The 144,179-nt window shown below is 40.4% G+C and overlaps 3 protein-coding genes and 2 long non-coding RNA genes across 9 annotated transcripts; 4 read left to right on the top strand and 1 right to left on the bottom strand.

Moving 5' to 3' along the window:
• The first annotated feature begins 4,923 nt into the window (after positions 1-4,923).
• Positions 4,924-23,967, top strand: LOC110964673 (SUMO-conjugating enzyme UBC9-like). Its single transcript, XM_022213459.2, has 7 exons — positions 4,924-5,267; positions 5,537-5,622; positions 5,774-5,857; positions 7,719-7,791; positions 18,271-18,380; positions 20,269-20,348; positions 20,547-23,967. The coding sequence occupies exons 2-7, from the start codon at positions 5,557-5,559 to the stop codon at positions 20,608-20,610; spliced, it is 477 nt and encodes a 158-aa protein (XP_022069151.1). The 5' UTR covers positions 4,924-5,267; positions 5,537-5,556; the 3' UTR covers positions 20,611-23,967.
• Positions 23,968-37,271: 13,304 nt separating this feature from the next.
• il2rb (interleukin 2 receptor, beta) lies at positions 37,272-54,407 on the top strand. 2 transcript variants are annotated; one of them, XM_051941294.1, is made up of 10 exons: positions 37,272-37,522; positions 43,126-43,212; positions 43,388-43,529; positions 43,712-43,778; positions 43,978-44,071; positions 44,294-44,439; positions 49,318-49,501; positions 49,691-49,796; positions 49,886-49,964; positions 52,290-54,407. In XM_051941294.1, exons 2-10 carry the CDS (start codon positions 43,128-43,130, stop codon positions 53,043-53,045), a joined length of 1,659 nt encoding a protein of 552 aa, XP_051797254.1. In that variant the 5' UTR covers positions 37,272-37,522; positions 43,126-43,127; the 3' UTR covers positions 53,046-54,407. The 2 variants fall into 2 exon arrangements, with proteins under 2 accessions (XP_051797254.1, XP_051797255.1); XM_051941295.1 differs by having other exon boundaries at positions 49,886-52,427.
• A 5,867-nt stretch (positions 54,408-60,274) lies between these two features.
• mettl22 (methyltransferase 22, Kin17 lysine) lies at positions 60,275-113,479 on the top strand. 4 transcript variants are annotated; one of them, XM_022213470.2, is made up of 14 exons: positions 60,290-60,361; positions 66,819-66,886; positions 66,991-67,069; positions 67,814-67,977; positions 68,360-68,564; positions 69,328-69,470; positions 74,987-75,027; positions 77,995-78,139; positions 91,359-91,430; positions 95,151-95,204; positions 99,795-99,875; positions 106,176-106,278; positions 107,600-107,768; positions 112,886-113,479. In XM_022213470.2, the coding sequence occupies exons 4-14, from the start codon at positions 67,872-67,874 to the stop codon at positions 112,931-112,933; spliced, it is 1,167 nt and encodes a 388-aa protein (XP_022069162.1). In that variant the 5' UTR covers positions 60,290-60,361; positions 66,819-66,886; positions 66,991-67,069; positions 67,814-67,871; the 3' UTR covers positions 112,934-113,479. The 4 variants fall into 4 exon arrangements, with proteins under 4 accessions (XP_051797270.1, XP_022069162.1, XP_051797272.1 ...); XM_051941311.1 differs by lacking the exon at positions 66,819-66,886 and having other exon boundaries at positions 60,331-60,361; XM_051941310.1 differs by lacking the exons at positions 66,819-66,886; positions 66,991-67,069 and having other exon boundaries at positions 60,275-60,361.
• Positions 113,480-139,264: 25,785 nt separating this feature from the next.
• Positions 139,265-141,081, top strand: LOC127531627 (uncharacterized). Its single transcript, XR_007938760.1, has 2 exons — positions 139,265-140,054; positions 140,669-141,081. It is a non-coding gene; the product is annotated as an uncharacterized LOC127531627 (long non-coding RNA).
• A 381-nt stretch (positions 141,082-141,462) lies between these two features.
• LOC127531619 (uncharacterized) lies at positions 141,463-144,166 on the bottom strand. The gene is made up of 4 exons (XR_007938751.1): positions 143,482-144,166; positions 142,899-142,993; positions 142,483-142,753; positions 141,463-141,909 (listed from the first exon to the last, which is right to left on the bottom strand). It is a non-coding gene; the product is annotated as an uncharacterized LOC127531619 (long non-coding RNA).
• Positions 144,167-144,179: the final 13 nt, after the last annotated feature.

Here is a 144,179-nt window from a genome sequence, read left to right on the forward strand (position 1 = left end):
CCAATCTTATTAAATAGGGAATTTAGAATACAGTACCAAAATAAGTTGCTATGTTTGAACCAAGATTTCACCCAATTGATTTTCAAAGTTCCATTAAGGCATTCAAACTCAATAACTTTCAGGCCACCATCCTTAATATCTTTAACCATATTGCTTCTTTTCATATAGTGCGGTTTATTTCTCCAAATAAAGTTTAGGTTGATTTGGTTGATATATCAGTTTATCAGTTTATTTGGAATGGCATTAGAGTAGGCTGGATAAATACACCTTGATAAACATTCCATCTTGGTTAAGTAAATCCGGCCAAGAATGGAGAGGTCTCTTTGGAGCCATGAATTTAATTTGGTTTTACACTCTTTTAATTTGTTTTCTACATTTAAGAGTTGACTCTGTTGTTGGCTTTTGGTAAGGTGAATACCCAAGTATTTGAGTTCTGATTTTATAGGGATATTACAAATGTCTGTTAAAGGTGTATCATTAATCGCAAGTAATTCACATTTGTTTAGGTTCAGGGTTAAACCTGAAGCTTGGGAGAATTTTTTAATTCTTTCGATAGCTATTGGAACTTGATGTTTGTCATGTAGAAAAATTGTCGTGTCATCTGCCAATTGGCTAATGACAATATCAGTGCCCAATACATTTAATTGCTTGATGTCCTTACAATTTTTAATGTAGATTGCCAACATTTCTGTGACTAGAATAAATAAGTATGGTGAAATGGGACAAGCCTGTGGAATCCTTACATTAACATTGAAACTGGGGGTGGATCCATGAGGTAGAATGACACAGCTGCTGATATTCTGATACAATCCCCCCACTAAATTCCTAAATTTGACTCCAAAACCTAATTGTTGGAGAACTTGAAAAATAAACGAGTGTTCTACAGAGTCAAAGGCTTTGTAGAAATCTAAAAATAAAAGAAAACCATCATCTATCATTTGATCTCTATATTCAATGATGTCCATTACCAGCCTCATGTTATTGTGAATTGATCTTCCTTTTAAAAAGCCAGACTGTGTTTCTGCAATAAGATTAGAAATCCCTGTTTGGAGACGAATGGTAAAAATGTAGGTAAGTAGTTTATAATCAGAATTTCTGAGAGTAATTGGCCTTCTGTTTTCAAGAAGTCTAGAGTCTTTGCCAGATTTAGGAATTAAAATGATAAGCCCATGTCTCATTGTGGGTGGAAGCATACAATTTTCAAATATTTCCAAAAAACTTGATGTAGTAATACTTTTATATCATCCCAAAAATGTCTGTAAAAATCTCCAGTGAGGCCATCTGAACCAGGAGCCTTGTTCAGAGAGAGGCGGCTGATTGCATTATCCATTTCAGCCATTGTTATTTCTTTGTCACATGTGTGTTTGAAACCTTCTTCAACTTTGGGAATATATTTGTCTATGTCTTGTAGGAACGCAAGGCAGTCTTCATTAGAAAATTTAGAACTGTAAAGTTGTTTATAGAATTTAAGGATTTCTAATGATATCACCTTTGGATCTGTAATTTCTGTATTATCAACTATTAAGGAACTGATGCTATTTCTCCCTTGTCTTCTTTTCTCGAGACCACAAAAGTATGCTGAGTTTTTTCCCCCCTCCTCTATCCATTTAGTCCTTGATCTAACAAAGGCCCCTTGTTCTCTATGAATATATATTTTGTCCAATTCAGATTGAACATTCAAAATTTTCTGTAGGGTTAAGTTTATTGCAGTAAACATTTAATTGGTTGATAATGTCTAGCTCCTTCTTCTCAAAATCCTTTTTTAACTTTTTACTGAATGAGATAGTAAACTGGCGTATTTTGTACTTTAGAAATTCCCATTTTTTAATGGGTGTTGACAGTTCTTCTAAGTCTGTAATATCTGAAATTAGTAATTTGAGCTTTTTACAATAATCATCATTCTTAATTAGACTTGCGTCAAACTTCCAAAATTTGAATGAGTAAGTTCTCCTGTTGTTAGGTTTCATGTGCAGAGAAACAACACTGTGATCAGTCAGTGGAGCAGCAGAGATATCAGAGCTGAGGTTATCGCAAAGCAGGTGGTTTTAATTAACCGGTAGTCAATCCTAGACTTATAATTGGAGTTGAACCATGAGAACTGAAATGTACCTGGATTTAAATGTCTCCAAATGTCACTTAAGCTTTGAGTATAGCAAAAGTTGGTAAAAGTGTCGTTCGGATGACTTGCAGGGAATCTAGAGGGAAATTTGTCATAGAAGTCATCATGGACTAGATTAAGGTCACCCCCAATTATGACATTATCAGTTGAGTGTAACGACTTAATATTATCTAAGTGTATGCCAATCCGTTCAAGCAGGTTTTTATTTTCATTGTTTCCGTTGTAACCATATATGTTGACCAAAATGAATTTGATATCATCCAAGGTTATGACAAGTATCAACCAGTGACCATTATCATCTGCCAAATGAGAAATGACCCGACCCTTGAAATTGTTTAGGAGGATGGCGACCCCTGCTGACCTTGAAGAGCCATGGCTTAAATAAATGTCATCTCCCCATTGTGTGGACCAAAATGTGACATCTTCAACTTTGGAATGAGTTTCTTATAGAACGACTATATTAGCATTCTTCCCTTTACAAAACAAAAAGAAGCTTTTCCTCTTGGTTATATCTCTGAGACCCCTTGCATTAATAGATATGAAAGAAATGTCATCTTTTAGATGAAACATACAACACAAAAACTGAATGGAGTTATCGTAACTGTTTTAGAACAAAAATTAGGTGTTACGTAGAATACTAATCATTTGCAGTAGCAGAACCTTGAGAACATCAATTGTTCATCAAAAACTCACTTGCTTGCAGGCTTAGATATCCTGCATTGATGTGACTATGGTACGACTCTCTGTCCATTAATGAAAGCATGGGGGCCTCGAAACATAGTCTTATGTCCTGCCTTCCTCACTCGTTCAATTTTTAGCCAAACAGCCCATCGTGCCTCTCTGTCAGTTTTGGTGAGATCTTCTGCAAAGCGGATGTTGAGCTCTCTGCAGACGGGGTGTTGTTTGGTGGTTCGCCAGAGTTCATCTCTGAAGTGCCTTCCAGCGAAGTGCATGATGATCTGACGGAGGCGGTCGGCGACGTTTGGTCCTAGACAATGCACAGAGTCAAGGATGAAGTTCATGTTCTCCTTCCAGTGTGGGACAATCTTTCTGAGGATGTCCTTGATGATCTGACGAATGTTTTCTTCCTTTTCTTCCTTCAGGCCATTTAGTCTTAAGTTCCATCTCCTTTGGTATCGCTCCATTTCTGCAGTTCTCTCTCCCATCTCTGTGTTTTTCTCTCTGAGTTTTTTCACTTCTATCTCCAATTCTTTGTTTTTTTCTTTGCATTCTTTTATTTCGGCTGAATTAAATTCAACTGCTTTTGCGATGCTGGCCATGGTGATTGTGTTCTGTTTCAATTCTAATTTGAAGTCCTCCATCATATTTTTAAGTGACCCAATCGCCGCCAGAATTGCAACAGTTGAGGCATTTCCATTCTCCTCTTCTCCAGTCATGTTCAATTCAGTTCAATTCAATTTTATTTATATAGCGTCAATTACAGTCAAATCGTCTCAAGACGCTTTACAGAACCCATATGCATGTTCTCCTCTCCTCTTTTTTTTTCCGGTGGAGCTGATGATTTGGATGGAGATGCTAGAGAGTTCTTTACGGCTTTGGCGTTTGTTTCCATATTCTCTGGTCCCGGACCACAGTAATCGTGTTGTAGGAGAGCTTTAGCTTTAGCGCTACTTTTAGCCATATTGTACGTCGTGTTTGGATATACTTACAGAATACTGAACAGTTCTGACTTGACTTCGTTAGGTTTTACAGCCTTCATAGAGACGTTACGTGAGTTTTCAGTTCGTATTATCCAATTTTCAAGGTTTGCTACTCGGAGCTGGTTACAGGGTGGCTGCTCCCTCTGCCATCTTGCCCCGCCGCAACGCTGAGAAAATGAAGCCCGGATTTTGCTACTTACTGGTCGCCATTTTGGATTTTTTGGAGTCAGTGACGTAAAAAGCATCATCAAACAGGCTTGCCTGGAGAGCAACTCGGGGCAGGACCAGTCAATGGGACTGTCAATCAAGTATAGCCACGCCCCCTGGCTCCACCAACTTTAACAATTTATTTAAATTCAGTATTGATTTATTTTAAGATCGGCCACCTGATCTCTCATTTTGACCATGAAAACTAACGGGAAAAAATCCTGAGCTGTAGAAAATCAGTCTATCAAATTTTATTTTTTTCAAAAATGAATTGGGGTCTATGGAGCAAAAGCTTTTTGGAGCCAACCCTAGCGGACGGCGTGATATTTCAAGTTTTTGACACTTCCGGGTGGGCTTCAATTTTGGAGCCAGATGCTACGTCCATCTTTATATACAGTCTGTGGTTTTTAGTCCTGCTTTAAAAGTTTTGAGACTCTGTGCTGCCCTCATCTGGATAAGGGGAACTGATCCATATCTATAAACTGATCCATGGACTTGGGGCAGCTGAGCAGAAAGTTCTGTCCCCCATGGTGCCGAGTCTGGGGATATGGAGAAGCAGTTTTTTCCTTCTGAAATATAAAAATCCTACGACTATAACAGATTAACAGGGTCTTAAACTTGTTTTTGTAGAGGATCCACTGTTGGGGTATTTAAAATGTGGGCCCTATTTTAGAAGTCCCCTTAATAAATGCATATTCATAATGCATATCACCAAGATTTCACAAATACCAGTTAGACTACTACTATGAAAACTAAAAATAATAATTATAAACAACAAGGAGTGATGGATTAATTTCGGTGACATAACTCAAAATAACTGGATCACCACAATCATATATGTCTATGACCACAATGCCTGAAGGACCCAGCTCGAATGCCACAACAAAGATGGCTGGCTACGCCTGACGTCTGTCATTCAGATGTCCCGTACACTGCCTGAAGGTCCTATCGAAATAAACAAATTGGGGGCCTTTTTTGAGATAAGCTAGCTGTTGAGGCGGTTTTGAGAGTTTCATTGTTTTTGCACAACTGTGGTAAATTGTGCCAAAAATTTACCAATGTATTTTGAGTAGAGTGTTGAGGTAATGGTAGTACCATAGACGTTTTATACGGCTTGGTCTTTCACGCACCAGCTGCTTTAGCATTTTTGTTTCTAAGCGTCGAAGGCTGTTTTTTCGGTCGCTATCTTAACGGGAGTAACGTTAGCATTAGCGAGCAATAAAGCTAGTCTTTAAACTCACGTGACGCCAGTTTTGATATTTAATCGAATAAAATAAGGGGTAAGTTCACTGCAATTTATGTGATTAAACATTGGAACTAGTCTACCGCTAAACGATGTCGTTGTGTAACATTAGCCGGTTTGGTAGATTCAGCCTTTAACAGAACATTGCAGTGGTTGGATAAATTCACTTTGTATCTACTATTGTGCTCGTGAACAAATACTGCTAGTAACAAGTTGTAATTTAATCATTATGTGTAGCAATTTTAGTATAAATAACCAGGACCATATAAGCAATCTGAATTGAGTCCATGTGGTCGTTTTCCTCAGGGAGGCGTTGATGAGCAGCAATGTCTGGCATCGCTCTTAGTAGACTGTCCCAGGAACGCAAAGCCTGGAGAAAAGACCACCCATTTGTAAGCAGCAGTATTGTGAATATTTTCGACTGTCAACTACTTGTCCAGTTTCTGAGATTCATTGATTAATACACTAATTGTCATTAGTGTCTCTGATACAAGTGTTCTTTTATTGAGTACTGATTATTTATGTTTTCTGTAAACCACATAGGGTTTTGTTGCTGTGCCTACTAAAAATCCAGATGGAACCATGAATCTGATGAACTGGGAGTGCGCAATTCCAGGGAAGAAAGGAGTAAGTTATCATCTGGCACAGTTAGCTACAGTGGTATATGGAACTGGACCACTGACTGTGACTTAAAAATAACTAGCAACAGGCATTTTAATATGCACATATAAAACCCTGAATATATTTGCAGACCTTCTACGCACCAGTTTCATTAAAAAAGGAAAAATGTACTCATTTATAAATGTGTTGCGGGGTGCGGTGTGTTAGAACCCAAAAGCAGGCACAGCAGACAGGCAGGTTCTGAACAAAGGGTTTAATATATAAAGAAAACACAAAAGCTCTCCATATGGGAGGCACGGGAAATAAACAGGACGGGGGCAAAACTAAACTAAACTGACGGCGACGGACCAGACGGCCGTGGTAGGGGACTAAACTAAACTAAACGGGGAGGGTGACTTGCGTCTTAGTCCAGGGGGTTTGGGAGACGATGCGGGGACGGGGCTGGGGGAGCCAGAGCAGACGGGAGGAGTCCAGAGCGGATGAGGGAGATGGAGCAGACGCGGAAGTCCAGGGCCGGTGAGGAAGCCAGTGCAGGCGAGAGTCCAGACAGGAGGTGAGACAGCAGACGAGGGAATCCAGGGGCGGGTGAGACAGCGCTCAATGGAGGTGTGCATCTGATGGAGAACTGCAGGCAATGACCCAGCAAGGAGCAGTGGAGAGAGCCAGGGTTTTAACGGCGTCTGATTACAGATTTGGGCCAGCTGTGCTCCTGCCAGGCGTAAACTAACCGTGACGTCACCCGTTGGTTTCAACGCCGAGAAAATGAAGCCCGTATTTTGCTACTTCCTGGTCGCCGTTTTGGATTTTTTGGAGCCAGTGATGTAAAAAGCGTCATCAAACAGGCTGGACCGGAGAGCAACTAGGGGCAGGATTGGCTAAAGACTCTCTTATCCCGCCCACATTTTACCGCAGAGGCTTCTGTTGCTGTCTATCAAGTATAGCCATGCCCCCTGGCTCCGCCAACTTTAACGATTTATTTAAAATTCAGGATTGATTTATTTTAAGATCGGCCACCTGATCTCTCATTTTGACCATGAAAACTAACGGGAAAAAAATCCTGAGCTGTAGAAAATCGGTCTATCAAATTTTATTTTTTCCAAAAATTAATTGGGGTCTATGGAGCAAAAGCTTTTTGGAGCCAACCCCAGCGGACGGCGTGATATTTCAAGTTTTTGACACTTCCGGGTCGGCTTCAATTCTGGAGCCAGATGCTACGTCCACTATATATACAGTCTATGGCTCCTGCACAGTCGCTCTTAATCAGCCGATGAGCAGAGCAGGAGAGGGAGGGGCCATGACAAAATGTCTCTCTTTTTCGTTATTCTTTTTTTTCTTTACTGTTGCTTCACATTTAAATATTCCCTGGGAGGAAAAAATTGCCATAGACATTTAAAACGGACATTGTGTGCTGCTGTTTTGAAGACAGATTCGTCGTTTCTCATTTACAATTACTCATTATTGCTTTAAAGTCTTTGGTGTGCAGTCAATTTTGTGACAGTGTCCTCCTTAGATTCAGTGTTTCTCTAATGCCATATAACATCTTGTACTTGAAAGTAAAATTTTGTTACATCTTAATATTAGATTTAAATATTCAATAGATCATAGAGTAGAGTCACCAGCAGACAAAGTGGCTTGCAGGATAACTACCACTAAGAGTTTGCTAGTTTTTAGAGACCACACTGAATAATAGAACAGTGTTTTAATTCACTTGCTGGTTTACATAGTATTGTGTGAAATACTGAATATTTCATAAACTTTTCTAGCTGGTTCATATGTGGTTGTTTATGTTCTTTTTCCATTATGTAGTATTCTTATGTAGTTACTCTGGGAATGCATTAAAACAGTTGCACACTTTTTTGTTCATTAGACGTTGTGGGAGGGAGGACTCTATAAACTCAGAATGCTCTTCAAAGATGACTACCCTTCTTCTCCACCCAAATGTGAGTACATATTTTCCATGTTTTAAACACATGCGTCCATGCATCCATCTACTCAACATACAAGCAGAAAACTAAATGAAATGAAAATGATGGCAACAAAGCCTCTATAGCAAGTTCAGTGAGTACAAGAATCTATCCCAACATTCCTAGTGTCAGTTATGTCAATCAAATTCTAAAAGACATATGGATCATTCCATCTCAAATCAGAATATTTTTAGAACCATTTCTGCTCGACCATTTCTTGCCTGAAATTGTTGTTGCATAAAAATTGGATATTTATAAAACGTTTTGTGAAACTATAACTAACGATCATCCAGTTATCGAGCCAACTGATAACTGACACAATTTTTTTTTGTCATTTAAGTTTTTATTGACTTTTCCTTTTCATTGAACTAGAACAACAGCAAAAAAATGTGTAAATAATCATTTAAAAAAAACAACAACAACCCAGTAACAGAATATGACACAGTGATGATATCCTAATGACGGCAGAGTCTTGTTTTCTAATAAATGACATAAAATACATCCATGTTTTGTTGGCTTTATCCTGGACATAATGAACTTTAGAAATAAATGTCTCATAAGCAGCGGTCTCAGTCATTAATTTCACCCATTCCTCAATTTTTGGTCTATGAGGGCTCTTTCAAATCTGCAGGATTAGTCTGGCAGCCACCACAAATGCAGCAACCACCAAGCTGGACATTTCTTTGGTGCAGTCGGGAGGCATAAGAGATGTGTCTGCCAGCAAGCACAACTGAGGCATAATTGGGATAGACAAGCCTGTCCATTTTTCCAAGTTTTTGATAACTTCAGTCCAAAATGGGAAAACTAAGGGACATTCCCAGAAACAATGGAGATACATACCCATATCTGTTCCACATTTCCAGCAAGCATCAGTTTGTAACAGACCCATTTTAAATAACCTTGAAGGTGTAAAATAAAATTTATGTACCATTTTATATTGGATGAATTTGCTTCTCGCATCTCTAGTTGCCCATCCTGTTTTTGAGATGATATTTTTCCAGGCCTCTTCATTAATCTCAGATTGTAGATCCCTTTGCCAGCTCAATCTTAGACCATCACATACAGACACAGTACCTTGATAAGACAAAAGTTTCTTGTAAAACATTGATGCTGACTGAAGATGAGTTCGTATATCCATCCAATCTTGCAATGTATTATCCCTCTGTATCTGATTTAAACTAAAAACTGAACCCACGCTGCTCCTAATCTGTAATAAATATTTCCAGAGATCCCCTTTATCAGTCAAGTTGAACATTTCTTTTAACACGTTGAATGTCATAAAATTATCATCTCGATATAGATGTTCTATTTTTTTGCACCCCTTGTTCCAGCCACTTCCGCCACAAAAAAGAAGATTTTCCAATGCGCACTAATGGATTATTCCATACAGAAGAATAAATCTGTTTATAAGGAGAAATTCGCAATCTCTTATGAGCTTGTGCCCACGCCCTCTGTGAATGTTGTAAAATTGGATTCTGTTGTGATGAATTTGTAAATTTTTGCGAGAGCCACTGGATGATATTAAATGGAGCTGCTATTTTCCTTTCAATCTTAACCCCTTAAGCTTCAGTGTACTGCCGGCGGTACACCTACTAATTTGCATAGGAATTTCAAGAATGTCCGACGGCTGCAAACGCGCTTATACAAACACTATACGCCGATGGAAAGCTTAGATTCTCATGAATCCGCCGGTATAAACCACTTTCAAATGCGATTACCACAGCGGGTGAGAAAAACACATTTGTCCGACAAAAACGAATATTCATCCATCCGTTCTCTATACACGGCTTCAACGCACACAGCGCGACTCACATTTCCGGGTTCATTATTACACACAGAAAAAAAGATTCCACAAAAAACGGCCATAATCCAACCTTTTACATCCAGATGACACAAGCCAGTAAACTATTTTGTCCAAAACATGTCCTGAAGTCGGTATAAAATCCCTGAATCGGTCGTTTTCAAGGAAATGCACCTCGCGATGCCCGTCCAATATTCCCCGTATTTTTCATAATTTTTTTATTTAAAAATAGAATATTAGCGATTTTTTTTGTACTGAAAACGGCTGGAATTGACTGCAGCTTAAAGGGTTAATCCACCCAACATCTGCGGCTTCATCTTTCCAATGTCTAGATAATTTGTTCATTTCAAATGCAAGATTATATAATTCCAGGTCTGGAAGAGCCAGACCTCCATAGGCCCTTAAAGCTGTAAGTTTTCTTAGTCCAATTCTTGCTTTCTTACCATTCCAAAGAAATTCTTTGATTAACCCATTATATTGTTTCAGAATTGTATTATCTATTATTATTGGAATCATCATTGATATATAATTAAACTGTGGACCAACAAGCATTTTAATAGTGTTAATTTTTCCCCCCAGAGTAAGATTTAATAACTTCCACTTATCCAAATTTGTTTTCAATTTCTGTAGTAATGGCTGTATATTTATTGAGATTATGTTGGTCAACTCTGAGCATAATCTAATTCCTAAATATTTCATTCCATGAGGAACCCACCGAAACTGGAATGGAGAAAGAAGAGGTTGTAAACATCCCTTTGATACAGGCATAACTTCTGAGTTTTGCCAGTTTATTTTATATCCAGATAATTTTGAAAAATTATCAATAGTAGATAGAACCTTCGGAACTGAAGAGGAAGGATCTCTAAGGAGAAGCAAAATATCATTGGCATATAAAAACATCTTGTGCTCTTCAGGACCATGTATAGCTCCCCCAATACCCCTATTTGTTCTAACTTCGGCTGCTAAAGGCTCTAGGAATAGAATGAACAACAGAGGGCCAAGGGGATCCCCCTGTTTTGTTCTGCGCTTCAAACTAAAAAATAGTGACTGACACGAATTTTTGACTTATTTAGATAATTTTTTTTCTTCGATTGACTGATTATCGGAAAGTAAATGTGGTTTTTTTACTCTGATGCAGCTGGCTCTCTCTCTCTGCAGTCGCTCTATGCTCATCACATTTCACTAATTACAGCCACCTCGACTCTGTGGTCTTCCAGCCCATAACCCGAAAATCGATCTTGGTGCATCATAACAAAGGACGTCTCATTTCCTATCCTGCGCATTGAGGAACAAGGAGGGTGCTGGAGGAGCTATAAGCGAGGATGCACAGGTGTATCCTCAATGTGTCCTGTGAAGTCTTTTCTACAGCTTTGACATAAGAGGCCAAGCACAGCTGAACCCACAAATTGCATCAGTAGCAGGACTGGCAAATGTGTTCACATGATATTCTAAAAAAAAAAGACATTTGTACATTCTCGTCACATTCTGCTGTGTTGTGACTTGAATTGTAGTAAAAATATATGCTTTATATTATCATTCACACTGTTCTGCTAATCTGAAAGAGATCATAGCACGTAACTGTAGGTTATAACAATGGACACATGATGCAACTGTGACACGTCATTTTTAAATCACGCTGCGTTAAATTGATGCCCTGAGGTGAAGATGTCTAAAAACCTACTGGTTGGATTTGTTTCTTCTCCTGTCTCCTCCTTTCCTCCTCTGGTCGAATTTCTGAAGGGAAGGACTAAGACACGAGGATGGGAATTGACAAAAAGGAACGAGGATGTGCAGTTACTGAAATGGGATAAGGAGTCTGTGGGCTAAAGCAATGTCCTGCCCACAGTTCAATCTAACTGGCTGTTGAAAATCAGTAGTAACAGCCAGTCAACACTGAAAGCTACTGTTTACACACAGAGAGAGCACATTTCCTGAGCAGAGCTGCTCGAGTGACTTTGCAAAGCAGCATAGCATACGTTTCTGATAGTTTAATTAACATCACAATATTCCACAAGCATTTCTACAGTGCCTGTAATGTAGATAATACCTCAATAATTCATTTGTATTAGTTAATAAGTAGTGCCACTGTAACTTATTTTGCTGATAGTGGTAGGGTGTGCTAAGAGGTTTGCTGTGCCCCTTAGTCTGCAGCTAGCGCTATCTGGAGCACTGTAACATCTTTCTATAGTCAGATTAACTTTAATAACCTGCTCTAACTGGCAGACAGGTCTCAAGCAGATACACACTGCAAAAACCGAACATGAAGCAAGAACAAGAAGCACATCTCCACAGTTTCACAGATGTTAAGGCGATGCTGACAGCTACCAGCTAAGTAAGGAGGCAGCCACAGATTACCCTAAAACAGTGTCTGGAAAATAAGAAATCTTGCTTCAAGATTTCTTTTATATTTCATTTATACAACATTGCGTAGGATCCATACTAAAAGTTTGACTATGCCGAAAATCTGAAATAGGCATACGCCAAAAAATATTCTGATTTATAAAACTGTGCGTACGCACAGTGGCACGCAATTTCCCCTTTATAAATCACACTCCAGCTGGAAGATTGCGCAGGTGGGTCCAACTCACATCCCACCCACAACACACCCACATTTTAGCATGAATGGTCAATGCAAAGTAACTCATGAATGTATCTCCATATAAATAAGCTGCTGATCCACGGCATTTCACGCAGTGCCGGCCTGCAGTCTTTTCCCTACACTGCTGTGCATCATCAAATCAAATCAAAACTTTATTTATACAGCACTTTTTATACAAGAAATTGCAGTCCAAAGTGCAGATTAAAAACGATTAAACGATTAAAAATGATGCCTCACCTTCTACCCGTTCCACCTCCCCCCCCACCCCCCCCACCCCCCAAACCCACACAGTACAAAGAAGACACAAAGGAACACTCATACTTCCCCACCACCCACGCCCACCCTGCAAACATGCAGGATCAATGAGTCATGTGTTGACCCAGGCCACCCTGCCACTAAATTTGTTATGATCGTGTCCGATGTACAAATAATTTGTACACTGATTGAATGTACATTTTTTTGGTTCACATAGACCAGGGATGGGCAACTTAAATGATGGAGAGGGCCACATTTTTTTGTCAACACTACCAGAGGGCCGCATAAGACTGCACACTTAAACAGATATGATAAAACTGCCATTTTACACCATTGTATAATATATGTTTATTGGCCCAACATAAAGTACAATAACTTCACATTTTCATGCTCAAATGCATGTATAAAAGTTGTAATCTTCTTTGAAAATGAGAATACAAAAGGTTTGAAGCCAACAAAAAATAAAAAAAAAAATTTTCCAAGTACAAAGTTCTCTTACGAATAAAACATACAAATCAACCCATCTCAAAGATGGCAAGGAGCTACACAAAAACATAACATTAATTGCAATTACAGAACTTATTTTGTGCATTTTTAAACTACACTTTTTTTTTTTTTTTTTTTTTTACATTTTAACATTCTCCATGAATACATGAAAAATACAAATCAACCCATCTCAAAGATGGCAGGGAGCTATAGAAAAACATTAATTGCAATTACAGAACTTATTTTGTGCATTTTAAACTACACTTATTTGTTTTTACATTTTAACATTCTCCATGAATAACCTCACCATGACCACCAACACCACCATCATCATCATCATCATCATCATCATCAGTAGGCCAGTCCTCTTTTAATGAGAAACTTGTGGCTGTGCCTGCTGTTGCACAATGGCGTGGATGTCAATGTCAATCTTTGTGCATCCAATCTGCATGAGGTGAAAAAGTGTGTCATCTGTGAGCCTGTTTCTCTCTTTTGACTTGATGTGCTTCATTGTGGAAAAACTGCTTTCACAAATATATGTACTCCCAAACATACTGGTCACTGACAGTGCAAACTCTCGGAGGTGTGGAAAACGGGACTGTGGCAGCAAACTCCAAAAGGAAACTCCCTTCTCATTAAGCCTCGCTAGAAAGAACGGATCTGACTGCAGGTCACAAAGTTCCAGCTGCAATTCTGGAGGTTGCTCACTGACAGCTGCGCAGAGGGGATCTACGAAAAGCATTATCTGTGGCTGCATCACGTGAAAATCTTGGAAACGGTGCTTGAACTGCTCCTGCAGTCTCTCGATATCAGCTGCGTATTTGTGAAGTAGCTTTTCGCACCGAGGGGCATTTTTTTGCATCTCTTCACAAGCAGGAAAGTGTGTCAAGCGCAGCGGATGGGATGATAATCCCTCTTTGAAAAGGTGGAGTTTGCGTTGAAATGCGGCCATGTGTGCATACAGGTCACAGATAGTTTGGTCTCCCCCCTGCAATTTTGTGTTCAGGTTGTTCAGATGTGAACTGATGTCAGTAAGGAAGGCTAGGTTACATAGAAATGCAGTGTCTTTGAGTTTCTTGCAGTAAGTACTCACATCACCACGAACGCTGTCCTCCAAAAACACTGGGATTTCCGACCGCAGTGCAAAAAAACGCTCCAAGCATTTTCCTCGACTCATCCATCGGATGTCCGTGTGCATTTGTAAATCCCCATACGCGGCGTCCACTTCATCCAAAAATGATGTGAATCTCCTGTGACTGAGGGATCTGTTCCCGCCTCGGATGAGATTTGTGACTTTAGTCACCAAATCCATAACGTGGCTAAAGTTGAGTGTCTTGGCGCAGAGGGCCTCCTCTGTCTTTGTCATTTGTCTTGCATCATGTCACTTAAAATCCCAAATCTTGTAATCACTCACCTGATGGATGATGCAGTGCAGGATAGGGCAGTTCACTCCGCTCTGTTGGAGGAGCCCCGCGAACCCCGTGCGTCTTCCCTGCATCGCAGGCGCACCATCCGTAACGACAGCTGACAGCTTGTTGTAGAAGCCACCATATTCATCCACCACGTTGTGGACGGCGTTGAATATGTCCGCGCCCTTGGTGGTATCATGCAAAGACACCATTTTCAATAGCTCTTCGTGGACTTCAAACGAGCTGTTGACAGTTCTTGCAAAAATCAGCAGCTGGCTCACATCCGTAACATCTGTACTTTCATCCAAGGCCAGGGAGAAGTATTTGCAGTCCTGCATTACATGTTTCAGCTTCCCCTCAACATGGTCGTGAATGGCAAAAATTCTGCGAGTCACTGTTCGACGAGACAAGGAGACTGCATCAAAGTTATTAGCCACTTTGTCCTCACCAAATGCTCGTGCCATTTCCATTGCAGCCCTCTTCACAATTTCGCCATCTGACAGTGGCTTCTTTGCTTTGGCGAGCTCGAGGGCAACGGCATAAGATGCCTTGAGTGCGGACTGCTGAGTGGTTGCGGCTCCGGCAAAAAGTCGCTGTTGTTTATGTACTTTAGCTTTGAAGTCGGCTACTATAGCAGCCCTTGCAGCTTCAGTATACTTCTCGTATTTTGTTTTGTGCAGCGTATTATAGTGGCGACTTAAATTAAAATCTTTCATTGCAGATAGGGTCTCTAAGCAGACCAAGCACATAGGTTTGCCTTTAAATTCTGTAAACAGATATTCTGCTTCCCATTTAACCTGAAAGACACGGTTTTCCCGGTCGAGTTTTCTTTTTCCCTCGCTCTTCGCCATGGCTCATGTCTCTCTCTTCCTCACTGGTGGAGAACGCCGCTGAACACACGAAGGGCATCTCCATTCATGGTGCCACCTTGTGGCCAAAGTATGTCATTACAACTGATCCAGTGCAACAAAAGACACATTTTTATAATTTTCAAAAATTAATTTAAGGGCCGTATGGAGTGAGGGTGCGGGCCGTGTGCGGCCCGCGGGCTGCCAGTTGCCCATCCCTGACATAGACAAATTAAGTTTTAATTGGAGCCCTTACAGCAACATGAGTTCAGTCAGTTATGCCGATTACATTTGGGAAACCGGACATTGCTGCAAATTCCTGTTTAATGTTGGGCTGTTCACCCACAGTGTACAGAAACCTGATGTATTGACTGGTCATGTTTATAATGTCATCCAAAACAGCTGGCATTATTGTGCTGAGGGATGGTTGTGATATCCCAGACTTAAAGGACATCATTTAACTGTATATCAGACCCAAATGGGATTTAGACAACAAATTTAACCTCATATATTCTTCATATAAAACACATACCTGTCGGCCAATTCCCACTGGAAGGAGCCGGTCGCCAGAAACCCCAGAGTGGTCAGCACCTGTGTCTGTACCGGGATGGTGTGGTTTCGGCGGGTGGGTCGGTCTAAGACAGGGCTCAGTTCAGCACATAGATCCAAGAGCACTGCTCTAGGGAATCTAAATCGGCTTATTAACCAGTCATCATCATAGGCCAGGAAATCCCCGTGATCCCTAAAATCTCTCTCCATTCTTAATCTACCATTTATGTGACTTCCAGCAATGCCAGCGCATCCATTGTTCCACATTACGCACGGCTGTCACCCACAATTTATCCGCTTGATCAGCGTTGGACTGATTGTCACATGCCTTGTCCCAAATAGTAATGAATCAGTACCATCCACAGCTCTATATCATTTGAAGATGGAAGTTTGATATATGAACATAGTTCTGCAAATACAGTCGTAGGCCGAATGGCGCACTATAGGAACATCTATAACAATGAGGGTTTATGATTATCCGACTCTACAAGTCTAATATGTGATGACAATAAAGGTTTGAGATCAATCCGGCTTCAATTTACCACTTCACCCTCCAGCTCTGCCGTTCCGTCTGTCTCCAAAATGTTCGTAAGCAAGCATCAAGGTTACGGCACCGGTGTGCATATTCTCACGCCAAGTTTATTTTTATAAATCACAACCTTTGCATAGAAAGTGGCGTACGTAACTTTCTAGCCCTGATTTGTGCATACGCAGGCTTTATAAATGAGGCCCCTGGATTTTAGTGAACAATGAAAGAGTAAGAATAGAAAAAGATCAACAAAATGGAAAAGAACACCATGTGGAACTGTAGGAGATCAACTGTTATTGAGCTCAATGAATGGATCTCACAATAAACACGAAAATAGTGTAGCATCATGTGACACTTAAATGTCATTGCTCACATTTTCATTGTAAATATTAATTTACAGTAGTCGAATTTAAAGTAATAATTGTTATTGAAGAAGCCTGGTTGCATGATAGGTGTCCTGTTATCACATGCTATTAATTTCTTAATATCTATGTATAAATGCGTTACAGTAATCTTTATTATTGAACAAACCTAGTTATGACAAATAGGTTCATTACTACCACATACTGTTAATTAAGACCTTTTAATGTATATCAGTTCCAGATATTGGTTATTGGTCTTTCTTGATTTCTAATAATTGATACTGACATCACCCCTACAAATGCTGTATTGGTCTGACATTTTAAAAAACGCTTGTTGACCCACTTTCTACGGGTTTTTCTGCACATTGAAATTTTAAGCTAGGTTTGAACGACAGGAAGCGGAAAATATTAAAGTTAAAGGCCTGTAATTATCGCTGTTGTTTCTGTTGGCGATAAGGTAAAAGGTCATTTCTGCAGTCTGATACTTAATGAGATATTGTCAACCAAACATTGCCTTAAATTTCAATGTGTAAAAAAAATGTTCCTAAAAGTGCGTTGATGAGCATGTTTTAAATATATAATGACTCTGAAAAGCACTTGATACAAGAATGGTTGGCTCTGACGTTCTCGCTCTCAACCTGAAACAAGGGACAAAACTCAGATTTTGAGCTGTATCTGTGCACTATGAAACCTCATATCAGTGTCCATACAAAGTCAAATGTTTGAACCAATCAAAGAAAAACAGAGGAAAGCATCAGCTGGCATGCTGGGTTGATACAGGACAATGCGCATGTCCACAGGTGGCGGTTGCAGAGGCCGTCAGAAATATACAATACACCGTACTCTCCTGACTTGGTACTTCTACAAGTCAATGTGCCCTGCTGTGTTGATGGGCACATTGTCCTGGAGCAACAACAACCCAAAATGCCCCTTGTGTTCAGCTGAGGCCTAAGAAATTTTTGAAGTACGCTTATATGTAATTAAGTTTTTTATAGATATTGTTTAACTATTCAAAATTTCTGATTAAAAAATTTCAAGAAAATGACAGATGGTCAAGTGGAAGGCCCCTGATGATTTGACATGGAATGACTCGTATCTTATATGCTTTAATTACATTATAATATGCATACAATATTCTACCTGGTGATGTGAAGCAATGCTACAGTTCACTTACATGTCATTCTTTCATGAAAGCCCTGTAGTAGATTCTAGTGTGCAAATATTCAGTTTTTGGGAAAAAAGACAGTATTTGATCTTGGCAGACAGATGTGAGAAAAATTGCCCTTTTTTTCATTACTAGTTTTAAAATAGAATAGAATCACTTAATTCATCCCCAAAGGGAAATTCAATATCACTTTTTTCATCCCCGAAAAAAAAAATACTAGACACACATTTTCATTTGATTTACAGATATTACAGATATTAAGAAAGGGAAATTAAGGAAATTGTGTTTTTCTACAATGACTATATTGTGTATATATGTGTAATACATATACATTAATAAATGTATTGTGTATCTATCACATTTGTATATTTCAAATGTAATCTCTAATTTAACCATGTCAGTTTGTATAAAGCTTTACCATTCTGAATTTATTTTCAATATTTTCCAATCAGGCAAGTTTGAGCCACCAATATTCCACCCAAATGTCTACCCGTCCGGCACTGTGTGTCTGTCAATCCTGGAGGAGGACAAAGACTGGAGGCCTGCCATCACCATCAAACAGGTTTGAGTGCGAATATTTATGGTGTCAATCCGTGTATGGTTTGCTCATTCGCTTTTCCGTTTCAAAATAAAATGAGAAAAAACAATTAATTGGTTTGTTTTTTGGTTTAAAAATGGAATTTGAAAAACGAAAAATAGAGAAAGAAAAAAACGCTGCATTTTTACCAATTTTAAGGTTTAAACAAACATAAAAAGCCTTTTCCCATTTGGAAGCTGCTGGCAGAACCGGAAGTCAAAGTGAGAACTCGTGGCGACTTCACTTCTCTGTCTCAAACTCTGCACCACCTACTGTGAAAACAAGAAATGTTTGTCTTATTTAGAGCAAGTAGACGCATCATTCTGAGAACTCATGGTCTCAGTGTGAACAAAATTGCTTTAATGTTCCAAGTAAGTATTTTTAAGCATTAAAATGTAAAGAACTCTACCGATTCCGACCGCTGTTCCAGTTTAACTGACGATCAGGTTAACTGGTGATAGTTTCCGTCTACAGATGTTTTGTTGCAGGTTTGTTCCGACCAGACCTGGTTGTGTGCCAAATAAAGACACTAGACAAAGAAAACTTCCCTGAAAAACGTCGGCATCATTACATAATAAAGTCTATATCCATGTAAATATCACCTAAGACGGTAAAAAGAAATGTCTCTAATGTTATTTCTGGATTCCATCGTTTCCTCTCACCGTTCATAAAAAAAAACGTGTTTTTTATTTCGCCAGCACATTTCCTTTTACTGTCTGTAGGTGATATTTACATGGATATTGACTTTATTCAGCAGTGATGCCGATGTTTTTCGGTGAGCTCTTCTCTATCTAGTATCTTAATTTCACACAGATCCAGGTCTGGTCTGGTCAAATCTGCTATGAATCATCTGGAGACTGAAACTATCACCAGTTAACCTGATCACCAGTTTAACTGGAAGAGCAGCACCAACAGACGACAAAAACTTTTGTCCATACGTCGGGCCTGTCTGTAAAACACACAAAAGTGAACATTCTACAGTTAATAAAGTATGGCACTGAAATTAACATGTCATTAATATAGAACAAATGGCAGCTCTCTCAGAATCAGCAGCTGACACGACTGCGTCTTAAATTGTTCTCCATGCAGAACCTCCTGATAATATAATATAAACTAATATAGAGCAATGTGAGCTCCATGATTTCTGCCTGGGTTTTGTCACTGTCAAAGAGAATGAAATTGGAAAAGCGCTCCATTAAAGCCATTCAAGATGTGTTTGTATAGGTTCTCATTCATCCAGGTCATGGTTATCCAAAGTAGTTTAAATCAATTCCTTGAAGACGTTTCACCTCTCATCCAAGAGGCTTCTTGAAGAATTGATTGATTTAAACTACTTTGGATAACCATTCTAGATGTGTTCACGATCCAGACCAGCTCTTAACAGTTCTTCCTCAGTGACTTCCGGTGTTGCAACAAACTAAAACAACAGCCGTATTTTGTATTTCGGGTTAAAAAACTAGAGCAAAAATCCAACACCGTCGTTTTTCCATTAGTTAAATAACACATTTCTACATTTAGGTTTTAAAAACCGAAAAACAAAAAAACAACGCGGTTTATTGTTTTTTTTAGATTTTATTTTGAAACGGGAAAACGAATGAACGAACCATACACGGATTGGTGTCACTGTCATTACATGAAACAGTGAAATTGGCTCATTTGCTTGTTTATAATTCAGTTATTTGAAAATTTGCCTTTTCCTTTCTCAGTATCGTTTACATATTGTGTCCTATTGTAACATTATTTTGTTAATGTAGACCCTGAAGGAATTACTACTTCAAACAAAACAGTGGATTGTTTGTGGAGCTGCTAATATACTGGTTGACTGAAGTGCTATTCTTACTGCACTCTGATTAAAGAATTAATGTGTTTTTAGATCCTGTTGGGAATCCAGGAGCTGCTAAATGAGCCGAACATTCAAGACCCCGCACAAGCAGAGGCTTACACAATTTACTGGTAAGGGCCAAATCATACTTTCCACATTTGTGTGTGAATGCTGCTAAGCAGGCAGCTTCCCAAAGGGAAATTGTAACACAGAGTATGTTTTCTTTTCTGTCAATACGTATGCACTGATATGATACCATGGAAAAAGGAACCTTTAACTTAGGCATTGTTGAAATTCCACTATGGCTTTGTTCTGTTTGTTTGTTTCAGTCAGAACAGGATGGACTATGAGAAAAGGGTAAGGGCACAGGCCAAGAAGTTTGCCCCCACATAAAATGGAAAACAGGCCTGTATCTCACCTGAGCAGTCTGAACTGAGAGATACCAACCAGGAGGCAGGCACCATCCTAAGGACCACTCCATCAAGAATCCAGTTTTGAGTGTTATACTATGACACAGGTCACAAATGAGACTGTTTTTCTTTGTTCCTTTTTTAAACAATGAAAGTTTAATAAGGTAACAATTTTGCCTGTCTTCAGACAAAAAGTATGCATTGTCAATGCATAGCTGATGATCCTAGAACTTTACTGTTAGTGTCACATTTGTAACTCTTGTATAATCCATCTCTAGTTTTGTTATGAGTGCTAAGCTTACTCATGTCTCCATTTATACTGTAAGTCTTACTAATGTATTATCAGGGCTGTAGAAAGAACATTTCTTGTCCCAGCAGCACTGTGTAAAGGTTGGTTGGATGAGATCTAATCTATTTGTTACCTTTCAGCTTTTATAAAACCACCACAGCCCGAAGTATTGTAGATAGTGTTTCATGAATGAAGGCTTCAACAGTGACAAAGCAGTCAGAAGTACAATGTTGATTCTTCCTTTTTCCTCTTGACATTTTGTTAATTAATGCAGCATTGTCAGTTATTAATTGATAACAAATTTAAAACAGTGGATGTTTTCCTGTGCTGACATTGTTGCTTCGGTCGACAAAATTATGATATAGTCCAAAATCATCTAGGAAAATGATTGTAGTTTGGATTGTCAGATACTAAATATGAAATGACTTGTTTTGAATCGTGGCAAAAAAATAAATAGAAAATTGATCAGGACATCCCTTGTATAATATTCTATAAGATGATAAAGAGAGAAGCTATATGGTAAAACTAATAAAAACTGTTGCTGTATGTTCATTTTGGTCCAATTCATTTGGTTATTTTATGCCACGATTTGATTTGCAAATAATTTTTTCAACCTGTCTAAATCCAAAAACAAAGTCTATCTGGCAAACAAAAGCTTAAAGATCCTTATTGGAATGGCCTCCCAAACAGCAAGGACAGCAGATGAAAGTGCACTTGAGTGTTTTTTGCTTCTAAATATATGAGTGTATGTACATAATATAAATAATGAAAAATTGTGAGATATGTTTTATATTGTTTTAGCCAGTTGACACTTGTGTGTGGTGTTATAATAAATGACTAAATAAAAGGCAAAAATTGCGGAATATAGTTTAGCAAAGGTTTAGGTCAACGTATTGTTAGTATCACCTTTTTATTCAATACAGATTTTTCCTTTATTTGCCACCATCAAGAAATTGCTTAGACTAATTTCATTTCTGTCCTGTAGCTGAGGATGAATACATTTTCAGTGCTTTGCAAAATTCATTTTTCATTGGACAATTGAAAGAACGGCGGCATCGAGTCGCATGGATAGTAAGTAAAAACAAAAAGCCGTTTACAGACTCAGAGACCGTCAAGGACTGTATGCTAGCATCCATTGAAGAGGTGGTAGCAGATGAGAAAACCCGAAAAAGCATTATTGATTCCATCAAGCAAATTCCAATATCCGACACGTCAAATATGAGAGTGGAGTCCCTTGCATCGGACGTTTTCGAGACGCTTTTGGACAAGTTGAAGAAGGCCGAGGTGACGTCTTTGGCCGTGGACAAGTTGACAGACAAAAGTGATTTTGCACAGTTGTGCCTCTACGTGCGCTTTGTTGATGGGGAACTTTTTCTCGAGGATCTGCTTGGACTAATTCCTATGGAGGGGCACACTACCGGTGAGATTCTTTTCACCAAAATTATTTTGTTCTTTGAGGAGAACAACTTGAATTTGACGTGCATTAACATGCTGGTGACAGATGATGCTCCCTGAATGGCAGGCAGGAATCGGAGGCTTGCAATGAGGATGGCAGTCCGCAGATGAGAGCTCTACGTTACCTCATCCACCACAGCCTCCTGTGTGCAAGAAAGCTCTCACTCTTCTCTGCTGATCTTTGTACTGGAAGGATGCTCCACTTCGCCACATTGAAGAAACCTGGCCTGCAAATTACCGAGGTGATGTCAGGCTTTATTGACTCTTTGAAAAACAACTTTGCCAGTAGGTTTGGGGATTTCAGCATCTCCACTGAAGTTATGAGATTTATGAAGGACCCTTTCTGCGTGAATGTTGAAGCAGACTTTGCATTGAAAGCAAAGGAGCTGGTGTCATTGGATGAGTGGTCTTTACAACTGGAACTCACTGACATACAGTCATCAGATGACTTGTGACAGTCATTGCAGCAGGCAGGTTTTGAAAAATTCTGGACCCATGTCAGCTGAGAGACATTTTCACACTCAAGGGGTTTTGCATTTGGTCTTCTGACAATGTTTGGTTCAACATACACTTGTGAGTTGTCATTCTCACACATGAATGACATTAAAACTCACAATCGCATATCACTTACTGACCAGCATCTGCAAAACTGCTTGCACATTGCCCTGACAAACTACACACCTGACTTCACTGCTCTTGCTAAGTCAAAAAAAATGCCATTTCTCTAATTAGATGGCAAACCTTGGCAAACTGCTTTCAAGTTAACAGTAAAGCAAGCAATGAGGATTTTTGAACAGTATGATGTAATTAACATGTTATTCACCTTGTATTATCCACTTAATGTTTTTCTTGAGGTGGAATGGCTCAGCTGGACTGAATACTGAGGTGTTTGATGCAATTTCATCAATTCAATCAATTTCAATATAGACAGATAAGGGGAAAAAAATGTAGTGAAAAGCCCTCACCAGATGTCTGTGTGCTTTTGTCTACAGCAGAGGAACTGCTGAACATTGGCATTGTAGAGAGACCAACTAAGGGATTGTCTTAGTAATTTTTCTGTCTTAAAATGGATTAAGTGATTATTGTTAAATGTACTTTGAAACATTTTTGCCTTGATAAAATATCTTGCATGTTGTTATAATTCTATTCAGAGGCATAATATTCAGTTTTATTTTGTATTTGTTGGTGCACTAGGAAGTTGTTTGCCAGTTCAATTAATTAAACTCTAAACAACTGATTTGGCTCACCTGAACTGAGCACTGCAGTTTGAAATACATTGCCTTGATCAAATACCATGCACTGGTATGTTGTTGCAATTCTATTCTGTACCATACTGTGCACTTTATTTGTGTTGTTGTTGGTGAAGATCAATTTGATGTTGCCTGTTGCTCAAATGAGTACAATCTCAAATGTAAAGGATAGCTACCTGTAAAATTGTGTTGGTACAGTTATATACAATTCAGTGCATGTTTTCTGTTAGGTAATTGCATTTCTCTAATTGTCTGTTAATATGGTTTGGATATTGCTCACTTGGTCTCATTTTTGAACATTGTTGAAAATTTAAATGTAAATGTAAATTACAAACTCCAAATTAGAGCCCTGTAAGTTTTCTCCCATTTGGTACAACCCTGATTTTCAGGTTAACAATCAGCCGCTCCATTTAGCTGTTTGGGAGCAGAATGGAATCACACATCTCCACCACCTCTTTTCGGATAATACGTTCATGTCATATACAAACTTGCTTCAAAAATACAAAATAAAAAATGGGAATTTTTTACATTATCTACAAGTTAAAAATATTATTAAGAAAAGAATCCCAACACTTCAAGGCACGCTCCAGCCGCCGGCGTTAGCTGAAGCAATCATAAAGCTTTCTCCGACAACAACTAAAACCCTCTCTAAAATATATAAGTTACTCTTAGGCACTGATACAATACATTTACCCATCTCTAAATGGGAGTCAGACCTATCTATATCCCCAGAACCAGACTTCTGGACTCAAATTTGCGATAATGCATTTAAAATGACAAAACACCAAAACACAAACTTACAACTCATCCAATACAAAATTCTCCCCAGAACACATATTACTCAATACATGATGAACAAAATGGGATTCTCCGACTCTGACATCTGTCTCCAGTGCTCCCAGAACACTACTGATACTTATTTTCATGCTCTATGGCTGTGCACCCCCGTAAAAAATTTCTGGACTAACGTCTCAGAAAAGCTTTCCGCAATCTTGAACTGCAGGATTCCTTTATCTCCAAGTCTGTGTCTACTCGGCAACTTAACAACAACGGACCTACCACGCAAACAATCTCAATCCTTACTTGTAGTCCTTGCCATCGCCAAAAAAACAATCCTTGTCAACTGGAAAAATAAGCAATCTCTGAACATCAACCTCTGGTTGAACCTCCTAATAAATCACATTTCAATGGAGAAAATCTCTGCTTCAAATAAAAATCAGTTGTTAAATTTTATACAAACATGGTCACCGTATGTTAACTCCCTTAACTTAAACCTGGTAACCTGATTCTGCCTGTTAGCGAGAGCCACCACATCACCCCAATATATGTTGCTGCTTATGTACTTTGGCATTGTGTAACTAATGATTGTCTTCAGTTAGGAACCCTGTCGCTGTCAGCAGGACACTACTTCTCCCTTGGTATGGGTGGGGGGTGGGGGCCGGGGGAGTCGGGATGTGGGGGAGGGGGGCGGGGGCGGGTGGTTGTGGGGGAAGTGGGGCTGTGGGCCGGTGGGGCGCCGTGTGGGTCTGCTATGGCCTGTTCTGCTGCGCGGGCCTTGGGGCTCTGGCTGTGTCGGCGGGGGTCACTCCGGGTTCCTGGGCTGGCTTTCCGCTCGGTGGCTCCTGCGGGGGGGCTGTGTGGACCTCCTTGGGCTGGAGGAGACAGTTCCCTCCTTTTGGTGGAGGTTTTCATGCATGCCAGACCCACCACACCAGCACTTACCAAAACTCAATAGAGTTTGTTCCTCCGGTCCCTGAGTCAGTGGAGGTTGCTGGGTTAGTGTCTGTGGATCTCACTCTGCTTTATCTGCCCTTCTTGTGGTCTCCTGACATCTTCATGATTGATCCAGTTGGGATTTTGTCGTATTTGGTGTTTGTGAAGGGTCTTAGATTTGTAACTGGTTTTAAGGTGTGAATTAAAGAGCACAAACAAATAGAATGCACCTTTTCTCTTAGAACACTGTCTATGCCTCACCTTTCTGTCTGTCCTGTGTTTGTTTTATGTTTCACTTGGGTGTGCACAGCCCTCAATGGCATAATGTAGGAAACAGCTTGAAATAAACATGATAGGTTAATTTGCCATGAGGACAGGTGATGGTCACAGTCACAAAGAAGAAAAAAATTGCATGAAGCTTAAGTAATGACATCATGGTTGGTTGGTGTCATTTTTGAGGGGACTTGCAGACAAAAAAAAAAAAAAAGAATTTAAATGTAACAATGTCTTATTGGGCCGATGTGTGTCAGTATATCACAATGTGCATTGTTTAGCAGTTACAAAAAACACAATATATTGATTTCTTCAGTATGTTGTTATAATTTCTTTTTTGTTACCGTGATTACTCATGTTGTCCGGCCCCTTATTTTTTCTCAGTTTCATGAACTGGCCCCAATTCAAAATTAATTGAATAGCCCTGCCATAGAACATCAGACAAACAGTATGCTGCAGAAATATGGCCCATTGTTTTAAACCAAAGCATAGCAATGAAGCAAAAACAATAATAACAACAATAACAATACTGCAACCGTGCATTGGTGCTTAGGTGCACCAAACAGATGCTAGTGCACCTGTCAGTTGTGTGTAGACCAAGGTGTTGCCTGACAATATTTTCAGATGAATTTCACTTGTTTGATTTTTGTGCAAAGGTGAAACCTGATGTCATGTTTTTGTGTGTTAGGCTTCACATTCTGCAGAAACGTAACGCCTTTTGTTTTGCCTCATCTCTCACCACCTCACATCTGTAGTGGTTTGACTTAGTATGACCTCACTTTAACAACAACACACAACTGGCAAAGACATAGGTGAGAAACCAATGTTTTTTGTACACTAATCAGCCACAGTATTTTGGCCACTGACAGGTGAAATGAATAACAACAATCATCTTGTTATAATGCAATGTTCGGCTGGGAAATCTTGAATCGTGACATTCATGTGGATGTTTGACATGTACCACCCACCTAAACATTAAAGGTCAAGCAACCCCCCCAATATTCCATGGCAACAGCAGTCCTTGATGCCGGTTCCCACCCTCAGCTGGACAATGCACCGTGACACACTACAAAAACTGCTCAGGAGTGGCCCGGGGAACACAACAGAGCTAAGGTGTTCACCTGGGTTCCCCACTCCCCACATCCAAATCTTATTGAGCATCTGTAGGATGTCCCAGGAAAAGTCTGATCTAGGTAGGTCCCACCCTGCAACCCACAGGACCCACAGAATTCGCTGCCACCATCCTGGTTCCACATGCCCCACTTGGTCAGTAGTTTTAACAGCATATAGGAGACCAACATCATATTAGGCAGGTGGTCATAATGTTTTGCCTGATCAGTGTATATACAGTGCTTAGCAGAAATTAGTACACCTCCTTTGAAAAATAACATTTTAGTCAGTATCTCAGTGAATACAAGAACAATTTCCAAAATGTTTTTAAAAATGTTGGTTTAACACATAACAGATTAATAATGTAAGTTATATTACAATTTTACTCAAATTAGTTGATGCAAAATTGAAAACACCTCACAACAAAAACTACTACATTGAGTATTTTCCTATGACCTCCATGATTTTTAAGGACAGCACCAAGTCTTCTAGGCATGGAATGAACAGGTTTGGCAGAATATTGCAATATCTGTCATTTTCCATTCAAGAACAACCTCCTTTAGAGCCTGGATGCTAGATGAAGAGTCAGCTTCTCCAGAATTCCCCATAGGTGTTTGACTGGGTTCAGATCAGGAGACATACTTGACTATTGAATAACTTGCAACTTGTTCTTCATCGGAAGTGCAACAGTGAGGAACCCTGATAGCTACGCTGGCTGAGCAGGCTGCCCAAGAACAGAGGCTATAGTCTCTGATGCAGTGGTCATGGGTTTGACATTTAAAACATTTGTCGTGGTCTCGTCACTCCAGAGTATAGAGTCCCAATAGTCTTCATCTTTTTCAGCATGGGCCCTGGCAAATCCTAAGCAGTCTGCTGGGCACTTGTTTCATGAGTAATTAGACTCACCTGTGGTTAAATTTTTAATTGTAATTTTGTACTCTAAAATTTAGTTTTGCTCCAAAGACTTTTATTGAGGTGCGCTCATTTTTGCAACATGGTCTTAAATTAATTTGTTAGTAAAATTACTTTTTTGTGTGTGCCAATTAACCAATCTTGTCTGCAATCAATGTCACACATTTAAGGGAGTATTTTGTAGTATAGTGTCCCATAGAAATGTTGATTCTGAAAGGAAAGTAAAGGTTTTCTGATAAATCTGTACTCACTTTTGCTGAGCACTGTATACTGTATGTGTGTTTGTGTTTGTATATATACATGTGCATCTCAAATAATTTAAATATTGTGAAAAGTTCTTTATTTAAATAACAGAATTCAGTAGATAAACTTTTCTATATTTCAAATCCATTAAATGTGAAATAATACAAGTGAAATAAGCCCATTTTTAATGTTTTTGATTCTGGCGGATAGCATATAGGAATAATAAATTCAGTATCTGAAAATAATAGAATAGTTATTAAATCACTTCAGACGATCTAAAAACCTTGGATATATCAAATTAATTTAGTATACACAACCGCAATGGAAGACTGCTGTCTTGAAAGTTGTCCAGAAGATGATCATCGATAAAAAATTCAATGTGTTCAAAATTTGCCATCAAAAATATTGAATTTGTTCAAAATTCGCCGTCAAAAAATTCGCTGTTGACATCCAGGGGACTTAGACATAAATAATCGATCCTGGCCAAAATCGAACAAACGCCCAGCCAATCAAGTGACGCTCCTCTGGTCATGTGACACGGACAGTTGCCCTCACAAGACAGGAATAACCATGGCTACCAGAGTGAACAAGAGCGCTTCAGTGAGTGTATTAATCCTTTATGTGTCTTCTATGTAATTTGTTTTTGTGAAAGTCAGTAACCTGTAATGCATGACATGTTCCAAAGAACAAGATCTATAGTATACGCGAGGAGCTTTTAAGGACGTGCTGCTCGCCGCGCCAGTACAGCGCTAGCCGCGTTAGTACAACGCTAGCTGCACTAGTACAGTAATAAGGTCACACTGACAGCACGTTCTGTAGCTGGGTAGTTGAGTAACAATTTTATAAACACACAAATGGGCAGAAGTGTGACTTATGCACCCGAAAATGCAGTTTAAAGAAACTGGTAACCTAGCAAACTTAATTAGACTACATAACACTTTGTTTATTATGTGTGTTTTCTGCTCAAGTTGATGTTTTGATTTGCTTCATTTTTAATTACACTTGATCTTGAAAGGTTTTAAACTGTGTAGGCAAAGTAATTCCAGTTGTGAATGAATAGCTTGAAATGAACTGCCCTAGACTGCTCTGTTCGTAGCCGACCATTCTATCACAGCGTGCTATATCAAGAGTTAGTGTGCAATGATGGTGATAAATGCAGCCTATTTTTGTCAACTGTTTCCTGTTTAGTATGTGTACCCTGGATTATTTTGATAATTTAATTTGTTGTAGCCATTTATTTAATCCATTTTAATCCACTCCCTAGCAACACCATCTGAATTGACCAATCTGATGAAATTCTGGACTGGATAGAAGACTCTTCCGTGAACTCTCTCCATAGAAGTACTGAATGGTGGATACCCCACAGCCTCCACCTGCTATGAGACCTTACAAATCCCAGGACATTACAAGGACTACCTGTCTTTTAAGACTGAAATCCTGGCCTCTATTTGCACTTGCCATACAAGATTTGTTATATGTAGTTCTCTGGTTAGTTTTACGTGACTGACAAAACAAAGTGCACTGTTGGATTCCCTTCCCTACCTGTTCTCCCAACTCATCTGACAAGTTATAATATTGAAATATAAATATGAAAGATTACAAAACAACAACCAACATTATATATATAGATAGATAGATAGAACAAGTAGATCAAATAATCCCAGATTATGGATGAGTTGAAATATGAAAAAAATGAAGTGTCCAATCTTTGAAACCTGACAGTGTAATTTCTTTGTAAATTAGCTGCATCCAGTCATTACCATGACATTGGCATCATGGAACCATGACATTGGCATCATGGAACCATGACCACATATATGGGTCTGGAGATAATGGCATTTTTCTAATGCCAAATTTTCAAGCTTTGACAGATACAGTGGTGGAAAAAAGTTTTTGGACACCAGTAAAATTTTACACAAGGGCTTTGCTATATAGCAGCATATAACAAGGAACTAGACTAGAACAGGATAGAGTTTATTTGCATTTACAATAAACAACACAATTACAATAAACAACAGAATTATTATTAATATTAATTATTATTTATTTATCTCTCTCTCTAGGCTGTGATATAGTTGCAGCAAACCCCTCTCTCCTCAGAGCTGTTTCCCACTTCTTCCTCAACCCATAGTCTTTGGGAAACCTACATGGAGTAAAGAAAAAGTAGACATAGAAGTAAATATGTACAAAACAACATATTTAAAAAGAAATCATGCTAATAAATTAAGTACAAAGAACTGAATTAGCCAATATACTGGAGACCAAAGCTATTTAATTTGATAAGTATAACCTTGTTCAGTAACATTTCAATTATTTGAGAGCGGTCCTAAAGAACTTCCTGTAATCCCAATCATAAAATGGATTTGGAGGAATAAAATAGATGCTAATTTGGATATATATGAGTTAGGCTTTATATAACTACTATTGGTAGTATTGGTGGTATTACTAGTAATGCCACTAGTACTAGTAGTAGTGGTAATACACCAACTACTGCTGCTGATACTGTCACAGCTACTACAACTTGTAATACTAGTACAAATGCTGATACTACTTCTACTACTCTAGCGGCTAGTTATACTACTACTGCTGCTTGAACTTTTGGTATTACTATTACTGCTGCGTGTACTTTTAGTATTACTACTGCTGCTTGTACAATTATACTACAGCTAGATAGTTTTCACATGACGTCACACTATCGGGTCCGCCATGTTGTGTGTCGAGTGTTGAAAATTTTTTTTTTAATTTTTTGTTTTCACATTTATGAATAGAACAGCAGAAAAATAGGGGGGAGGGGAGAGAGAAAAGGAAAAAAAGGGGGAAAAAGGAAGAAAAACAACGGGTGTGCGATACATATTACATCAGAATCACATTAATTCACAATCGCAATGTATTTATATGACTTACAGAGGGTCAGACAAATCCCAGTTTTTTAGGAGTAATGCATTCTTTCCATTTCTTCCACATTTTGTCAAATTTATCAGCTTGTAATCTCTTCTGTAAGGTTATTCGTTCCATGACAAAGATTCTATATGTTATGTCATACCAATCATCCACACTTGGAGGTAATGGGTTCAACCATTTTTTTGTAATTGCTTTACGGGCGGCTAGACTCAATATACCAAATAATAGCCTGATCTCTAAATCTCTGTCTATGGAGTACAGTCGGCCAAATATTAATTCATCCCAATTCAATGTTGTTTGTATGTTCAAAATTTCTTTTATATCCTTTTCAATCTGTATCCAATATGTTTTTATTAATGGGCAAGACCAAAATATGTGATAGTGTTTTGCTTTTCGTGTGTCGCATTTCCTCCAGCAACTATGTGTGCCTTGGTAGGTAACTTTGTGCTGGGGTAATAAAGAATGTACATATGGTTTTCCAACCAAAGATTCTCCAGGAGTTTGAGCTTGTGATTTTCCGCTGGAAAGTACAGTGTTTTAGCCAAATGTCTTCCAGCATTACTTTTTTGGCATCTTTTTCCCAATTTTGTTTAATATAATCAGCATTCATTTTCTTGATCACTTGAAGGTCTTTATATATTGTTGAAATTAGTTTTTGGTCTGAATCCTCTGAGTAAGCTTTAACAAAGATTTTTAAGATAGGTATTTCAAAAACAGAGTCCCTGGGCTTAAAAGTGTAAATATGGTGACGTACCTGGAGATATCTGTAAAAGTCATTGTTTTGTAAACTGTGCCTTCTCTTTATGGATTGAAAGTCTCTTAGTGTTCCCTTTTGAAAATAAGAGGAGTATGATGATAAGCCTTGGTCTATCCACTTTTTATATCTGGCATCCATTTTAGTGGATGTAAAATCATTATCATAGGGCACCCAGCGCAATAGTTTGACCTCTTCCTGCAAGTGATTTTTACCCCCGCCAAGGAGGTTATGTGACACCCGGCATTTGTGTGTCTGTCTGTCTGTCTGTTAGCAAGATAACTCAAAAATGCCTGGGCAGATTAAGATGAAAATTTTGAGGGGATATACATTATGGTAAGAGGAAGAGCTGATTTAATTTTGGTGGCAATCCGGAAAGGATCCTGGATTCTGGATCACTTTGAATTTTTTAGTATGTTTTAGTATGTGGTCCGAAATATGACAAAAACGTCATAGGTTAGTATGTCGTCCAACAAATTGGAACAAGGTGTCCAGATAGCTCAACTGGTTAAGAAGGTGATTCATAAACAGAACTGTGTCAGAGACGCAGGTTTGATTCCAGCACATGATCCTTTACTGCATGGGTTTCCTGTTTTCCTCTCTATCCTTGGCAGAGGTCTGCACTCTCTGAGTGCTTTTCTAGTTGTTTATGTGATTTAACCAGATTTTTAATGCAACATTTATCCACTGATTATTCTGCTGTATTTGTTCCTTTATAAGCTGTGTGTCCCCTAGTCTGGCTTGTATTGGACAGCCTTTGGAAATACTCATTTCTATTTCCTTCCACCTTGCTTGATATTCTGGGTTACACCAGCATATTAAGATTCTAAGCTGAGATGAAATGTAATAATCTTCAAAGCAGGGTAAGGCTAGGCCACATTTTTCTTTTGCTAATTGAAGAGTTTTAAGGCACGCTCTTGATTTTCTTTCCTGCCACACAAATCTGGAGATGATTTTATACCATTGGTTGAATTGCTTATCTGTGATGTCAACTGGAAGAGTTTGGAATAAATACCAACACGGTCTCACGGGGATTCGTGAAACTGTCACGTCAGTTTTTGTTTTGGTTTCGTGCGCACCAACACGATGTCGTCATGTTTTTCGTGCCGCTCACCACGAGCGAAACCCGCTGTGGTAATCACATCTGAAAGTGGTTTATACCGGCGGATTCATGACGATCTAAGCTGTCCATCGGCGTTTGCGGCCGCTGCTGCGGCCGCCGCTTCGGCCGCCGGACATTCTTTACATTCCTATGCAAATTCGGCGGATTCATGACGATTTAAGCTGTCCATCGGCGTTTGCTGCGGCCGGATGTCTGGCGACCGCAATGGCGGCCGCAGCAGCGGCCGCAAACGCCGATGGACAGCTTAAATCGTCATGAATCCGCCGAATTTGCATAGGAATTTAAAGAATGTCTGGCGGCCGAAGCGGCGGCCGCAGCAGCGGCCGCAAACACCGATGGACAGCTTAGATCGTCATGAATCCGCCGGTATAAACCACTTTCAGATGTGATTACCACAGCGGGTTTCGCTCGTGGTGAGCGGCACGAAAAACATGACGACATCGTGTTGGTGCGCACGAAACCGAAACAAAAACTGACGTGACAGTTTCACGAATCCCCGTGAGACCGGGCTGTAAATACAGCAGTCTTGGGAGGATATTCATTTTTACAATATCTACTCGCGAATCAAAATTTAACAGTGGTATGAGGTCCCATCTTTTAATATCTTTCTTAATCTGTTGAAGCAGCGGCTTAAAATTAATATATAATTTAGACAGATCTTTTGGAATATTAACACCAAGATACTTTATAAAGTCCAATTTCCAGTTTAAATGAAACCTGGCAGTCAATAGTTGACTTGGTATTTGTGTTTTAGCAATATTGAGTTTATAACCGGATACTGACCCAAATGTCTCCAAGAATGAGAGGAGATACTGAAAGGAAGAATCTGGTTCTAACAGATAAATTAAGACATCATCTGCAAAAAGTGAAATCTTTTGTTCTCGTCCAAACAATTCAACTCCTCTGATACTTGTATTTTGAGTAATGCCCTGGCTCAGTGCCTCAATAAAAATAGCAAATAGTAAAGGACTGCTTGGACATCCTTGTCTGCTTCCTCTTTTGAGTTCAAATGGTTTTGAAAGTGCTCCATTTACCTTTATTCTTGCTTTTGGGCATTTATATAGTGTTTGAATTACTTTTATAAATGATTGATCAAATCCAAATTTTCTCAGAGCTTTATATAGAAATTGCCAATTAACCCGATCAAAGGCCTTTTCTGCATCAAGGCTAATAAGCACCATCTCAATTTGGTTTCAATTTATATAATCTATAATCTGTAAAGTTCGATGAATATTATCCCGCGTTTGTCTCTTTTTAACAAAACCTGTCTGATCTAAACTAATTATTTCAGGCAGTATATTCTCTAGCCTTTTAGAAAGAATATGTGTAAATATCTTGTAATCTTGATTGAGTACACTTACAGGGCGGTAATTTCCACATTCCATTCTGTCCTTCCCTTCCTTAATTATTAGGGATATAGATGCCTCACTCCAAGATGGAGGCATTATTCCATTCTGAATAATATAATTAAATGTTTTTTTAAGGATTGGAACCACAAGGTCTGTCATCTCTTTATACCACTCTGTGGGAAACCCATCAGGTCCTGGTGCTTTGTTGGTTTTAGACTCAGAGATGGCCTTTCTAATTTCTAGTTCAGTTATTTCTGATATAAGAATCTTGTTTTGTTCCTCGTTATCATTATCACCTAGCTCGTCTTACACGCTGCTGCTAGATTGCGACCAAACTTCGTCTCCCTCGTTTTGCTCCACCATTAGAGGGTTATCTTTCTTCTGTTTGGATTTCTTTGGCGGCATTTGATAAAATGTACAATCCCCGTTCTTGCTTATCGAAATTTCTTATAAATTTCGAGTTATTATAGGGATTTAGAGACTTTGTAGTCGGGAGCTCACTCTTTACGGTGTTGCTGTGTCGCCCTCCAGACCGGAAACCCCATCGAGTGTTGAAATTGTTGTGGTCAGGAGTCAGCGAGCAAGGTAAGTAGTTTGAAGTGGCCTGTGGCCTGACTGAAGTTAGCCCAAATGATCAGTAAATCACGGGGGCGGGACATGACACCTGTCAATCACTTACAAGAACAAAATGAATGACAGCCACCGCTGTGTTAACTCGCTGCTATTGGTCAAAAGTCAATGCCCTGTGGGCTGCCTGAAGTTAGCCCAAATGATCAGTAAATCACGGGGGCGGGACATGACACCTGTCAATCACTTACAAGAACGAAATGAATGAAAGCGGACTGTATCTGCTGGGGCTGTAAAAAATAAGCCCATTTAGAGATATTCTATGTTTTTCTTTTGACTGATTGGTGCTGTTGCTACCTTTGATTTCACCTAAACTTAAAACAATCTGTTGTAAGTTATTTGAAAAATAATTTTCTCATCTTTTTTGTGTTGGCCTGGGAGGGCTTAGCCCCATTTATACCAGCCGTCCCCGGACATGAGACAAGGACCAAGTGTTTAGATTTTGGTAGTGATGCCGCTTATAATCTGGATTCACGGCTTTGTTAAGGATTTCCCACTGCCAGATATATCTGCCAGCTGTAACCATGATGTGAACACTGTGTCAGTTACTTGCTGACAGTCACATGATTGCAATCCTACAACAAAATGACCGTGATTTATCAATTGGAAATCATACAAGGAACAAATGATTAAACTGTGTTGTGTTTCTGAGTCCCATCAATTCCAGCTACCAGCTACATATGTAGGTCATGCAATGTAGCAAACCCCAGCCAGACACCTAAATCCAGCCTTATTTAGAACAGATATTCACCTTTCCGTTCTTCACTTATTTCTTCACCTTAAGAGTTTGTCCCAACTAGGTCCTTTTAAGTTTAGACACATCCTTTGCTAGACAGACTAGACTAGATATAGTTAGAATCCCCTCCATGCTCAGTACAAGTAAAACTAGATTCTTGGATAGGGGTTGGACTCTCTCCTCATCCTGAGTTACGCATGGTGAGAGGTGCAGTGCATGTGTTGGACACTCACATGCCACCAGCTCACCACCACTGTGATTGCGTGTTGCCAAGGGGAAAACTCTGACTGTTGTTTCTGCTTATGAACTGAACAGCAGCTTAGATTGCCTTGCCTTCTGGAATTTCTGGGTAGTGTCCTAGAAGGGATTCCCCCGTGGGACTCCTTTCTTTGCCTCAGGCAATCATGTGGGCAATTTTGGAGAAACCCAAAAGGGGTGAATTTGGAGGAAAAGCCTGCCTGATCCAAAATAGAGTAGTGTTCTGTTATTAAACTTACGTGCTAGTCATGAATTGGTCATACCAAACACTATGTTTGAACATAAAGTAGCTCATAAGTGTGCTTGGTACCAGAACACCTTTGGCCAAAGGTTGAAGATCGATTTTGTAGCTAAATCATCAGGTCTGCAGATGTATGTGTTGGACAGTCAGGTGAAGAAAGGAGCAGAACTGCCAAGTGATCACCAGCAGGTGGCGTGGAAGGCTGCCAGACAGACCAGGTAAACACAAACATGTAGTGACGGTAGACGGGGAAAGTCTGCCAAAGGCTCCTGTCTGTGAGGTCCATAACTCCCACCTCTGAAGAAGGTTCTTGTGCTTTCCAAGGTGGTTGGGCACTTGGGCACTTGGAATGCAAGTAGGTCATGAATCCAGGCAGCACTTTCCATCCTATTCATGTACTGCATTTTTGTTGTGTTTATCATCAGTTTTCCTGTCCATTTCAAGTATATGCATTGAGTCATGTGATAAAACAAAATAAGCATGAAAACAACACTGAAGCAACTTGTAAATTTCCACGTATATTACAAAATATAGACCCCTACACCATTTTTTGTAATTTTGCATGAGTCCACGTCACCATTAAAACCCTGGCTTACAATACTTTCCACACGTCCAATTCTACTGATGTTAGATGCCTCAAAAGTATGTGTTGACCCAAGTAAAATACATCATGTACAAAAAATACAATTACATCATGTACATACATGTACAGTTAACAAACATATCTTGCAGTCAGAGGAAATCTCTTGATGCAAGTGGCTTCAGAAATGGAACTTTTGTTTGCTGACCACTGACTGACTGCTGTTGCTTTCACCTTGTTTCCGTTTTGTCTCTGTAGAGGAATTTGAGTGGTATGTAGTGGATGTGCCTGCAGTGGTTGCAGCTATGTTGGCGGTGGTTTTGGTGTTGTACAGCTTGTGTGTGTGTGTGTGTGTGTGTGTGTGTGTGTGTGTGTGTGTGTGTGTGTGCGTGTGTGTGTGTGCGTGTAAATAACCTGATTGTTTTAAATCTGGTAGCTTTAGCATCTTTTATCATTTAAATTTGGCCTGGAAGCTGAATTTCATTGACAGAAACAATTTAGTTGAATACTGTGTAGGTCGTGATTAAAACAGAATGTTCTGTTGCTCTGAATTTATTGCTTTCAGTACAATTATTATTACCTTAAACAAAATGTAATGTGTGTGTGTGTGTGTGTGTGTGTGCGTGGGGGGGGGCACAGTGAACGGTTGCTACTACTAAGTCGGAGGAGGTGCTCTTTTTGCTGTCATCCCCCACCCCCGTCCCACCTCTCACACACACACACACACACACACACACACACACACACACACACACACACACACACCCATCCTTTCTCACTATCACTCACCGCTTCAAGAAGCTTCCTGTAAGCCTCAGACACAAGCTGTGGTTTCAAGTGGAAAATGTCACTGGGCACTTGAAAGAAAACAGAGAGGTGAGAATGAGGATGAGCGATGGATGAATGTGAGTGGCAGAAAGAGAGAGAGAGAGAGGTTGCACAAGAGAGTTACATAGCAATGTGCAAACAAAGTGCATAGGAAAAGAGACGGAAAGACACAGAAGTAAAAGAAACCTCGTCATCTGCCCAGAAGAAACTCCAGTGTGCTTCCTTTTGTTGACCTGCTACAGAGACTGATGAGGTACTGTTTCACTTTTAAAATCTAATCCTGTTAAATGTATTGAATTGAATTGAATTTATTTATTTATTATTTATTTGATAGGGATGATGCAGTTTAACATAGTTCCATTACTTAGCATGAATCTGATGTGCTGCACAGAGAGTTTATAGCAAATGCTAGTTTCCAACTCTTGTCCCTAGATGGGCCTTTAAATATAAAAGTCAGGATGTATAACATCATAAAATAACAGAAAAGTTTACAAAAGAACAATAAAATACATGTTCACATAAAAACAAATAATTACACAAACCAGTTCAAAATAAGTTAATAAAAAAACATTGCAAACTAAGAATGATTACAGCTCTGATTTGCTTTTAGCCAGCACTTGACCTTTGCAGAGAAGGGTTTTAAATCTGTGATTAATTTGATATCGGTTGGTAATGAATTCCAGAGTTTAGAGCCTCTAAAAGAGAAAGCTGACTGTCCAAATGTTGACTTACATTTTGTATGCTACAGTTTCCATTCACCTTGCTTCTTGTTACTCTGCTGCTGTTCTGTCTTTGAATAAATTTGGATAAGAGTTCGGGGGCAAGATTATTAATACATCTGAAAACTAATTTAAGGAATGAAAACTGCATGAAACTTTCAAAGCTCAATAGATTGTATTTTTTCAAAAATGTGGCAGTGGTGCCAATGGATGGGTTTTTTGTCCATTACTTTAAGGGCTTTATTATACAAGGATGACAGACTTTTGATTGTTGAAGGTGAACCCTGGGCCCAAACTGTCATACAGTATGAGAAATGAGAAAAGATCATAGAGTGCATAAATATCTGAGCTGCCTGAATTGGTATGTACTGCCTTATTAATTTAAAACAGTTCAGATTACTTTTCACTGATTTGGCGATTTTCTTCACATGTTTATCAGATCTGAGCTGTGGATCTAAAATGACTCCCAAGAATTTGAATTCATTGACTTCTTGTATTTCTAGAGCCTTTATCTTCACACAAAATCTTTCAAGTTGGCACCGTTTCCTTATGGAGAAGCACATTTTACCGGCAATATATGAATTAAATGAATAAAGTGCCAGTTTCCTGTTACAATTTTAACATGAATAAATTTACAGACTAATGTATCCACGTTACATGGTATGTAGTTTAGTGTTGGTAGCCAATAATATAATGTTCCTTATTTGATTAGTAAGAAAGCACATTAGCTTTTTTTAAAAAGTGGTTGTGTTTTTCCTGTATATGCATGAAGTGCAGAAAGGTGTAATTTTTTGGTCACATAATCCTAATTTGTTTCCTGATGTACACTACCACTCAAAAGTTTTGACACACCTTCTAATTCATTGTTTTTCTTATTTTTTACTACTTTCTCCATTGTAGATACATACTGAAGAAATCAAAACTATGAAGCAAGATATATGGAATTATATAGCAAACAAACAATTGGGAAATGAGTTGTTTTATATTTTAGAGTCCTCAAATTAGCCACCCTTTGCTTTGATTACTGCTTTGCACAGTCTTGACATTCTCTCCATGAGCTTCATGAGGTAGTCACCCGAAATGGCTTTTACTTCACATCTGTGCCTTGTCAAGGTTAATTTGTGGGATTTCTTGCCTTCTGAATGAGATTGGGACCGTCCGTTGTGTTGTGCAGAAGTCAAGTTGGTACACAATTGACAGTCCTATTTGACAACTGTTAGAATCCATATTATGACAAGAACCAATCAGGTAAGTGAAGAGAAACGACAGTCCACCATTACTTTAAGAACTGAAGGTCAGTCAGTCCAGAAAATTGCAAAAACCTTGAATGTGTCCCCAAGTACAGTCGCAAAAATCGTCAAGCACTACGATGAAACTGGCTTACATGAGGAGCAGGAAAGGAAGACCAAGAGTCACCTCTGCTGCTGAGAATAACTTAAGCCGAGTCACCAGCCTCAGAAATCGCAAGTTAACAGCATCTCAGATTATAGCCCAGATAAATGCCAATGGCAGCTTAGGCCCTGTTTACACGAGGATGCTTGCAGGTAAAAACGTCAAAATATTTCAACAAAACACCCTATCGTTTATACGAGGACGGCGTTTTGGGGGCTTAAAAATGCAAAAATTTGTAACCGGCCTCCAGAGTGGAAAAGTTGAAAACTCTCCGCCGTTACGTTTCCATCTAAACAGCAAAACGCAAAACTTTGCTGGAAAAAAAAACTTTGCTGAGATCTGACCACGTCGCGTACGCGATTACGTCACATATGTGCGCCGGTGCTTTGGTTTGCTGGCCGGTACAAAGAAGTAAACAAATTCCGTTTTGGGTTTTGTGACCAAAGTGGTTCGAAGCAGTAGTTCGACCTCTTCGTCTGTCCAAACAAAGTTCTTCTTACTAGTCGCCAACTGACATTTACCGCGGCGGAGATCCGAAAAGGGAGATAGTACGCATGCGCGTAGACATGGCGAAGTTTTATCACAGTGCCACCTAGCTGCCTGGCATGCATGTCCAATCGAATTCCAAACACTATAGAGTCATCGTATATACGCAGATTTCCTTCAAAGCCGCTCGTCTAAACGTGAAATAAAAAGTGAAGACAAGACGCCACTTTTGCGTTTCTGTCAAGATGGTCCTCGTATAAATGTAGTCTCAGACTGCTGCGCCTAGGAGCGCGCTGTCTATCTTGAGGAAAAGGGGAAAAAAAGGGCATGTGGGATCGGGTAGGGATAGCAGAGGGTAAAATGAAAAAAAAAGGTTCGTTTTACCAAATGTAACCTCTAATGTTGGGAAATTCAATTTGAGAAGGAACCTGAAAAAAAACAAACCCGCAACAGGCAAAGCATGACATGAGACAAGGTTAGTTGGGATTAGGATGGGGTAGTGGGGAGGGAGCTCAGCACAGTTAGTCGGTCTCCTATAGGTGGCTTGCAAATGATGTCACATCCGCCTCATTACCTATGCATATCATGAAGTGGTGGTCAGCGGAGCTGATTGTTGACTGCAGCGAGCGTGGCTAACGTTCACTCATCGGTCAAAAATGCCTTTTGCGTGTGTTGTTTTAGGTTGTTCTAATCGATCAAATTACGAAATTGATAAAGGATACGTCAGGGTTCCTCGTGAAGAGATTAAAAAAGGACCTCGCACTAAGGATTTTACAAAAAGACGCAGAGAAAAATGGCTCGCTAACATTTCCTTAAGTTCGAAGGGAGCGGAGTCAAAGAATGCCAGAGTCTGTGGCGATCACTTCGTTAAAGGTTAGTGAATTATTATGATATACATGCCTAGAGCCTTTCTGTGTTGGTTTTAAGACCCATTCTTTAAAGATTGGTAACACTAACTACCCACTTAACAATCCAACATTCGCTGTTTTTAGCTTGTTTACTCTCATCCAAAATGACGGTTTCTGTTGATAGGCAAACGAAGCAGTCAGTGTAGTACGATTTTAACCAGTGTAATATTCTCACATTGTTCAACAGGGCGTCCTAGCAGGAACTGAGATGTGGCTAGCATATATACACTGTCACTAGCAAAACTGTCACATTGAAGGATTATTTACCCTGCCATGCAGGCGCAGTGCGCGGTTATTATTTCTCCATCTTCTTTTATCAACAACCAGGTATGAGTTGGTGTTTTTAATAAACATTGCGAATGTTTCACCTGAAAAGAACAGCAGAAACACGTTTTAGCATCCACCGAGCTAACACACCTAGCAAGTACAAGTTTACATAAATCGTTACTTACACGGCTTTTTATGATGCAGGATTTGTCTTTCAGGATCTTAACTCCGACTTCTTTAACCCATCCACAGACAAAGAAATTGTATGAATCCATGCTTTTCCAAGCCTTCATTTGTTTAGCAGTGCAAAAGCTTGTTTGTAGCACCAGATAGTTTGAGATATCAGGGAACTGAACTGGCGGATATTTTTCCAACTCGTAGGTCAAATCCTTCGTGGATAACGCATACGGATCTATGCCATCACAAAATTTGAGTTTTTCGATGTATGGAGTTTGAGAATTAGAATCTAAAGCACGAAAATACTCCGATAAAGAGTCGTGTTTTCTTTGCTCTGCGGCAGCCATTTTGGTTGGCCTGACCACTACTTAATTAACCGGAAGTTAATGCTACCGCTAAAGTCACATGTTTGCAAGCCACCTATGCAGCTGCCACGCCAGAGCGCTCTGCGCACAGGATTCCTGAGCACTGTACATCGCATGTGGGAAGCTTGTGGAGGCGGTGGGGAGGGGGGATGGGCATGTGTGTGTGAATGTGAGCTCAGTCCTCAGTTCATGAGTCCAATATGCATGTATGCGTGTAGCCAATCTCCTTTCGTCCCAGACCCCGGTGTCTCAGTTCGCGAGGTAGTCCTTGGACCAGGACCCAAAATTTCAGATATCGGTACCACCTGAGGTGACCAGTTCTTTTTGGTATTTTTAACATACTATATGTCTATAGTTTGCATTTTGATATGATAGCCCTTGCATACTCACAGCTAAATATATGTTATCACTCGTTTAATGGACATGACCCACAATGAAATGCATGGAGTCTGAGCCAAAAGTCCTATGAACACAACAGGACAATTTGATGGGATGTTTCTTCATTGCGAAAAAAATATGAAATGTGACATGCTACACATGACCTGAATAATAACTTTACAGCACAGAACAATATTATAACAAACATGAGAGTGTCTGCGTGTGTATGTGTGTGTGTTGATAGGGAGTATGATGGGGGCGGGAGTTGGGAGGGATGTGGGGCATTGTCTTTTTAACTTGTTAAGCACTTTGTGCTACTTCATGTATGAAAAGTGCTATAGAAATAAACTTTGATTGATTGATTGAGACTGAGAAAGATTTTGTTACTATGGTAACAAGATTATCTGTAAGCAGGACGGGACAATAAAATAGGGAAAATTTGACAAACAATTTCAAAGTTGAATTAATATATACATTTTATTTATTTTTATTAATATATTTTATGTATATATTTTAATTAATATATAAATACATTCCAAAAATGTTGCAATTTTGCAGTTCAGAGTGTAGGGTGCTGGGATATGTAGTGTTTGTCTACATTCAGGCAGAAATAGGTACAGCTGGACAGCCTTAAAAAATGTAATTTTGCAGCTGTGGGCCTCATAGGGTTAAATGGCTTGCAATACAGCGGTTATGGTGAAGTGACAGTTTCACAAAAAAGTGATTAAGCTGCCAGTATGGAAAGGCTATCACATCTTAATGTACTTATATTAACCCAATGTACATTTTAGTACCACTTTGGTTTGGTCACCTGAGGTGGTATCAATATCTGGTCTGGCCCATGGACTAAGGGTTGGAAGCGCGATAACACAGCAGGTTGCTATGGAGACGTCCTCGGTTGGACCGGTCGAACTTCCAGAGGAGTTTGTTATTGTTCCAGGGGCACCACAATGTAATCAGTATCCTTCTTGTTTAGGTGGGGGAGAGGAGCGATTTCACCTTCCCCCTACTACTGAGGGGAAGCAACAAGCAGAAGAGATTTGCTTGGGCCAAGAAGATTTAAATCTAAATTTAAATCTTCAGATTTATACCTGGTTTTACATAAATATAAATGCTAACGGTACAATATGTGATTTCTCTCGTTTATTCTCTCTCATATTGCAGTCATGACGATGGAGATGCTGGATTCGCTATGTGTCCTCATAGTTCTGTTTTCAGTGCATGCAAGACACTCTCACACAGGGTCACATGGTATGGGTACTTACATATTGCTTCTCTGTGTCATTATTACTATTTAAAGTTAAAAAATTTGTTATCTAATTACATACAGGGATCACCAGTCTTTCTAAACCTGAAGTCCAGTGATACTGATAAAACGATCCTGTCCTCATCTCTTTCCTCTTGTCTGTTATGTCTCTCACTTAAGAACTCTTGTGCACAAATGACTTTGTCAACAATGTCAGGTGTACATGGAACAGATCTTCTGTGGGTCCTGATGTGGACTGTTGGATCTTTGGCGAAAAGAAAGGCATCAAGCCAAAAAGCAAGATACAACCTGAAATAATTATGTAAGATATTTTAGCTATTGTGCAACTATACTATTGTATAACTGCTTGCCAAAAATTATGAATATTTGCTCAGTTGTATAGAGATGTTCAGAAAGACCTTTACTTTGGGAGATGAAAATGTTTTAAAATTGTTCACTACTGAGTAGATTGGTGATCTTTTCAATTTTTTCTTTTTTACCTAGCCGAAAGTGTCAGCTGAAACAGCACAGAAACTCTCTACCTGGCTGCAATTTTGTGTTTGAGCATAGAGTAAGTCTCTATTATTCAAAAAAACATTCAAACATACCATGGATCTTACCCTATTGATAACTTTTTTGTTGTTTTTCTTTGTCAGCCATAGAGTCAGAATTACTGTCACACATTAAAACAGAAATCTACAGTCCTTTGCTGGTAGATTATCAACACAATTGCTGTGGTCATATTTTACTGATTTACTGGGCCCCTACAGGAATTCTACCTTTTTGAAGTAATGCCAAACATCAGTGTGAAGTGTAATGACACGTTGGTGGAGAACCTGGAGAACTATACGCCACACAATCACAGTGAGTGGCTTTTCCTTCCTCAAAATAGTTGCCATTTAAGTTTCCTTTAATAAGTTATTCCCAGACCTTCTTATTAAAGGCATAATAATAACAACAACAATAATAAGAAGAAGAAGATGAAGATTTTATAAAATGAGTCATATATTGCTAGAAAAGGAATCTGTATCACTTCTCTTACACATATGTATCTGTGTTTGTTTGTGTGTGCATTTGTGTCAAAAGTTAAAATGCATCCTCCAGGTGTTCTCAATATCAGCAGCAATGGCAGTGACACCCTGATATCGTGGAGACCAGGTTGCCCTGTCTCTAGGTTTTTCACATCCTTTGATTTCCAAGTTCAGATCAAACAGAATAACCAGTCTTGGAGGGTAAGTGCACATGTATCCATTGATATTCTATAAACAAAAAATACAATGCCATATCTATTGCGCTTTTTTATGTAGCAGTCTGTTTGAGCATCAAAGTAAATCATACAACATAACAAGATCTAGAGTCTGCTACAGTTGTGGCTCTGTCCTGTCTGTCAGCTCAAGCCATTTTGACCGAAGTTTTTGTTCTGATGATTTGAAGGACTGTTTAATTTCATTGATGGATAAGGATATAGATAAGGAGAAGATATTACTTTTACTCTTTTATTTACTATAAACAAAGGTTTATGTATATGTGGTTCTGAAACAAGATATACATTGAAATAAGTAAATAATAACTGCAGTATCACAAAGCTGTCAGATACCCTACAAATCAACATTCCCATATCATCTACAGAAATTAAACCGCATAAATCTGCTGAACATCTGCAGTAATAAAGGAAAAGATTGACAAACTAAGTACTTTCACATTTCAAGAAAACACATCCCTGACTACACATGCAACAGCAAGGCATCAACTATTACAGTGCATTGTGAAAGTATTCGGCCCCCTTGAACTTTTCAACCTTTCGCCACATTTCAGTCTTCAAACATAAAGATATAAAATTTTAATTTTTTGTCAAGAATCAACAACAAGTGGGACACAATCGTGAAGTGGAACGAAATTTATTGGATATTTTAAACTTTTTTAACAAATAAAAACTTGAAAAGTGGGGCGTGCAATATTATTCGGCCCCCTTGCATTAATACTTTGTAGCGCCACCTTTTGCTGCAATTACAGCTGCAAGTCGCTTGGGGTATGTCTCTATCAGTTTTGCACATCGAGAGACTGAAATTCTTGCCCATTCTTCCTTGCAAAACAGCTGGAGCTCAGTGAGGTTGGATGGAGAGCGTTTGTGAACAGCAGTCTTCAGCTCTGCCCACAGATTCTCGATTGGATTCAGGTCTGGACTTTGACTTGCCCATTCTACCACCTGGATATGTTTATTTGTGAACCATTCCATTGTAGATTTGGCTTTATGTTTTGGATCATTGTCCTGTTGGAAGATAAATCTCCCTCCCAGTCTCAGGTCTTTTTCAGACTCCAACAGGTTTTCTTCCAGAATGGTCCTGTATTTGGCTCCATTCATCTTCCCATCAATTTTAACCATCTTCCCTGTCCCTGCTGAAGAAAAGCAGGCCCAAAGCATGAGGCTGCCACCACCATGTTTGACAGTGGGGATGGTGTGTTCAGGGTGATGAGCTGTGTTGCTTTTACGCCAAACATATCGTTTTGGATTGTGGCCAAAAAGTTTGATTTTGGTTTCATCTGACCAGAGCACCTTATTCCACATGTTTGGTGTGTCTCCCAGGTGGCTTGTGGCAAACTTCAAACCAGACTTTTTATGGATATCTTTGAGAAATGGCTTTCTTCTTGCCACTCTTCCATAAAGGCCAGATTTGTGCAGTGTACGACTGATTGTTGTCCTATGGACAGACTCTCCCACCTCAGCTGTAGATCTCTGCAGTTCATCCAGAGTGATCATGGGCCTCTTGGCTGCATCTCTGATCAGTCTTCTCCTTGTTCGAGGTGAAAGTTTAGAGGGACGGCCGGGTCTTGGTAGATTTGCAGTGGTCTGATAGTCCTTCCATTTCAGTATGATTGCTTGCACAGTGCTCCTTGAGATGTTTAAAGCTTGGGAAATCTTTTTGTATCCAAATCCGGCTTTAAACTTCTCCACAACAGTATCTCGGACCTGCCTGGTGTGTTCCTTGGTCTTCATGATGCTCTCTGCACTTTAAACAGAACCCTGACACTATCACAGAGCAGGTGCATTTATACGGAGACTTGATTACACACAGGTGGATTCTATTTATCATCATCAGTCACTTAGGACAACATTGGATCATTCAGAGATCCTCACTGAACTTCTGGAGTGAGTTTGCTGCACTGAAAGTAAAGGGGCCGAATAATATTGCACACCCCACTTTTCAGTTTTTTATTTGTTAAAAAAATATAAAATATCCAATAAATTTCATTCCGCTTCACGGTTGTGTCCCAATTGTTGTTGATTCTTGACAAAAAATAAAATTTTTATATCTTTATGTTTGAAGCCTGAAATGTGGCGAAAGGTTGAAAAGTTCAAGGGGGCCGAAAACTTTCACAAGGCACTGTATATTGCATCAGTACAAACATCAATGAGCAAGTAGATGTTGATTATTAAACCAATACTTAACTAACACAATATCCACAATATTAAAAGTGAAACTAAACAAACAACTTATTTGTAAAATGCCCACACACACTGAAGAAAAGGGATGCAGCCAACACTCCTCAAATATATAAACCATAAAATACAGTCTTCACAAGCACCGTCTTCTGACCTTTCCACAAACTTGGAATGAGGGTCTTCTTTTGCAGAGCAGTGGAGCATAGTGCCCTCTAATTAGGTAATTGCTTGGTTTCCTATTTAACTGGCCAGGGGCCTCATTTATAAAGCTTGCATATGCACAAAACAGGGCTAGAAAGTTTCTACACAAAGGTTGTGATTTATAAAAACAAACTTGGCGTGAGAATGTGCGCACCAGTGCACCAACCTTGATGCTTGATGCTTGCGTACACACAAAACAGGGCTAGAAAGTGGCGTAAATCACAACCTTTGCGTAGAAAGTGGCGTACGCTGTGTACGTTGTGATGCATTTACAAAGAAAACGTTTTAATAAAAATAATAAAATATTTAGTTTTAAAGTTTATTTTACCAATTTATGTAAATGTGCCTTCAAGAAAGTTTACAACACGTGTGAAAACTGACAGAGAAGCTTTTTTTTTTATCACATTTTGTGCATATAAACATTTAGATAACATGTAGTCAGCAAACTAAAGTTTGTCCACCAAACAATGTTGGCTGAAAGGTATAAATTGGGCTGATAACATGGGCTACAGTCATTGCAGAAGTAATATCACCATGGGCAAAGCAAAAGAACTGTCTCAAGAGATCAAAAAGAGGATCATTAACCTTCACAAGTCAGGATTAGGCTACCGAAAGATGTCTAAGATGTTGGGAATTTCTGTTTCAACTATCGGGACAATAATAAGAAAGTGGAAGGTACACAACACCACGTCGACATTGCCAAGGTCTGGAAGACCATCAAAGATATCTTCACGTGCCAGGGCTAGCATAGTTAGAACAGTGAAAACCAGCCCACGAACAACACTCAAGTCGCTGCAGAATAGTCTGAAGAATGCAGGAACAACTGTGTCTTTGACAACAATTTCTTCAGTCTTGCATAGTGCAGACCTTTTCTCCAGAAGGGCAAGGAAGACTCCACTTCTGAAAAAACGACATCTTGAAGACCGTCTAAACTTTGCCAAGACTCATTTTGAGGACACAGAAGATGACTGGGCTCGAGTTTTATGGTCAGACGAGACCAAGATTGAACTTTTTGGAAATAAAGGTCATGACCATGTGTGGCATCAGAAGAACGAGGCTCACAACCCTAATAGTACCATTCCAACTGTGAAGCAACTTGATGTTCTGGGGCTGCTTTTCAGCATGGGGAACTGGACGTCTTGTTGATGGAAGGACGAATGCAGCCAAATACAAGGAGATATTGGAGGAAAACCTCTTCCAGTCTGCAAAGCAGCTCAGGATGGGTCGTGGATTTATATTTCAAAAGGACAACGACCCGAAGCATAAGTCGCATTTAATGGCTGAGTGGTTCAAGAAAAAACGTCTGACAGTCCTGGAATGGCCAAGCCAGTCACCAGATTTGAATCCGATTGAAAACTTATGGAGAGAACTGAAGGTAGCGGTTGCCAGTCATAATCCTGGAAGTTTCCAGCAACTGGAAGAACTGTGTAAGCAGGAGTGGTCCAAAATTCCAGTAGAGAAGTGTAGGAAGCTTATCTCCACATACAAGAAACGATTACAAGCAGTTATAGACAACAAAGGACATATTACAAAGTACTGAGAATATGTGTTGTAAACTTTCTTGAAGGCACGTTTACATAAATTTGTAAAATATACTTTAAAACTAAATATTTTATTTTTTTAATAAAAGTTTTCTTTGTAAATGCCTTTGCTGTTGTTTTTGTTAAGAAATATAATGATAAGCATGGTCTAATTTATTAAAACATTGATTCTGACTATGTGTTGTAAACTTTCTTTAATGGCTGTACCATTATGTTAACACCCTGACAGTCCCTCATTAGCTAGGTATCAAAGCAGCTTGGTTGGCAAGGTCCATCCATAATTCAATAAACTGGGATGCTATTGTCTCTCATTCTACAGTCAAAACATGCAGGAAAAAACAGCCAACCTTTGGGGTTAATGCATTATTTACACATTATGCTTTATACTAAATTTGCGTACAAAGTTCATTAAATTAAAAACCATTAAGAAAATAAACAATTACTTACCAAACTTGATATCCTATAATCCCACAATGGTCTGTTAGCAAAAGTTTGCATTGCCTATCCTTCCAACACAAGACGACAAAATTAATTATTCCTTCTATATAATTTTTTTTTGATAGAATCACCAGAGCACTGAAAAAAGTGAGTGAATTTAGCAAATACTATTATAGTAATTTGTTGGAAAAATGTATTGATATAACACTTTATGAAAGAAGGTGATGCTGTTTCAGTGGAAGTCAGAGATGTCTTGGGACCCGCCCCTATTGGCTGTTAGTTGTCTTACATTTTACACTTCCATTTTGGCTCCACTTTTCAGAGCAAGTGGCTAGGTCGATCTTATAGTGTATGTTTTTACGCATGGGTCATATGAATTCAATGACAGAACTGATCCTGTTCATGATATAAATTATTGTGACAATGTGAGATTGTAGTTGTCATGATGCCTTCTGATTTTGATGGGCCAAATTTTCATCTGTCAACAGGAAGCCAGGACTTTGTCCACACAGGAACAAGAGCTAAGAATACCTGCCTGGCAGCTAATAGGGCACTGGCAAGTCAGGGCAAGAGTCAAGCCCACTAAAAGGAACAACAGCCACTGGAGCAACTGGAGTCCTACGACATCCTGGGTCGGAGCGACAGGCAGGGTGGACACATCAGATAATCAAGGTAGCCCAGCTTTTCTCGTGTCAGCACAGTAATTCTGATTTCAATCAGCTGGAAAATGTAGACATACAGTTTGTTTCAGGGCATTTATCAAGCACAGGCAACAAAGTAACATGTGGGGTTGCTTCCGTGTAGACTCTGGAAGCAGTCTGGTAAATACTTTCATTTTACAGCATCAGCCCTTTGTTTCAGAATGTTGGCTGGATCAGACGTCACTGATAATATGTGGACTGATATTCACCTTGTGTCTCATTACTGTTGCAATGCTGGCTGTTTACAGGAGCTGCAAGACCAGGGGGTGAGTATGCTGTAGCCTTGTGTCTTTGTCTGAATATGGGTCTTTACATGCAGTACGTCTAATCTAATGTTTTACTCATGTTGTTTCAGGCTTCTCAAAGGAATGCCAATACCAAACCCTTCAAAGTACTTCTGCACTCTCCATTCTGTCCAAGAAGGAAATCTCAAAGTATAAATAAGTGTTCCAACCAAAACTTAAGGATTTTACCATAATATTCTATCAAATGTATAATTTTGACACATCAGAGCTTGCAGGCATGATAATTCAGTAGGGTTCATATTTCTTGCAACGTTGAAGTATTGTGAACTGCACTTCTTGAATGTCTCTTTTAATCCTTTTGGATTAATATGTCAGGTGGATAAAATCAATGTTCAGTTAGTAAAACCTTTTAACTTTCATCTGCACTTCCTCATTCAACATTTATACCATAGCAACTGATTCAAACATGTCTCAGCCTAAAAGTAAAGATTTTTCTGCCACAATTCCAGCCACAACTGAAGAAAAAGACCTCGCTGAGTAAAAGCTTTCATATTTTGCGAAGTTTTATTATTGAAAGGAAATAAAACTACCAAAAGTACAACAACTTGGTCAGAATCAACAGTGTCAAGTCATATTTTAGCCTGCTTTACTGTAAAACAATGCGTTATTTACTGCAGAATATTCAAAACCATTAGGTTAAATAGAAAAAGGGCGATTGTCGAAGGCCCTGCGACAGACTGGCGACCTGTCCAGGGTGTCCCCTGCCTTTGCCCGAGTCAGCTGGGATAGGCTCCAGCACCCCCTGCGACCCTAGTGAGGATAAAGCGGTGTATAGAGAATGGATGGATGGATGATTGTCGAAGTACATTCAGTATCACAGCTACTATCCCAAGTAGGGGACTTCCTGGACAGGTCACCACCTGGACAGGTCACCAGTCTATCACAGGGCTACACATAGAACTCATATTCACACCTACATACAAACCTGCATATGGGCAATTTTAGAATTATCAATTAACCTAAGCATGTTTTTTAACTGTGGGAGGAAGCCGGAGTACCAGGAAAAAAGCCACACATGCACAGGGAGAATGTGCAAACTCCATGCAGAAGATCCCAGGTGCAGACCTGACGCGAACCGGGGATCTTGTAGCTGCAAGGCAACAATTTCCTAAGCATTAAAAATACAAATGTAATGGTAATTTATCCAACTACTGCTTGCCCATTTTAATTCCCAATGATGGCATATTTTGACTTTCAAGTACATCTTACCACCTTGTAGGTCTGGCAACAACAGCCCACTGGTATAAGATTGAAATGACATACATATAGAAAAGCAGTAATACCATTCTATAAGATATTTTTAATGTAAGTTCTATATAAAACTTTATTAATTTTTTGTATACACTTATATTCTGAAAAATAAGTTTTTATAGTAAGAATGTTTAGCTCTTTAAAATTTGGGAAAAGTATAATATGTAGAACTACAAGTGTGTAGTTGCCTGAAATGTCATTTCTCAAGTGAAGTATAGGTAACACTACTAAAACATTCTCACTGGAACAAATTGTTTAATGTATTAAAAATCTGACTGCAGCAAACAGCTGTTGAATTCTATGTTATACTTCAGTCACCTGTCAAAATATGCAATAGAACTCAGTCATTATTTACACATAAAGTTAATTTTGATCTGGCTTTTCAATTCCAACACCACAAAATGTACTCCTCAGAATTTTTGTCATTTTCATGCCTGGGAAACATCCAACTGAGCAGGAAGGGATCTGCACGACTGTTTCAGTGGTTTTGTAATCCTCACAAGTTTTGAAATTGGGAGAGGGAAATATTCACTTTTGCTCTAAATCTCAATAGTAGAGAACAGCAAAATGTTCTTGTACATGATATTGTTAGAACTTTCTGTCCAGCAGAGAAAAAGTAACAAAGTGCTCTCTGTCACACGTACACAGACAGCCAAAATAGTTAGTAGTAATGCAGTAATCATATTTTGCCAAAGCTCTGAAAACTCTTGATTCTGATAGGTACTAAGGTGTGGATTAATATTTAGTACCTAAACAATTCAACTGCATTAGCTATCATGGAAATTATGGAAAGAACAAATTGTTAAATTTTATCCTTTACATAACAGAAGACGTGTTTTAAAGATATAAGCATTTACATGAGAGTCAGATGATTTTGAGAAGATGTTAATGGTTGAATTATTAAAAATGCAGAGTCTAAATTTTTGGACCCTGGCTAGAGACAAAAAATTGGAATTTCTCAGCCCTTTATTTTTCAATTTTGAATTGTCTTTTTAAAAAATCTTCCTTGCATTAGATCCCTAATATTCTGAAAATGAAAGTACTAGATTGCCGGTATACACATTTAAGTTCTCTGTCGAAACCTGTGCTTTTTTAAAATGTCAACCTTAAATTTCATTTCATTGCTACGTAAAGCAGGATAATGCACACTCAGCATTGTTCGGGTGTATTTTGGAGCTTGAATCTCTCTTTCTCTTTTTCTAGAAATGGCTGAATCCTCTGTCAGTTTCTGAACCATTCTTCACAGCTGAGCCATGTGACCACATTTCATCGGTAGAGGTGTGTGAGGACTGGGATGTCCCTTCAGCCTCTCCGTCTTCTGGCTTCATCAGCAGCCTGGTTTACTTCCAGAGTTACCCTGCTCCTAACACAGACACCATTGGGGTTATTGACAATTCCTCCTCTTCATCTAGTTTCTCCAACATGGGCTACTTCATGTCTAGCTCTTCTAGTTTATTAGCTCGAGCTGACCCCATGTCACCCTATCAGGATAATTATCACAATCCAAACAACAGCAACAACCTTAAGCCTAAATCTTCCCTCTGCCCTTCACACACCACTTGTCCAGCCTATGAAAGTTTGAAGAGTGAGCCTCAAAGCCCAGACTCTGGTTTTGGCATTAGAAAAGGAGATGAAAAGGAAGATGAAAAGGACATGGGCATAGACGGGGAGCAGGTTTTGGATGATTGCAACTCTCATTTTCTCATCCTGCCTCTACATCTTCCTTCCCAGACATGCTCTCCATCCTTGTCTCCCGTATGTTTTCATCCAGCCAGTGTAGCACAGATATTCTCTGACAGCCAGCAAGTGGATGCACGTGTGATGACTGCTGGCATTACCTCAGGACAGCTTATGACTGGTGCAATTTGCAGGTCTGCTTCCATGCCAATGGAGCCCTCTAAAAGTGGTTATCTGACACTCAAAGAGCTGCAGACAACATTCAGCAATAAATCCATCTAATCTTTTTTAATTAGAATTGATCAGTGTTCATTTTAAATTCAATCTTTGTCTACATCAAAAACAACCTGACTCGTGAATTCTGACTGAATTGTAGTTACAAGCATCTCAAGCAGAAAATATTACACTTGTGCAGTTACAACAAAAGAAATGCTTAATAGATTAATTTTCGGCATACTTTAAACAGGAGTTTATTCATTTTTGGCCACTCATGGGTAGCAGAACTGAAAACACAAATGACACAGCTTGTTATAAAGCCTTTATGGCAAACCTATCAACAAACAGTATTGTTGATGAAAACAAGTCTAACATTTACTCTTCTTTTTGTTCTTTTGTCTCTATGCACTAACATCTAGGAATAACATGTAGCTGTTGAGTTGCTATGTGCTTCAATATGGCCACAAGCTAGTTGCAAATGTTTTCACTTGCTGTTGGAAATGAAGCATTTATTGAATTTGGTTTGACCTTTCTAAGTTGTGAGATAATTCTGTGTCATTCAGTGCTCTCAACAAAAGATTCCTTTGATTTTTTACATGCTAGTAGTTATTAGTAGCAGTGATCAATGATTAGCAGAAAAAGTCCAGAGCAGCTTTGAAGTTAACTATTAAAATGTTATGCCATTCAGATCAAGTGGCCTGTAAGAAGGAGCTAAATAGAAAACAATCCATCAACAGCAAAGATAAATATAACCAATGCAGGTGTCAATGACATTCTAGTGTTGTCTTGTGTTGTGTGTTGTTGTTGTAATCATTCAAATCAGAGTCTAATTAAATTCATGAGGAGGTTATTCTGGAAAAATACACATGTTCACACAGCATGTGCAGAAGAATAACCTGGTCTTTCATTTAGTGTTAAAGGGCTGGGTCAGTAAATAGAAGGTGAAGAATCACCCAGTTCTGTAACAAAGTAATAACAAAACTTCCAATAAAGGGTCTGCAACTGTCCTCCAGGAACAATTTATGAAACGAATGCAGTTTAATATATGTTTACATATTAAAATGCTTGGAAATGTATCAAGTTCATAACATTAAAACATTAGCTAACTATTTTTTTCTACACTGATCTACTGTCAAGAAATGCAGCTGGTTTATGTTCCTGTTCTGTCTGCCTGTTAATTTTTTTTATTTCTTTTGTGCTACTTCTGATCTTTGTGCTTCTGTCTATTGTACTGACAGTACAAATGTACTTTTGTGCTTAAAAGGATAGCAGATTAATTTATTACACTGCTGAATTTAGACTTGTGCATTGTACATCAGTGAGTTCAGTGATACATGTTGCCAGTTTTATCTCTATAAATGTAGTATATACCATTTTGCACAAAGCAACATCTGTGCAAAGACCAAACAAAATAAAAACTCAGCAAGAAATGGGTCACCTTTTGACTTCCTGTGTCACTGCAGAATGGAAACTGAGAAGTAGGCATCTACTGTTGTACGCAACAAACAACTTGAACAGGGTGGGAGACAACTTCAGTTGTGTGTGTTTGGGTTGGTCTGATTCTGTGTGTGCAGCTTTTAGTGTTTACATGTCCTGTCAGGTGGTCCCGGTGGTGTATGTGAGAGGGAGTGTGTGTATTAAAATGTGGTTTGACATTTAACTCTGACACAACCAGTGACATCCGCTCACCTCTCAAAGAATTTTCAATATTTAGCCATGTCAGTAGGGAAACCACACAAGACATTGCTTTTCATCAGCGTTTCTAAACTCTCTTTTTTCAATTTTACAGCAACTTAATAATTTATACTTCTTCCCTAACTGATATCTAGCCACTTCATTAAATTGCACAAAAACAACAATATTTGTTTAACATACAGCCTTCATAATTATTTGTCCATTTTCTTGTTACTCAAATTCCACTACATGGCTGGTTATGTTAACCCAAATTGAGGAACTATGCAATATTCAACCCAACTGTAGGTGAAAAGAAAAACTCTCACGATTCTCCACTGAAATTGAAACTTTTTTTCTAAATAAATATTGTGAGTCCTCACAGAGAAAGACAAACTACACTACCAGTCAAAAGTTTGGACACACATTTTCATTTAATGGTTTTTTATTTAATCGTTCATGTCTATGTACATTGTAGATTGTCACTGAGGGAATCAAAACTAAGAATAAACACATATAGTACCCATGTAGTAAACAAAAAAGTGTGAAATAAGTCGAAACATGTTTTAGATTTTAGATTCTTCAAAATAGCCACCTTTTGCTTTGATGACTGCTTTACAAACTCTTGGCATTCTCTCAGTGAGCTTCATGAGGTAGTCACCTGAAATGGTTTTCACTTCACAGCTGTGCCTTGTCGAGGTTAATTTGTGAAATTTCTTGCCATCTTAATGGGTTGGTTGACAGCCCTATGTGACAACTGTTAGAATCTATATTATGGCAAGAACTAATCAGCTAAGTAAAGAGAAATGACAGTCCATCATTACTTTAAGAACTGAAGGTCAGTCAATCCGGGAAATTGCAAAAACTTTGAACTTTGTATCCCTAAGCGCAGTCACAAAAACCAACAAGCTCTACAATAGTTTGCATTTAGTTGGACCATCATTTATTTCTCAGCAGGACAATGACCCCAAACACACCTTCAGGCTGTGTAAAGGCTATTTGACAAAGAAGAAGAGTGATGGAGTGCTGTGTAAGATGACCTGGCCTCTACAGTCACCTGACCTAAACCCAGATGAATGAAAGGGGATGTAATTTTGTTTTGAAATGAACAGACTTCATGACCCAATGGGAAGGTGCCTAGTTTGTAAAAAAAAAAATACCAGGAAATTTGAAACTGGAGGGGTAGTTGGTGCCATAAACCAGTGACCAGTGTCACATTATGCTGCTGGGAAGGAAGAACTGAAAGCAATATGTTAAAAGAGCTTCTGTCTTGGTCTTTTTATATGTGGCTGTAAGCAACCTGTTATTGAGGTGTAGGATTCCACTTACATGTTTATGCTTGAGGATTCTACATTAAAACATCATTGTTCACCATAGACATTGCTTCTTAACTGATGTAGAACTAAACCAAATGTTGTGAAATTTACGTGCCGTAAAATAGACTGTTCCAACTAGATGAAACTAATATTTGGCATTTTTACAATTATAGGTAATGTTGTTTTATTGTTTGTTTGTTTGTTTGTTTTTTGCCACAAAACAAATTTCAGTGCACTGCTGTGACTCTGATGCAGCTCTTGCTATCTCTCCCACAGAATGGCTAATAGAGATATAGTCACTCTGTGGTCTCTAGCATGTCTCGTCCATAGCAGTAACTGATTGGCTATTGCATGTCACAAATAACAGCCAGTGGCTGTGGCTACAGGTGTGCTGTGCCTAGTCTTTTTTAGCCAAAGAAATGCTGCTGAAAGCATAAAACACAGTAACAGTGTAGTATTTGAAACTTGGTATTTACAAACAAATTTGGGGTTAACAATATGATACATAAGAAGGCAAAAGTTGTTTCAAGTAACTTTGTTTGAAGGAATTCACAGGACATACAGTTTCACTGAACTGTTTTTTCAGGGGCTGTAGTGGTTAGCACTTGAAGCACTCGAAGATCCCTGGTTCCCAGGATCTTTCTGCATGGAGTTTGTATGATGTCTCTGTGCATGCGTTGCTTGGTTTTCTCTGGGTACTCCAGCTTCCTCCTACAGTCCAAAAATATGCAAATTGATTATTCTAAATTGCCTGGAAGTGTGAATGTGAGTGTCATTGTTTGTCTTTATGTTTAGCTCTGTGATAGACTGGAGACTTGTCCAGGGTGTCCCCTGCCTTCACCTCAAGTCAGCTGCGATAGGCTCCAGCCTCCCCTCCCACGACCCTAATGAGGAAGTGTATAGATAATGGATGGATGGATGTTTTTTTCAGCCTGAGAATCACTGTTTAATAGCAGAAAATCAGCAACATTACTTTTTGAAACTAAGTATTTACAAGTAAATTTTGGGTTAATATTATGTTAAATATGATAAATATGAAAGCAAAAGCTGTTTCAAGTCACTGTGTGAGGGAACTCATATGGCACACTATATCACAAAGCTGGCCATTTCAGCCAGGGACATGCTGTTCAATTCAAGTCAATTCAGTTCAATTCATTTTTTTTATATAGTGCCAATTACGATTCAAATTGTCTCAAGACACTTTACAGAACCCATATGCCTGAACTCCCAGAGCAAGCCCTATAGGCGACAGTGGCAAGAAAAAAAACTCCCTTTTAAAAGGAAGAAACCTTCAACAGAACTCGGCCATATGGGGGGACCCATCTGCCACTGGCCGGAGAGTTGTAGAGGGAGAGAAGAGGTAGAGGGGAAGGGGGTGGGGGAGGGAGAGGTAGAGGGATGGTAGAATAGGTGGGGTGGGGGACAATGAAACAAATACACACATTGGGATACATGAATGATAAGAGTAACATAGACGATACATACAAAGTACAAGTCAACATTGAAACTGATTCAGAAATTTATTGTTGTGGTGTAAGGCTCTCATATTAAATATGCTACATACAGTCATGGAAAAATTATTAGACCACCCTTATTTTCTTCAATTTTTTGTTCATTTTAATGTCTGGTACCAACTATATTACTTGAAGAATACAATGAACAACAAACAGAACACAACAAAAAATGCAGCTGATTACATAATACTTTTTGTCCTATTTGACATGCTTAAGCTTAATTTGTTTCCTGCTCCAGCTACATTCAAGCCGTAGCACAACTCAGAAGTTGTCAGCTCTCACATAATGCCTAAAACAAAAGAATTATGTGAAACCACAAAGGCAACTATCTTGGCACTGCTGGAAATTGGCATGAGTGAGAGACAGGTTGCAAAAAAACTGAAGATCTCCAAGACAGCCGTTCATTGAAGGTGTAGCAGCCCGAGCTGCCATTGGCAGGACAGCTCAAATGAAATTTCATTGTATATGAAAGTGTGCAACGACAATAAAGGTTTGACTGATTGATTGATTAATTGATTGATAGATTGATTGATAGATTGATTGATTGATTGATTGATTGATTGATTGATTGATTGATTGATTGATTGATTGATTGATTGATTGATTGATTGATTGATTGCACCAAGAAAAAAACAAATCCAAACATGGTACTACCAAATTACTAGCTGGTCACGGCAACAAACGTCTTTCTACTCTACAAGATGACTGTACACTCATCCGTTCCTTTGTTAGGAATCATTGTTAGACTTCCAGGAACCTTAAAAATGAGTGGGCACTGCAGAGAAATGTGACTTGTTTGGCAAGGACAGTTGGAAACTAACTTCTTGAAGCTGGTCTGAAGTCACACAGGGCACGGAAGGATCCCGTCATTAACAGAGGAAAGCCCAGTTACTCTTTACTGGGGATCACAAGGATTAGACTGTTTATGATCGAGTTAAGGTTCTCTTCAGTGATGAATCCAATTTTTAGTTGATGTCCACTTCAGCCAACTTACTTACAAACATGGAATGCCTAAAAGCACAGTTTTTTTTTTTTTGGCAGTACAATGCCACAGCTATTGTTATAAGAACTTAAGTGATTTTGGTTATTATCAAGAAAGCCATGGAAAATGGCTAGATATCAGCTCTTAAATAAAACTCTTATGAGTTATTTTTGTTTTTTTCATTATATTTGTCTAAACAAATGTACCTTTCGTTGCACCAGGCATTAAAATGAACAAGAAATTGAAGAAAACAAGGGTGGTCTAAAAATGTATTCCATGACATATATGTCACATATGTCTTATGTATGTATACACACACACACACACACACACACACACACACACACACACACAAATACATAAATACATACATACATACACACACACACACACATATATATATATATGTATATATATATATATCAGGGTAGAGACTGCGATTTGGTAGAATTGGAGTTTCTACCTGTAGAGATTGCGATTGGAGTCTCTATCAGTAGAGTTTGATTGTAATCTCTACCAGTAGAGATGGAACTTTAAATCTGACCCCTGACACTAACCTTAACTAACCCTGACCTTTTAATCTAACCCCTGCCCTGACCCCTGACCCTAACCTTAAAAGTCTAACCTTAGCCCTGACAAATCTCTACCGGTAGGATTGGAGCTTCTACTGGTAGAGATTGCGATCGCAATCTCTACTGGTAGAGACTCCAATCGCAATGTCTACTGGTAGAAACTCGAATTCTACCAAATTGCTGTCTCTACCATGATACACACACACACACACACACACACACGCACAAGGCGAAGAGTAAACAGTATAGTGGACAGGATTTGAAGACAAGCAGCAGCTATGTATGTAGAATGTATTCTATTCTATTTTAGTAATGTTAATAACAAAACTATAAACCCATCCATCCTTGTTTATGAGGTGTATTCTGTTTATTTCAATCCACTAATGTAACTGAGAAAAAGATGGTACAGTTCAACTGCATCACAAACTACCTTTGTCAATAAATCATGGCCTCAAAAACATTTAATAAAGATTTATAAGGATCTTAAAAACCTCAAAATACATACACATGAATTATTTTTACATTTAAACATAATAAGACAGGGCTGTGTTGCCTGAACTTGTCGTCCTGTCAGACAATTAACCTGTGCTATCTGTTTGATGCTCTATGATATGCAAATGATATGCAAATGAATGCTTATTGCCCCTCCCCTCAGACTCTTCTACATGCTGAAAGAGAGAGTAAAAAAAACTTTGTCAAAAAATTCTCTGAAAAAAAAAACTTTTAATGTCATTTTCAATGAGAAATTGATTTTTTCTATGACATATTTTATTGTCAATGGCATTTGTTTTTCAATGGCAAATTTTATTTTTAATAACAATTTTTTTTTTCAATAACAGCCTATACTGTCTCTGTTTTTAGCTCCATGAGTATCACCATGTCCTCCGGTTTCCCCCACAGTCCTTAAACATAAAATAAATATAATTCTTTTTAATATTAATTTCAATGCAATTTAAAAGTGAATCTTAATTACTTACTTACATGAATATAAATCTTAATTTATATGCTCTGATTCGAACCTTCCTGCCTTGTGGTTTTTCCCACAAATCAGAAGCGGTTACCAGGCGAAACAGATTCCTCCGACGCTTCACCTCTTTTCTCAATGTGGGCTTCCGCAAGCGGAGAAGTCAGAGGTAGGATAACATACTTTTATAAGTGGCTTCATCAGCAACGTGACATTTATACAATAGAACATCCTCTTCGGTCCAGCAGGTGGCGGAAATTCATCACTAACTTTTACAAAACTTCCTGAGACGATACAGACTGCGCATGCGCACGACTGATAGCACTCTCCTGTCATGGCAGCCTACATCGTCTGCTGATGTGGGTGAGTTAACGTCAAACCATTTGTTTGTGATTTGAATGCACTTTGCACATAGTCACCAATTCACAATAAAACATTGATGCTTTTTATTGTATTCGTTATTTCACATGCATCCGGTGAGTTAGTCTACACAAGTTAGGCTCTCGCCAGTGTTTCAGTTTAGCTGGCGATCATGTTTACTAGTTAGAATCACTAATGGTTAAACCCAGTGTAACGAACTCCAAATGTTTAGATTAGGTTAGATTAGATTCAGTTTTATGGTCAGTGTGCAGAGAACAAGTACTAATACAGTTTAGCGTCTAAACAGTAGTGCAAAAGTAGCAGTAAAGTGCATTCGTTACGTACGGTGTTCAAGATTAACTGGTGATCCGATCAACTGGTGATTTTCAGTTAGCGAGACAGACGTTACACCGGCAATACATAGAATGATGTCTCTGTGTAAAACTTTGCGTGGAATAATTATTTTTTTTGGAATGCATACATCCATTTAGCTACATGTTTGCAGTTGGCTTGAATGTTTAAGGGAAAGATAATTTTTAAGCTTCGATTTCTATTTTCTTCACCTATGGGTGACTGTGTTGATGCCTGTTCAAAACACACAGATGTCAATAAACTGTTCCGAAATGCTCTTGTTGTCAGCTTTAACATTGGCTCCAAAAATCGTTATTGTTCTTTTTTTGACTCACGGCTGTTCAGTCTACCAATAAAATACGCGGTTTTATGAGGACTTCCACCTAACGGAGAGGAAATATCGCTTCGCTGCGGCAGAGTGTGACGATCTACACCAGATTAACTGGTGACAGTCTGAGGCTTCAGTCCGACGGTCAGACAGAAACAACACGAGAAATACTGTTACTGTTTTCAAAGATTACTGCAATTAAGCTGGTGGATCTGCGTTGTTTTACTTTTATACACCTTTTAAGTAAAACAACGAAATTATATAAACCACCTGACCCACATTTTAACCAACGATTTCTCATTCCTGCCTTCAGAAGCTGCTGTTTCAAACAAGCCACACAATCTCAAAATTCAACACATGCAAAAAATAAAATGAGAAATAGTAAAAACAGACCAAATAAGATTATCTCACTGCATTGTTTGACAGTAAGTTTCATCTGCAGAATCTCTCTCAGTCCAAAAAAAAAGACTAAAAACCACTTCTTCACCGAATACCTTTGTACTTCACTTGCTGAAAAAAAAGAAGTAACAATCCTATTACCTTCTGCACTGCCTGCAGACACCAAGGTCCTATTTAAACATTTTAACTTTTTTAATGGCATTTATCCAGGCTGTTTTCTCCTGAATAGATCCTTGCTTGTGTTGTATGTATTCTCAGATGTCACTTTGGTTAAAAGCATCTGCTAAATGAAACTGTACAACTGTAGAAATATACAAAGCAGAAGTATAGACATTAAAAAAATACAAACAAAATTAACAATTGTATCCCACATAAAAGCAAAACGTATCTCTCACAGGTACATATTCTTATGTAGCTACATGTATGGAACCCTACAGAGGTAAATACTTATCACAACAAAATTTGACACTATCAAAAAAATTCAAATGATTTAATTAGACAGGTGCTCAAGTAGCACTTGCACACAGTTAACCAATTTGCTCAAACTGGGCACACAGGTGGGCACACCTCAAACTGGGCACAGGCACACCTGTGTGGCCAAATTTGGCTACACAGGTGGGCACACAGGTGGAGAGATTTGGGGAGTACATCTCTCTCTCTGTATAAGGTTGGTTAACCCATTACAACCTTGTGGGTTTAGTGAGGAGAAAGTTTAGACAAAGCAGGCATTTCATCAAGCGAGTTATAGTAGTTGTAGAGTGGCTGATAGTGTGATTGCAGTTTGATTGTGACAGAGTGAGTGGCTGTTTGAAAGTGAGAGTGTGTGAGGTAAGGTGTGTTGAGAGTCTGGTGTTATTGTCTTTTTGTGATTGTAACTGTTTTGTATGTCTGCTCTGTAATTTGTCTGTGTGTCTGTTAAGCGTTTGTGGCATCTATAGGTAAGTGTGAAGGTAGTTTTATAGTTAAGTGTGAAGGTAGATAAGTTAGTAGATAGGTAAGCGTAGGATTTAGTTTAGTTTACGTTAGTTAGGTGTTAGTGTAGCCAGTGGTAAGAAAGGGCAACACAGGAAAATCTCTCTTAAAAAATGGACCCCAAAATGGCACAAGAGGTCCTTGACCTGAAAATTAACAACCGTTACCCTGAAGTCATCACTGCAAAACAAATACGTGATCAGAAGAAGAGCTGAAACCTTCACGGTAAAGGGTAAGGTGTATAATAGGGATTTGTAGTTTGTCAACACACTTTCTAAACTCTGTAATTTCATGTTAAATGTGCTTCACATTCACACACTAGATGGTGAACTGTACTACATACGTAGGTGGAAAAAAAACTCAGCCTGATCACCTGGCAAAAGTTGTTTGCTCTGCCAAAGAGGCAGATGACATCGTTTATGAATTTCATGAAAGCCATTTTGGGGGTCACTGTGGCTGGGAGAAAACACACAGTGCTATAATCAGCCGCTGTTACTGGCCTGGCATGGAGAGTGACATTAAGAAGTGGGTACGCTGATATCTTCATAATGACTTTTAAAATGCACATGTAAGTTCATTGTTAGTGTATATTTGTATCTAGATAGAATGCCAATCTAAGGTTTAAATACTAACTAATGCTCTGCAGGTGTAAGCACTTATTTTACTTCTCTGTCTTGGTGATTCTCAAAATTGTACTTTTAATTTTCAACATTTCTTATAATTTTGTGCTCTTTGTGTGACATTTTGGTCGTTATACATCATTTGTGTAATACTTTGGCCATTTTATGTCTTTATGAGTTATTTTTTTATCTTATTTTGCATATTTTATGTCCTTTAGTGGTAGTTTAGCGTCTCATTTTGGCATTTTGGCTAAACTACCACTAAAGAATATAAAACAACCAGAATGAGACGCTAAACTACCACTAAAGGATATAAAACAGCCAACATGTGATGCTGAACTACCACTAAAGGATATTTTACCACACGGTTTGAACTTATTAAAAGACGTGCGCACCGTGTCCTGGTCTCCTGTCAGCTGCTTTAACGGGTTTTGACAGTAAACAGTGATCACAGCTGCACTAGTTCCAACCGCGGTTACGTAGTTTTCTTTCTTGTTGTCTGACAGCGCATGACTCCTACGATGAGAACGCGACTTATTTCCAGATATTTTGTCAGGACCAAAATGAATAAAACAGCAAAAATCTCATTTTTAGAAGCGAAGTTGTTTCCTGGTTAGTTGGTAAGGGGTCCTGAAAAGCCACGCCTACGAAACATCTGTCTCAGAAACGCTAGAATCACCAGTTGATCGGATCACCAGTTAATCTTGAACACCGGGACCTACAGTATGGTACCGTATGGACAGAGCGCTATGAACACATTAACAAAACATGAGTATATAGTTAAAGATATATGGATATAAATAGTGGTATGAGCAGTGTAAACAGGATGCATAGTATGAATAATATAAACTGTATGAACACTATGATATATATGGTGTACATATACAGGATAGGCAGGTTGAAGACTATAAACAGTATAAACTATTTATATACAGTAAAGGAAGCATATGTTGTAGTAGCGGAATTTAGGAGTTTATGGTCGCAGATTCGTTATATTCATTAAAATTTGGCAGCCGAAACTGACCAGTTAAAATGAGAAAACACTAAAAACACATATTTACTTCTCCAGCCCTGACATTTTATTTCACACAGTGTAAACAGTTAGCATGATTTTTTTTAAAAATGGAGAGGGATTCAATCCTCTTTGGTCTTCTAAACATTAGTATGTGTCTGCAAATTCAGAGGCTGCACTCAGCACCGCACTTCTAGGACAGCATATTAGAGCATTCTTTTCTAAACAAGTACACGACTTACGGCTTTAAAGGATGATTTCACTAAAAAATATGCTTATAATTTAAAAGATTTATTCAAGGAGCATTCCACAGAAAGTCTTACTTCATGTCCAAATACCTATACGTTTTAGGTTTATTTATTTATACTATAGTTTTGGCGGTATGTTATGCATCCTTTCAATATAGATAAGGGTCTTCTTTGTTGAATTGTGAAGTGCACCTTCATAAACATAGCACATTGGTCAAATTGTGCCTCTTTTAGATCATTTTGCAAATACAAAGACTAACCATGAAAGCACGTACTGTAGAAAAAAATGTACTTTCACTGTTTAACCTTTTTCACAGCAGACATTTCGAATCGTCACAGGTGGAATAGCTGATGACTGAGGTCCATAAAGGTTCTTAGTAAATGATGACAGAGAACCAGTAGAACAACAGCAGCAGCTCTACTAGGAGTTTTACAGCTAGCATTAATACACCCCTGCTTTAAACTGGGACCAGTTCAGATACCTGTAACATTATTAACACCATTAAAACGGTGAAACAATGCTTGATAAACAAGCATTCATGCTGAAAGTTATTGCTACAATAATGTACTGACAGACAGTGATCATTTCAGCATGCATATATGATTTGAAGAAGTATTACTTAATATGCTGGCTGTAGTTAATTATCATCATCTTGGAGTTAGGCTGCCAAAAATCATGCTATGACTCAATGAAACAAACAACCTGACAAGGGAAGAGTTGGTTTTGCAGTAGCTATCAGTAGCCAGAACAGAAATGTTTGCAGTTCTTAATGACGAATCCAAGCATAGTTTGTTTCTCATGGTTTGGCAGGTTAACAATAGCTTTGCTGTGCAACTGCAGACGTCAGAAATGTTTATAATATTAAATAATAAAACGATCCATGATCAGAACTCATGAATGGACTGTCGTCCATCATGGTGAGAAATGCTGCTACTTCCTCTACCATCGACTCAGCAGGTGACACAAACACCACGGTCCTGGAAGTGCAGTCCTGAGAATGCAGCCTCTAGGTCTACTTATAAATGACAAGTGCTAGTAAATGACTCTAAACTACAACAGAATTTCAATATTAATGTGCTTGCAGATTTTTTTCCAATTTGGTTGTATGAATTATCTTGGCTCACATATAATATGACAGTTATAGTTAGGACAATGTGCATTCAGAGCAGCACATCAGATAAATTATCTCCGTCTAAACACAGTAGTCGACATCACAAAAACTATGCAATACTAAGCAAAATAAACTCAAACAGAAGGTGCTTGGCTTGCCAAAATAGGGGACAATGAGCTGTCCTGATAGACATATTGACAGTAAGTCATTCAGACAGGTTTTTGTAAATAGTCACTACACAATAACTTGTCACTCACAACGCACTGACCAAAAACACTTAGACCAGACATCAGTTTTTCTTTATTGAATAGGAATACATGTTTACACTGTATTTACTGAACTAAAATGTATATACCATGCATTAGTCACTAAACTGCTTTAATCTTTATATATGTCATGGTAGAGACTGCGATTTGGTAGAATTGGAGTTTCTACCAGTAGAGATTGCGATCGCAATCTCTACCAGTAGAAACTCCAATCCTACCAGTAGAGATTTGTCAGGGCTAAGGTTAGACTTTTAAGGTTAGGGTCAGGGGTCAGGGCAGGGGTTAGATTAAAAGGTCAGGGTCAGTTAAGGTTAGGGGTCAGGGCAGGGGTCAGATTTAAAGGTCAGGGTTAGTTAAGGTTAGGGTTAGGGCTCAGGGCAGGGGTCACATTTAAAGTTCCATCTCTACTGGTAGGATTGGAGTTTCTACTGGTAGAGATTACAATCGCAATCTCTACTGGTAGGATTGGAGTTTCTACTGGTAGAGATTACAATCGCAATCTCTACTGGTAGAGACTCCAATCGCAATCTCTACTGGTAGAAACTCCAATTCTACCAAATCGCAGTCTCCACCCTGACATATATATGTTTGCATACAGTAATCTACTTGTGCTGACTAGAAGGATGAAACAAAAAATAAGTTCCTGAAACTCTAGGAATGCACAAATACTAATAATTAAACACTGGCATAGTACAATCACTCATACTGTACAGTGGTGTGAGGATTCTAACTTTCCTCTCTGTCCTGCAACATCAGGTCATTTCTGGTGGTGTATCTTGAAAAGTTTCCTCTTGATTTCTAAACTAACTGCGGTGTCTGTAATGCCACAATCATTCCATTATTGTTATCATTATTACATTTTACTGTAAACACCCTGCGAAGATTTTCTACATATTTCAGTTTATTTAAACGGTGTGTCAATATTTTGAAAATGTACTGCATATTCATGGTGTTATGCAGGTGATGAACTATGAATGAAGAAAGAGTTGAGGAGTTTTTTGAAGTGTGGTCATTGAATGAAACTTGCGAGAAAGCTGTGAAATGATTTACAGCTTGATCCACACAGACTGCTCTGTGTGACTAGTTTTGACAATGTGACATCAATTTCTCAACCTGAGTAAAACTCGAGGTTCTGCTCTGTATCTGTTACAGTGAATGTACAGGCTAACACACAACGCAACAGTGGACATGCTTTTGTGTTGACGGGTTTGCTTTGTAAGGTAATAATTAGTTTTCTTCCTCGTTAATGAGCAGGCACCATCTGCCTGTGTTAAGCTGTGATGATCACCAGTTGACATGGGTGTGTTTCTTGAATCATCACCAGGTGTTAAACGACTGACACAATGACCAAGATCTATAGAGATGAAGCAGGGCATCCATCGAGCCAGTCGGTGGCACATCGAGTAAGACGCTGGTCTCCTATTTCTATGAGAGAATAATTGTTTCAAATCCTGTGACGTACTTGATGAGTATCTGTTTTTTGCCCATCATATTTTGTTTTACTCTCTGGTGGATGATATTGACCAGATTTGTTCTCTCCTGCTTTTGGAGACTGCGTGGTCTTCAACAATGTTTAGGTGTGTAGTGCGAGCCAACATCCCTCTGAATGCCAGGAGATAAGGTTTTACAGTAGAGCATTTCAATGCAACAACATGCTCATTGTTGTTGTTATTTACTTTCCATTAGTAGTTGGTGGCTTATTAGTGTATATTATGGCCAATTCATGCACATATTCACAAAGGTACGCATGACGTAAATTTTCCTTGAGGGTCGAACCCTTCTGTGGATGTCCATGTGCAGCCCAGACGTTTGGACCATGCAGACTGTCCACACTGACTGCACATATGCAAGGAAAACATATGGTTCCTGATACAAATTCTTGTTTGGAGGAGAGAGTACACAAGGAGATTGTTCATCATCCACATCTAATTGAAGTAGTCACTGCCAGACTTGGAGGTTGTGTACAGAGCCTTAACACAGTAGGAAGTTCAAAATTGAAACGGTCTGTACAGACCAGCGCAGACCTATTTATGCGGCCGCTTTCAAAGTCCACAATGGTATACTCACATGGATGTGGAAAGCAGTAATTGACCGCAAGGTTACAGAAAACTTGAGTTCTAACTGTCAGTTTATCTGTGTCTTACCAGGTGAGGAATAGCAGTTGGTTGGAGTGGTCAACTGTTCAAAGACTATGAACGATCAGCTATGGACCAGATCACTTTTCATTATGACACTGTGCTCTCAGAGGTTCATATGCTTTTGCCGAGTGCACAGCACCTTATGACATGCCTCAACGGTGTTGGGCAGCCTGGTGTGTATGATTACATTTCTATTTTTAGACCTCTTAGTAAGTATTGTCACATGTACGTATTGTTGGCTAGATAAGTAGAAAAATGAAATTACACATTTATATCATGAATCATAGTCAAGTATCAATTTAGGGAGCTGCAACAGTTTTCTAATTGTTGAATCAACAGCAAATTACAGACTAGGTGCAAATGCTGATTTTGATCTTATAATGTCCCAGTTGATGAGGCTTTTGTACACCGAATATTGTCAGTATCACTGTGAGGGAGCCATGATGTGTTCAGGTTGATCAATATATGTTTGCATTTTTAAATGTAATTTTAAGGGTATTTCTGAAAATGTGTGTCTATGCTTGCTCTCCAATGTTGCTGTATTTGTCTGTCCAGTGTTCATGTCCAAATTTAAGATCTTGGGAGAAAAACACAATCATGACCAAGGGAAAGGTATGGTAAAAGAAGAGAAATACAAGGACCCAGGGGGATCCAGTGGAAACTCTAAGAGAGGCACTCATGAAGAAAATGCAAATGAAGGTGGGGAAGAAAATGTGGTGCCATTCTTGGATGAGGATGGGGACTTTGACATCATGCATCGGTACGGAAAAAACCTTTGTTCAGTCTCCTAGTAAAATCCGGGGAGATATTCTGAGAGTGTTAATAAGTAAAAAAAAAAACATCTTTTGTTTATTTTAACTCAATTCACAGTTATATGGAATGCAATACACACAAAATACCAGAAAATGTTAACAGAATAACATAACCCTAATTTATGATGATAAAAAATTTCTAAATCACTGTTAAGAAAACATGCTGTCATGAATCTGCTTATTGTACGGAACGCAACAATGTAGAGTTATGACTAAGGCATTTTAAAGCCAAAGTCAGTTGTTTTCAACAGGGAATAAAACAGCTAAGTATGAAATTTTTATACATCAATGTGAGTGTTTGGGGGTTTAATAGGGACTTTCAATGCAATGGTTCAAAGTTTGTCTGTTGTTTTCAGTCTAACGTGCTATACTGACACTGTAATCATACAACCATGTTGCTTTATATGCTCTTAGTGTCATTAACATGCAACATTATTTGCATTAGTAGTTTTTGGTGAAAATAAAATGCTTTTTGTATTTATATTGAATATATCTCAGTCTAACTAATGTTATTCAGCCAATTATTACTACAATAACTACTGACCAGAAAGTGCAGTCCTTGTTAACATGAAATGCTACTCTAGAGCAGTGCTGATAAGAATAAAATTATCTTTAAAAAATAGAATTTGCAAAGTAAAAATGTCAATTACAGCTTTGGTTGATATATTCTTTCCTTAGATTTTTTTTTTTTTTTTGCTTTTGATTTTTCAGACCACGGAAAAACTTTTTGGAAGCTACTGACCGAAGCTTGGTCTGTCCAGTCATTCTCAAACAATCCAGTCCCGTACTGGAACAAGAGGAGGAAAATACAGATAATGAAGAGGGTCATTGCTTCGAAAATGTTATAAGGATTGGTAAGAACTTCAATTTTATAGTGTTTTTGTAAAACAGTGTAGGGAGCATCACTGCAAAATGGGAATAGCATCAAAAGAAGGCCAGTAGCTGAATGCAATAAGAAGAGAACATAGAGTGGTAGAAAACAGTCTTGTTATAATTTTTCACAGTCTCAGATATTATCATGAAATCTTTCTGGAACAATCTTTTTTGTGTTTGAAACAGTGTGGCTACATTAGACAGACACAAATACAAATGATTTTTCGTTGTTGATTGTTTCCAAGAAAAACTTAACAAAGCTAAATTCTTGACAGCTTCAGTATGTCAGTTCTCAACATTTTCAGTATTGAAATCAACAAATAACAGAGAATGTGTTCAAAACTGAACAAAAAATAAATTAACCATCACATCATCATATTAGTATTTAGAAATTCTGCCATTAGCATGCAGTAGAGCTCTAATCCTGGCTGGCTTGTTCCTCAGGAGCCTTTCACACTGTTGAGGGGTAATATGTTCCCATTCTCCTTGAATTACTTCTTTTAGTTCTTCTAAGTTCTTTCGTTTACACTTTGAAACAGACCTTTTGATAATCCGCCACAGATTTTTAATGGGGCTCAAGTCCGGGGATTGACCTGGCCACTCTAAGACCTGGATACTGTGCTCTTGAAGCCAAGTTCTACTGGGCCTGGATGTGTGACAATCTTGTTGAAACATCCAGTTTTGACCTCGACGGAACAGTGCACGTGCAGAAGAGAACGTGTGGATTTGGATGACACAATACTTGGCAGAGTTCAGTGCACCACCACAAACAGTGAGATGAGCAACATCAGCAGCACTAATGCATCCCCAGACTGTGATGCACCCTCTGCCATGTTTGACAGTAGGGACTGTACGTGCTGGAGATAATACTTATCCTGGCCTTCTGCATACCCTCACATTCACAAGGGGAAGATAAAGCTGGGAACTTGACTCATCTGACCACAGAATCTTCTTCCAATTTCTGACGGTCCAATTCTTGTGTGTTTGGGCCCAATGACGCCAGGCTAACCTCTGTCTCTCATTGATCTTGACAGCCTTGTAGGACCTCAAGCCATGATCCAAAAGTCGTCCATGTACAGTGCAGGTGGAACACTGGACACCGGTGTCACAGCTCCCTTCTCCTCTGCCTTGCCTGTCTCCCATCCGCTCCTCTGCCTTGCCTGTCTTGCCTGTCTCCCATCCGCTCCTCTGCCCTGTCTGTCTTGCCTGTCTCCCATCTGCTCCTCTGCCCTGTCTGTCTTCCCTGTCTCCCATCCGCTCCTCTGCCCTGTCTGTCTTGCCTGTCTCCCATCCGCTCCTCTGCCCTGTATCTTCCCCCGCAGCTCGGTGCCTGAGTGGAGTCTAACTTCTCAGCTGACTCCACTCAGGCAATCAACCACCTCCATGGCTCCCGGACAGCTGACGATCATCTCACTAATGACTCACCTCAACAATAAGTACCGTCTCAGCCTTCCACTCCCTGCCAGAGTATTAAACAAGAACCACGCAGTTCGGTTTGCTCTCTCGCCCTTGTACAAATCTGTTTTGAGTTCTTACCTTGTTTCTGACCTTGTTTTCTCCTGCCTCCCTCAGTTCAGCTGTCCGGGATCCCCCGCCATCCTCCTTCCCCTCCGGCTCTCCCCGACAAGTCGTCACCGGTTTCCCTTGCCTGGACCCCCCACTCCTGCCTGGACCCCCACTCCTGCCTGGAACCCCCCGCTCCTGCACCCTGGTTTTCCCCCACCTAGCCACCATTTCACCCCCCCAGCAATAAAACCCTTCATTCCAACCAGCCTTGGTGGTGTGGCTCTCTGCTCGGGTCCAGCCCTCCTCAGATCATGACAACCGGTTTGTTTGACCACTGCCGCTGAAGGTCCTGTGATGTCATTTGGCGGTTTTCCCTGCACATGCAAATCAGGATGCGGCCATTTCTTGTTGAAGAAACCCATGGACACCCAGCTCTTGGTTTTTTGTCTTCCACAAGCTGTTGGTTCGTCTGTATTGCTGAAGGACTGCATCTGCACTTCCTGGCTGTTTGGTGGCAGCTTTACCCTTCCTGGCTGAGAATCTGTATCTTCAAGCATGTTTCCTGCGTTAAGTTTGTTGTTCTAGCAATTTTTGTTTCTGGAGAACTTTCAAATTTCCACACATGAGGACCAGCGGCATATTTGATATTTAAGGGAAATTACACACATATTTCAAAACAGCTCCATAGCACCACCTGGAAAATTTCAAACATTTACTACGGCCAGTACGTGTGTCACCTAGAGTTATGAAATTTGATACACATATATAACTCGTCAAGACACACAAAAATGTAATTGACACCTATGCCCAAAACCCAACAGGAAAATGGCCATTTTGAAATATGTTTCACATTTTCAACGATTTTAGAGCAATTTTTGCACATTTCCAAAAGATATAAATTCCAATAGGGTGTCTCTGACAGAGCTGAAATTTGGCCAGAAAGTACACCAGGCATGGGTGACCAAAAGTTATCAAAATACTCCGCAAAAGTCTGAGGTCGTGGAAATGGCAGCCCCTGGATTTTGTCAATTCGCCATGAATTCACCATGAAACAGAAAATACTGTGTTGGAGCATGTACAAGCCAGTTATACAGCACTTCCTTCCATCCATCAGGTGGCGCTATGACTATTACTATGTATGACATTAACATGCTGATACACAGTAATAGTCATAGCACCACCTGATGGATGGAAGGAAGTGCTGTATAACTGGCTTGTACATGCTCCAGTCAGCCTCAAATTTTACATGTTCAATCAGAGCCCGATGACATTCACAGACAAGACGTACAAAAATTTACCTTACAACATTACCTATGGTACGACAGGAAGTCGACCATTTTGAAATATGCGTCAATTTTTGGATGACTCTTTTTTTCCAATTGTTGCACATTTTCAAAAGCTATAAACACAGAGTGACTCCGACACAACTGAAAGTTGGCCAGGATGTACACCAATTATGGGCAGGGCCCCAGACTGCGACTAAATGGTCGCATTTTGCGACCAAAACTTGAGCGAGTGCGAGTAAATGCTTCATCTACTCACACATGTGCGACCAGTAAATTTGCCGATTCTTTTTTTTAAAATTACTGTTGAGAATTTTTTTGTTGTTTTCAAACTTCTGCTCCACACTTAAGCCTGGTAGACAGTAATGCGCAAATGAGCTGGTTTAACCGACCTCCAAAAGAAGAAGAAAGGAGATGAACACCAAAGAAGAAGAAGGCGGGCCAATGTGTGTGAGAGCGAGGGGTGAATGATGGCGAAGCTCCTGATGTTTCACAAAGCCTTTATTACGTTCAGCCTTATTTTGAACAGAAATTCACCTTCCTTTCCTTCCCTCCTTTCTTGTCCTCATTCCAACTGCTGTTTAGACACATCTTTTGCTAGACAGCAACAGCATGGAACCGTTCGTTTTCTTTTGTCTTTATGTGAATTTTCGTACTTTTCAGCAGTATCTTTGTCATGGCAAGAAACCTCTTCTTAGAGAAACATTTCCTGTGCTGCTGAATTGGTCACAAAATAAAAGCCCATAGCATTAAAAAATACATCTTCAAAATAAAAGCCTGAATGGGACGGTTATTTTAACACTAGCAAAACAAAGTCTTGCCAAAATTGATGAACTGGTCAACAGACCTTTATAAGAGTAATTTACATGTGATTCGGTATAAATACATAACGTGCACATGCATAACACATGCCTGTACTCAGCACAAGGTCTTTTTTTTATTACAGATTACATCCATTGGAAATGATACATCAACTGAGCAGCCTTGGAGTACTTCTCTCTCTGAGTGCTTTTCTTGTTATGTTGTGTCAAGTTCTGCACAGTAAAATGTGATTTGAAAACATAGTTTCTGGATTTATTGTGCAAGTATTTATCAGTAATACAGTGAAAATGAGAGGAAATGTGAATATTTACGTTGCAAGTCCATTTTGGTGTGCGCCCCTAAATTTTCTGCTTGCGCTCCTAAAATTTTAAGTTAGGGCCCACTGTGCTCCCAGGAATAAAAGTTAGTCTGGAGCCCTGATGGGTGATCAAAAGTTATCAAAATGTTCTGCAAAAGTATGAGGGTGTGGCCATGGCGGCTGGCGGAAGTTCAACATCTTGCCATGACACAGGAAATGCAGTGTAACTGGCCTGTACATGGTCCAATCTGTTTCCAACTTTACGTATGGGATCAGACTCCAGCCCTCATCACACAACACGGTCTCACGGGGATTCGTGAAACTGTCACGTCAGTTTTTGTTTCGGTTTCGTGCGCACCAACACGATGTCGTCATGTTTTTCGTGCCGCTCACCACGAGCGAAACCCGCTGTGGTAATCACATCTGAAAGTGGTTTATACCGGCGGATTCATGACGATCTAAGCTGTCCATCGGCGTTTGCGGCCGCTGCTGCGGCCGCCGCTTCGGCCACCGGACATTCTTTAAATTCCTATGCAAATTCGGCGGATTCATGACGATCTAAGCTGTCCATCGGCGTTTGCGGCCGCAACAGCGGCCGGATCACATCTGAAAGTGGTTTATACCGGTGGATTCATGACGATTTAAGCTGTCCATCGGCGTTTGCGGCCGCCGCGGCCGCCGCTTCGGCCACCGGACATTCTTTAAATTCCTATGCAAATTCGGCGGCCGCAGTGGCGGCCGCAAACGCCAATGGACAGCCTAAATCGTCATGATTCCGCCGAATTTGCATAGGAATTTAAAGAATGTCCGGCGGCCGAAGCGGCGGCCGCGGTGGCGGCCGCAAACGCCGATGGACAGCTTAGATCGTCATGAATCCGCCGGTATAAACCACTTTCAGATGTGATTACCACAGCGGGTTTCGCTCGTGGTGAGCGGCACGAAAAACATGACGACATCGTGTTGGTGCGCACGAAACCGAAACAAAAACTGACGTGACAGTTTCACGAATCCCCGTGAGACCGGGCTGCATCACATCCATATGCTGAAACACAGTCATAATCATAGCGCCACCTGGTGGATGGACCTGACATGCTGCATTTCTAGCCCGTACATGTTCCAGTCAGCTTGAAACTTTAAAATATGATCAGAGACCAGCCCTCATCACATCCATAGGCCGACATACACTCTCGATTGCAGCGCCACCTGGTGGACATGCTTGGATTCACTGACCAGCGAGGATGCGAGGACCTGTTCAGCGCTGCTTGCAGATTTAATCTAATTTTATTTCTGGTTTGGATGCTAAGAGTACTTGTTTATATATAAATTTACTTTATCATAGTGTTCTGTCTTATGCATTGGCATGCAATTCCAACCCAGATGTGCGTTTTACAACCTAAATACATACGCATACAGCTGTAAACTGATGTCATCTGATGACAGTTTGCAGACATGGAGAGACACTGGAAAGGATACACAGAGTGACAATCTTTTACATCATATATGAAGTATAAGTGGTGCTGCACACAGTTAATAAGGAGTCATTTTGGGCACTGCTTGTGTTTAATCTATGAATTCTATCTATTTACAGAGCACACTATGGCCACACCCTTGGAGGATGTTGGCAAACAGGTGAGTAAAATTTCATCCCTTCAATTCTATTGTGGCATCATACACCTTAAACATTTTCAGTTCCTCTAAAGAAATCCTGTGCTTGTGACTCAACCATGAGCATGCAAGAGGGCTGGAAGATAAAATGTACAGTGATCCCTCGTCTATCGCAGGGTTTTGTTCCAGACCCTCCTGCAATAGGCAAAAATCCGTGAAGTAACAACCATATTGTAACTAGGGCTGGCCCAAATAGCAGTTTGTGGGCTCTGGATATTCATGACGAATATCCGAATATTTGATCCGGTCCGGTCTGTAACGTCCGGGGGGGGGAACGACCATTAGGAACAGTTGCTAGAGCAACACTGGAAGGGAGGACACGTCAGGCGACAGGAATACTGCGACATCGTATGACGGAGCAGAGGGGCGGGGGCAAATATTCGGATCTCAAAATTAATATTCGGATACCACCGTCAAAACCAAATATTTGGATATTCGGGTCCAGCCCTAATTGTAACCCTTAAATACTGACTGACTCACCCATCTCCAGGGCTGTGAGTCAAGTGGGTTACAGTAATTTTGCGGTTTCTTTTTGCTGTCTTTCATACTAAACCTCACCAGCAAGACAGGACAGCTTTCTGCAGGTTTTACTCACCGCCCAGCACAACAAACTGCCCTCTTACTGACTCTACTGCTGTACCACAATTAAATCAGCTGTACCGAACACAATAGGAATGCAGAACCAACATCTGGGACACCGAGCAGGGCAATAAGCAAACTTAAAACAATGAAATATCTGACCAAATAATCAAGGAATTAATATCCAAGGCACAACATAAACACCAAAATAAGAAACAAAATAAAGTAAATGCAAATGAACACAATCATACACAAATCCGATGCAACGATATTAATTTTATTATTACTCCAAAAAGGAACACGACGGAGTTATGTGACGATCAGTTATGTTTATTTGTGAATCTGTCTGTCCTGTGCAACATTACTCAAAAACGGGCCAACAGATTTGTATGAAATTTTCAGGGAAGGTTAGAAATGACAGAATGACCAAGTGATTGGCAGTGATGCGACTTATTGTCTGAATCCACGGATTTATTAAGGATTTCACATTGTAAGATACAGTGGCTGGCATGGTGTCACTGCAACCATGACAACAAGTGAACGCTGCATCAGTTCCCTGCTGATGATCATGTGATCCTACTACAAATCCACCATTGCCGACTTATCGGATATGATACAACGAACATTTGATTGATTGATTAAATTGTGGGGGTGTTTCTGAATCCCATCAATTCCCGCTGCCCACTACATACTTAGGTCAGGCGATTCATTCACACATACATAACACACGCCTGTGTTCAGCGCAAGGTACGAAAATGAACAGTCTTGGCAGAGTATTACGCTCTCTGAGTGCTTTTCTTGTTGATATATATTTCTAGACTTTATAAACCCTCCCATGCACTGCACATCACCGCAGAGCAACATGATGTGCAGCGATCAGACGTCTGTGTGAAACAGACAAGGCCAGATACTGAATGCCACTATACCATATGCACTATACTCAGGGGAGACAGAGGAGGCAGAGGAGACTGATGCTACGGCCGCTGAGCCAATCAGAGCCCAGTTTTGTACGTTCCGCATTTTATATCGATTAAATATTCTTTTTATATGTTTGACTTTTTTTTAATTATTTTTTAGATTGTTTTCATTTTTTGGCTAGAAAATGCTTAGTTTATCGCAAAAATTGTTAAAATAATGTAGCAATCACAGAGCTGTCTATGACAGAACTGTGACAGAATTTGGGAGTTTAGAGTGTCGGAGGTTTAAATGTCATTACTGTGGTTCATGTTCCAGTGTTATTAGTGTTTGTGTTGTATTGTGTTTTTGTGGTTTCGTCAGCCTAGTTAATTTGGTAAGTATTATGTTGTCAGGATCGTGAGTGTGAACTGTAGTGTGTTTGATGACTTCCTGCTACGTTTGTACCGAAGTCTCTATGTCAAAATAAAAGCTACTAGAAGTTACATAGTGCATAAAAAGCAAATATCTGTCCTCCAGTGCTATTTTTCAATGTAACGTACCATAATAATAAGTATAGAAAAAATGTCTGTACTGGCAAATTCCGAAATATAGCCAGACAAAATATGCGATACAGTGAGACTTCGAGAAGTAAACTGCGATGTGGTGAGGCACCACTGTATCCACAATTTATCTGTGATTTGCAAGTAATCAATCAGTAGGGGCGGCATGGATCAGTGGGTAGAGTGGCCGTCTTGTAACTGGAACGTTGCCGGTTCGATCCTCGGCTTGTTGAGCTCATGTCGAGGTGTCCCTGAGCAAGACACCAACCTCCTAATTGCTCCTGGTGGGTCATGGTTAGCCCCTTGCATGGCAGCTTCCGCCACCAGTATGTGAATGTATGGGTAAATGTGACGTATCATGTAAAGCGCTATATAAATACAACCATTTCCCATTTAGTGCTCACAAATTACTTTCATGAAGTAGGTTCCTATTTTTCACACAGTCTGGAAGTCACGATTTGCAGAATATTTTACTCCAGACACCGATTGCAGGTGTCAAATGAGATTTTTTTGTCAGTAATAATTCCATTTCTTGAATTAAAAAAATACATCAACAAATCATGGTCACACATTGTGACCTAACGTGTGAGAACCTCACCGTATTCATCCTTTGTCGGGATTTGTCACAAACTTTTCTCATCTGAGGTTTCTGACCAAAGAGAATGTGTTATAAGCATCCACATTCCGATATGAACAATGAGCAAGATGTGAAGTGGAATTACAGACTGTTCGAAATGTTTGGCTGATTCTTCCTGAAGTTAAATGTATCTTCTTTTGAATTGTATCTTGTGTTGATGCAAAAGCTTAATTCTGGATTGTATTGTGAATTCTGCGCATACGTGGTGGTTTGTATTAGGAAGGCGTTAAAGCATTGTGTCTTTTTTCTTTACATCAGGTATGGCGGGGGGCGTTCTTCCTGGCTGACTTCATCCTCTCTGAGCCGGCCATGTTCAGAGGAGCAACAGTCCTAGAGCTAGGAGCAGGAACAGGCTTAACCAGCATCATCATGGCAACCATAGCCAAAACAGTGTACTGCACAGGTATAATCCTATGAATGCTGTCTTTATTTACGCTTCAGTATGTTTGATTATTTTTTTAATCCAATAAGAATTCTGTTAATGTAACTGAATCAGCTTAAGCACAGAAAGTTATGGTTGGTTAGATGGTCTTTGACAAGTCCCAACCATCGCTCAGAAATATCTTTTTTTTTTTTTACGACTTTAGGTAGAGGACAATGTAACTGAGAAAATTACATGTGAACGACCTAAATATTGATCAAACGCTACTAGTTCTCATTCCTAGCATTCGTTTCGATCTCTCACTATGGGATACACCCCCTGCGTATGACTCAGAAGCGTTTATCTCATTGCGCCAATCTTGATTCGCTCGGTGCATAACTTTACTTCCATTCTACTTCCGCATTCTCGTGTGTGAGCGTCTTTACTTCCGGACTGTCGAGATGGCGATGTTTTTCACACGATGCCTCCAAGACCTGCCCAAGCTTACCATATCAGATGTCCACAGACTCATCCGAACAAGAGAGTCTGGCTGCAGACCTCCACTCTCAGGACCCTTCCTTGCATACCTGCACTGTGAGGTCTCCTCCACTCTCAGGACCAGAAGTTTATTCGAAGCCTTTCAAAATAAAACTTTGCAGACCTGCACTGTGAGGTCTCCTCCACTCTCAGGACCGGAAGTTTATTCGAAGCCTTTCAAAATAAAACTTTGCAGACCTGCACTGTGAGGTCTCCTCCACTCTCAGGACCGGAGCCTTTCAAAATAAAACTTTGCAGACCTGCACTGTGAGGTCTCCTCCACTCTCAGGACCGGAAGTTTATTCGACGGAAGCACGTATTTAGCGTTTCCCATGTAAGCACGTATTTAGCGTTTCCCACATGAATATACTATATGTATATAATGTAAATATGATTTAAAAGCGAGTATACCAGAAGCCTACATGTTTTCTAGTTTTCCGTGGGCATTATTTTATGTCTAAATATGTAAATATTATTTATGTGTATTCATGTTCGATTAAGATTTAAAAAATACTATGTTTCCAGTTAAACTGGATAAAATGCAAGAAAATCAAAAACGGCACGACCAACGAGTTTTTCTGCTGATAATTAATGCAAACTCGAAGTACAGCTATTGTTATGATTCCCTTAAAACATTATTTCTCATTACTGCATTATTTTACCACAGTATTTTGATTTAATTGGCTAAAAGGACAGCTGTTAGTTTAGTTTGCACCACATATTCGTTTTGAAACAATACATCTGTGTGAATGCACCCTAATGTGTGATGGTATAATGCTTCTACACTCCAACCTATTGCTGACTGTTCTTTGTTACCATACTATTATTTATTATTGAAAATGTAGCCTTCTGCACTGTTGGACCCATTTACACATTGATTTACTCCATTCTTTTATATAGGTATATAGTATGTGTTTACAATTATTCATCTTCTTCTCATCATAATTCATTTAATAATTACTTAATATTGTTTGTGCTGTGCTCTTACCTTGTGCTGTCAGACCACATGGATTTGCCAATGGAGGATGTAAGGGTTGATGAATTTTTTGATTAAGTTTTGTGTATTCAATTCACTGAATTACTGAATACCTAGTTACATGACCCAGAGAGCCAATAACCTCTGTTACAGGAGAAAACAGTAGACACAAAACAAACTTTCAAATGTTTTATTTGTCTTTGAATTCACAGTATGCCATGTAGTGTCGGTTATCGATAACCTCTTCACAGAAGACAAACATATCCTCAATGTTGTAAAAGAAAAACTTGAAGGGCTCCAGAATTAATTCTCTCTCATCATCATCATCAATATCCTGGGTGGCATCGAACAAGTTTGCCAGTTGCTGTTGAGCCTCCTCAATAGATCTGCTGTCCATGTTTAAAATTTCTGGCATCTCCACCCTGGCTGTAAACAGTTGTGGGTTCCCCTGCACCCATTCCGCTGCTTGTTTGCAGTGGGCCACAACTTGGCCCACCATACTGCTCTAAAGAAAAAAAAAGTGTCAGCTTTTTGTCAAGGCATGAAAGATCATCTCACAAAATTTAACAACATGGAACTGGAGAGGCCTACCTCTTCTTCCGTTGTCTCCACCTGGTGAGCTGGTTCCGTTGTCTCCACCTGGTGAACTGGTTCCGTTCTCTGCACCTGGTGGCACATTTTCTTCCTCTCCTCAGCCTAAAAAGCATTATTTTGCTTTAAATACAAGCAAAGGTCACAAAGTCAGTTTAGAAACCATGTCCTGGGATGGGAAACTTGACATAAGATTGACTGAAAACAACTAATAAAGACTGAGAAAAAACGACTGCAAACTGACCTCAGTCATGTCATCCAGTTTTCGCTTCAGTCTAAAACCCATGCCTTGTTTTCTGCACTGCAGAAATGCCATTGGTGGCATCGACACAGACACTCATGAAGTGATTCTTAACGTTTATGTCCTTTGATTTTCCACTGTTTTCTCTCTGGATATGTGTGACCATGTTTTTTTTGTAGATTGTCTGGTTGCAATGAGGGCATTTATCCTTTTTCAGGGATAATTTTGAACGTCTTTTCTCTGTGGCAGCAGGTAAAACCAAGGAGGGCACTGCAGCTGTATCTTGCAAATCTTGAGAGGTTGAGACTGTAGCTTGTAGGAGCATGGACAGAGGTGTGGCAGTTGAGGTTTGTTGCTCTGCTGAAGGTGAACTGGAAGAGGAGAGATCCGGCATCAAGACCGAGGTGGACTCTGCAGCTGTATTTTTGTGGGCGGGAGGAGAGGTCTTTTCTGGAGAGGCAGCAGTCATGGCACGCTGGCAAGCCTCCAAGTGTTTGGTCATGTCTGTCCTTCACAAAACAGTTATACTGCACACAGGACAATGGTAGTGTCCCTGATCCCTGCAGTTCAGTCCGCATCTGCATATAATTTTATCGAGAATAAAATCGTGCAAAAAAACATCTTAGTTAAGGACCAATGTACAAGTACACTCTATAAGTACTGTTTATACTCTCTTTTTGGGTGCGGGTGTACACTCACACCCCATTTCAGCAACATTCTGAAGTTTTATTTATTTTATTTATTTACTTGTTTATTTTGAGCAGGCATTTGTTGAGTTAATAGGGCGAGTTCAATATAGTTTGTGCCCAAAAAAGGAGCAGAAAAAGTTCAGAGAACTTATCAATGTCCACTCCCTCCCACCATAAGTTCACAATAATTTAAATTCAACAATCAGAAAAAAAAAGAAGCAAAAACAAAAGAATGCATTTCTATACATAATACATTTACAACACTACATAATACAATAAAAGCACTATTATCCTATTTTCAACTTTTCATTTAACTTTTCATTTTCTGATAATCATTTGGCTCACATAACTCACGTAAATTTTGACTTGCAGAGCAGAGAATCTGATTCTTAACTTTTTCTTTTATGAAAATGACTCTCTATAACCGTTTAGGGTAGATCATTCCCCTTTTACCAGCCAAACCAAAACCTTCAGTAGCCTTGTCTCATACTTAAGAATACAAACACACAGGACAAGTACATTATGCTTACCTTTAAATAAAATGCCACCTTTTTTGTGTGCCTCCAAGTGGCTCTGCAGCTTGGACAGTTTGGCAGGTTTAAACTTTAGGCACAGCGGACAGTGGAATTTTTTTCAGCATGTCTTGCAGCGTTCAATTTTGGGCGTGCTGCCGGCTGTTAGGACTGAAATATGCATCTGCAAGAGAAAAATTATGTCGTAAGAAGTCAAACAAAATTATACAAAAATATATATGGCGACTCAGTTGTTTGGTCTTCCAGCAGGACAATGGCACATTTTAGTGAGCACTATCGCGTGCACAAGACGACTTCACCAAGTTATTATACAGTGGAAACCAGTTAACGTTGTAGTGATCATGGATAACGTTACTTATCAAACGCTTAAATGGATCAAAATGCCCGGGACAAAATAATTTTTGTGCAAATGCTGTTTGCAAACGACAGTGAAAGACTTCTAATGTCAAGCTAATCCCATATCTATCTAAATAATACATAGTGCCTTTAGAGGCTAATCAACCGAGTGAATCAACCTGGTTAGCGCTAGCCACCGTTAGCCTAACTACGATAACAATGCTACAAACTAAAGTCCAAAACTCGATTCTTTCAAATTAATATAACTTAACAGGGCGATGTATAGTGTGCAACGTAATGTTCTAGTGAATAAATGCTGTTTCTGTTTCTTCGTATAACAAAAGGTTGTCGCTTGACTTTTACTCACTTTGTTGTCTCCGTACTTCACGTGGAAAACGCTAAATACGTGCTTGGGAAACGCTAAATACGTGCTTCTGTCGAATAAACTTCCAGTCTTGAGAGTGGAGGAGACCTCACAGTGCATGTCTGCAAGTAAGGGTCCTGAGAGTGGAGGTCTGCAGCCAGACCCCTCTCCATCCGAAAGGAGTGCTCTACCCCCCGGAGTAAACGGGAAAAGGGGTACAAGATGTACCTGTCCAGTTTTATTGACAATTATGAAGGTAAGTTTGAGCAAGACAGCGCTGTGCTAACGCTAAGCTAGCGGTAGCAATGAAGCTAACATTTAGGTTAGTTGTCCTGTACAGGTTTAAGGTTTGAAGAATTGTTTTTTAACGTGTTGAAAGAGGTACAGTGTGTCTTGTCTAACATATGAATGATGTTGAATCAGCTTCCTCGCTGGCTCAGACAGCCTTAGTGTTTTGCTAGTGGCTAACTAGCGGTAACAGCTGGACAACCAAATACCAGACGATTAACAGTAGCTGTAGTATATTTGTACAAGCAGTAGTAGTATTACTAAAAGTACACGCAGCAGTAATAGTAATACCAAAAGTTCAAGCAGCAGTAGTAGTATAAATAGCCGTTAGAGTCGTAGAAGTGGTATCAGTATTTGTAATAGTACTACAAGTTGTAGTATAGTGCCAGTATCAGCAGCAGTAGTCAGTGTACTACCACTACTACTAGTACTGTTAATACCACCAATACTGCCAATAGTAGTTATAAAGCCTAACTCATATATATCCAGATTACCATCTATGTTCTTCCTCCAAACCCATTTTATGATTGGGATTTACAGGCAGTTCTTTAGGACTGCTCTCAAATAATTGAAATGTTACTAAACAAGGCTATACTTATCAAATTAAATAGCTTTGGTCTCCAGTATATTGGCTGATTCTGTTCTTTGTACTTATTAGCATGATTTCTTTTTAAATATGTTGTTGTGTAATTATTTACTTCTATGTCTACTTTTTTCTTCACTCCATGTAGGTTTCCCAAAGACTATGGGTTGAGGAAGAAGTGGGAAGCAGCTCTGAGGAGAGAGGGGTTTGCTGTAAATATATAACAGCGTAGAGAGAGAGATAGATAAATAATAAATATTAATAATAATTCTGTTATTTATTGTAATTGTGTTGTTTATTGTAAATGAAAATAAGCTCTACCCTGTTCTAGTCTATCTCCTTCTTATATGTATATAACAGCCTAAAGAGAGAAATATTAAAAAATTATAATTGTATTGTTTATTGTAAATGTCAATAAACTCTATCGTGTTCTAGTCTAGAGCGTTGTTATATGTATATAACAGCATATATATATATATATATATATATATATATATATACATACATATATATATATATATACATATATATATATATATATATATATATATGTATATATATATATATATATAAGGGATGTGCGCGACTAGTCGTTTAATCGTTAATCGTTAAACCGCCTACTCATTTATTAAACGTTTAGTATTTTACTAGTCGGTTAAACACTGCATTAAGCATCATGCACCTTGTTCTTCGCGCCTCTGCATCGGCTTCTTTGTAAACAGGCTGAGCAGCCAGGAAGAGAGTTGCTCCTCCTCCCCTCCCCTCACACGCACACGTAGCAGGGCGCGGTCGACCTCCGGATGACACGTTCATTTCTCCAAACCTACATCGCCTGTCCGTTCACCCCACCCGGAACAGCCACGCTTCGCTTCCCCCCGTCCCGACCGGGCACCGCCATGCAGCTCTACGCTTGGGCGTGCGCCGCACGCTCGTCCCGTCTGGGCTACCTGGTTGATACTGCCATGCTTGTCTCAAAGATTAAGCCATGCAAGTCTAAGTACACACGGCCGGTACAGTGAAACTGCAAATGGCTCATTAAATCAGTTATGGTTCCTTTGATCGCTCTCTCAACGATACCAACAGGCTTATCAAAATGTCTGATCTACTTGTGAAACTCTTCCTCATCTGTCAAGCAAACCCAGCCATCATCATCGTCATTTACGACGGGGCCGTGAACGCCACTGCAGCCGCCATTGTTATTATCACTGCATTTTCTCCCGCGTCTGCTGCTATTTCCGCGTTTTTATTCAACCCCCGCTATCCCCCTCATCATTAGCGGTGTTTTGACCACTCCAGCTACACCCACCACGTCCCCTCTTGCCACTCCGGACCCCGTGAAGCAAAGCATCGGCTCCAGTATGTGCTGCTTGTGGACTGTCATGGCGCACCGACCCGCTGCCGTTACGCACAGACACAGCGGCACTTTCTGTCTCAGTGGACGACTGAACATCTTCATCAGAGGGTGAATATTCCTCTTCAGAATCTGAGTAAGCCATTACTTGCCAAAGTACTTTGTCAGCATTGACCAGACCTCTGGGTATGGTGAGTTTTCTCACTCTAAAATGTGCCATCTTGCGCTCTGATATGCTCCGACGGCGAGTCTCGTCTCCTCGGTTTTCAAACTCTGTAAACTCCAAAACTTTGAATGAAATATACTGCCTCCATGAGGCACATGAGGCAGTATATTTGAAGCTATGGCTTGTTATGTTCAGCAATGTTGCTTGTCGCAATATTGCGACTTTGGTGCTCAAAGGGTTAAATTGCAAGTTTACAATTAGTCGAAATTCCCATCCCTTATATATATATATATATATATATATATATATACAGTACCTTGTGAAAGTATTCGGCCCCCTTGAACTTTTCAACCTTTCGTCACATTTCAGGCTTCAAACATAAAGATATAAAATTTTAATTTTTTGTCAAGAATCAACAACAAGGGGGACACAATTGTGAAGTGGAAGGAAATTTATTGCATATTTTAAACATTTTTAACAAATAAAAACCTGAAAAGTGGGGCGTGCAATATTATTTGGCCCCCTTGCATTAATACTTTGTAGCGCCACCTTTTGCTGCAATTACAGCTGCAAGTTGCTTGGGGTATGTCTCTATCAGTTTTGCACATCGAGAGACTGAAATTCTTGCCCATTCTTCCTTGCAAAACAGCTGGAGCTCAGTGAGGTTGGATGGAGAGCGTTTGTGAACAGCAGTCTTCAGCTCTGCCCACAGATTCTCGATTGGATTCAGGTCTGGACTTTGACTTGGCCATTCTAACACCTGGATATGTTTATTTGTGAACCATTCCATTGTAGATTTGGCTTTATGTTTTGGATCATTGTCCTGTTGGAAGATAAATCTCCGTTCCAGTCTCAGGTCTTTTTCAGACTCCAACAGGTTTTCTTCCAGAATGGTCCTGTATTTGGCTCCATTCATCTTCCCATCAATTTTAACCATCTTTCCTGTCCCTGCTGAAGAAAAGCAGGCCCAAACCATGAGGCTGCCACCACCATGTTTGACAGTGGGGATGGTGTGTTCAGGGTGATGAGCTGTGTTGCTTTTACGCCAAACATATCGTTTTGCATTGTGGCCAAAAAGTTCCATTTTGGTTTCATCTGACCAGAGCACCTTCTTCCACATGTTTGATGTGTCTCCCAGGTGGCTTGTGGCAAACTTCAAAGGAGACTTTTTATGGATATGGCTTTCTTCTTGCCACTCTTCCATAAAGGCCAGATTTGTGCAGTGTACGACTGATTGTTGTCCTATGGACAGACTCTCCCACCTCAGCTGTAGTTCTCTGCAGTTCATCCAGAGTGATCATGGGCCTCTTGGATGCATGTCTGATCAGTCTGATCAGTCTTCTCCTTGTTCGAGGTGAAAGTTTAGAGGGACGGTCGGGTCTTGGTAGATTTGCAGTGGTCTGATAGTCCTTCCATTTCAATATGATTGCTTGCACAGTGCTGAAAGTAAAGGGGCTGAATAATATTGCACACCCCACTTTTCAGTTTTTTATTTGTTAAAAAAGTATAAAATGTCCAATAAATTTCATTCCACTTCACGATTGTGTCCCAATTGTTGTTGATTCTTGACAAAAAATTAAAATTTTATATCTTTATGTTTGAAGCCTGAAATGTGGCGAAAGATTGAAAAGTTCAAGGGGGCCAAATACTTTCACAAGGCACTGTATATATGTATACACTAAATAATAAAACAATTAATATTAATAATAAATAAATAGATTATATATATAAGAATGTTTTATGTATCTTGTTACTATGCATTTAGTTACTGCAGCGAAATCATTAATTAAATGTCAGATTTATTTGTGTCCTTTGATCCATGTTGTTCTTTATTCATTCTCCATCATGGTTTCCTGTGTGTCACGAAGACGCTGCTGTTGTTCTGAGAAGCCTTTATGAGTGTTTTGTTTTCCACTCACACCGAGTTGAGAATATAAACCTGTTGGCTGAAGTCAGCAAGAGAAAACAAATAGACAAACAAACACACTCACATTCACACCTACGGACAATTTGGAGAGGTTCCGGGGTTGTCGATGCCCAGCAGCTCAGCAAACAAGTCTGCCATAAATTAAGTTGTCTGCGGTCCCTTGATATTTTCCGGGATTCCCAATACCCTCAGATTTTGCCGTCTGCTTCTTAACTTCTTCAGTTTTGGACACAAGCATCATGTTGCTTTTGCTCAGCGCTTCACATTTAGCCTCGAGCTCCGCGAGTCTGCCATCAATATTTTGAAGTGAAGATTCGACATCAGTGAGACGAGAGGCAAATGCGTCAATTTTGGACTGAAGGGTGCCCATGGAGGCACGAGTTTCGTTCCGAAATGATTGAATCAGCCTGATCACGGAGGGGAGAGACTGCTCCTCGTCGTCAGTGTCATCGTCGCCATTATGTGACCGAGGGCTAGCACCGCTACTAGCATCAGCCTTGTCCTTATTTCGTAGCGAGCGGCCTTTCTCTGCTCGTTCCTGGCGCGTACTGCAATTGCCAGTCACCTTGTGAACCTTCCTGACAAGACTTGGGCCGTTCAGGAGAGCGAAGGAGTAGTTTGCAAGCTTATTTTAACAAAATATGCAGGAGCTGGTCAGAACGCGTCTACTCTCTACTCATGCTCCACAGCGCCCCCCTTCACCTCTCACTCTTGTCCACTTTTATAAGCTGGATGTCTCTGCTCTGAGCCTGGCTCATGCTGCTCGGAGTACTGGGCCCACTTAGAGCAGAGGGCCGTTCCTGAAGTGCTGTTTGTTGACTTGAGATAAGCATGTCTGGCAATACGGGAGTTTCCATATCCCATATTGAGACATTGAAACGAATGCTAGGAATGAGAACTATAGGTTATTTGCGTAACCCCAGTTCTCACAATAGCATGAGTGAGATGTCTCACCAGACAGCCCTTCTTGCTGGGCGAAGCAAGAAGAGGTACTTATTTTGAGTGATGCTGCATGGTAGTGCAGGCTACTTAAGGGTAGGTGGCTCCACCTGACACAGGCATGGCGATCACCAGCCAGTCAGGATTGGCGTAATGAGATCAATGCTTCTGAGGCATACGCAGGGGACATATCCCATAGTGAGACATCTCACTCATGCTACTCTGAGAACCGGGGTTACGCAAGTAATTTATAGTTTCCTTCTGTTATTCTTGGGATATAAACTGAGCTAACCTCAGTCATGAAGTAACTTTAATGGCACACAATTCCAAACTCTTGCTTAAGCTGCTCCAAGCCAGGGTTTTATGATTTCTACACACTTCAGAAGTGTAGAAATCTCAGTGTTGGGTGGAGAACACATCTTTGGTCAGGATGGATGGCTGAAATTGGGAGGAAAGCGTGTTTACAAATTTCACCACCACTCTGTGGGTATTCTGAAAAATCTTTCAACCAGCTGCACCTCCTGAAATTCCTTCCTCACTTGCTGACTACTGTCTCTACCCACTTTCACACAGAAATCACCCTGTAATCCACCAGAGTAGGGCTGCAACTAACGATTATTTTGATAATCGATTAATCTGTTTATTCACTTACATTTTAGTTTTGCCTTTATTTTCCAATGTAAAATATAAAATATATAAAAATATATAAAATATAAAAGGGCCTATGTCATTCAATGTACATTTTAAGAGCTTTTAACCATGTTACAATGTCCTAAATTCTTCAAAAACCTATCCAGAGTTGGATTTTAGTATGTCTCAATTAGCAGCAATCAAAACACTGACTCATCAGCACATACATGCTCATGCAACCATCCAACGTCACAAGATTTTAAATGAAGTTTCACCAAGGCAACAGTGCGCCCTCTGCTGGCAACATTTATACTTTAAAAACATCTTTCCTGCAGAGAAGCATTTTCTGGGCACCCATGTATTTTAAGCTATGCTACAATAATATCACAAGTAAGGGCTCCAAAAGTAGTGAACTAAATTTAAGGTAGTAATTTGAGAACAGAAATAAAATAGAAACAATTTTGCTGTTAACTGCATTTTATTTTTTCCAAAAAAACAGATTTCACCTGAGAACGAGATTTATAGCTTATTAACATGCTGTGAAACTGTAAACAATACTTAAAATAAAGTGCCATTTCAGGATCCTAAATGGAAGTCACATTTTTAAGAGTTTCTAAAAAAAAAAAAAAAACTGAATAGACCCTTTATTTGTTTACAAACATTGTGACGTTTTTTGTGGGCGGGGCTGGAGGCAAAAGCGGAGCGAGAAGTCAAGCGAACTGGGAGTATATAGTTTGCGCTGGGAGTAACTCGAGCATTTTTAACCCGTTAAACTTCAGTGTACCGCCGGCGGTACACTTACTAATTTGCATAGGAATTTCAAGAATGTCCGAAGGCTGCAAACGCGATTATATAAACACTATATGCCGATGGAAAGCTTAGATTCTTATGAATCCGCCGGTATAAACCACTTTCAGATGTGATTACCACAGCGGGTAATATAAACACATTTGTCCGACAAACAAGGAATATCCATCCATCCTTTCTCTGTACACGGCTTTAAAGTACACAGCGCGACTCACATTTCCTGGTTCATTATTACACACAGATGAAAATATTCCACAAAAAACGGCCATAATCCAACCTTGGACATCCAGACGACACAAGCCAGTAAACTATTTTGTCCAAAACATGTCCTGAAGTCGGTATATAATCCACGAATAGGTCGTTTTCAAGGAAATGCACCTCGCGATGCCCGTCCAATATTCCCTGTATTTCTCGTCATATTTTTTATTTACAAATAGAATATTAGCGATTTTTTGTACTGAAAATGGCTGATCGTCTGTGTCCAGTCTTTTCGCCTCAGTGCATTTAACCACAACTGTCTTCGTTCCCTCTGAGCACGAGTGTTCGGTGGAATCCTATAAAACTTTAATTTGCGTTCGCCAATGTCATTCCTCCTATTCTGGCATCCAAAAACACAGCAGGACGACATTTTAGAAAAGTTGATAGAGCCTAGTCCCTCAGTCTTTCGCCTTTCGGTCACGGCCGCAGGCATCCTCTTTTGCCTCCAGCTAAAGCTGTGACGTCAGTCGTGACATGGGTCATTAAAGGGTCTATATTTAGAGAAAACAAGTGCATTTTACAAACAATGTAGACAGTCTAATGAATGAATCATGAACTTTGCATTGCAGTGCAAAAATGTTAGCATGTCCACATGCTCTGGGCTAAGGCTAGCTCTCTTTTTAGAGGCTATATTCCCTGCTGCAGAATACAGCCACTCTGCTGGTGTAGTAGTGCTTGGTATACAGAGGTAGGACTTTGCTAACCTTGACAAAAGGGGTATTTCACCTCATTTGACTTCCACCACTCTAACGGATTTTCTCCCTTGGAAACTGGCTTCTCACTGAAGTATGTGAGGACCTCCTGTCGGACTTTCCCAGTGAGTACACAGTCGCTGAGCGTGAGTCTATGGCTGTGTCCGAAATCGCATACTAATGTACTACTCATACTAAGTGTAACGTCAAAATAAGTATGTAATGCGTTCACATTAGATAGTATGAAAAGACTGAGTACGCGAGAAATACCCGGATGTATACTATATCTGGAAAATTTTTAAGTGTGCGCGGTGACCACACTAGTCATACTCAACCGCCCCATAATGCTTTGCGAGCTATCCACCGAAATGCAAGCCTTCGCGGGATATGTGGCCGGACCGGGGCGATTTTTATTTTATTTTATGTGGTTAAGTAGTCATCCTAATCACCCCACAGATTTGAGAAATAGGCGTTTTCTGACCAATGTTATAAATTTGTCAGACGCCTCACAACGTGCTACTGAATGCTAGCAGCTAGTTGCAGCAGCTCGCTTTGCATACAGAACAAGTATCAGCTACCTCCAGTAGCCTGCAGCTACAATTGAAACGATTCACATAATCTGGCTAATAACTGCATGAGGAGTGCTGGCTTGAACTTGCCACATTAATTATGCGACTGTTTGTTAGCATAAAATCAACCTGAAGCCGGCATTCAGCCGAGATATTTGATAGCCGTACTTCCGGTTTTTGTCGTCGGAGGTTTGAAATGCATTATGGGAAATGTAGTAGTATACTACAGTGTGAACAGTTGGCATTCTAATCATACTTACAGTACGTAATATACAGTATATACTAATTGAGAATGTAGTATGTAGTACATTAGTATGCGATTTCGGACACAGCCTATGGCACTACTGAGTGAACCTAAAGCAAGGCAACCTATTGGTTGTTTGCTTCTTCTCCTGCAGTTCTGGTTGCGTAAAACCTACACTGGCTCATTACTGCCACACCTGGTCACCACGATTACAGGCTGGCTTAAAATAAGCGCAAAATATTGCCGCTTATGGTAAAAATAGACTTATTAACCAACTAATCGATGGCCAAAATAGTTGACAACTATTTTAATAATCAATTTTAAGTGATTAAATCGATTAGTTGTTTCAGCTCTACAGCAGAGATTGCTTGGATTGCTACATTTGCTAGTATTTGCTTTTAGATTGTACCAAACAAACCTGTGAAATGTTGCTGAAGAGCAGATGTTAATGATTAGGCGTTCTCTTCTGTTCCCTGCAGGGCACTTGATCAGACAACAGACATCTCACTTTTTGTCTCCTTTTGTTTCCAATTTTCACAGATGTGGGTGAAGATCTTCTTAGCATGTGCAAGAGAAATGTAACATCAAATAAACGCAAAATGGAGCCTGCAGGTAAGATGAAATTATCACTTTTGTCTCTGTTATTCCCTCATTTCCTCTTCAAATATTTCCACTTTCCATTGAATCCTGCTATGCTGCGACATCAGCACATAAATTTACCAGGTATTCTTATGGTGAAAAACTCATATCCTTGAGGCAGATCAATTTAATTCAGCTCACCAGCCACACCAGTCAGAATGGCTTCTTGAGCTCATGTCCCCCCTCTACCCTGCCACTAATCTAATGTGTACTTTGATCAGCTTCTGGTTTGTCAAAATTGTCATTTAAAGTCAGAGGGTTATTTAGTTGATGTTTGTTACTTATTCCTACATTCATTCATTTTTATGTGCTTATTTATTTGAAGGGCTTGAAAGCAGTGTGGTGTAACCCACTTTCTCTAGTTTTTGAGAAAATGGGTTTAAAATTTTGAACATTCAAAGCAAGGTCCCAGTTCCGCCCTCCGGGGACGGAACTGGAACCGGCGATGGGGACCCCTCTGGGAGCCAAGTGGGGGCCTGGACTGGGGACTGGGTTGGGCAAGAACTGGACTGGATAATTAGCTGGACTGGGAAACTAGCTGGACTGAACTGGACTGGAACTGAACTAGACTCGAGTCGGACTGGAAGGTCTGGAGGAACTGAAAGGACTGACAGCACTGGAGGGACAGGAGGGACTGACTGCACTGGAGGGCCAGGAGGGACTGACAGGACTGGAGGGCCAGGAGGGACTGACAGGACTGGAGGGCCAGGAGGGACTGACTGGACTGGAGGGACAGGAGGGACAGAAAAAGACTGGAGGAACAAAACAGGGGAGACCACTCCTGCATGGGAACCGTAAGGTGTTAATGCGGTCACTGCAGGAGGACCACTTGATGTTAAAGTGATACTGAGTCTCAATTGGTGTTGGGGAGAAGTGCTAGGCCTCCTCGAGACTGCCGGGGAGGAGCTATGCTTCCTCGTGGCTGCTGAGGAGAAGCTACACCCCTTCGAGGGTTCAGGGGAGGCGGAATGCCTCTTCAGGGCTGAGGGGAAGACTCAACGTCTCCTCAAGTCGGCCGAGGAGGAACTATGCCACCTCGAGGCTGCCGAAGAGGCGCTACGCTTCTTCAAGGGCACAGGAGAGACGGGGCACCTCACCGAGGCTATGGAGGAGGCGGGACGCCTCTGCGAGGACACGGAGGAGGCGAGACGCCTCTGCAAGGACACGGAGGAGGCAGGACGCCTCTGCAAGGACACGGAGGAGGCAGGACGCCTCTGCAAGGACATGGAGGAGGCGGAGCGCCTCCTGAGGGCTGCAGCGGAGGCAGGACGCCTCCTTAGGGCTGCAGACGGAGCCTTTGGCTCCTTATGCGCCCTGGAGGAAGCTCTTGACTTCTCTAAGACCACGGGGAAAGCGTTAAGCTCCTCTAAGGGTGCCGGAGAGGTGGAACGCCTCAACAAGGGCTCGGGGGCGGCAATATGCCTCTTCAAGGACTCGTGGGAGGCAATATGCCTCTTCAAGGACTCGTGGGAGGCAATATGCCTCTTCAAGGACTCGGGGGAGGCATTCTGCCTCTTCAAGGACTCGGGGGAGGCATTCTGCCCCCTCAAGGCTGCCGAGGAGGTGTTACACCCCCTCAAGGCTGCCGAGAGGGCCTTACGCCTTTTCAGGACTGCAGGAGAGGCGGGAAACCTCTTTAAAGCCACAGAGGGGGCGGAACACCTCCCTAAGGCTGCAGCCGGAGCTTCTTGATCCTTTGACGCTGCATGGAGAGCTTCTTGCTCTCTTAACACTGCAGGGGGAGCCCGTCGCTCCTCCAGAGCTGCAGCGGGAGCCTTTAGCTCCTTCAATGCTGCATCAAGAGCCTTTAGCTTCTCTTGTGCTGAAATGAGAGAAGCATTGAGCTCTTCTAAGGCTGTCAGGCCCACAAGGGCCGAAGACGGATCGATGGGCCCCACATGGACAGGAGACGGGGCCATGGGCCCCTCAAGGACAAGAGACAGGCCAGTGGGCCTCACAGGAACCAAAGACGGGGTAATGGATCCCACAGGAACCAGAGACGGGGCAATGGGCCCCACAGGAACCGGAGACGGGGCAATGGGCCCCACAGGAACCGGAGACGGGGCAATGGGCCCCACAGGAACCGGAGACGGGGCAATGGGCCCCACAGGAACCGGAGACGGGGCAATGGGCCCCCTATGGACAGGAGTCGGGGCAATGGTCCCCCTATGGACAGGAGTTGGGGCGATGGCCCCCACAGGAACAGGAGAGAGGGACACGGCACGGGGCCTCTCCTCAGCCAGGAGTGAAGCGACACGGGGCCTCTCCTCAGCAGGGAGTAAGGCGACACGGGGCCTCTCCTTGGCAGGGAGTAAGGCGACACGGGGTCTCACCTCAGTGGGAAATGAGACGGCATCGATCTGCTCGAAACTAGTGGCAGCATCGACCCGCTCAAAAGGTGAGGATGCATCTGGCCCCTCTAACACAGCAGGCGAGGTGGCACGGGGCCCCTCAAGCACCGCAGGTGAGGTGGCGTAGAGCTCCTCAGGGACAAGAGTAGGGGAGCTTCGTCGTCTTCGGGAGTCGCGTTTACGGCGGCCAGCCTTTATGATGACTGGCTCGCGGGGGCCCAGGAACACGTGGGCTGTTGGAGGAGTGTCGCAGGGAACCGGACAGGTTGGTCAGGGGGTATTCAGAAATTTCTGAAGGTCGCGAGGAATGTGTGGAGCTAACCATGGCTTCTTCGCAGCCCTTCTGCGCCCCTCCAGCACAGCTTTGTCTCTGGTATTCTGCCCAGGCGCATTCCTCCACCGGTCTTCCTGGGAATAAAGTTCTCTAACAAAATGCCTCACGGGCTTCAAAAAAAATGTCCATGGGGCTTCTAGGAACCGGAATGCCTGCTGGGTTCTTGGGTGGCTGCATTATTCTGTCACGATTCGGGGTGTGTGAACCCATGCAGCAGGCGTAGGCAGGAGGGTAAATTAATAATTATTTAATAAAAGAAAACAGACAAAATAAGACACATATTAAAACAAGCAGGAGGGGAGAGAGCAGGAGGGAAAAAACTAAACTGAATTAAACCAACTAAGGGAGGACCAGACGGCCAAGGTAAACAATTAAATAAAACAGAACGAAACTAAACAAAGGGCGGACCCGGAGGCTGAGATAAAACTAAACATAAACCCAACTAGAATGAGGGGAAAGTGGCTTACTGAAAGTCCGGGTTATGGAGGACGGGGAAGGCTGAACAGGCAGAGCAGGCGGGGAATGAGATGATGGCCGGGAGCTGGCAAGGTTATCCGGGGGGGAAGCAACGGAGTCCGAGGTGCGGGGGCGTAGCGTCAAACAATCCAGGGGGGAAGCAGAGTCCAGGAGGTGACGTTTCGAGACGGCAAACGCCGTGGAGCAGGTAGCAGAGGGCATGGCATGGCGGGGAGTGTGAGTCAATAATGCAGCGTCAGTGTGGTGGAGAGTGCCAGGCTTTAGCTGCACTGATTACTGACTAGCTCCGGCTGTGTTGCTCCACACAGCCATAAGTCATTCGGCTGACGAGCCGGCTCGCTGCAGCCAGAGGGGCGTGACAGCTACCTTGCCATTTATTCGTAGGATTTCTCATGTTTGACGCAGTCAATTGGTTATTGATTTGTTTTATTTAAATGTTCATTTATAAAATGTTGTTTATCAATTTACAAAAGAAAAGATAAGCTTCTGACATTATAACACAGGCCTAATACTATCTTTTCTCATTACCAGGTGGGGAGGTGAAAGTAAGAAAGCTGGACTGGCTTCAGCATGGCCTTTGTACAGGTAACAGACACATATTATACATAACCAACCTGCTATGAATATACGGTGCAGTCAAAAAATATTTGCCCCCTTCTTGAGTTCTTTTTTTTTTTTGCATATTTTCAAAACTTTAATATTTGAGCTCATCAAGTAAATGTAAATATCAAACATAACTCAAGTAGACACAAAAGGCAGTTTTTAAATGATGATTTTTTTATTATAAAAAAAAACATTCAAAGCTGGCTGGCCCATTGTGAAAAAGTAATTGCTAACTGGTTGGGCCACCCTCAGCAGCAACAACTAAAATCAAGCGTTCTCTATACCTGTCAATGAGTCTTTCACATCTGTGGAGATATTTTGGCCCACTCTTCTGTGCAGAATTTTTTTTAATTCAGCAACACTGGAGGGTTTTGGTGCACAAATGGGTGGCGGCGGCGAATATTCGGATATCAATATCCGGATACCACCGTCACGACCGAATGTTCGGGTCCAGCCCTATTTTGTTTCAACACATTTATATACAGTGGGGAAAATAAGTATTGAACGCGTCAACTTTTTCTCATCACATTTATTTCCAAAGATGCAATTCAAACAAAATTTCTACCAGACATTGATATTAACTCAAATACACATGAAAAGAAATCACAACGTTCAGGTCCATAAATAATGATTATGTGGAATTAAGTGCGATAACACAGGAAAAAAGTATTGAACACGTTAACTGAGACTCATCTAATACTTGGTGGAGAAGCCTTTGTTTGCAATGACAGCTTCCAGACGCTTCTTGTATGTTTTAACTAATCGCTCACACTGCTCAGGTGTGATTTTAGCCCATTCCTCTCCACAGATTGTCTTTAAATCTTGAATATTCTTTGGTGTCCTCTGGTGAACCCTTTTCTTTAGTTCTTTCCACAAATGTTCAATTGTATTTAAGTCAGGTGATAGACTAGGCCATTCTAACGGATTGATTTTCTTTTTTGAAACCATTTGAGAGTCAACTTTGCCGTGTGCTTTGGATCGTTGTCCTGCTGGAAGGTCCAGCCACGTCTCATCTTCATCATCCTGGTGGATGGCAGCAGATTCATATCAAGAATTTCCCGATACATGGCTCCATTCATTGCTCCGTCAATTATATGAAGTTTGCCAATACCATGAGATGAGAAACAACCCCATGCCATGATGCTTCCACCTCCAAACTTCACTGTTGGTATAGTGTTTTTTGGGTGATGTGCAGTGCCATTTCTCCTCCAAACATGGTATGTAGTATGACAGCCGAAAAGTTCAATTTTGGTCTTATCTGACCTGACACATTCTCCCGGTATTCTACAGGCTTGTCAAGATGCTGTTTAGCAAACTTTAAACAAGCTTCAACATGTCTTTTCTTGAGGAATGGAGTCTTGTGGGCTGAGCATCCATAGAGGCCATGGTGGTGGAGTGCATTGCCTATCGTTTTCTCTGTAACAATTGTACCTGCTGCCTCCAAGTCTTTCTGGAGCACTTTCAGGGTGATCCTTGGGTAGTTGAGTACCGAGTCTGACTATCTTTCTGACTCCCTGGTCAGAAATCTTGCAAGGACCTCCTGTGCGTGGCCTGTTGATGGTAAGGTGGTGCTTCTTCCACTTGCGAATAATGGCCCCAACAGTGCTGACTGGAATATTCAGGTGCTTTGATACAAGTCTGTAACCAGTTCCATTCTGATGCTGAGCAACAATCAGGTTGCGAATGTCTTCAGAGAACTCTTTGCCTTTACCCATCATGAGGTGTGTCGTATTTAACTGCTTGGTGAAAAAACGACCTTTTTTACAGGACCATCAATTTGCTCTAGCCCAGCTGATGTTGGTTTGCACTAATTGGAAGTTCAAGTAATAATTATTGACAGATTTCAGGTGGTATGGTGCATTTCCTTGCCAAAGTATACAGCCTTTCCATGGTGTGTTCAATACTTTTTTCCTGTGTTATTGTACTTAATTCCACATAATCATTATTCATGGACTTGAATGTCATGATTTCTTTTCATGTGTGGATTATTTGAGTTAATATCAATGTCTGGTAGAAATTTTGTTTGAATTGCATCTTTGGAAATAAATGTGATGAGAAAAAAGTTGACGCGTTCAATACTTATTTTCCCCACTGTATTTAGGGTAAGATGTTCAGCCCAAAATTTCTGGCAGAGGAGCACTGTGCATTACAGTTTTCCTGCCATTGTTATTAGTGTGTGAAATGGTGAATCAGAAACGCATAGTAAAGCACTTTTCGGGATCTAGCCCAGGTTAAAAGGTGCCATGCCATGCTATGACCTGAATCAAGGGGAAATCTGGACATAACATGTGGTGTGCTCCCCCACTTTTGCCCACTCCCAATAAAGGTCAGCTACACATTGCAAATCACTGTTCAGAGAAGAAGCTTAAGGCTACGTTCAGACTGCAGGGCTTAATGCTCAATTCTGATTTTTTTGTAAAATTGGATTTTTTTGCGAGTTCGTTCACATTTCCAATTAAATGCGACTTGTATGTGATCTCCTGTGTGAACCTCACACAACCCAAAATGTTCCCACATGCGCAGAAGAGGACACAACAACGACACACGCAGAGAGCGTGTTCAGTGTTTACGGAAGTAAACATGGACGCTAACAGCATATTTATAACATAATCGTTTTAAGGAGAAGGTCAAAAAGGAAGAGACCAGGATTTTGGCCCCGGCGTTTTGCGGGGCAGTGGCAGCAACGTCTGTCCAGCGAACTGTGTGGGTGCGGAGTCGCAGCGAGGAGTGGTGGGATAGTGATGTTATTGTGTGTCTTGCCGTGAGAGTGTTAAAAAGAGGCGCTCACATATGTACATAAAGGTCGCCCTTATCATTCGAAAATTCTGAATGAAGTCCGCATCTTCACAGATGCGGACTTCATTCAGAATTTTCGAATGATAAGGGCGACCTTTATGTACATATGTGAGCGCCTCTTTTTAACACTCTCACGGCAAGACACACGGCTTCGGCAGTCCAAAGACGTGTTTTGCTTGAATGCAGAATAGTGACGTTTGTCATGTACCAATGACGTATAGGTTGGATAAATGTGACCTGGCCGTTCAGACTGAAGTCGCATGGCAAAAGATCCGATACATATCGGAATTAGGACCACATATCCAAGTGGCCTGGGTCACATTTGAAAAAATGGGATCTGTGTCGTTCAGACTGTCATGAAAAGATCAGATGCAGGTCGCATAGGGGCAAAAAAATCGGATTTGGGTCACTTGAGCCAGCAGTGTGAACGTAGCATAATTCTTTTTTGGAGTAGAGCAATCCCAGAAAAAAAAGCACACATACAGAACTTCAGTTTTACCACTAAAACTTCAATTACAAAAACAAGCATTAAACAATAGACAAGCCTCTAACCTTGCTAATAAACTAGATAAGAAAACAGATGCAAACAAATAGGGCTTGTCACTTCTGCTTAACTGCTGAAGTTCTTGTGTTTACAAGTATCTACAGCGCCCTCCATAATTATTGGCACCCCTGGCTAACATGTGTTCTTTAGCTTCTAATAAATTCAGTTTTTTTTCTAAATAATATAGGACCACAATGAACAAAAAGAGGAAAATCCAACCTTTAATTCAAGTGCATTTATTCAGTGCGGAAAAATCATACATTAAGAATTAATTCTTTTACATCAAATCACGTGTGCCACAATTATTAGCATCCCTGATGTTAAAACTTTGCCAACAAAACGGCACCTAATCTTCTCTTACAATACATTTTTCTACAAATTTCAGTGTGAAAGTATGCTTCTGCAATAAAAATGTAATTTATTTTAAGGCTTTCAACCCATCTTAGCCAGGGGTGCCAATAATTATGGAGCGCGCTGTATATATACAGACATTCATCCAATCAGAAAATAAATTTGCTATGCAAAGCTCACTCCAAAATCATCTCTGCCACAAAACGTTCATAATAGCAATTGTGGAACCATGGTACTAGCATTAAAATTCACGAAAATCCACAGACTTGGCTTGCTGATGGTTGGGAGTGAAATAGGTGAGGAAAGAGGAGAAGGATGTCTGCCGCAAATTAAAAAAAGGCTGATGTCACTGACTGGCCCAATCTTTGAGCTTCATTTGGACTAGTCCCAGAGCTCCACCTGTTCTAGTGTCATTTATACTCCCAGACACACACAGGCTGAAAGAAGGACAGAGAGATCTGAATATCCAAACAAAATGACCCTTGTTTTATTAATATCGCATCAAATCAGAAGCAATCTAAGGGCACAGCTCAAGACCTCACAGTAGTATGATATGAATTGTACCCTGAGCAAAAAAAAAAGCAGCATTTTGTGACAGTTGGGAGGAAAAAAAATCCCTCAAAAAGAATGCCCCATGAAATACGCAGAGGAAATGGCAGGCTCATACAGGAGGATTACACCTGGGTAAGCAGACTATGTTAAAGTGGACAAAATGCATAGTAATAGTAGTAACATCAAAAAGAGACAGCAGTTTTCATTCTTGGTTTGAAACATTGGTCCGTTTGACCTCAGTTTGGGTGTATGAGTTGCTGCTGTATTAGGAATTAAAATTTTCTGACTATAAAAAAATGCCCGTCTTACCATTTGTTTCATCTTTGTAGATGCTGATATGGAGTTCAGTTGGACAGAAGAGGAAGTAGCTGATCTTCATAACAACACTAGCTTCATCATTGCTGCTGACAGTAAGTTTTGAATCTGATAAGTATACCACTTCTTTTCTTTGTCATTGAGCTGAAACAATCATTACAATGTGAAATTGAGAATGAACTTAAAATGTATTATGGTTGAAAAATAATGTCTTGGCTTGATAAATTTTGTCTTGTTGCATGTAGTGAAGTCACAGATTGGTGTTTGGTTGTGCAACCATTACTGGCCAAAAGTGAAGTCCCGTCCTCTTTTCCCATATTCCGTTCTCAAAATACACAGGAAAAACATCAGTTTTGGGTGAACTCCGATGCATTTGAGGTCCTAGTCAAAAGGTAGCATTTTTAGAAAGCTGGTTTTTGTTGTGAATTATTCTCTCTGCAAAAACCTTTCCTAAAGTACCTTGCAGGGACAAACTGACAACAAACAGCAGCCTGAGAATTTGCTGTCAAGCTGCCCTAATTTGATGCACCAAATTCAAACTAACGCAACATGTTTGTTGATGAACAAATTATTAAAAATACAGTCTGTTCATTTGCATTGGTTTGTGTTTGGTTAAAGTGCAAATTAATCTAAATTCCCCACCAATCCTTGTGTGCATAAGGAAAAATTCAATGTTAAATTAGTGTAGTGATCACCTAATTTGACTTAATAGTTGCTATTTAAAACATTGCATACTTGCTATTCATTCTGTTCCTTGTATTATAGCAATAAATACTTGAATGAAGTCCAACTTGTTCATATGAATGATGTATTGTGCTCTGATTTATTTCATCATCACACAGTAACATTCAGTAATGCATAATTTGTTTACTGTACACATAACAAAACAGGAATGTAGCCGCAAGGGGACACAAGCCAGTGTCTTATTGTGCTGGTCCCAAGCCCGGATAAATACAGAGGGTTGTGTCAGGAAGGGGATCCAACGTAAAACTTTGGCCAAATCAAACATGCGAATCAAATGTATGACTTCCATACCGGATCGGTCGAGGCCCGGGTTAACAACGACCGCCATCGGTGCTGTCGACCTACAGGGTGCCGGTGGAAAATGGACGACTGTTGGTCGAAGAAGGAGGGGAGGAAGGTGTGTTCGTAGGAAGAGAGAGAAGAGGAACACCAAGAGTCTAGGACTGAGAGTAGGGACTTTGAATGTTGGAACTATGACAGGAAAAGATAGAGAACTTGTTGACATGATGCAGAGGAGGAAGGCGGACATACTGTGTGTCCAGGAGACCAGGTGGAAAGGTAGTAAAGCTAGAAGTTTAGGAGCAGGGTTCAAGTTGTTCTATCATGGTGTAGATAGGAAGAGAAATGGAGTAGGAGTTATCTTGAAGGAAGAGTTTGTTAGGAATGTCCTGGAGGTAAAAAGAGTGTCAGATCGAGTGATGAGCCTGAAGCTAGAAATCGAAGGTGTGATGTTCAGTGTTGTTAGTGGGTATGCTCCACAGGTAGGATGTGAGGTGGAGGAGAAGGAGAAATTCTGGTTGGACCTTGATGAAGTGATGCAGAGCATCCCTAGAAGTGAGAGAGTTGTCATTGGTGCAGACTTCAATGGACATGTTGGTGCAGGAAACAGAGATGATGAGGAGGTCATGGGCAGGTTTGGTATCCAGGAGAGGAACGCAGAAGGACAGATGGTGGTTGACTTTGCAAAAAGGATGGAAATGGCTGTAGTGAATACTTTCTTCCAGAAGAGGCAGGAACATAGGGTGACCTATAAGAGTGGAGGTAGGAGCACACTGTCACGATCTGGTGTATGAACCCAAGCAGCAGACATAGACATGGTGGTGAAATTAATAACGATTTAATGAAAAAAAAAAAGAGAATTTGACAGAACAGAAAATACTGAATAAAGAAAGCCAGAGGGGAATAACGGGGAGGAAAATTAAACTAAACTAAACTAAACGAAACTAAAGGTGGACCCAAAGGCCGAGTTTAACTAAATATAAAACAAAACTAAATTACGGGGAAGGGAGACTCACTGAGTGTCCAGGCTGCAGAAGGCGGAAGCAGACAGAACGGAGGGAGCAGATGGAGAGAACGTGGCAAGGGCAGGGGAGCAGGTAATATTCCAAAGGGGGGCTCGAGTCCAGAAAACGGCATGCAGGAGATGGTGTGTGATGAGTGCAGGGTATAGCCTATGGTCAGGAGGTGCTTCCAGATGACTGGACAACTGTGATCAGGGAGACAGGTCAGAGAGTACTTGGTGTGTCATCTGGTAGGAAAGGAGATAAGGAGACTTGGTGGTGGAATGAGGAGGTGCAGGAGTAGATCCAGAGAAAGAGGTTAGCTAAGAAGAAGTGGGACACTGAGAGGACTGAAGAGAGTAGACAGGAGTACAGGGAGATGCAGCGTAAGGTGAAAGTAGAGGTGGTAAAGGCCAAACAAGGGGCTTACGATGACTTGTATGCTAGGTTGGACAGTAAGGAGGGAGAGACTGATCTGTACAGGTTGGCAAGGCAGAGAGACAGAGATGGGAAGGATGTGCAGCAGGTTAGGGTGATAAAGGATAAGGATGGATGTGTGTTGACAGGTGCCAATAGTGTGATGGGAAGATGGAAAGAGTACTTTGAAGAGTTGATGAATGAGGAAAATGACACAGAACGAAGAGTAGAAGAGATGACTGTTGTGGACCAGGAAGTAGCAAAGATTAGTAAGGATGAAGTGAGGAGGGCATTGAAGAGGATGAAGAGTGGAAAGGCACTTGGTCCTGATGATATACCTGTGGAGGTATGGAAGTGTCTCAGAGAGGTAGCAGTAGAGTTTCTGACTGGGTTGTTCAACAGGATCTTAGATAGTGAGAAGAGGAATGGAGGAGAAGTGTGCTGGTGCCCATCTTTAAGAACAAGGGAGATGTGCAGCGTTGTGGCAACTACAGAGGAATAAAGCTGATGAGCCACATGATGAAGCTATGGGAAAGAGTAGTTGAAGCTAGGCTAAAGGCAGAGGTGAACATCTGTGAGCAGCAGTATGGTTTCATGCCAAGAAAGAGTACAACAGATGCAATATTTGCTTTGAGGATGTTGATAGAGAAGTGCAGAGAAGGTCAGAAGGAGCTGCATTGTGTCTTTGTAGATCTGGAGAAAGCTTATGACAGGGTGCCCAGAGAGGAACTGTGGTTTTGTATGAGGAAGTCTGGAGTGGCAGAGAAGTATGTTAGAGTGGTGCAGGACATGTATGAGGACTGTAAGACAGTGGTGAGGTGTGCTGTAGGTGTGACAGAGGAGTGGAGGTGGGACTACATCAGGGATCAGCTCTGCGCCTCTTCTTGTTTGCTATGGTGATGGACAGGATGACAGACGAGATTAGACAGGAGTCTCCATGGACTATGATGTTTGCAGATGACATTGTGATCTGTAGTGAGAGCAGGGAACAGGTGGAGGAGAAGCTAGAGGCGTGGAGGTTTGCCCTGGAAAGGAGAGGAATGAAGGTTAGCCGCAGTAAGACGGAGTATCTGTGTGTGAATGAGAGGGACCCAAGTGGAAGAGTGAGATTACAGGGAGAAAAGATCAAGAAGGTGGGGGTCAACAGTCCAGAGCAATGGAGAGTGTGGAAAAGAGGTGAAGAAGCGTGTACAGGCAGGCTGGAACAGCTGGAGAAAAGTGTCGGGTGTGATGTGTGATAGAAGAGTTTCAGCTAAAATGAAAGGAAAGGTTTACAAAACTGTGGTGAGACCAGCCATGTTGTTTGGTCTGGAGACAGTGTCTCTGAGGAAAAGACAAGAGGCAGAGCTAGAGGTAGCAGAACTGAAGATTCTGAGGTTCTCTTTGGGAGTGACCAGGATGAATAGGATCAGGAATGAGTACATCAGAGGGACAGCACATGTTAGAGCCTTTGGAGATAAAGTCAGAGAGGCCAGACTGAGATGGTTCGGACATGTCCCGAGGAGAGATAGTAAATATATTGATAGAGGGATGCTGAGTTTCCCACTGCCAAGCAGGAGGCCTAGAGGAAAACAAGGGGGGGGGGGGGGGTTTGGTTATGGATGTGGTTAAAGAGGACATGAAGGTAGTTGGTGTGAGAGAAGAGGATGCAGAAGACAGGGTTAGATGGAGGAAATTGATTCGCTGTGGCGACCCCTGAAGGGAAAAGCCAAAAGGAAAAGAAGAAGAAGACACATAACAAAACAGGAGAACCATGGGAAATGCTTTTTCATCAGTTTACATTGTAGCCAAGTACAAACAAAATGAGCAGATTGTGTCTTTATAAATTGATGATTAATTGATTGGAAAACATGTTTCAATTTAAAATTACTGAATCAAAATTTGGACCGTGTGGCAGCAAATTTCCAGGCTGCTTTTTGTTGCCAGTTTGCATCTGGTGCTTAATTAAAATCTAATTCTCGAGATTCACTTGTCAACCTGAATTGTGGTTTTGTTCTTGCTCTTCTTATGCTAAATGAGGCAACACTCTCCTGAACTCCTAGAGTGGCAGGCAAGGATTGCGTAGCGAACAGTCTTTTATGATTGCTGCACTGCCTGGTGTTCTTAAATGCAGGCTACACAAAAGGAAACAGGAAATAAGCAGTTAGTTAGCGGTTATAGAAAAAACTAGAGCAGCAAAAACAGAAAACATCAGCCATGAGTTACAAAAATGCAGAAAATCAATAACAAGATGATAAATACAAGAGAGTGAACCAAAGGTAATCAGACACCTCAAGCCCTTCTCAGACAGTGCATGAAACACTGCGAATTTCATCAATCCGTTAATGTGACATCATTCTAGTCATTCAGACGTAAGTCACTTTTCTGTTCTTGTTCCTTACGGCTGCATTCTGACACACACACACACAGCGTTTGAGAGAGATGCAATATAAATGCGATATTTGTCATTTGCACAAAACTAAACAATACACTGGGTGGTGTGTAATACATATCAATGCAATAACCGACTAAAACTAAACTAGTTGCAGCTGATCAAAGGGTCCAAATATTATCTCTGATTTCTTTAACAATGAAACTGAAAGTTCAGGACTCAGAGCCAATGTAATGTGACAAAATATTAAATTGCAGCTAAAAAAACTGTTGACTTTGTTGGACAGCTAACCTGTCTCAGATGAAGAACAGTACACAGTGTGATCTGCTGTTAGATCTGGATCGTACCTTTCTCCACGTCAAGGATAATGTATACTCTAACCTAAATAATGAAGTTACTATTGTCTCTCCATGTGTATTTGTTTGCAACTCTCTCTCTCTTTAGTTTCTTTCAGAAATACCCCCACCTCAGTGATGGAGAGGAGTCCCATACATAAGCGATATTTGTCAGACACACGAGGTTAAACATTGCAACAAGTGATGTATTTTGCATAGTAATGCAATCATTTAAGAAAAGACACAATCTTAAATAACAACAGCTCATAAAACTGTCAAAATTAACTAAGATGAATTTATTTATAGTTTCCTTTACACTGAAAATTCTGTCTTTGGACATATTTTCACTACTACCTACCAATAAACAAAAATGTCCTAATGTGTGCACTGTATGACTTGCTGTTAGATCTTGATCAATCCTGTCTACATGTTAGGGATCATTTATAATTCAAAGTCACTATTAAAGTTACTGCTGTTTTTCAAAGTGTATAAAAGTGCACAACTCTGTCATTTTGGAGATACTCACATGGATCTTGCTGCTGTCTGATGCAAGTATTTAATGAACTCAAAGAAAATACTCTTGGCAACAAACTAAACTTAAGCTCTTGTAAGTGTTTTTTTTTCTCCAAAACTCAGATTAATTTATTATCCTGCTTCGAGTTTACCATGTCAAAACAGAGGTCTTTTCCCAGAATTTGAGAGATCTGGTCCATATTTATTTTATCAGTTGATCCGAAGAGGTGGAGGGACATCCTGTGAGTACCTGGGATCCTTTCCTCCCTGTTGTTAGAAGGATTTCTGGACCCAAACTTAATGTTTTTAATGCAGTTAAATAATAGAGGTTGTCATGAAGTGAGGTCTGTCAGCCTGGCTGTTGTAGTTATGCTATTAAAATGGTCATAATATAGATGCTTACAATTCTACAGCAGTAATAACGACAATTGTAACAACAACAGTAATGTGCATAGAGCAACAGCAATATACGCTGAACAGGTTTGTTGGGCCAATAACCGCATATTAGAAACAAACTTTACTTGAGCCAGAGAGGGAATACACAGTTAAAGATGTACAGTCTATTCAGATTAACATTTCAAAGTAACTTAACTTCATGAATAGTCAGTACATTGCTGTAGCAAGACTTAAAGTAATTGCTGTTTTAAGTTTCGCCCTTGGAGCTGCTGTGTAAATCACTTCATACAATGCAAAAACACATACTGACAGTCATATTAATTGTTTTTGTGTCACCAGTTTGCTATGATGATGATCTGACAGACGGCCTTTTCCGAACACTCTATCAACTCTGCAGCAACTTTAATCACACCTGCACAATTTTTCTCTCCATAGAGAAAAGGTATGGCAATAATGTATTTAAAAGTAGCCAAAGAAAATAGCTGTTATTCTGAAGAACAGATTTTACTTGAGGGACTTGTGTAATGCCATCAGCATTCCTTTAAGCATATTCTGGAAAGTCATTTTTTGTAGATATATTTATGTTCTGTTTAAGCTAGTTTTGTACCACAGCTTGTGGAATGTCATTGAACAGCAGGAAAGATTAAATTTTGTAAATAACAATCGTAAAGTTGCAGTCTTCTGCTATATTGGAAATCTACTCTGTAAGGACAGCCAGCAGTGATTGACACAAACGGCCACATTGAGTTGAATATGCAGTATACAACAGAAGTGAGTACAACACTGCATGTCAAATGATTCAGAAATATATTACCTCTTAATAATTATATTACTTCTAATACTTGACAAGTGGAGTGATCCATCTTATGTGCAATAAAAACCAAATACTTCAGAACAACTATACTGAAAATAAAAGGCCTTAATTTGGGGTCTGTAATAATAATTAATATAGTAGATCTAAACAGTTTTTTTCCGATACCCCATTGTTCAACTTAGAAATAATGAGTATTGAGAGGTGATACAGTTTTGAATCATTTGACAGTTGAGCGACATTTCATTTCAATGGGCTCTGCACAGCATCATCTCCAAGCAGAGAAGCAGTTTCAGTGATGGGCTGCTGTCACTGTCCTGCTCCACTGACAGACTGAGGAGATGATTCCTCCCTAGAGCCATGGAGCTCTTCAACTCCACCAGGAGGGGAATGGAGCTAGGAACTGTACAGCACATTGATCATGCACCTTAAATTGTATATCCTGTAATATGCCGGACTTTTGACATTATATTCTGTTAACTGTATTTTTGCAAACCTTTTAGCTATCGTGTGGGTACTGCTGGAACCTTTGAATTTCCCCATAGGAAGTAATAAAGTATTTATCCAGTCAAATTTTATCAAATGTAATCTAATGTATACCTTTTTAACTCTAATGCACCAAGCAGGAATGGGGCTCCTATTCTCATTCTATCCTTAAAACGATGACAATAAAGGCTTTCTATTCTACTTTATTTTACACTCACTTCTGTTGAGTCACTTGATCGCAAGCAGCCACAATAAAATGTATTTGACAAAAACACTGCAGCATAAGACTGGCAATGTTTAAATACTTGCGAGGATATTTTCTGTGATCTTTCCCAATCCTGTTGTCATGCTTAAGTTTGTTGATGTATGTCAAGCAAACTTTCTGTTATGTTTCTTGTGGGATGCATTTTCAGCTCTGAGTTCAAGCAATAATCAGGTATCTTGCTGTGCCTCAATGTCTTACAAGGATGAACTTCACCCTACGGCACATGGATATTTCTTGTGAGGCTTACCATCATTTCAGACACTGTCTGTCCCAACTCAAGGACCTGGTGGATGGGTATTGCTGCTTCAAGGTGGAACAGCTCCCTTCGAACTTTGCACAGTTTCTACTGTACGAACGCATAGAACAGCTGGTAAGAGAAACACTTACTATATCCTCTTGTGGACTGTATTTATTGTTTAACTTTAAACAAACTGAGCCGTTTATGTCTAACCTGATTTTAATCTAAATTCTGAATATAGCTCCTACATTATATGCTTGTCATAGTCTCTTTAAGGTACCACACTGTTGCCAGCATCATACTGTCATGCCCTGTTCACAGTAATGCACCATAAGTGTGTTTTGCTCCACAAAAGATGATACTGCACTTGCTTTTATTGTATGATACTCTTGGAGCACATAAGAATAACATTGTGTGGCTTATTTTATGGTAATGGGTAATGTGATCGCAACATTGCAGCCAGTGATGGACCCTACTGTGTTTACGGTGATGCTCATCAGAACAAAATACTATTAATAATTAAGCTGTGCTGTATTGCTCTATTACGTTCTATCTCTTTGGGAAGAGTTTAAGGAAATATATCACAATACATTTACCAGTAAGATATTGTTGTGGCCTGTTTATTTTACCTAAAATCTTTTAAAAGGTGCACACACTGTGTTTATCACATTTATTGCAGTTATTCACCAAATAATGATTGTCATGGGAGACATGAACATTCACATTGACAGACCTCAGGCACATGACTTTTTGGCACTCATCTCCTCTTTTGCACTTGTACTGGCTCCGTCTCCTCCCACCCACAAAGCTGGTAAAGTCCTTGACTTGGTGCTGACTCGTAACTGCTCCTGTCTCCTGTGCTCCTACTCAGCTGTCTGAGGAGGTGAGCTCTGTCATGCCTGACCACTCACACTTCTCCTCACTTCCTGTTAATGAGGCTACTGAAACACTCTGTTCCTCTCTGGCATCCTCTTTGGACAAACTCTGCCCCCTGGTGTCCAAACCAGCCAAGATAAAACAACCAAGTCCATGGCTCTCTGAAGTTCTGAGAGAACAAAGAACTGGACTCAGGGCAGCAGAAAGAAAGTGGCGTAAATCCCAAAAACCCACTGATTTGTCCTCATACAAACAGAAACTTGCTTCCTTTACCTCCTGCTTGCAGTCTGCAAAGAAAGCTTTTTATCAGAACAAGATCTGTGCAGCTTCAGATTCCAGAAAACTGTTTATGGCATTCAACTCCTTGCTTTCTCCTCCAGCTGCTCAGCCGTCCACTGAGCTGACTCCAGAAATGTTTGCCTCCTTTTTCACTGAAAAGGTGGCCGCCTCCGCTGCAGCTTTGGGGAGGCGCCCCGCCTCCTCCGTATCGTTGTCGAGGCGTTCCGTCTCCTCCGTGTCTTTTTCGAGGCGTCCCGCCTCCTCCGTGTCCTTGTCGAGGCGTCCCACCTCCTCCGTGTCCTTGTCGAGGCGTCCCACCTTCTCCACGGCCTCGGTGAGACATCCCGCCTTCTCCACGACCTCGGTGAGGCGTCCCGCCTTCCCCGTGGCCTTGGTGAGGCGTCCTGTCTCCTCCGCGGCCTTGGTGAGGCGTCCTGCCTCCTGCTTGGTAGGGTGTCCTGCCTCCCCCCAACACCTGCCGAGACCTTGTGCCACCTTAACATCGAGTGGTCCTCCTGCAGTGGCCACTTCAACACCCTGTGGTTCCCCTGCAGGAGTGGTCTCCCCTGTCCTGTCCCTCCAGTCCTTATTTGTTCCTCCTATCCCTCTTGTCCCTTATGTCCTTTTGGTCCATCTAATCCTTTTAGTCCCTCCTGTCCATTCAGTTCCTTCTGTCCCTCCAGGCCCTCCTGTTCTTTCTGTCCCTCCAGTCCCTTCTGTCCCTTCTGACCCTCCAGTCCATTCAGTCCGACTCAAGTCCAGTTCAGTTTTTGTCCAGTCCATTACTAAACCAGTCCAGTTCAGGTCCAATCCGGTTCCATCCAGCTCTAGTCCAGGTCAGCCATTGTCCACTCCAGTTCAAGTCCAGTCCAGTTATTCCCCAGTCCAGGCCCCCACTCTGCCCCCAGAGGGGGTCCCGGCCCTGGTTCCAGTTCTGCCCTCGGAGGGGTTGCCTGTTCCGCCCCCGGAGGGGCTGCCGGTTCCAGTTCCGCCCCCGGAGGGGCCGCCGTTTCCAGCTCCGCCCCCGGAGGGGCCTCTGACTCCAGTCCTACCCCCGGAGGGGCCTCTGACTCCAGAGGGGCCTCTGACTCCAGTCCTGCCCCCGGAGGAGCCTCTGATTACAGTCCTGTCCCCGGCTCTGGCCCCAGCTCCGCCCCCGGAGGGGCCCCCGGCTCCGGTTCCAGTTCAGCCCCTGGAGAAGTCCCGCCGTTGCCGGTCCCCAGTCCAGCCACTGGCCCGACCCCCGGAAGGGTCCCGCCATTGCCTGTTTCCAGCCTGGCCACCGGCCCGATCCCCGGAAAGGTCCCACAGCTGCCGGTTCCTGGTCCGGCCCCCGGAGAGTTCCCGTCAGACCCACTGCCGATTCCCAGCCCGGCCTCCAGAAAGCATCAACCGATTCAACTGCCGGTTCCCAATCTGACCGCCGGAAGACCTCCGTCGGCCTGACTGTCTGTTCCCGTTCCAGCCCCAGCCTGTCCAGGACTTGGGCCGTCTTCCGGAGCGGTTGCCTCAGCCTGTCCGGTTCCAAGCCGTCCTGCCTCGACCTGTCCAGCCCCCAGGCCGCCCTCCAGAGCGGCTCCTTCTGCCTGTCCGACTTCAGCCTGACCAGCCCCGGCCTGTCCAGCCCTAGATTGTCCTCCAACGTTGTTCCTCCCACCCACCCGAACCCAGCCCGCCCGTCCCTCGGGCCGCCCCGGTAGCGGTTCCCCCTGTCAGATCCCTGCCAGTCCTGAGGTCACCCGCTGGCACCCCAACCAGTCCAGTGTGCGCCAGGAGGCGCACCTTGAGGAGGGGGTACTGTCATGCTCCTCCTGCTCCGGTGCGATGACACAATCAGCTAATTGATGAACGGCTGTGCGGAGAGCGCAGCTGGCAGGAATTGACAATCACTGCAGCATATAAGCCAGCCTCTCTGCACAGTTCACGGCCGGTTCATTGTTCCATGTTCATCTGTCAAGATCACGATGCACTCCGCCAAAACCTGCACATCGTTCCCCGTTTCCTGTATGCTGTTTACTGGACACTATTTCCCCTTTGGACTGTTATCAACCCTTGCCACGTCTCTCCCTCGACTCAGTCAGTTTGCCCATCTTGCTGCCCGTCAGACTCTGGACCTCTCGTGAGTTTTCTCTCCCTGTATTTTAGTTTAGTTTTGTTTATCAGTTTATCTCGGCCTTCGGGTCCGCCCTTGGTTAGTTTAGTTGTGTTCTTCTTCTCTTGTTTCCCTCCTGTTGTAATTATTAGGAGTTTTTCTGTTTATTCTCTCTTGTAGATATTAAATCATTATTAATTTCACACACCTGTCTGTGCCTGCTGCTTGGGTTCACACCCCTGAATTGTGACAACCTCACTTGGTACAGTGATCCGCTCCCATGGCTTCTCCTACCACTGTTATGCTGACGACACTCAGCTTTTCCTCTCTTTTCCACCTGACGACACAACAGTTTCAGCTCGGATATCAGCATTTCTGACTGATATCTCAACATGGATGAAGGAACAGAACCTTCCGCTAAATCTGTCTAAGACCGAACTCATGATCTTTCCAGCTTGTCCATCTGTTCAGCCTCAGATCAGTGTCCAACTTCACTCGAGCCTACTTGTGCCCACAAACTCAGCCAGAAACCTGGGTGTCATGATTGATGAGCAGCTGACTTTTAAGGTTCACGTGGCCTCAGTTTCTCGATCTTGTCGTTATGCCCTCTACAACATCAGGAAGATCAGACCCTTCCTGACCCAACAGGCCACACAACTTCTGGTTCAGGCTCTTGTGATGTCATGCATTGACTACTGCAACTCTCTTCTGGCAGGTCTCCCTGCATGTACAGTCAAACCTCTACAGATGATCCAGAATGCAGCAGCACGTCTGGTCTCCAACCAGCCCAAAAGAGCTCATGTCACTCCCCTGTTCATCTCCCTTCACTGGCTTCCAGTTGCAGCCAGAATCAAATTCAAAATTGTCCTCCTGGCTTACAAAACATTTACAAGAACGGCCCCAGCCTACCTGGATTCCCTGATCCAGGTCTACTCCCCTTCATGCCCACTTCGCTCTGCATGTGAGAGACGCCCGGTGCTTCCAGCCCAGCACGGCTCGAAATCTCTAGCCAGACTCTTCTCCTCTGTTGTTCCCAAATGGTGGAACAAACTACCAAACTCTGTGCGTTCTGCTGAGTCCCTTTCTACTTTTAAGAGACAATTGAAGACTCAATTGTTCAGAGAACACCTAGGCACTTAATCCGACTCCACCTTAGGGGTAGAACTCTCTCGCGCGCGACTTTTGACCCAAATTTGATGCCATAAAATAGCACCAAGAAATGGTTGGAGACAAAGCGCTGAAGTGGCCAGCAATGAGTCCGGATCTCAAGCCCATTAAATACCTATGGAGAGATCTAAAAATTGCTGTTGCAAGAAGGCACCCTTCAAAGCTGAGAGACCTGGAGCAGTTTGCAAAAGAAGAGTGGTCCAAAATTCCATTTGAGAGGTGTTAGAAGCTTGTTGATGGTTATAGAAAGCAATTAGTTTCAGTTATTTCTTCCAAAAGATGTGCTACCAAATTTTGAGTTGAGTACTAATAATTTAGGCAATAAATTAGGTCCATTTTGCCTTTTTTCTTCTGCTTTTTTGTGTTTTTTCAATGCGCATGAAGGAAATGTATACCAAAAACATTTGTAATTGCAACAATTTCTGAGAGAAATGGTGTATTTTCTGAAAAAATTCCAGAGGTGTCTATAATGTCGGCCAGGACCGTAGGTTGTTTTGATAGCCGTCTTCAGCTCGTCTGCACTTTTGGGTCAGGTGTTTTTCATCTTCTCGACATAAAACATTTTCACAATATTATAATTATTTGAGATGCACCTGTGCACATGATGGACTGATTGGTGGTGACTGGTAGAGGGACAACAGTGGCACAAAAAACTGGCAGTGAAAACAAGAAGATAGGAAATTAAACAAACATGAACTAAGGAAAGTGATTTTGAATTAGACCACAAGCAACTACAAAGAATTTTGGTGGGATGACGCACCTATATAGTTTGAATGAAAAATTCCCTCAAGACATGTAAGAACATTTTTTTAATAACCATTATTCATTTCTGCAGGAGCTTTGGAAGGTGACTACGACTCCGCTTTCTTCTGAGCAAGCCTGACCAAGTTAAGATTAACTACTTTCATCTTATCTTGGTATAACAGCTGAACAATCTTCAGTACTCTCGCATGACTTAGCAAACAGTATGATCCAACAGCTTGAGTTTAAAAAATGAAATCGATCAAATTTACGAGCCAAAAATGAGCTATTGGTTCATTTTCTGAACTTAGTAGAATTTACTTTGAAGCTTGATTTATGCATTCTTATCAGATTAATGGTAGTTGAAGCCATTTTGAGTTGATGGAAGTTCTCTGACTTTGGTAACTTACAGTAGCCTGATTGTCTGTACAGTACATGTTTGTACATTAAGTCTCATTTAAAACAAGACTGAATTAAAATTTTATGTTATACCATGTTCATTAGCATGTTCATAATTATGGAATGACATGTTTATAATTATGGATGCATGCTACCTAAAGCATTCAATGTGGATGTTTATTCATTGTTTTTCTGTCTGAACAAAGTGCTGAATGAGTAAAACGTATATTTGAATAAATCTGGAAAGAAAACCATCACATTAAATATTTAAACTAATTATGCAAAATGACATTTTGTATCTTAAGTTTCTTTCCTCTCTAAGTTGTGATTATGAAGATCTTGAGATAGAAGGTCTGACTGGTCATCCTGAAACTATTTACTGGGGATACTCAAGACTTTGCTCTAGAAATGGTTGTCTTCAGGCTGTCACTTGACTGAAACATCCACTCAATGATAACTTCCTCCTCTTATGGTCAGACACTGTTGGGAGAGTATGTTGGGTCAAGAAACACAAGCTTCATCAGTTCATTTGGATAGTCTGTACATCTTCAGGAGAACAGGTGAGAGAATGAAAGGTTTAGAATTCATGAAGTGTTTGTCTGACTGGTGGTGCATGAAAACAAATACAGACACTGTGCCTGCAGCAAAGAGTGCCACTGTAGAGCAAAAATGACTTGTTACTACAGCTTCACATACCTGAACAAGGCCTCAATAGCCATGAGGGTGATAAGTTTCAGACACACAAGTCAGAACCCACAGAGACAGACAGTTACACTGCTTTATAAGACGTAAAGTCGGAATTCATTTATCACCAGACATCTGAGAATTATGAGCAGAAACCTTTATGGCAACTCCACTGAAGGAATGTGTCAACTCAAATACTGAGAAAATGTCAGAAGATAATTTGTTTTTGGCAGGAGAGTGTGGCCCATAATGTTACTCTTAAACTTGTTGTGAGAAATCCCAAATTTGATATTTGTTTGTATCATCACAGTCCGTCCATCCATTTTCTTCCGCTTATCCGGGGCCGGGTCGCAGAGGCAGCAGGCGAAGCCGGTCGTTCCAGACATCCCTCCCCCCAGCGACGCCCTCCAGCTCTTCCTGGGGGATCCCAAGGCGTTCCCAGGCCAGACGGGATATATAATCCCTCCAGCGAGTTGTGGGTCTACCCCGGGGTCTCCTCCCAGGCGGTCGTGCTCAGAAAACCTCCAAAGGAAGTCTCCCTGGAGGCATCCGAATTAGATGGCCAAACCACCTCAACTGGCTCCTTTCGATGCAAAGGAGCATCGGCTCTACTCCGGGCTCCCTCCGGATGTCTGAGCTCCTCACCCTATCTCTAAGGCTGAGTCCAGCCACCCTACGGAGGAAGCTCATTTCAGCCGCTTGTATCCGTGATCTTATTCTTTCGGTCACTACCCAAAGCTCATGACCATAGGTGAGGGTTGGAACGTAGATGGACTGGTAAATTGAGAGCTTCGCCTTACGGCTCAGCTCCCTCTTCACCACAACGGACCGGTGCAACGCCTGCATTACTGCTGATGCCGCACAAATCCGCCTGTCCATCTCTCGCTCCATTTTCCCAACACTCGTGAACAAGATCCCGAGATACTTGAACTCTTTCGCTTGGGGAAGCAACCCCCCCCCCAACCCGGAGGGAGCAATCTACTGGTTTCCGGCAGAGAACCATGGCCTCGGACTTGGAGGTGCTGATCCGCATCCTTGCCGCTTTGCACTCGGCTGCAAACCGCTCCAGTGCGTGCTGAAGGTCACGGTCTGAGGATGCCAATAAAACCACATCATCCGCAAAAAGCAGAGATGCGATCCGGAGGCTCCCAAACCGAAAACCCTCCCCACCACGACTGCGCCTTGAAATCCTGTCCATGAAAACCACAAACAGGATTGGAGACAAGGGGCAGCCCTGGCGGAGTCCAACACCCACCGGAAACGTGTCTGACTTAGTGCCGAGTATGTGAACACAGCTCTCACTTTGGTCGTACAGGGACCAAACGACTCGTAGCAACGAGCCCGGGACCCATACTCCCGCAGTGCCCCCCACAAAGCCCCTTGAGGGACACGGTCATAGGCCTTCTCCAGATCCACAAAACACATGTAGACTGGTAGGTCATACTCCCATGACCCCCTCAGCAGTTCTGCAAGGGTAAAGAGCTGGTCCGCTGTTCTAAGACCGGGACGGAATCCGCATTGCTCCTCCTGAATCCGAGGTTCGACTATCGGTCGGATCCTCCCTTCCAGCACCCAAGAGTAAACTTTCCCAGGGAGGCTGAGAAGTGTGATACCACGGTAGTTGGCACACACACTCCGGTCCCCCTTTTTGAAAATAGGGACCACCACCCCGGTCTGCCACTCCACAGGCACTGTACCCAATGCCCACACGACATTGTATAGACGTGTCAACCAGGACAGTCCAACAATGTCCAGAGCCTTCAGCATCTCAGGGCGAATCTCGTCCACACCAGGCGCCTTGCCACCGAGGAGCTTCTTAACTACCTCGGCGACCTCTGCCACGGATATGGTGCAGCCTGAGTGAAGCCCTGCCTCCCCTTCCTGAGGCGTCCAACAGTTTGCCAGAACTTCCCCGAGGTTGACCGAAAGTCCTTCTCCATGGCCTCCGCGAACTCCTCCCACACCCGAGTTTTAGCTTCCAAAACCGCCACAGCTGCCGCTCTTTTGGCCAACCGGTACCTGTCAACTGCTTCGGGAGACCCCCGAGCCAACCAGGCTCAAAAAGTCTCCTTTTTCAGCCTGACGGCCTCCCTCACCACTGGTGTCCACCAGCGGGTCCTTGGATTGCCGCCACGACAGGCACCAGTGACCTTCAGACCACAGCTCCTAGCGGCTGCTTCTGCAATGGAGGTTTTGAACATGGACCACTCAGACTCCATGTCCCTGTAGCGGTACTACGTTATGATTTATTGCTCTCGTTATTAATAATTGGGGCACCACCCTAGATCTCTAGGGAAAAAATTAATATTAATAAAAAAATTAATATTCATAAAAATTTTGATCAATCTCATATCAAAAAGTCTTGAATCCTCGTTTAAATTGACCACATTCTACACAAAGAAACACAAGACTGTAATTTGGTCTATAATGAGGTATTTGTTAACTATTCTATGAAAATAATGACAAGTGAACTATGTACAATGTAGATATGGTGTGTGTGTGTGTGTGTGCAGGACTACATGTGTGTGTGTGCGTGCATGTGTGGAATGTGGGAGTGTGTGTGTGGTGTGTGCATGTGTGAGAGATGTGGAAGTAGGTGTGAGAGAGAAGGAAATATGGTGAGGATTAGCCAGAGCTAACCTGACGAGGTAACCGGTAATTTGGATTAAGAATTCTAATGATTTGTAAAAGAATAAATTGATTAAATGAATTAAATGACCAAGCGGTTAGTACATCACCCATAGAATGGAATCAGAGCAAACTCAGCTGGAGTTATTGAAGTGAACCGTCATGGGGCTGGGACTTGCGAGGCCTTCAGATTCGCAGCACACGGTCTGGACCTGCGGGTTCGGAACGGTGCGTCGTCGTTGTTGTGGCCACGCCTAGATGTCCTGCCGCGGGTTGATCGGTTCTGTGCACATGGACCTGGTTCGACAGGTCTCAGCTGAGTGTTGCTTGGCTTAAAAATGATGGTTCTCAGGCTTTAGCCAAGAAAAACGGGTGTTGATGAAAAACGGTCAAAATTAAGAAAAATAAATGCTGGTTCTGAATCGGTTCTTCAGATTAAACGAATAACGAGCAAAATGTCTCCTTAAGTTACAAAAATGTTAAAAGATAAATAGTTAACAAACTTAGATGGTGAGGGAATTTCAAAGATAGGAAAAACGCGCTTTAGATAGAGAAAAATGAGAGAGACTTTGGTGGGCCTCTCAGGGCCAGATGAGGAAGAGAGGGTAAGGTACGTAAGAGGCAAGAGAGAAGAGTCGGTAAGAGAGTAAGAGAGTGTAAAATGTGGGCTATGGCTGACTTTATCTGTGGGTCCAGCTAAGGGGAGGACCTGGGCGGAGAGAGAGAACTTTTAGGCGCGAGTCTGGTGGAATTTGGAATCTCTTTGTTCTCACAGAGTAGAGAAGAAAGAGGAATCCAGAATGGATTAAAATATGATATTACACGCGCAAAACACGATCTGTCTATCCCACCATATTCAGTTGTGTGAAAGTGAAATGTGTAGATTAATACATATGTTCATATTATGTGAATCATTTCATTCATAACTATATGTTTATGACATTAAAAATATGTATCACAGTGAAAATATAACAAGTCAGAGATTTGGTAACAGGTAAATACAATGGTCATCATTCAACCTAAATGGAGAGGAAATTCAGAGATTAATAAGGGAATTCAGTCCAGAATCATAGTATCCTGGGGAAGAAATGATTAACATCACAAATTAATAAATCGACTTCTATCAGACATGCAAATATGATCTTCAAATATGACATAGATGAAACACTGTGAGTAACTGTGGTAAGTCTGGAAAAACCAAATGCATATAGAAATATTAATTTGGCAAGTGTTTTTGTTTAAGTTCAGTTCCAGTCTCTTTGTTTCAGTCAAAGAGAGTGAGAGGGTGACTCCAGCCTTCAGCCATAAAGTTTTACGACTTGTTATCTGATCTGTGGAATGCAGAGACGTCTCCGGCTGAGGGTCTCCTAAAGCTGAAAAGGGATTTTAGCATGAAAGTTCATTAAACAAACATCCATAGCATATAATTGAAAGTCATTGTCTTTTAAAAAGAAGAAGTTATTCCAGGGGTTTAAATGTTCACAGGAGCTCCATCCTTCTGTGAATGAAAACCTACAGAAATACAAATGTCTCAATCCTCCTATAGAGATGGGTGTTGGTCAGTGCTGGAGAGAGGGAGAGCTTATCTGAGTTTTGATCAGCTCAGAAATTCCAGGGCCTTTGCAGTCTTGCTACATCCCCAACCTCCCCCGGGATGCAGGAGAAACTCTTCCGGAGGTGGGAGTTAAAAACCCTATGGACAGGGTCCTCCGCCAGACGTTCCCCGTTCACCCGCACTACACGTCTGGGTTTACCAGGTCTGTCTGGCAGTCTTCCCCACCATCGGATCCAACTCACCACCAGGTGGTGATCAGTTGACAGCTCTGCACCTGTCTTCACCCAAGTGTCCAAAACATACGGCCGCAGGTCTGACGATACGACTATAAAGTCGATCATCGACCTTTGGCCTAAGGTGCTCTGGTACCAAGTACGCTTATGAGCAACCTTGTGCTCGAACATGGTGTTTGTTATGGCCAAACCATGACTAGCACAGAAGTCCAATAACAAAACACCACTCGGGTTCAGCTCGGGCAGGCCGATGAAATCAAATAAAGATGAAGCTGGCTCCAGGCCTGGGGGGGGGGCTCGCAAGAGAGCGTCTGGTGGCCGAGCCTTGGGGTCCCATGGGGATCGGTTGGGCACAGCCTGAAGAAGTAACACGGGGCCACCGCCCAGTAGGCCCACCACCTACAGGGCAGGAAGTCGGGGTCGGGTGCTATGTCAACTGGGCAGTAGGCAAGAGCGGGCGCCTGGGCGTGCCGCCCCCTGGTGGCGAAGACTGGTTCTGGGGACGTGGAACGTCACCTCACTGGCGGGGAAGGAACCTGAGCTGGTGCGGGAGGTGGAGCGATACCGGCTAGATATAGTTGGGCTCACCTCCACGGACAGCAAGGGTTCTGAAACCAGAATCCTGGAGAGGGGTTGGACTCTCTCCTACTCCGGAGTTGCCCAAAGTGAGAGGCGCCGGGCGGGTGTGGGGATACTCACAACCCCCCACCTGAGCGCCGCTTTGTTGGAGTTCTCCCCGGAGAATGAGAGGGTTGCCTCTCTGCGACTTCGTGTTGCGGAGGGGAAAACTGTGACTGTTGTCTGTGCTTATGCACCGAACAGCAGTTTGGAGTATTCGGCCTTCTTGGAGTCTCTGGGTGGTGTCATGGAAGGGGTACCGCCCGGGGATTCCATAGTTCTCCTGGGAGACTTCAACGCTCACGTGGGCAACGATGGAGAAACCTGGAGGGGGCTGATTGGGAAGAACAGCCTGCCGGCCTACCATCACAGTACCAGTGCATATCTAGCGGTGAAGTTGCAGATTGAAAACAATGGAATACCAATCCCTCATGCCTCTTTATCCAAGCGCACAGGAAAACCTATGGTGGCTGTCACATCAGTGTTAGTTATTCTCAGGTGCTTTGGTACATTTCTTGAATCATCCTTGATATTTGCAAAACAGTGAGTGTATTTCTCAAAAAAACTCATACAAATAGCAAAACACCATGGATTATCTACAAAAGCCAGTCTCTTGCTCAAAATCCTTAGTTTGTCTCTCAAAAGTAAATATCTGTCAATGAACATGTCAGTGCCATCAGAATGACAAGTCCTTGCACCACTGTGTGTGAGTAGGACAGTAAAATTGCTTAGTCATGTTGTCATTATAACTGTACTCTAGAGGGATGTTCTGATGTAAATTATACCTTAGTGTATGTGGAAGATTGATTGCAATAGACTGGACAAGAGTTACATTTACGCTTTTACTGTTTGTATTGTAATTTGTTGACAGACCACATCATTGTGATCCAGAAAGGAAAACAGCACTGCATAGCACAAAGAAAAAAAAACAAAAAACAAAAGTAGAAATGTGAGCACAGGACAATCTCCTTCGGGAAAACTGTACATGCAGTGCTGTAGGAACTATGGTGCAGTCTTCCTACACCTCCTGACGTTCCTGTCTGTTGGGCCACAAATTCTCATCCACATCACGAATATCTTCTCTTGTGTCTTTGAGCAATTTCAGAAAACCCTAACCTTTCACTCATTTCCCTTCATTAAAGAAAATCAAGATTCACTTGGGAACAATTTACCAATTCAGGACAGATTTCAAACAAAAAAAAGTCTAATGGAAATGTATAGAAATGTCCTTGACATATTATGACAACTTGATCAACCATTTTGCATGTAAAGACTTATGCAATGAACTAATTCGTAAGTGTTGTGGGGGGTGAGACTATTCAACAGAGACCCATTAAAGTACATTTTGATCAACATGACATAAGCGATTGATAATGTAGGAAACAGGAGAGAATTGTACATAATCATTTGCTTGGATGTACCAAAGCATTTGCAACTTGTTCAAAGTAATGAGAAACTGCTTTTTTGATGTGAAGATTGAGCAAGTAGTTTTGAAAATTTCAATTCTGATCTGAGAAATGCACCAAAGCATCTGAGAAAAACTGTAAAATGCGACAGATCCTCTCTAGAGCCAGTATGCATTCTTGGCTACTGTAGAAATGTTTCGGCATAACATCGTGCCGTCTGTGGAAGGGGACCCACTCCTTATGCAGATGATGAATGACTCATTTTAAGCTTAAGATAACACAACTATTCAATGTCATATATATTTACTTTCTACTGTAGATCCACCTAAATCTGTCCCACTGGATTTAAATGAGTGCCTGTGCCAAAGTGGAAATAAAAGCGTGTTTAATCTTTCTGCACAGTAGATTGATAGAACTGAGGCTGATACATGTTGAGCTATCACCATGATGCAGTGAACCCTGTACTTTTTTCTCTTATCTTACTCTACCACAGACAAAATCTAGTCTGAAAATATTCATCCTGATGATGTCAACAGCTCAACATACACATGCATGTTAGCCCAGAAGTTGCCCTACCACCCTACCATGCTAATTCCTGCACAGTCATATGTACAGACACCTCTTCAAAGTGTAAGAGGACACGCATGCATCCACATGTTTAAAGCTCAAAAACCTGTTGTGTTGTTTTGAGTCTGTAACCCTGGGTGCGAGGGTAAAGATTTTTACGTGTGGAAGTAGATGGGTGCGGGAGATAAGAGGGCAAGAGACAGGAAGGTGGAATTTGAGATCTGCATTCAATTAAAACTTCTCTAATTCTAAATATATTTTCTGGACACACACCTACACACGACACTCTGAAATCCCTACAAACGCCTTCTTTTAGTTACAGTATATACTTCTATTTCACTGACCTGCAATGTTGTGTTATCCAGCAAAAGGTGAAAAAAAATGCTTCAATGGCTAAACATGAAAAACCAAACAAACAAAAAGCCCTGACACAATTGGGTGGAAACAGTAAAAAGGGTTGCTTGTAGTGGAGTTGTTGGGTGTTTTTGGTCCTTCTTCTCCTTGAATGAAGCTTTTTTATGGTATGATTACCTATGTTTGTCTTGGATAAAGAGCTTCTCTGAATCTAAATGCTGATGAAGACCGGAGGATGGCCACTAATTAAGAACCTACAGCCCCTCAAATGTGTTTTCAGAGATGTTTTCAAGGTAGACAGTCACTTAAGAAAAACATGCAACACCTTTAGGGTGGTTATTGTGTTATTGGTCATCTGAATAGCCAATGCTGAAACATCACATTTGTTACTGTGGAAGTGAAAAATAAGTGTGCATGGCGTATTCTTTTAAATTTCTCCTCTTACACTTCTGCTTCTTTCATATGAACAGTAAAAAGAAAAGTTTGTGTACCCTTATGCAAAATATTTCCAAATTTCTTGTATTTAGTGTTCAAGAGAGGAATTTATGTTAGTTTGTTTGCCAGCTGAGCTCTCAGTTGACGGTCAGTTCAGATGCTTGACCAGATTGACGTAGACTAAATTTATATGCTGGGATGCCTGTTATCAGGGTGGACCAGTGTTATGCTAAGTAAAAACAAACAAACCCAAGTCAGGATAAGGATAAACTTTATTGATTCCACAGTAGAGAAAGTTCACCATTACATCAGCTCCAGAGAAAAAGTATAAAGTCAGTACAAAAAAAAAAAGAAATAGAAAAATTATATAGTCTGACAGATGCTGGAATGAACGACCTGCGGAAGCGTTCCTTCTTACATCTAGAGTGTACCAGTCTGTTGCTGAAGGCGCTTCTTAAGGAGTTCCCAGCCTGATGCAGAGGGTGGGAGGAGTTTTCCATGATGGATGAAATAAAAAAATTTTTTGGCCAGAGCCCTCCTCCCTCCCACCACCTCAGTGGAGTCCAGGGGGCAGACGCAGACTGAGCTGGCTCTTTTTATCAGTCTGTTGAGTCTGTTTTTATCACGCTCAGAGCACCCCCCTCCCCAGCACACCACTGGATAGAGGACCAGGGATGCCACCACAGTGTCATAAAAGGCCCTCAGCAGTGGCCTGCTCACACCAAATGATGCGAGTCTCCTTAGCGGGTATAAATGAGACTGACCCTTCTCATACAGAGAGAGTCAGTGTTATCTGTCCAGTCCAGTTTGTTATTTAAGTGAACACCCAGGTACTTGTAGGTCAGAATCAGAATCAGAATCGCTTTATTCATCCCCGAAGGGAAATTCAGTCAATCAAATACTAAATTCAAATACTTTTGAAATCAGCCATATACAGTTTCACTTGTGACATATAAGCCACATAGTTTGCACCATGTCTACCAATGCTAAAGCGATTGTTAGTAATAATATTAATAATAAAGGCAGGAACAGGCCTTGCGTGTATGTACAGATGATGCTTATTTTATTTTTTCACTAAAATATCCGCTGGATTAAAAAACTGCTTCATTTACACGGTCAGATATCTGCCAGTAGGGAGCATCGTTGGTGTATTTTTCCATGTCAACAATGACAAAGTTTTAGAGGTTTCTTAGGTGAAAGATGAGAGATTGCTGAGAGATGACTCAATTTTGCCATGTGCCATTTCGGTTTTGCCACATGGCTATATATATATATATACAGTGCCTTGCGAAAGTATTCGGCCCCCTTGAACTTTTCAACCTTTCGCCACATTTCAGGCTTCAAACATAAAGATATAAAATTTTAATTTTTTGTCAAGAATCAACAACAAGTGGGACACAATCGTGAAGTGGAACGAAATTTATTGGATATTTTATACTTTTTTAACAAATTAAAAACTGAAAAGTGGGGTGTGCAATATTATTCGGCCCCTTTACTTTCAGTGCAGCAAACTGTCAAACATGGTGGTGGCAGCCTCATGGTTTGGGCCTGCTTTTCTTCAGCAGGGACAGGGAAGATGGTTAAAATTGATGGGAAGTGTTGGAAATCAGCCTATCCTACAATTAAACAAACCAACAGAATATGTGTAAGGCTATTTCCGCCCAGTTCTTTTGATGGAGTAGTCAGGAGACTTCTTCTTAAAATCAAAAGTATTTATTACAGCAAAACTGAATGTGCGATACAGAGCTCTGGCCTGAATCCTCTGTCCCTAACCAACAACAAGTGTTCAGTCAGTTCGGATGGAATCAGACTGCTAACTGTTCCTGACCCAGTCTTCTTATACTCTAACAGTGTGTATAGCTATCTATCAAGACTGGTCGCCCCTTCCGATGCTGCGTTGTTCCGCTGTCCTCTGTCACAGCTGATGTTTTGTCATTATCGCTCACGTAGGAATGACTTCTCCTCTGCAAAGCAAGATTAGAGACTGCACATACAACTCGCTCATGTTCTTTACTGATTATGGCTTACGTCAAAAACTATCTGTACCTTTATTATCAAAAACTGTCTGTACTTTGATTATCAGTCACTTTATGTCTTGATCATCCTTGGTTTCAATCACATGAGTAATAAGTAAAATAAAGCTGGACTTATCTTCTTTGTTTCATTACAGTCACACCGTGGTAATGATGCTCTTGACCTTCCTATTCCTCAGAACCAATACAACTCTTTAATATGCACACTTAGCAAATTATAAAACACACCATTTCCCACAATTCCCCCTTTTGGCCTAAGCTAACCTTAGGCCAACACAAAAGATTTTACACCATAGAGGATACAGGTACTAGCTCCTCTCCTTCTTGAAGTGTTTTTTTTTTCTTTTTTTTTTTGGCCATGAGTGCTCTGAATTCATCGCCCAACATTACCTCGGACACCGTTCTGCTCATCGTCTTACTCATGAGTGTTCTGAAAATTGGAATGATGCAACAAGTGAATATGAAGAGAAACAGCATTACTATGAGAGTAGGTGTGTACACATAACTTTCTTTTCTGGATCGTTTTTAAGTTGATTTGCTAAATCAAGAACTGCTTGTGTGAGCTCCTCAAGTTCCTAGTGCATATCGTTCATCCTGTTTCCTAAGTATGCTGTCCGTACATGGGAAAAAGTGCCATAAAGATGACTCTTCTATCTGAGACTAGTGGTGGAGATCTAGTAGTGGAAGGGTCAGAATGTTTCCTTCATCTTATGCCGTTGCAGACGAATGACAGTAACACCTGACTTGAGAATCACAAGAGCTGCAGGCTGTAGTTTAGCTAAATAGCACGCCCCACACCACTCCTGGGGGAGATACAAATAGACCCTATGGCCATGGCCCCAAACGTAGTCAGCCGGGCAGGAGAACCCCCCCGTGTGTGGAACCACAGGTTCAGACACCCATCCCATCACATCGCCACGGATTCCCACGGCAGTGAGGTTGATTGGTTTTGCCCAATCTTCCTCACACCGAGAACCGCTGCACAGGGGATGGCTTCAAACACCTTCCATAGGAAAGTAAGTCGTACAGTTTGCCACGCCTAGGTCCACGTCTCCCCCAGCACAGCTCCTGAAACAGTGATGGTGTGTTTGGCTAGCGTGCCGTCGTGATTCCCTGTAGATTAGTTTCATTAGTAGTTATCCTAAAATGTTGAGGCATTCTCCAGTTTCTCAAGTCATAGTCACTGGCATTAGTGCAGCTTGGCAAATACTAAGTTAATTTTTAAAGGTAGTGACTGGGGTTGTAATTAGAGGTGTAGATTGCTAACATATAATTTCATCTAGTGTGACTGGTTTTGGTGTTAAGCATGCATTGGCCAGTGAATGATGAGGTATGAATGAGCACACATAGCAGTCAGACATATTTAAACTTTTTGAGGTCAGGTTTGCCATCTGGAACCAAACATCATCATGGTGATCACCAACTTATAGTTCATGGTTTCTTTTCTCCCCGTGAACCTCTTCTGTCCTTAACAAACATGAAATGAAAGTTTTTTTGTTTTTTCTTTGTTTTGTTTTGTTTAAATCAATTTCTGTGATCTCAGGTGAGGAAACCAGGAGGTGAACCTAGAAACACTCAGGAGACACATATGACTGATGTAGAGAAAAAATGCACTACTGAATTCAGGAGAAATGATACAGCAAGAACCGCATATGCCGACAAAGCCAGTATCAACTCTGAGGAGTCTCTCTGTCCTTGGTGGGTTTATAGTGTCTGAAAGGAGAAAGGAGGCAGGATCTAACCTTGTTATTGTTGCTATATCAGCAAATAGTTGTCTGTCTGAGCAGTTGGTGTGCTTCAGTTGTGATCAGAGGATGACCTTCTGTATGATGGTACAATTTTTCCTTAATAAATCCCCCTTTTTGATCATAAGATCAAACCTAAACTACAAGTGAAAGGGAAAATTTTGCGTGTGTGGAAACTGTGGCCAGAGAGCTCCACAAAATTGATTCAGTAATATTCAAGACGTAAAAAAATCATTTTAAAAGTCATAGTAATTTACAATAAAATACACAAATGCACAATAAAATGAGCTTGATTGCTGTGGTAAAATTAGATCATGTAGAAAATTAAATGCAATGAAATTGGAGTAATTAATCACATCTGCTATACCTGTAATTACACACAGTTCAATTAGCTGAAATTTCCGTAATCTAAACTAACTCAAAATTTAACTTCACTGATTTATTAGTAATATGTTAATTGTTATACACTCTTGATTTGTTACACATTAATTTACACACTTGAGTAAGAAAAATGCCCTTGAAAGAAAAGAGGAAACTCTGATACAATCAATCCTTACAAATTCTTTTACCTTCAACTACTCAGTACTACTGCAATCATGTAATTAACTGAATGTGTGTTATATACAAAATCATTCCACGATAAGTTTTCTATAGAGACATTATTACATGAAAATTCAGGTACCCAGCAAGACAGTTATTATTGTGCTATTCATGATTCTCAAAATTAAAAGTACACACACGTGTAAATGTAGTGCAGTGAAGATGTAACTAAGTGTATGTGTGAAGTGTATGTATGTTGTGGCATTTATGTGTGTAAGCTGTTGCATCCCTCTTACTGACCTGGTCTAAATCATCTTTTATTCGTTCAAGTCAACCAGTGTGAACGATGTTCGAGACCCTCCTATTTCTCAGATCAGCGCAACTCAAAAGAGCACAATAATGCAATGTGTGAATCAGTGTAAAACCAGCACATCTAGGAAACAAAACTTAATGAGAAAATTCTCTAAAATCAATGAGTAGATGAGTATATATAATTGATTATAAAACGATTCCCTTGTAATGTTAAATCAGCATCTCAATTAGTATACACACGTGGACAAAATTGTTGGTACCCCTCAGTTAAAGAAGGAAAAACCCACAATTCTCACTGAAATCACTTGAAACTCACAAAAGTAACAATAAATAAAAATTTATTGAAAATTAAATAATCAAAAACAGCCATTACTTTTGAATTGTTGATTAACATAATTATTTAAAAAAACAAACTAATGAAACAGGCCTGGACAAAAATGATGGTACCTCTATAAAAGATTGAAAACTATTTGACCAGAGTGACATGATTAACTCAGGTGTGTCATTTAATTGACATCACAGGTGTTTCCAAACTCATAATCAGTCAGTCTGCCTTTTTAAAGGGAGACAAGTAGTCACCCTGCTGTTTGGTGAAAAGATGTGTACCACACTGAACATGGACAACAGAAAGCGAAGGAGAGAATTGTCCCAGGACATCCGAAAAATAAATTATAGACAAACATCTTAAAGGTAAAGGCTATAAGACCATCTCTAAACAGCTTGAAGTTCCTGTGACAACAGTGGCTCATATTATTCAGAAGTTCAAGACCCACGGGACAGTAGCCAACCTCCCTGGACGTGGCCGCAAGAGGAAAATTGATGACAAATTGAAGAGACGGATCGTTCGAATTGTATCCAAAGAGCCCAGAGCAACCTCCAAAGAAATTAAAGGTGAACTCCAAGGCCAAGGTACATCAGTGTCAGATCGCACCATTCGTCGTTGTTTGAGTCAAAGTGGACTTCATGGGAGACGACCAAGGAGGACACCACTGCTGGAAAAAACTCATAAAAAAGCGAGAGTGGAATTTGCAAAAATGCATGTTGACAAGCCACAAAGCTTCTGGGAGAATGTCCTTTGGACAGATGAGACCAAACTGGAGCTTTTTGGTAAGGCACATCAACTCTATGTTCATAGACTCAAAAACCAAGCATACGAAGAAAAGAACACTGTCCCTACGGTGAAACATGGAGGAGGCTCAGTAATGTTTTGGGGCTGCTTTGCTGCATCTGGCACAGGGTGTCTTGAAAGTGTGCAAGGTACGATGAAATCTGAAGACTATCAAGGCATTCTGGAGAGAAATGTGCTGCCTCGTGTCAGAAAGCTTGGTCTCAGTCGCAGGTCATGGGTCTTCCAACAGGACAACGATCCAAAACACACAGCCAAAAACACCCAAGAATAGCTGAGAGAAAAGCGTTGGACTATTCTAAAGTGGCCTTCTTTGAGCCCAGATCTGAATCCCATTGAACATATGTGGAAGGAGCTGAAACATGCCATTTGGAGAAGACACCCATCAAACCTGAGACAACTGGAGCTGTTTGCTCATGAGGAGTGGGCCAAAATACCTGTTGACAGCTGCAGAACGCTCATTGACAAATACAGAAATCGTTTAATTGCAGTGATTGCCTCAAAAGGTTGTGCAACAAAATATTAAGTTATGGGTACCATCATTTTTGTCCAGGCCTGTTTCATTAGTTTGTTTTTTTAAATAATTATGTTAATCAACAATTCAAAAGTGATGGCTGATTTTGATTATTTAATTTTCAATACATTTTTATTTATTGTTACTTTTGTGAGTTTCAAGTGATTTCAGTGAGAATTGTGGGTTTTTCCTTCTTTAACTGAGGGGTACCAACAATTTTGTCCACGTGTGTATGTTGTATGTTAATTAATGAAATGTTTTATCTGTGGTTGATTCTAACTTTTACCTGTTTTCAAAGCCACCCCCCCCCCCCCCCCCTTTGAAATGAAGGAATAGTAAGTCAAAAAAAGTGAACAACTTGTACAACTGTGAAGTAAAAGTATAAGAGTATAGTGTATTATGTATAACTACCTGAGGCACATGTGTGTGACAATTGTGTTTGTGGCACGTCTCTGAGCTTGCATTGTGATAAAAGGGATCTTTTTAAACTTGAAAAAAATGTAGGGAAAAGAAAACATACACTGGAATGTCTTAATCTCAATATGCATTAGATTAAAGTAACAGAACAAGTGAGAACAAGCAATAGTGAAATTACCATCACTTTGATCATTGTCAGGAATCTGAGTAATCCTGAACCCCATGTTCCAAACAAACTAGAAAAATTCCCAAAATCAAAAGTGTGTACATCATGAAGCTATTTTAGTCCCTGCGCTGTATCGTGCACCATGTCTTGTACATCAGATGTGACATCTGAGATATACGAACAGCACTTTGGCCCTATGACCTTACAAGTACCTCCTTGTGCTGCTAGGAGCAGATCCAGAGCCATTCTAATTTGCAGAGCCACAGTTTTAACCTCCTCTCTTTATAAGCTTGTAGCTTCTTCAGGGTGTCCATTTTCACAATGTAAAAACTGACAAGACTCCATTGATCTCAAAGTGGAATAACCTGAACTGTGTGGATTTTACTCTGAACGTTCAGAGAACAGATAGGAAGAAAAGAACACAGAGTCCATGTTGTGCTTTTTCTATCTACTGTTTCTGTTGTTTAAGAACAAACAGATAAACTCCTTCAGTCTCTGGGAGCTGTAAGAACATGATGTGAAGCAACGAGCTGCTGTCCTGTTGAACAGATAGAATGAAGGATTCAATCTCTCTATTCATTAATAAATAGCAGTTTTAAATGGGGTGACTATTAAATTTGTTCATTAAATAACCTTAAATTTTCTTGCAAACACTTGAATGAAAGCAGTGAGACGACGAAGCTCTTTGTGCTTAAATATGTTTTAAATTTGGAGGAAACTGTAATTATGTCATAATTCTGAGGTTAAAGATAAACTTTCAAAGAGCTGAGATCTGTTGAGTCGTCATTTCACTTCATAAATGCTTGTCACTGAAAAATCCCAAATCTCTAAACATATGAACAATTTAGATTCCTATTTAACTGAGTCCATTGCAGGTGTCTGTGATCATTCTTACAAATCATACTGGATCATAAAGTGATTTCTGTGATCATACACATCCTGAATTCAGATTACAGGCAAGAAGCAAGTTTAAATGGAAGAAAGGCACATGTAGTGCAGATACTGTGAATTCAATTCATGTTTCTCTGCTTTTTGTAAGAAAGTTTTTTATAAACACAATAACATCATTTTTAGTGTCTAAAACCATAGTCTATATTAAGTGCAACTGTGTCGAAAGACAAACTGATATATAGGTTTTAAATCTAAAGTTACCAACACATAATAGGAGTTACATTATCAAGTTATTGCAGCTAGTATTCAATTCAAAAGCTGGTTTAATTTGACTGAATGGAGACAATGTTGTACTAAATGAATTGTAATTGTCATGATTCTGCCCTTTTGCTGCCTCTTTGTCCCTTCTTCCACCTTTAGTCTTCTTGTCTGAATTTATCCTTTTAGATTCCGTTGTTTGTTGCTTTTCTCTAAGCCTGTTTGTTCCTCCTGTGTTAGTTTCTGTCCACCCTTCTTAGTCTGCCATTTTGCCTTTGTCTAGTTTAGTTTTTTGTCCACTCAGTCTCGCTTTCAGTTTGTAAAGGTTTCTTTGATTTAGTAAAATAAATTCTTTTAATTATGCCTAGCGTTCTCTCAGTGATGTCTGCGTCTGGGTTCTCCACATCCACCATTCCTAACAGTAATAAATTTTACAATTGATCTTGGAGGTTAAACCTCTACTGATAATTCATCTCTGCAACACAGAAGAGCATTTCTTCACAGGCCCTGAAGAAATGATGAATGTTTTGTGTATTTTCTGTTTCTTTTAAAAAAACTGAAAAGGCAGAAATAATCCCACATCAGCAGATGCGTGTACTGTTGCTGCTACTATAACTGCCTGTATACAATTACTACTGGATCTAATTTTTTTTTTTTTTTTGAGCAACATGCCACAGGTCTCATTTGCACCTCACAGTTTTGTTTGTTATCATTTTTGATAGAAGACGCTAGCTGTCTTGTCTTCTTTTCCTGTTCCTTTTACGATTACTGTGTCAGCATGTTTTACCCAATTCATGGCCTGTGTGAGGGTTTGAGTGGGGAGGGCTACATTATGTTTAGTCAACCAGTTTTTCAGCCCTGGCCGGAGATTATTTATAAAAACAGTCTTCAGGTGTTGTTGGAAAAGTTCGCTCCCTTGTCTGTCGTCTGTCAGTCCACTGTGTCTAGCAAACACAGCCTCCAGTCTTACTTTAAAGTCCTTTGTTGATTTTCCGTCTTGTTGTTTAGTCTGTCCTATTTCACTATAATCAGCTCTTTGAGCGAAGGTCCGGGTAATACGGTCGTTCAATGCTTGTTTTTCTCTCTTGTTTTTTTTTTAGTTTCAAATCTTACACAGATCTTTATTGTTCTTTTAATTACATAAAGTTCATGGCAAACAAGTTGCCCCTTTCTCTTTTCTTTCCATCTCAACAACAACAACATTTTGCGCACACATACGAAAACCTTTCTCATCTCCCTTCCCCTACGTACTTTTTACCATCAGTTATACTCACTCGATTTTTACCATCTTTCATCCATTTATGAGCCAAAACACACTTTATCCCTCAGGTCTCAATTAATCTCTTCAGCCTTCAACAACGTTCTCTTTCCAGTCTTTTACATCTTTTGCTGTCCATCTTTGATTATGTCATTCTCTAAGTTTGATAATTATTTCCACAGCAGTGGGTCTTTGTCATCTAAAATTAGTCCTGATTCTTTTAGTTCTTTGAATTTTGTGTCATCAAACAATCTTTTCTTTTTTCTGTCTTTTGTTTTTTTCTCCGCTGAATAATTGAGTTACAGCTACTTCCCACTGTTTTTCTAAGGACTAAATGCCCTTTATTTGTTCTTCTTCCTCCATGTTTGATCAGAATGCGTACTACAGGGTGTGTTTGCCCAGTATCAATGCTTCTTGAGCCAATTCAGAGTCCTCAGAAATCAAGCTTCTAGAATACACTGTTGTATTCCGGATTTCTGCTGGGGGTTCTAATCCCAGGACTGAGAATCGTTTTAGAGTTACTGTCAAATCACACCTAGAACCTAATGAATGACTCAGTAACCTACTTCAACTGACAACAGCTTTATGTTTACACCGTTAGGTTTCAGGCTGTCCGCTGATTCAGTTACTTTTCATTCCAGTTATACATGAGCTCCTCATTCACACTCTCTTTCACACTCTCTGAGACGCAGTTACACTAGGCAGTACCGTTCACGTTGTCTCAGTGAGATTCCACAAGACACAACAACACATAAAAACCGGTTGTCCATTTCATTCACTTTTTTAGTCACTGGCTTTCATCACTGTTTTTTGTCTTTTTATATTTTTATTTAGCAAGCTTTTAGAGGTGAACTACGTCGTCAGGGCTTCTAAACCCAGTATTTTCAAGCTTTTAGAGGGGAACCACGTCCTCAGGGCTTCTAAACCCAGTATTTTCAACCACTCGTCAGCGATCCAGGCTTATACCAAACCGTCCAGGCTATTTGCCAGCCTAAGAAACTGTTGCCTAACAGGGATTACATTACACTTAGGGTTGCAGAATAGGCCCTCTGCTCTATCCACCTTTTGGAGGGACTCCTAAACCCCCCGGGTTTTCTAACCCAGAACAGAGTATCCAGCCAGAGATTCTATCCTCTGTGGATCAGTGACTTTTTCCATTTCCATTAACCTTAGCGCTTCTTCATCATTTTCATCCTTTTTATTTCCATTAACCTTAGCACTTCTTCATCATTTTCATCATTTTTATTTCTTCCAGAAGCACATTCAATTTTGTATACTAGAACATACAGGAGGAATTCTGACAACAGTTTTGGAATAGCCAATAGCAGACTTTGATGTCAACAGGCGTCTGCTTACCTTTTATAGGGCGCCCAAGTTGTCAAAAAGTCCTTTGTGTGTCCGTTGTTTGTTCAAATGTACATCTATTGTCAATTCTCCTTCTCCATGTGGGTCACAGCACCAAATTGTTGGAAATCAGCCTATCCTACAATTAAACAAACCAACAGAATATGTGTAAGGCTATTTCCGCCCAGTTCTTTTGATGGAGTAGTCAGGAGACTTCTTCTTAAAATCAAAAGTATTTATTACAGCAAAACTGAATGTGCGATACAGAGCTCTGGGCCTGAATCTTCTGTCCCTAACCAACAACAAGTGTTCAGTCAGTTCGGATGGAATCAGACTGCTAACTGTTCCTGACCCAGTCTTCTTATACTCTAACAGTGTGTATAGCTATCTATCAAGACTGGCCGCCCCTTCCGATGCTGCGTTGTTCCACTGTCCTCTGTCACAGCTGATGTTTTGTCATTATTGCTCACATAGGAATGACTTCTCCTCTGCAAAGCAAGATTAGAGACTGCACATACAACTCACTCATGTTCTTTACTGATTATGACTTACGTCAAAAACTATCTGTACGTTTATTATCAAAAACTGTCTGTACTTTGAATATCAATCACTTTATGTCTTGATCATCCTTGGTTTCAATCACATGAGTAATAAGTAAAATAAAGCTGGACTTATCGTCTTTGTTTCATTACAGTCACACCGTGGTAATGATGCTCTTGACCTTCCTATTCCTCAGAACCAATACAACTCTTTAATATGCACACTTAGCAAATTATAAAACACACCATTTCCCACAGAAGATGAACGGAGCCAAATACAGGACCATTCTGGAAGAAAACCTGTTGGAGTCTGCAAAAGACGTGAGACTGGGATGGAAATATATCTTCCAACAGGACAATGATCCAAAACATAAAGCCAAATCTACAATGGAATGGTTCACAAATAAACGTATCCAGGTGTTAGAATGGCCAAGTCAAAGTCCAGACCTGAATCCAATCGAGAATCTGTGGGCAGAGCTGAAGACTGCTGTTCACAAACGCTCTCCATCCAACCTCACTGAGCTCCAGCTGTTTTGCAAGGAAGAATGGACAAGAATTTCAGTCTCTCGATGTGCAAAACTGATAGAGACATACCCCAAGCGACTTGCAGCTGTAATTGCAGCAAAAGGTGGCGCTACAAAGTATTAATGCAAGGGGGCCGAATAATATTGCACGCCCCACTTTTCAGGTTTTTATTTGTTAAAAAAGTTTAACATATCCAATAAATTTCGTTCCACTTCACGATTGTGTCCCACTTGTTGTTGATTCTTGACAAAAAATAAAAATTTTATATCTTTATGTTTGAAGCCTGAAATGTGGCGAAAGGTTGAAAAGTTCAAGGGGGCCGAATACTTTCACAAGGCACTGTATATATGTATATATATATGTATATATATATATATATATATATATATATATATATATGGCAAAACCGAAATGCCACATGGCAAAACTGAAATGCCAGATGGCAAACCTGAAACGGTATATGTCAAGGATGATGTCGTGTGACACTGTATTCCACTGGTAATGGCGTATATAATGTCACTGGTCACAATCGACCATGTCCCAGTGGTGGATAAGTAGAGGAAATTAAAATGACGTGTACTGAGTTTCAATTCTGAATCATCTCTCAGCAATCTCTCATCTTTCACCCACAAAACCTCTAAAACTTTGTCATTGTTGACATGGAAAAATACACCAACGACACCCCCTACTGGCAGATATCTGACCGTATAAATGAAGCACAGTTTTTTAATCCAGCGGATATTTTAGTGAAAAAATAAGTATCATCTGTACATACAGCAAGGCCTGTCCCCGTCTTTATTATTAATATTATTACTAACAATCACTGTACCATTGGTAGATGTGGTGCAAACTGTGTGGCTCATATGTCACAAGTGAAACTGTATATGGCTGATTTCAAAAGTAAAAGAATGTCTTTATGACCCTTACAAATGACATGTTACTGTAATAGTTTTTAATATATTTGAGTTTGAGTTTGAGTTTATTTCGAGCTTTTACAAGGTAAAGTTTATACATGTTGTGAACAGTACTTTGGCAGTTTTTCTACTATTTCAAGATGTGTTGATACAATTTCTTTGATCCTCATAAACATATCAAACATGTTATACAAAAAGAAAAAAATGAAAAAAAAATGAAGAAACCCCACACAAAAAAACCCACACAAAAAAGAAAACAAAAAGCTCGAAAGGGAGTGGGGAGAAGTAAAACTTATTAAGCTCCCACCCCCTTTACACCAATATTTACAAGCTGCATGCAATGTCTTTTCTCAGATACATCATCATTCGGTGCGTTGGAATAATATAAATATACAATTATATATTTACATCTACACATATCTATTTATACAACCTTATATACTTGTCTACCTATGCAACATACACTCATAGCTCTTTCTATACACCTATTTACACATACAAATAAATATACATACATACATATATATATATATATATATATATATATATATATATATATACATAAATATAAATATCTACACATATAGACAGACCCATAATATAACTAGGTATATGTGTATATCCTGTATACATACACACATGGACAAAATTGTTGGTACCCCTCAGTTAAAGAAGGAAAAACCCACAATTCTCACTGAAATCACTTGAAACTCACAAAAGTAACAATAAATAAAAATTTATTGAAAATTAAATAATCAAAATCAGCCATCACTTTTGAATTGTTGATTAACATAATTATTTAAAAAAACAAACTAATGAAATAGGGCTGGACAAAAATGATGGTACCCATCACTTAATATTTTGTTGCACAACCTTTTGAGGCAATCACTGCAATTAAACGATTTCTGTATTTGTCAATGAGCGTTCTGCAGCTGTCAACAGGTATTTTGGCCCACTCCTCATGAGCAAACAGCTCCAGTTGTCTCAGGTTTGATGGGTGTCTTCTCCAAATGGCATGTTTCAGCTCCTTCCACATATGTTCAATGGGATTCAGATCTGGGCTCATAGAAGGCCACTTTAGAATAGTCCAACGCTTTTCTCTCAGCCATTCTTGGGTGTTTTTGGCTGTGTGTTTTGGATCGTTGTCCTGTTGGAAGACCCATGACCTGCGACTGAGACCAAGCTTTCTGACACTAGGCAGCACATTTCTCTCCAGAATGCCTTGATAGTCTTCAGATTTCATCGTACCTTGCACACTTTCAAGACACCCTGTGCCAGATGCAACAAAGCAGCCCCAAAACATTACTGAGCCTCCTCCATGTTTCACCGTAGGGACGGTGTTCTTTTCTTCGTATGCTTGGTTTTTGAGTCTATGAACATAGAGTTGATGTGCCTTACCAAAAAGCTCCAGTTTGGTCTCATCTGTCCAAAGGACATTCTCCCAGAAGCTTTGTGGCTTGTCAACATGCATTTTTGCAAATTCCAGTCTCGCTTTTTTATGAGTTTTTTTCAGCAGTGGTGTCCTCCTTGGTCGTCTCCCATGAAGTCCACTTTGGCTCAAACAACGACGAATGGTGCGATCTGACACTGATGTACCTTGGCCTTGGAGTTCACCTTTAATTTCTTTGGAGGTTGCTCTGGGCTCTTTGGATACAATTCCAACGATCCGTCTCTTCAATTTGTCATCAATTTTCCTCTTGCGGCCACGTCCAGGGAGGTTGGCTACTGTCCCGTGGGTCTTGAACTTCTGAATAATATGAGCCACTGTTGTCACAGGAACTTCAAGCTGTTTAGAGATGGTCTTATGGCCTTTACCTTTAAGATGTTTGTCTATAATTTTTTTTCGGATGTCCTGGGACAATTCTCTCCTTCGCTTTCTGTTGTCCATGTTCAGTGTGGTACACACCTTTTCACCAAACAGCAGGGTGACTACTTGTCTCCCTTTAAATAGGCAGACTGACTGATTATGAGTTTGGAAACACCTGTGATGTCAATTAAATGACACACCTGAGTTAATCATGTCACTCTGGTCAAATAGTTTTCAATCTTTTATAGAGGTACCATCATTTTTGTCCAGGCCTGTTTCATTAGTTTGTTTTTTTAAATAATTATGTTAATCAACAATTCAAAAGTAATGGCTGTTTTTGATTATTTAATTTTCAATAAATTTTTATTTATTGTTACTTTTGTGAGTTTCAAGTGATTTCAGTGAGAATTGTGGGTTTTTCCTTCTTTAACTGAGGGGTACCAACAATTTTGTCCACGTGTGTACATACCTTTTAGATGATACATTGTAATGATGTACATATAGAATAATTGTTGTTCTAGTTTTATATTCATATGATAACCATTGAGGTCAGTAGAATGGCCGCTCCAGACAATCTCCCCATGCCAGGGCCACGGCGAATCGGTAGTCCAAGAGCACCACACCGCGGCTGAGCTACAACATACAAGAGCCCCATCTTCCCATGCTGCAGCCATCCCAAATGTGAAGTATATAATTTTGTACACTTTTTTCTATAATTATTAGGTCCTTGCCTTATACAAAACGAGCCATGACAACTGTGTGTGTCATGGTCCCTCTGCTGGTCAAGGAGATTCCCTGGTTCATCCCTTCCCGACACTGAACGAGCCATAACAGCTGTGTGTGTCATAACTCCCTCTGTAGGTCAGGGAGATACCAATAACAATCCCTTTCTTGTGCAGAACGAGCTTTAACAGCGTTGTATCACTGCTCCCTCTGTTCATCAGGGATTTCTCATTGTAATTTTCTTTAGTTTGCGTGTTATTTTATTTTTATTTTTATTTTGATAACTCCAGCACGTCAGTTTGGAGCCCCTGAATCGCAGCCCGCCACAGAATCGTACCCTGGCCCACCGACCACCTCTGCCCCGACAGTAGGAGTCAGCCAGAGCAGACATACCACCGACCACTAGCATTTTCATAATTTCCATCATTTTCCGACTTATCTACAGTATGGATATTCATATAATACAATGATAATTGTCTATGACACAACTCTTAACAATAATATGGTAATGGTATAATGTTCACTATGCAGAGACCATGCTAAATGAAAGTAAAAATACTACATCCAATGTTAGCAATGGACTGAGTTAATAAGTATCATCATTTGCCATCTATGTAATATTATTGCTATTACTATTATGAATATGTTTAATACCATATAACCCTCAATTATTTCTACCCAACAATACTCAATAGATATATAGATATATACAATCACATACTTATTGTTATTCATAATAAATAATAAAATTCATAATTCCTGGTAATATATATGTAGTCAAGAAAAGAAAAAACAATATATATATAGTTATAATAATAATAATATTCTCAATATGTTATTATAAAAGTTTATGTATTTCTTTATACCTACTTATTCTTAATAGCAGTTGAATACTTCAGTCACCAATATCATCACTTATTTTCCTCTTTCATATACTGTGTCCATAACATCAGTTTGTACTGTGATTTGAACTTATGGATTGTCTTGCATTGCTTTAGTTCATTATCCAAATTGTTCCATAGTTTGACCCCACACACAGAAACACACCAGCTTCTCCTGGTGGTTTTCACCGCAGGAAGTTTAAATTTACTATATCCCCTTAATGTATACTCGGAGTTCCTCAAAATAAATAGTCGTTGTATGTTCTGTGGAAGATTGAATTTACTGGCATTAAAACATAAGAGAGCCGTTTTGAGCCTAACCAAGTCCATTAATTTTAAAATCTTACATTGCAAAAACAGTCTGTTTGTGTGCTCAAAATAAGCTACTTTGCTAATAACTCTTATTGCTCGCTTCTGAAGTATACAAAGGGGATGCAGTAAAGTCTTGTAGTTGTTTCCCCAGATCTCAATTCCATATGTCAAGTATGGGAGAACTAAGGCACAGTACAGTACATGTAGTGCATTATACTCTAGAATTAATTTTACTTTATTAATAATTGATATACTTTTAGAAACTTTTGACTGCGTGTATCTGATATGAGGTTTCCAGCTAAGTTTTTCGTCCATGATGATACCCAAGAATTTAATCTCCGGTACCCTCTCAATTCTACTGCCCTCTATATATACTGGTAAATCTAAGGTTATATTATGATTCCCAAAAAGCATGACTTTGGTTTTGCTTGTGTTTAATGATAGTTTGTTTACATTCATCCAATCTTTTAGTTTGTTTAATTCTGTATTTAAATTGGTGATGAGATCATTGTAATTATCATTAGAGTAAAAAATGTTTGTATCATCTGCGAATAGTATCAATCTTAATAGGTCTGAGACTTTAAAAATATCATTTATATACAAGTTAAATAATTTTGGTCCCAATATTGATCCCTGGGGCACTCCGCAAGCAATATTCAACAATCCAGAAGCCTTGGTACCCATTGATACAAACTGCTGTCTTTCAGTTAAATAGCTATTAAGCCAGTTCAGCGCCACTCCTCTGATTCCATACGTTTCAAGTTTTCTTAGAAGTATGGAATGATCCAGTGTATCGAAAGCTTTTTGTAGGTCTACAAAAACTCCCACTGCATATTTTCTGTGATCTAAAGCTACAGCTATTTCTTCTGCTGCGTCTATAATTGCCATTGTTGTTGACCTTTTCTTCCTGAACCCATATTGATTTTCATTTATTAAACTAAATTTGTCCATAAATTTTTCTAATCTACTATCGAACAGCCTCTCTAAAATTTTAGAAAACTGAGGAAGAAGAGTATGGAGTAATAGGAGTGCCAAATCAAAATATAAATAAATAAATAATTAAATCAATAAATGTGGAAATATAAAGAGAAATAAATAATTAAATAAATAAATGTGGAAATATAAAGAGAAATAAATAATTAAATAAATAAATAAATGTGGAAATATAAAGAGAAATAAATTAAATAAATAAATGTGGAAATATAAAGAGAAATAAATAAATAAATAAATAAATAAAAGGAAAATTTTGTCTTTGCTTTTACCTTTTCTGTTTTTTCCTTTTATTTATTTATTTATTTATTTCTCTTTATATTTCCACATTTATTTATTTAATTATTTATTTCTCTTTATATTTCCACATTTATTTATTTATTTAATTATTTATTTATTTCCCTTTATATTTCCTCAGTCCACCAAGAAAAGGAAAAATGCAAATCAGTTTGCTCTGGGCGGGGATTCTGAACACAGGAGTCCTGCCTGACACCAGCTCCCAGCACGGCTGAAGTGAAGCCATGTCACCGTTGAGCTTCGGCTTATTCTGCCACTGATAAGAAAATAAACATTAATTTTCCGAATTAGCAGCGTCCTTTCAGTGTCTGATGGCAGAATCAGCCGAAGCTCCACGGTGACATGGCTTCACTTCAGCCGTGGTCGGAGCTGGCGTCAGGAAAGAAGCCTGTGTGCGGTAGGACTCCCCACCCTGAAAGGAAGCCCCGCCCAGAGCAAACTGATTTGCATTTTTCTATTTCATGGTGTCAGGCCATTATAAAATAACCACCAAGAAATTAAAACGCAAATCAGTTTGCTTTCACTTGGTGGACTGAGCTGTCAATCAAATGGCTCTAGGCGGGGCTTCCTCGTCGTTCCTGATCACAGGCATATGAAGAGTACATACGACACGCCCCTCTGAGCGGCGTCCCGACGGAGACGCTAAGCGAGTGGGGGCAAAGTTTCAGTGTTTTCCATTGATGTGTACGGCACGAAAATTAAAACAAGAAGAATGCCGGCTCATTGTGCGGCATACAGTTCCACACTACATCGGACGATCAAGACAAGGAAACTTGGAATAACTTTCCACAGGTAAGAATAGTTTTGGGCTCGTTTTTTATTATTAAATCTTGTTGAGGGTCTATGAGAGCTAACTAGTTAGCCATTAGCAAAACACTAACACGCGCTAACAGCTGGACAACCAAATACCAGACGATTAATAGTAGCTGTAGTATAGCTGTACAAGCAGTAATACGAAAAGTACAAGCAGCAGTAGTAGTATAAGTAGCTGTTAGAGTCGTAGACGTAGTATCAGCATGTGTAATAGTATTACAAGTTGTAGTAGCAGTGACAGTATCAGCAGCAGTCGTTGGTGTATTACCACTAGTAGTAGCATTACTATTAATACCACCAATACTACCAATTGTAGTTATAAAGCCTAACTCATATATATCTAGATTACCATCCATGTTCTTCCTCCAAACCCATTTTATGATTGGGATTACAGCCAATTCTTTAGGACTGCTTTCAAATAATTGAAATGTTACCAAACAATGCTATACTTATCAAATTAAATAGCTTTGGTGTACAGTATATTGGCTAATTCAGTTCTTTGTACTTAATTTATTAGCATGATTTCTTTATAAATATGTTGTTGTGTACATACTTATTTACTTCTCTGTCTACCTTTTCTTTACTCCATGTAGGTTTCCCAAAGACTATGGGCTGAGGAAGAAGTGGAAGCAGCTCTGAGGAGAGAGGGGTTTGCTGCAAGTATATAACAGCCTAGAGAGAGAGATAAATAAATAATAATTATTATTAATAATAATTCTGTTGTTTATTGTAATTGTGGTTGTCTTTACGTTGCATTTATTGAGATAATTTGTCCTTGTTCCTTATTACTGTAGCATTGCTGTAACTACCTATAATTATAAATTTCTATTCATATTTTCACTGTGACTTTTATAGACGGCGAATCGTGATCCATGCAGGAGTGGATGGATTTAGCAGGCTCATAGTTTACATAGGAGCAGCTACAAACAACAAATCCACCACTGTTCAGGTCAGCTGTTGCTCAGTATGGCTTACCATCTCGTATGTTGTGTGAGAGTCCAAATAATGCTACCAAAACACATAAAATGTTAAAACAGATGTGTAGTTGTTTTGACAATTGTTCTGATGTGATGTAAGCTTGTGAGGCTAATACATGCTTCAGAAGAAGGTTCACAACAGTTCTTGTTTTTGCTGCTGTCAGGCTCAAATTGTTGTGTGTGACATTTAACATGTAACAGAAATGTGGCGGCCTGTGAGTTGTAAGAAGACAGTTTAAAGGTGAGAGTTGAGAGAGTGAATTAATGAAATAGCTTATTTTTATGTGAAAGATTCAAAAACGATGGTTCAGGTTTGTGCATTTCTGCGACAACAAAATGTTTCCACACTTGTGGAAGACTGTCTTTGGAGAACAGTTGTAATATAAATGTTTGGAAGTTAAAGAAAATAATTGTCAGTTCTATTAAACCTTTTTATTGGCACATTGTTTTGATGCTTTTAAAAGCTGTCAAACTATTCAGCATGCAATAAAAGCAGTTTTATATCCCTTTGCTGTGTCTTTGTACATTGTAGTTTTCAAAGGCATTTATTTGAAATTCACAACTGGTCATAAAATTATGCACCAAAAATTTGCAGCATTCTTTTGAGTCTTGTTCGTTTCATTCTGATTCTGTTAAGGTGAGTTGTGATATGTCTAGGTTTGTTGAAAAATGTCCTTAAGAATATACACTGTATCCATGTATGCCCGTAGTGCAGCAGAAAAAGGGACGGCCGGATCAGGCAATGATGTAACTTCAGCCTGTGTAAGCTGCCGGGGTAGTTGTGCATCAGGTACAGTGACGCCTTCTGGGTATGGGGTGTGAGGTCCTGTCCAGTCTATCCCATAATCAGCAGCAACCTGAAAGGAAAGCATAATTTGGAAGCAAGCTCTTTTATTAAGAAATGCACACTCCTCAAAAAATAAAAAAAGTAAAGTAGATTAGGGACTACATGGTATGGCAAAACTTGATTTCAAATGTGGGTTGGACAACAAGATGTGCAAGGAGTAAATTCATGAACTATAAAATTGTATAGATATTATAGATATTATTTTACACCATTGAAATATCTATGCATATGTTTATATGTTAAAATTTAAAAATACAAAGTACAGAAACTACAGGACCTGTCACAGCTCTATAAAGAATAGATATTATTGTGCAACTAAACCAAGTATAGTATTTTTGAAATGTCCAGGTTCTCCTAGCAGTGTTAGACAGCATACATCTACACTGTGTTTGTTAAATATGCTTTGGTAATTTCAATTTGTTAAGAAATCAAATCTGGACTCTGAATCAGAAAATGAGATCACACGCATTAGATTTTTTTCTCTGTCAAGTGAACCATCCAGTACCAAAGTAGAAATAATAAAGTTAACATAAACAAATATAAAGGAAGACAGGAAGGTAAAGGTACAAGAGGGGATTCATACCTCAACTGGATCAGCAGCATTTCCCTCACGCGGCTGACTAAGCCACAGTTGCATGGGGGATTGCCCTCTCTCTGTCCTCAAACTATGGTGAGTCCAGGCTTCCTTGAATGCCTGAAGATGCTGCTGCAGCTGTGGGACGTAGGTCCAGTGGAGAGTGAATAACTCCAGTTCATTTTCAGGGTTTAGAAACCCTTCCACTTCCAAATTGAGAAATAGTGTGTGGAACAAGTCAAGGACATTTCCATACACATCTCGCCATAATCTTTTAATTCTGTAGATGAAAAAAAACAAACAAAAATAATACATAATTACTCTAAATTTTACAACTGCATGTATACAACAGGAATTTCCTTTCCAGTATTTTAAAAATATATCTGATACTCATGATCGTAATTAGTTACATAACCATGTATCACCTTTGATTATGTACACTGCGTCCAGTGATGTGGGAATGTCGGCCTGTTCCTCTCTGGCTCACCATGTAATGGGCCACAGCAACATTTTCCCCACCCTTGAGGAAGTTAATATACAAACAGACAAAAAGAAAAAAAGGAACACTATTTTCCAAAGTTCTGTTCTTTGGTACTTTTGTTGTTTCAATGCAGGAGGGAGTATTGTTGTTAATGCAATATTTCACTTTACCTTATCAGATCTCACAAGAGAATACTAGTGGTAGTATTGGTGGTATTAATAGTAATGCTACTACTCGTGGTAATACACCAACTACTGCTGCTGATACTGTCACTGCTACTACAACTTGTAATACTATTACACATGCAGATACTACGTCTACGACTCTAACAGCTACTTATACTACTACTGCTGCTTGTACTTTTCGTATTACTGCTTGTACAGCTATACTACAGCTACTATTAATCGTCTGGTATTTGGTTGTCCAGCTGTTAGCGCGTGTTAATGTTTTGCTAATGGCTAACTAGTTAGCGCTCATAGACCCTCAAAAGATTTAATAATAAAAAACGAGCCTAAAACTATTCTTACCTGTGGAAAGTTATTCCAAGTTTCCTTGTCTTGATCGTCCGATGGAGTGTGGAACTGTATGCCGCACACTGAGCCGGCATTCTTCTTGTTTTAATTTTCGTGCCGTACACATCAATGGAAAACACTGAAACTTTGCCCCCACTCGCTTAGCGTCTCCGTCGGGACGCCGCTCAGAGGGGCGTGTCGTATCTACTCTTCATATGCCTGTGATCAGGAACGACGAGGAAGCCCCGCCTAGAGCCATTTGATTGACAGCTCAGTCCACCAAGTGAAAGCAAACTGATTTGCATTTTATTTCTTGGTGGTTATTTCATAATGGCCTGACCATAGATATATACAAACACTAGATGGCTCATGAGCGCTGTCAGCCTATGGGGAGCAACGTCGCCACATGGCGGCCATCTTGGGACAGGGCTGCTCGATCACTCATAACATTAAAGTCAATGGAGCATGGATTTTAAAATCACTGTAGATTGCTCAATTTTCAACCGATTTTACAACAGCTTGGTTTGTTATAAACGTCAGAGATGTACTTGTTTTACTGCTTACATAAGAATAATTAAAACCATTGAATTCATATAATAATGAACACAGATATCATCTTTTTTCAGCATAAATGGATGTAAATGTAATTTTATTATTTAGTATTGCACTTCTTTATTACTATCAGCTTTCTAATGCATAAATAAAAACAAAGG

Source organism: Acanthochromis polyacanthus, chromosome 21 (assembly GCF_021347895.1).
Source record: "Acanthochromis polyacanthus isolate Apoly-LR-REF ecotype Palm Island chromosome 21, KAUST_Apoly_ChrSc, whole genome shotgun sequence".
NCBI lineage: Eukaryota > Metazoa > Chordata > Actinopteri > Pomacentridae > Acanthochromis > Acanthochromis polyacanthus.

What these genes read in the sequence shown, in the direction of transcription:
- LOC110964673 (XM_022213459.2), top strand. Translation starts at nt 5,557, where the DNA reads ATGTCTGGCATCGCTCTTAGTAGACTGTCCCAGGAACGCAAAGCCTGG. An exon ending in CTGCCATCACCATCAAACAG is followed by an intron (nt 18,381 to 20,268) that starts GTTTGAGTGCGA and finishes ATGTGTTTTTAG; the next exon opens with ATCCTGTTGGGAATCCAGGA. An exon ending in GAGGCTTACACAATTTACTG is followed by an intron (nt 20,349 to 20,546) that starts GTAAGGGCCAAA and finishes TGTTTGTTTCAG; the next exon opens with TCAGAACAGGATGGACTATG.
- il2rb (XM_051941294.1), top strand. Translation starts at nt 43,128, where the DNA reads ATGACGATGGAGATGCTGGATTCGCTATGTGTCCTCATAGTTCTGTTT. An exon ending in CTCTCACACAGGGTCACATG is followed by an intron (nt 43,213 to 43,387) that starts GTATGGGTACTT and finishes CTCTCACTTAAG; the next exon opens with AACTCTTGTGCACAAATGAC. An exon ending in TCCAAGAAGGAAATCTCAAA is followed by an intron (nt 49,965 to 52,289) that starts GTATAAATAAGT and finishes CTCTTTTTCTAG; the next exon opens with AAATGGCTGAATCCTCTGTC.
- mettl22 (XM_051941310.1), top strand. Translation starts at nt 67,872, where the DNA reads ATGGACCAGATCACTTTTCATTATGACACTGTGCTCTCAGAGGTTCAT. An exon ending in GACTTTGACATCATGCATCG is followed by an intron (nt 68,565 to 69,327) that starts GTACGGAAAAAA and finishes TTGATTTTTCAG; the next exon opens with ACCACGGAAAAACTTTTTGG. An exon ending in ACGCAAAATGGAGCCTGCAG is followed by an intron (nt 91,431 to 95,150) that starts GTAAGATGAAAT and finishes TCTCATTACCAG; the next exon opens with GTGGGGAGGTGAAAGTAAGA.